We start from the raw sequence: 130,255 nt of genomic DNA, 5'->3' as shown, positions 1-130,255 counted from the left end.
GAGGACACACAGATGGCCAGGAAGCACAGGAGGAGATGCTCAATGGCTGATTGCCAGGGAAACACAAATCACAGTCTCAACAGAGGTACTGCTGCACACTGCAGGGACAGCCATCATCCAAAGGACCAACCATGAGTATGGAAGGTACTGGAGACATGGGAACCCCCGTTTTCATGACCTGCTGACAGGGATGCAACTTGAGGCCACCGTGGTGGAAACTGCCGGGAAGACAAAGCACACGCTTGCCATGGGGACAGCAACGCCTCTCCCAGGTCATACCAGAGACATTAAAGTCCTGTGTCCGTGCAAAAAGCATGCACACCCCTGCAGAGCAACTCAAAGCAGAAACAGACAAATGTTCCACCTCCGAGGGATGGACAGAAAGCACACCATGTCCACATGATTGACAAATGGCATACTCTAGCCGCACAGAGAGACAGTGCAACCTGTCCACATGACAAGATGCTATGCAGCTATGGAAAAGAGTGAGGCGTGGACACATGCCCAGTGTAGACGAAGCTCAACCACATTGTGCTGAGCGAAAGAAGCCAGGCACCCAGGGCCAGATGCCACTTATGTGAAGTGTTCAGGAGACCACAGAGACAGAAAACAGAGTGGTGGGTTCTAGGAATGGGAAAGAGGGGGCACTGGGAAGGGCTGCTCATGGAAGCCGGGTTTCTGTCTGGGGTCATAGAAGGGCTAAGCATTGTGACATGGTGGCTCACACTGTATGAATCACCATAAACATCAACAGCACCCTCTAAATGGGCAATGGATACAGCCTGTGGATCACATCTGCCTTAGTTAGGGTTTCTATCGCTGCGGTAAACACCACAGCCAAAAGCAACTTGGGGAGGAAAGAGTTCATTTGGCTTACTCTTCTACATCACAGTCCATCATCAAGGGAAGTCAGGGCAGGAACATAGAGGCAGGACTGAAGCAGAAGCCATGGAAGAACACTGCTTTCTGGCTTGCTCCCCATGGCTTGCTCAGCCTGCTTTCTTATATAGCCCAGGACAACCTGCCCAGGGATGGCACGTCCCATAGTAGGCTGGGGCCTCCCCCATCAACCAAGAAAATCCTGCATAGACTTGCCTACAAGTCAATCCTTTGTTTTGTTTTGTTTTGTTTGAGACAGGTCTCACTATGTCGCTCTGGCTGTCCTGGAACTCATTTTGTAGACCCTACTGGCCTTAAACTCACAGAGATCAACCTGCCTCTGCCTCCTAAGTGCTGGGATTAAAGGCGGCCACCACCACCACCCAGCCATCCTACAATCTTTTTTTTTAAAGATTTATTTATTATGTATACAATGTTCTGTCTGCATGTATGACTGCAGGCCAGAACAGGGTACTAGATCTCATTACAGATGGTTGTGAGCCACTATGTGGTTGCTGGGAATTGAACTCAGGACCTCTGGAAGAGCAGCCAGTGCTCTTAACCACTGAGCCATCTCTCCAGCACGAAGTGAGATATGTCAGACTCTTTTTTTTTTCTTCGAGACAGGGTTTCTCTGTGTAGCTTTGTGCCTTTTTCCTGGATCTCACTCTGTAGACCAGGCCGGCCTCAAACTCACAAAGATCCGCCTGCCTCTGCCTCCTCAGTGCTGGGATTAAAGGTGGGCACCACCACCACCCAGCCATCCTACAAGCCAATCTTAAGCAGGCATTTTCTCAGTTAAGATTTTCTCTTTTCCGATGTCTGGTTTGTCACGTTGACAAAAAGCCAGCAGCACAGCGTCTCCATGACACAAACCTCCCAGGAACTGAAGCATGAGAAGCTTGGTGTTGGTTGTAGTTTGGGGTGTGCTTTCAGAAGTCAGTTGACCTCAGGTACTGATGGATCTGGGGTCTAAAACATGGGTAAAGCCCACCCAACCTGTGAGCTGAGCAGGAAGAAGTCTGAATGTGTTGTCTTTGCCTGGGGGCCTTGGGTCCCACCACCCTTTGTGTTCTGAAGACTGGGCAAATGGCACAGGAAAGCTAGAGGGGGTGCCTTCCTCCATGCCTAGGTAGAAGGCAAGGTGGGGAGGAGTGTGGGACAGGAAGGGGGTGTCCCCAGCCCCTCATTCTCTCTCAGTAGTTCTATTGTCAGCCACTCAGAGGCTCAAACACTTATTAAACATCTGGTATGTATGGACGCTGAGTTGGAGATAGATGTACACACATGGGGACTCGGGCTGTGTCTTTAGTTTCTCACAGCAAATGCTGATGGTGACCAGCCTGGGCCACACAGAGATCCCTGTACTGTGATATGGAGACACTAGGCAGGAAGAATGGAGTAGTAGAAGATGGTCAGGCTTCCTGGAGGAAGAGGGCTACAAGCTGAGACCTGAAAGGAAATACCAACAGAAGGAACCCAGTAAGAGAAGGCAGAAGCCGCCTGGAGCCAGGGGTTGAAATGCAGAGGGAGTGGAGGTCATGTTGAGAGGGTCAGATGCCATCCTAAATTCAGGGAGTGGTGGGCACTTCCCTGAAAAGTATAGCTGAGCGCTCCCCTGGGTGTCTGTGTGTCTGACGGAGCTGGTCCGTGCCAGCCAGGCCTCATTGTGATTCCTGACTCTTGGATCCACCTTGCAACCTGCAGTAGCCACCATCCCCTGAAGTCCTCTCTCAGACCAGCCTTTCCACATGGGTGATGAACCTTCAGGCTCCTGAGCCTCTTCCTTCTGGCCCCCTGCTCCAGATGGATCTGACCCACAGTGGACAGGAGAGTGGGATGCAGACTCTCCGGCCGCTGGTCCTCATGAGGTCTGATCACACTGATGGGCCGTGGGAGAGGGAAGAGGGAGTACGTAAAAGTAACGTGTTTGAGAGCAATGGCAGGAGGCGGTTCCTCAGATGGCTTATATGTCCCCCACACCATCTGCTGAGCAGGAGGGGTGAGCAGGGCCCCCATAGTCTCTCCACGGTCCATACGCTGCATCCCCAAGTGTCGTGTTGGTGATACCAGCTGGAGTCTACCAAGTATAAAACGTGGGTCAGAAGTAGCCTGCGAAGCACCTTGATCTGTGCCCTTCCCTGTACCATGAGCTTCAGTTCAGCCTGCGTTCAGGGATACAGGCTGTCAGCTTGTTTGTTGTTCATCCACAATTTAGTCTGAACCATCTGTGCCCGGCATGGAGCTCAGCGCCATGTGACAGGTCCACTTGGCCATGCTCTCCATTCCCCGTGTGAGTGGATGAGGCCACGACTTAAAAGACAGCCACATGACAAAGTGATACTAGTGGTTCATTGTGCTGACCCAGCTCAGAAAAGAGAGACCAGCCTGGCCTGGATCCGTCGTGGCACTGGAGGTGAACCCCAGTGTGCAATGTGTATCTAGGCACAGAGCACTTGGGCAAGATTATGGGAGTGGTTTGAGCAGAACAGCTGTGGCTTGAGTGTGTGTCTCCCTAGGGCTCCTTGTGGTTGAAGGCTTAGTGCCCAGGGTGAACCTGTTAGGAAGTGGCAGAACCTTTGGCAGGTGAGGTCCAGTGGACAGTCCTTGATCACTGGGAATGTGCTCTTTGGAGGGGGTTATGAGATCCAGTCTCTCTGATTCCACATCTGGCAATGTGAACTCTTCCGTGCATAGCCACGTTGCCTCTGCTGTGATACGATGGCTGAGAGAAAGGCTCCTCCCCAAAACTGAGCAGATGCAGGCACTATGCCCCGGAACCTCTAGCACCTAGAGCTAAATAAACCTTTTCAATTGATAATGTTAGCTGCCTCAGGTATTATGTTATAGTGGGTTTTTTTTTAAAGCTGAATAGTACAGCCCTAAAAACTGGAAACAAATATCTATTCATGGCAGAATGGGTGAATCAAGAGGTACAGCTGTGCAGATGAAACTTAAGCACAGTGCTGGGTGGAAAAAGAACGGAGACGGCATGATTCCATGCACACGAAGTTCAGAAGCAAGCAAGACAAAGCCAACTAGCACAAGTTGTTGAATGACAAAGAAAGGAAAGATCACTAACTTAGGTTCATGGTTTTGTCCAAGAGGAGAAGAAAGTAGGCTATATGGGGTTTGAGATCCTGAAGGTAAGGTTCAATTCCCTAACCTGGGTGGTCCTTCCATGAGCACTTACTATACAGCGATTCACTAATTACACAAATATGCGCCGGGTGATGGTGGCGCACACCTTTAATCCCAGCACTTGGGAGGCAGAGCCAGGCGGATCTCTGTGAGTTTGAGGCCAGCCTGGTCTACAGAGTGAGATCCAGGACAGGCACCAAAACTACACAGAGAAACCCTGTCTTGAAACCCAACCCCTCCCCCCCCAAAAAAAACAAACAAAAACAAAAACAAAAACAAAAATCAAATATGCACTTGGCCAAGAGCAACACTCACCTTTCCCAGGGAGTAGACACATGAGACAGAGGAAAGCGGTGAATGCAAAAATGTGCTGTGATGTCCACTGTTTGTTCTTGTCTACCTTGGGCCAAGGACTTGACCTGTCTATGCCTCAAGATTCCTCATTTATAAAGGGGAAAGTAACAGTAATAATAATGATAATAACAACAATAATACCTGCTCCATAAAGTTATTTTAGGATTAAATATGATAGTAATGTAAAGTGCTGACTACAGTCAAGTACATAAGCTTAATTTTTCATCATCATCATCATAATCACTATCATCATTATCACCACCACACCACCATAGTCATCACCATCACGGTTAACTTGAAATCAACCATGCCATCCACAGAACACCCATCCTGACTTGGTCCTGTACTTCCTCCAGGTGCACTAAAGGTGCCGTCACACTTTCTTCCTGCTATCACAAGGCAAGATGCTATTCCTTGACAGGGGTTACTGGGCCAGGAATGGACGTCTGGCTTTAGCTAACCCAAGCTGAATCTGTCTCGCATGATTTGATTCAGGAGTCCATATAAGCAATGCTTATGGTGGAGAGAGAAGGTTGTTGCAGAGAAAGCAAGGCCACAGAGAGCACAGAAATAAAGAGCCTGGCAAGAGGTTGGACTGCAGGACTCAGAAGACGGTAGACTCAAGTTCCAACATAGTGAAAAGGCAGCCTTGACTGCAAGTCATGGGGAGAGCCTTGGGAGACACTGAGCCAGTTGGGACCTTGCCCTTGAGTTTCCAGACCCAGAATTTTGAGCAATAGATACCATTGCATAAGCCCCTTGGTCTGTGGTCCTTAGTTATGGCTGACCCACAACCCAGTCACAGGACTTGGCAAGGTGTTATATAAGTAGGTGGCAGGAATGAGGCATGATTAGCAGAGTGCTTGCCTTGCATGCGAAAAGGCCTAAGTTCAATCCCCAGGAGCACATAACCCAGACATGTGCATATCTGTAATCCCAGCACTCAGGGGGATCAGAAGTTCAAGGTCAGCCTGGGTTGTGTGAGATCTTGTATGAAACGAACAACCAAAAAAGTCACTCAAGCTGGGCGGTGTTGGTGCATGCCTTTAATCCCAGCACTCAGGAGGCAGAGCCAGAAGGATATCTGTGAGTTCGAGGCCAGCCTGGTCTACAGAGCAAGATACAGGACAGGCACCAAAACTACACAGTGAGACTCTGTCTCGAATCGCGCCCCCCCCCCAAGTCACTCAAGTGTTAATGACTTCAGCTTTGTGAGCTATGTGGTGTCTAATAGAACTGCTCAATATGCCTGTTAGAGTGTCAGTGTCGATAGAGAGTTATGGACACCCTAAGTGCATGGCCATGACTGTGTTATAAAACAAAATAAAACTGTGTAAAAAAAAAAAACAACAACAAGCTGGAGTTTGCATGACCCTTGGCTTAAAACAACAGTTCATTTTATTCAGAGACTAAGAATATAAAAAGATTGGAATAGGAGGATTTCCTCTCAGGACAGTGTGTGCATGGCTCTTCCTGGATACTGGCTGCCTCTGTGAGTCTCTGTCTCTCTCTGTCTCTCTGTCTCTGTCTGTCTCTCTGTCTCTCTCTCTCTGCCTATGCACTGTTTGGGCTTTCTTACAGCAATGGTAACTGTCCTGAGCTCCAGCAGCCTCCCAAGAGTTTGACGCTGCCACTCACTGCTCATGAACTAACTTCTGTTGTGTTTGCCAGCCAGTCAGGGTTCAGGGGATGGGAAGGCAGGGCCCATCTAGGTGTGGGAGGAGGGTTGACCACACATCCAAGAAGCATTCATATGGGAGATTTTGCTTTGGGCATATGGAGTATGAGCATGGTAAATATGAGTATACTTTAATTTTATTTATTTATTTATTTGTGTGTGTGTTGTGTGTGCAGTGTTTGCATGTATGTATGCCACATGTACGCAGTGCTTGTGGGATCCAGAAGAGGGTGTCTGATTCCCTGGAACTGGGATTGCCCATGGTTTTGAGCCACTCAATGAGGATACTGAGAACTCAACCTGGATACTCTGCATGAGCAAGCAAGTGATCTTAACCTCCGAGCCATCTCTTCATGCCCAAAATATTGTATTTTATAGATGTTTTCTTGACAATTTGAAATAATTTCCAGTCAGTTCTCAGTTTTACCTTAATTACATCTCCTTCTTGGGATGAGTAGGTAACAGGGATTGAACCCAGGACCTCCCGTATACTGGACAAACATTCTACCACTGAGCTAACTCCTCAGTCCTTCGGCTGAGTTCTTTCAAGGAGACAAATAAGCTCATGTGGACGTGAAAAGGGGACTTTCTCTACACAGAGAAGCCAGAGCAGTCACCACCACCAAGTTACAACCAGAAAACATCCTGGGCATGGGGAGAGACCAGCAAACAACAAATCGTGATGCCCGAGGCTAGAGAGGGCTAGGACCTCAAATGTCATTATTTTCCCATTAGCAAAGCTCTCACCCAGGAGGGCCAGGCAGTTTTCTAGATGAGGAGAGTGTGTGGCTCCACATGAGGTCACTGAGGCAAGGTTTCCAGACAAGCTCAGCACCCAAGGGTCCATGGAGGATGAAGGCTGCAGCTCAGTGGTAGAGCACTTGCCTAGCACAAACACACAAGGCCCTGACTTCATCCCCAGTGAGAGGCTGCAGGAGCCTGCTTGCGAGGGTAGCTTTGCTTCTTCCTTGGCTCTTGTTTTAAGTTGCTGGGTGGTACTGTGTTTAAATCACTTTGGCAAAATTCCTCTTCAATGCAATCAATAGCTCCAGTCCTACTTTATGGGGCAAATGGTTCCAAACTGCACAAACATGCCTCAAATATCTGCACCCCAGAGACTAGAGCAGGTCACTGCCTGAGCGACCCTGGGAGTGGGAGATAAGAAGGGGAGCGCAGGGAAGGGTGGACAGAATGGCAGGGAAGGAAAGGCATGCATGGCGGGGGGTAGCAGTACCTCGTTATCTGGCTTGAGGCCATCACCACTTCCCAGAGGGAATGCGTTTGCCATGCAGTGCTGTGCAGGCAAGGGCTGCCGAGTCAGCAAAAGGGGGCAGGAAATAAAATGGAAGAAGACGCAGTGTGTTGCCGGGAGTGATGGCATGGTTTGTTCCTACAGTGTAGGGGAAGGGAGCAGGTTGAGAGCCAGGCATCCCCATCACCACATCTCAGTGGTAGTCCTACTCCCTTTTAGATCCCTATACTTACTAGGTCCTTGGATCCTCACAGCGACCCTATTGGAACTGTTGTTAGCCCCACTTTATAGGTCAGGCAACTGAGCGCAGGGACATGAAGTGGCTACCCAAACAGCCACACAGCCTGGAAACTGGAATCAGAATTTGAAACCGAGCCTAAGAAAGATGAGTCTGTGGCCTATTTGACCACATACTCATAATCAATGATTTTCATTTACACCTAACAGACTCAATATACTGTTTCGTACCCATTTAGATTAACATATTAAAATGTATAGAAGCAAAGCAAGTCTGAGGAGAGCAAGCGCGGTCTGGAAGAATGACGACCCAGTGCCCCCCCTCCCCCCAAGGAGTATGGCAGCCACGCCAACTTCCAGTAAAGTCCATGATGTGCTGCGCCCAGCAGTCCACCATAGGCATTCAGAGGACCACCTGAAGGGGAACCCTGAGTCAGGGACCAGAGTGACAGGAAACCATGGACCCAGAGCTGGAACTGGCACCTTCCCAACGTCTTTGGGAAGAAAAGGACTGCCACTTGGCTGGTGGTCTTTAAGGAGAGGGTGTTGTGCCTAAAGCAAGGGGTTGGGTTTGGGGTTGAAATCTGGGGTTCTGGAAGCACCCCTATGATCTTGAGAACTCCTTTAGCTGCAGGCGACTCTCCCAGTAGAGACCCTGGCTAGCTGCAGGTGCCACTCCATACCTCTTCTGCTCTCAGCCTGGGACTCCACCGCCTGGGCCGTGATTCTGAGCTCACTGGGCCACCTGTCACCACCAGCCCCCACTAACTCCGACCCTGTGCACCTGTGAAGCCATACTAACCCCCCCCCCCCTCAGCCCACTGCACCACCCGCTGCCATTCCCTGTGCGCATTCCGAGAGGGCAGGGGATGCGGGCTCTTGTCTTTGGATTGATGGTCCAGGAAATGCATTTTCAATTAGTCCCAGGATGCTGAGGTCCAAGAATCAGACATCATCTCTTAGTGGGGGGTGGGTAATGAGTGGAGAGAGACAAAATAATCGCGGAGTGGGGACCCCGACGAGCGACCGCTTCTGGAATGGGGGGATACCTGTTGGCCAGGGCACAGGACTCAGGACGCACAGGATTTGGTGGCTTTGCTCCAAGATGCAAACGTGTGGCCCAACTTTCTATTAATCTTTGGGGGGGGGGGGCTAAACGCTATTCGCTAAAGGCGTGTTTTCCGAGGTGAGCTCCTCCCGGGGGACCCCCAGTAGCCCTGAAGGAGGAAGGAGGGAGTGTGTGTCACAGGGAGAAACCACCTGTGGTTTGCAGGAGCCTCGCCGTCAAGTCGCGGCCAGCGCGGGGCCGCGGTGCTGGCATCCCCTCGGCTAACGGGGTGGGGACCGCGCGGCCCTCCACTGCCTGCGGCGCCCGCGACTCGTCCCGGCTCCCGGCCGCGGCGTGCGCTCGCGGTGCCCGGTTCCTTCCCGTTACGCAGTTCCTGTCCCTTTAAATCCCAGCCCCTGCCAGGGGAGGCTGGGGCGCGCCGTCCGGACCCCGGGCCGGGGGAGGGGCAGGGCGCCCCGGGGTCCCCGCGTGCGCGCGCGCGGCCGCCAGCGCCCCTCTTTAGGCGGCCGCGCGCCTGCCGGGGCCCGGAGCGCACGCCGCCGCCGCAGTGCCGCCGCCCGGGCCGGCCGGGATCGGTGCAGCCGCGCGCGCCGCCGCCCGCGGGCCCCGCCGCCCGGGCCTGAGCCGCGCCCCGCGCCCTCCCGCTCCCGGGGCGCGCGGCGAGGGGCCCTGGCGGCGAGGTGGAGCCGCGGGCACCAGCCGCTCCCCCGCCCTGCGCCGCCCCTCCCCCGCCTCCTCCCGGTCCTGTCTCCAGCGGGAGCGCGAGACGCTGGTCAGGCTCCGGCGCAGCTCGAAAATGAACAATCGCCGCGGGCGGACCTAGACGCCGCCGCCGGTCCGCGCGCGGGGTCGCGGGCGTGCTCTGTCCTCCCCCCCTCCTCCCCCGAAAAGAGCATCGCAACAAAAAGCCAGCCAGCCAACCAAGACTCCGGTTTGTTGATCGCCTTGTTTTGGGTTTTTTTTTTTTCTTTCACCGCTTGCGGGATTCGCAAACCGCGTTACATGCATGTCCAGTGGGGGTAGGTTTAATTTTGACGATGGAGGGTCCTACTGCGGAGGCTGGGAGGACGGCAAGGCGCACGGCCATGGCGTCTGCACCGGCCCGAAGGGCCAGGGCGAATACACCGGCTCGTGGAGCCACGGCTTTGAGGTGCTGGGCGTCTACACCTGGCCCAGCGGCAACACGTACCAAGGCACCTGGGCGCAGGGCAAGCGCCACGGCATCGGCCTGGAGAGCAAGGGGAAGTGGGTGTACAAGGGCGAGTGGACGCACGGATTTAAGGGGCGCTACGGTGTGCGGGAGTGCACGGGCAACGGGGCCAAATACGAAGGGACCTGGAGCAACGGACTGCAGGATGGCTACGGCACGGAGACCTACTCGGATGGAGGTAGGTGCGGGCAGCGGGGGCGGGGGAGGAATGAGGACTGTCCCCCTCTTTCTCCTTCTGTTTACCTCCCGGGAAGTTGAGCCTCGCCTTCCAATTGGGCTATGGGCTCCTGGGGCATCTCCTAGGTTCCCAGGAGGCCTTAGCGGGCCCCTGGCCACAGGTTGCCCCACGCTTGATGGGGACAGTGGCCCGTGCCAACCCAAGGGCTGGGGGCTCTCCAGCAGTAGGGCCCTGCTGCAGCAGCTGAGCCAAAGTCTCAGCATATCCTGAGGAGCAGGCCGGAGATCTGCACCTGCCGGAAGGCCAGGCCGGGCCCTCTGCCACCTCTGGGACCAGCCAAAGCAGGAGGAGCCTGAAGATAGACCCTTCCCCTCCATTGGTGTTGCCTGCCTGGTGTCCCCAGAGTCAGGCCCCGGTTAGCTTCTTGTTTTCCTGCGGTGCCCAGGGCCTCCCTCAGTCCTAAAGCAACCCAAGCCAATGGAGAGGGAGCGCTGGGAGCGCCAGAGGCGGGGGATGCCGACCAAATCAAACAGCAAGGCAATAAACTTCTAGGTGGTTGGACACAGGCTGTCGAAGCAGGCTGCTGAAGGGAGGGAGGGAGGAAGGAGGCCCATCTGTTTAGCGGGAGCCCAGGAATCTGGCCGTTCAGTGGCTGAATCATTTTCACCTTTAGTTTAGGGAATCGCTCTGCGCCTCCGGTGTAAGATGCCACCACAGTCCGGGCAGAGCCGGTGCCGGAAGCCAGGGAATTGCCAGTGTGACGGTTTCTGTTCAGAAGTCCTAGCTGGCTTGGCAGCCTCTACCTTACCTGGACACACTCCCGTGCCCACTCCTCAGCAGTGCTGAGACCTCGGGAATAGTTAAAGGTCCTGGAAGTCAGACCCCAAAGCGGACTCTGCCTGGAGGCCCCCTCCCCCTCCAGGCGCTCATCCCAAGAGGCTGTTCTCTTGCCTCCCTCTGGGCCTGGGCGGCTTCGGATTTTTCGGGCATGGATGCCTGGGAAGGGAGTGAGATGCAGCAGTGACTTGGGCTTCTGCCGGGAATAGAGAGCTTGGTGGAGCCTCTGTGTGTTCTCTGTGCCTGAAGCCAGCTCCTGCCTGAAGCCAGCACCTGCTCCGGGCCACATCTAGGAGTGATCAGGGCTGGAAAGTAATTATTATTTTGGCTTATGCAACTGAAAGGCAGGTTCGTTATTACCCGAAGAGGAGGCGGAGTCTGGGCAGTTAATTATATAATGCTCCTGCCTGTCTGTGCCTTGCCCAGCCCTGGTCCCAGGCGGCCTTTTCTGTACTGTTGTTTTCGTGGATAAGGCTGGAGAGTTTCCCTGACCCTGGGGCATTGAGGCCCTTCTGAGGTTCCAGGCACGCGTGCGTGCGTGCCTGCGTGCGTGTGTGTGTGTGTGTGTGTGTGTGTGTGTGTGTGTCTGTGTGTGTGTGTATACATACATGTGTACTCACACTCAGTCTTGGTTAGGTCCTTGCAGCAGGTGTGGGTGGCCAAGGTGGGTGGTCAAGCAGTCTGGTGTTCCCAGCAGGGATCCTTAGCAGGCAATTGTGGCCCAGGGCAGACATCACTCAGGGCTCTGGATAGACTGTTCTGCAAAACTGCCTTTCAGAGGTGTCTGCTCTGGAACAGCTATCATGGTACTCTGGGGTGACTGGACCCATCAGAAGAGGAAAATCCCAGAACACTTGAGGGTGGGGCTCTACATCCAGGCCTGCCCACACCCCAGATATCTATCTCCATTGGCCTAAAGAATTCTTACCTCCCCGTCAACAAATGTTTATGGAACACTTACTATGGCCAGATGCTGTAAGCTCTGGGAACTCAGAAACAGCAAAGCAGACATGATCTTTCCAGAGTGTTCACTTAAGAGGATGGTAGCAATTCTCCATGGGGAGTTGGGAGCAGGCATTGGGTCGGCCAGGGACTCAGGGCCTGGTGTGCTGAGATCATCCCCTAGATGACTTCCTGAGGATCTTAGGCCTCTACTGGGAGCTTTCCAAGCCTTTGGCCTCCTGTAGTACTTCCCTGAAGTACTGCTTTGAAGTGTAGTCAATTGGACCAGGGTTGCATGTGAGCAGAGGTTCAGAGCCTAGCCTTGTGGCTGAACCCCCCGTGTCTGGGGTCACAACCCCTTGCTCCTCACTACCTGATATTGCTCAGGGGTACTCCTTTTACTCTGAACCCCTCAAGGGGGTTTCAGTTCTTACCACTTTCCCTGGAGTGCATGGCAGAGAGGTAGGCATGTGGATCTGGTCTCAGGGCTGGTTCTCCAACTTTTGGATGTTGACATAGCATGACTGAAATTAAGCTGGCCCTTCTTGCTCTAGATGTTCAAGTACAGGTGTCCAGATCCATTTTTTTCTGAACATGACCAGCTTTTTGTTAGGAAGGGGTAAACCTTTAAGAACTCAGACACTGGGGAAATCATTCTGTGAACCCTGGGTGGGGTGTGGTCAACTGCGAGAGCAGGTCAGGGCCTGGGTACCACGTCCCCTGACCTGGTGGGCCCCCAGTCCTCAGTTAAGAAGGACTGGTTCTCTTGAGTGAGTAGTCCCAGCCTCGGCACACCTTCAGTTTTATACAGCGATTGGGGCAGACAGCAGCAGAACTCCACAACTTTTGCTCAACGTCCAAGGCTGACTTGGAGAAGCGGTGGTTGTCATGAACAGAAAATGTATTCTGCATTCAGCTGCAGTTGGTACGGAACCCGTTTCCACTAGGCACGCTTCTGCCAAGTCCTCCTCCAGCTTGCCCTCCCCCAGGCACAGTCAGGCATTGCTCCTGATGTGAGCCCAGTGAGTGACTCTTGAAGTCCGTATGAGGCCCCAGGGATGGGGTGGGGGCAGCAGGAGTATAAGCTTTTGGGACATTGACCAGCTGGCCTTGCCAGGGATCTGCTTTGTGACTTTGGGCAAGTTGCTTAACCTCTCTGAGCTTCTGTCCCTTTGTCTTTGCAAAAGGATAATACTGTGGAGTGGGCGAGGATGAGCTGAGGGTGGAATCCCAGGCTCTGCCAGGAACAAAGTGGGCATTCTTTTCATCCTTACAGTTCACGTGCAGAGAACATAACTGTTCACAGCTCCTAGGAGAACCATCAGACAGACAGGACTGAGATGACCATACAGGTGACAGCCAGAGGTGATGGGAGATACTTACTGTGTCTCTTACACTTCCCATGTCACTCACTGGGCAGCAGAGACTTCGAGCCAGGAGCCTTGAGAAGAGCTGGGATTCTAAGTTAGCTTTTCTTTGTGTTGCCTTCTTATAAACTGCCTTTGTGAACTGCCTGTTGTCTCTTCCACATCCTCTTTCCCATGCCGGGGACAGTACCTCTAGGTTCAGGCAGATGCGTGCTCTGGCAGCCATCACCGTCGTCACATTGAGACCCTAGGACCTCCTTACTTTCTGAAGATAAACAAGGCTTCCTCTGGATGCCTTGGACCAAAAAGTCAACCCCCCCCATAAACCCTCCCACACTCTGAGAGATGAGTCATCGTACGCCCCGGCCTCCCCACTCCCCATACGAGCAGGTCCCGTTCACCGGCCCAGATTCCACAGCCCACACACATCACACACACCCACAGTAAGAACTCAGATCCACCCAGGCGCCTGCGCACACACACGCGCACAATACACCTGCCACCCTCGGATCTTCCACCCTGTCCCCCGAAGCAGCCACATGTATCTCCTGGCTTTGTTTGCTCCGCCATAGCTGAGGGCCGCCGCCGGGAGTCCCTGCCACCCTGTAAATGTGGAGTTCTGATGAAAAGGTGGTGCAGCTGTTTCCATTTTAAACCTCAGCCTCTGGCATTGCTGCCCCCTGTGAAGAGAAACTGTTATCAGACGATACAGACTGAGTTTTTCTTTCAGTCAGTACCAGGGTTTGAACCTAGGACCTTGCCATGCTGGGTAGACACTCTGCCACTGAGCTATATCCCCAGCCCTCTTTTTAACTTTTTTTTTTTTTTTTTTTAAATTTTATTTTGGATCGGGTCTTGCTAAGTTGTTTAGGCTGGCCTTGAACTGGTGACCCTCCTACCTCAGTCTCCTGAGTGCTGAGGATTCCAGGTCTGTGCTACCGTGCCCAGCTGCTTAAACTGCCTTCCATGCTTGACTGTGAGGAAAGCTTTGATTGAAAAAATCCAGGTGCCTGGGCGAAGGGGGTACAACCAAACCATCAGCCCATCCACACAGACATTCTGCCCCGAGAAGCTTGGTTCTGAAAAGAAGCGCATACTCGGTCTTGGAAGATGAAGACATTTCCTCAGTCTCTTTTCACCACCGAGGGAGGGGGACGTTGACAGGCTCCATCAGGTGAAAGGAGAAAGGAGCAAATGACTAGTTCTTTGTTCCAATTATAGCTGAGAAAGAAGGGTTGGTGAGAAGTGTTCCCTCCCCCACCTCAGCCTCAACTGCTGGCACTGGGGACCTGATGTGAGCCTGGAGGGTCATCAATTCCCTTGAGAGTGGTATCTGAGAGCACCTAGTGTGGACTCCTGGGTGACCTGAGGTAAGGGGGCTCTGCCCTGTCCTCTATGAGGACCTGGGCTAGAGAGAGGATGGCTCTAGAAGAGATTGTGCTGGTGTCCTGGGTGGGGGCACGTCTTCCTCAGCACCCTAGGTCTCCACAATTCTCAATGTAGCGAGTGGACATGCTTGCAGATACTCTCCATAGTAGCCCCTCCACGCTGGCCGTGGAGGACATGCCACTGTAGAGGATTCCGATCTTTCTGGCGTAGTTGTTGTGTTTTATTTCTTTTGAGACAGGGACTTACTGTGTAGTCCAGACTGGCCTGATATTCACTCTGTAGCCTAAGCTGGCCTGGACCTTGCAGAAATCCTTCTTCTTCAGCTCCCAAGTGGAGATCTTTTTTTTTTTTTTTTTAAATGCTTAACAAGTTTTTAATTTATCATTATTGTGTGTGTATAAAGTGTGGGCAAGTGTAGGTGTGTACATGCCACGTCACGTATGTAGAGGTCAGAGGACAGCCTCCTTCCACCTTTATGTGGCCTCTGGGGATTGAACTCAGGTTATCAGGCTCACACAGAAAGTACCTTTATCCACTGAGCTATCTCACTGGCCCTGTGTTTTGTCGTTGTTGAGACAGGGTCTCATGTAGCCCAAGCTGGCCTTGAATTCTCTGTGTACTTGAGATGACCCTTTAATTTCTTATCATCTAGCCTTGACCTCCTGAGTGCTGGGATTACAGGCGCAGGTCACCACACCCACTTTATGTGTTGTTGGGGATCAAACCCAGGGCTTCTCGTGTGCTATGCACACACTCTACCAACTGAGCTACATCTCCAGCCCCGGAGTCCATTTTTATTTCTAAAAAGCCTTTATGTATTTGTTTGTTTGCTTGTGCCAGGCTGCTGCGTATGTAAAGACCAGAGGACAACTTGCAGGAATTGGTTCTCTCCTTTCACTGTGTGGGTCCAACAGAATTAACACAAATCACCAGGCTTGGCAGCAAGCATGTTTACCCAATGAGCCATCTCTGTCCTGGGTTTCACATTGAGCTGGGTGGCTCCTAAGGAGATGGCCCTGAGGACCTTCAGCACCTCGGAGAGCTCCCCAGCTCACGGAGTGCTCTGGACTCAAATGCCGAGCAGGTGACTTTCTGGGGCCAAACCCAGTGGGCTCAAGAGTAGACCCTTGGCCCTGAACTCTCCTGTGTACTGTGTGCCTAGTCGGTGTGTCTACCACGCTGCCCGCTGTTTATGCTTCAAGAAACATGACCAGTCCAGCTGCTGGGCTGTCTCACTCACCCCGTACTACGTACAAGACACCCTACTCACCTTCTAGTGCTGTCTAGTGGGTGAGGCTTCAGGAAGACTGGCTGCCCTAAGTACAATCCAAGTTTACTACCATCTTAGGTTGTGTGCTGGGTTCGTGGGATGTGGCCAGTGCACAGCCAAAGGCAGATGGTGGAGGAATGGTTCTGTCTATGGTGGCTGATGAGAGAGAGTCTTGTGCTTTCTCTTTAGATCGGCCTTAGTGGATTAATCACCTAGACCAGCCCTCCCCACCCCACTGGCCTTGGCCTCTAGCCACGTGCAACCATTTGCATTTAAATCTAATTGAATGCAATACAGTGTAAGGAGTCAGCTCCTTGGTGCACCAGCCACATCTCAAATGCTCTATGGTTTGTGGAGCGGTGGCTCCTGTGGTGAACAGCACAGAGAGGGACTGTTATTGTCACTGCAGAAGGGCCTGTAGGATATGATGGCCTGAAGTGTTCCCTCTTGCAGGAAGGGGTATTGCTGGTGGTCACTGCCATATGGCCAGGGACTAAATATTGCCAGCATGTAGTAGTTGCTCAGTAAACTTGAAAATGAAGGTAATGTTTAGTTTCACCATTGTTCCTGGTGTCCATTTCCTCTGGACAGCTGGAGTATCCAGATGGAAACATCTCCATAAGATGTGTGACTGGGTCAGCCTCACATTTGGGTGCTGTCTACCATATCCCTGTTACAATATTTTATTACTAGCATTTGGTCAACCAGCATTTGAGACAAGTCAGTGGTCCTGGGTGAACAAATAATGCTGATAACGGTCTAACAGTGAGATGCACTCATGTCTGGAGATGGTTCTGGACCTCTGCTGAGCAAGCACGTTCCTTGTAGAGTGCTGGAAAGAGGAAGTACTTGGCCTCCCTGCCTGCGTGAGAACCACCTCTCTGATGCTGCCCTCCTCGGCTGGAAGCATCCAGGTCATCAAGAGGCTCTCACAGAGGTCTTCCTGTGTTCAGGACACAGTGCAGCAACAGGGCCTGCCTTGTAATTGGCTGCACTTGTTGGCTGGGCCTGGCTGTGTGCAGGGCGTGGTTTGCAGGAGCGGAAGAGATGAGATAAAAGAAAGACAGAAACAAGAAATAGGGTGACATGATCTCCAGGAAAAGCAAGCCATCTGGATACAGATGTAAAAATATGTAATATAACTTGGGGTCTGTCCTTCCAGACTTCAGGGTTGCTGAAGGAAAGTCCCACAAATCAGAATTCCATGTGCATCCTGAAGGAGCAGCAGAGACCTCCCAGGGCAGGGAGGCTCCATCTGTGTTTGGAAGTCCACCCCAGGTTCCTAGCTTCATGAGAATCCTCACCGGGCGGTGGTGGTGCACGCCTTTAATCCCAGCACTCGGGAGGCAGAACCAGGTGGATCTCTGTGAGTTCAAGGCCAGCCTGGTCTCCAAAGTTCCAGGAAAGGCGCAAAGCTACACAGAGAAACTCTGTCTTGAAAAACAAAACAAAACAAAACAAAACAACAACAAAAAAAGAGAATCCTCTGCTCCTTCCTCTACCTCTTAGTCTCTGTGGTGGAGTATTGACCTCGTCCTGCTCAGCAGGTGCTGTCTCCCCACTTCCCAGAAATGTCGCAGGTCATCACCTGAATCTGGGAGGGACTCTAAGATGCAAACACTGTCCTGAGAAGCAAGACCTGGTGCTTCCTGCCAGCCAGTGAAGCATGGGCTGCCTCTCTGAGTCTAGGCCTGTGCATGTGATAGAACCACCTGGGAAAAGTGCCTAGACACAGATTGTCAGCCTTCTTGAATTTCTGGGCTGGGATATCACTCAGGAATGTAGAAGACATCTTACAGAGCTCAGGTGTGGCTGGTGCCAACCCAGGGAATGCTCTGAGAACCACAGTTTGGCCAGATGCCTCCCAGCTCTGCTGCGTACTAGAATCACTATGTGTGGTCCTGGTGTACCCATATCTCAGCTGAGTACGAAGTCTGTGTGGAGTGCTTTGTGGAACACCATGAACTGGGCTCACCCAGAAATGCAGGTGAAGGGGTAACTGAGCCCTTGGATGCTCCATGATTTCCCCAGGTGAGGCTGATTCCTGCCTCCAGGGAAGCCTGGTTGATCCCGAACACTCCAGCTTGCATCAGAACCCTGAGAGTGCCTCCGTCTCTGGTGGTGCCATGGTCTTATTTCAAGGCCATGGAAATGAGACTCTTAGGGAGTGACATCCCAGGCTGGTGTTGGAGAAAAGCAGATAGACCCCAGGATGGCTGTAGCAGAGAGGGCTGACCCTGGGTCAGTGTTTCAGGAAGCAGCTGAGGGGCTTCCTTTAATATAAGCAGGGTAGACTATACATTTCTAATCACAGTGGCTATGGTTTCGTCTCTGCCACCATCTTCAGGTGGCCTTCTCTGTGGCTATGGTGGCTAATTTTGATTGTAGACTTGATGGAACTAGGAATCGCCTAGGGCACTGGTGTATCTGTGAGAACATTTGGTGGAGGGGGCTAATGATGGAGGGAAGATGCCCTGAATGTGGAAACCATCATCTCATACTGAATCAAAAGGGAAAGGCAGATGAAGGTGAGTTTTCCCCTCTCCCTCTCTGCCTGAACTGTGAGCAAGCAGCCCCCTCTCCTGCTGCCACAGCCATGACCTCCTCTCATAGACCTGTGACCATGTGGACTATCTCACCCAAAGTGGGGCAGAGTAGACAGTCACAGCCCGGAGCCCCCAAAACTGTAAGCCAGAATGCATAGCCAACAATCCCTTCAGAGAGATTAGAAAAGTGAGGGCCATGGGGGTGTGTGTGGCTTACTGAGGTCATGTGGTTGGTGGACAGCAGAACCCAACTGGTTTCCACACTATCTCCACCATCCCCTGGTTTCCTGATGGAGGATCATGTGTCAGCCACCCACCCCCACCCCCACCCCCGTCCTTCATAGATACCGGATCAGAGTGGTGAGGAGCTGGGGCTGTGGACTCAGCAGCAGCAGCAGGCTGATCTCTGGTGGGTCAGAGCATTTGCCCAGTAAATGCCCCTTGATAAAACCACTCACTCTCTGGCAGAAGCATACAGGCTCTGCAGACTTACAGTGCTGTGTGCCCCCTTCTAGATGTTCACAGAACCCCAAAGAGGAACACTGATCACCACAAATGCCTGAACCTAGACTGCTGGGTTTCAGTTCTTGCACAGTGAGGACAAGAACAGGTAGATTAGCCGGGCGGTAGTGGTACACGCCTTTAATCCCAACACTCGGGAGGCAGAGCCAGGAGGATCTCTGTGAATTTGAGGCCAGCCTGGTCTACAGAGTAAGTTCTAGGACAGGCGCCAAAGCTACGCAGAGAAACCCTGTCTCGAAAAACCAAAAAAAAAAAAAAAAAAAAAAGAAGAAGAACAGATAGATGGCCAGAGCCAGAAGGTACCTCCAGGAGAGTAAATCTGAAAGTAGGGATTGAGGCCATGTGACAGAGGCTGACTTTGCCACCTTTTGCATCTGCCACCTCCACCAGGCACCCCACTCCCTCCCCACAGCATAGGGTACCCAGCATCTTTCTTGGGCCTGCACCTGGTCCCCAGCTCGGCAACATGGACCTGAATGTTCCTGACTTGGGTTGCATCAGCAACATCCCAGACCTTGGCTGCTTAGTCTCCAGGCAGGGAAAGCGGGGGACCCCCCACCCCATTTTGCAAATGAGCAGCAGGTGTTCCAAGAAGCGTGGAAATGAGGACGGCTGGGCCAGAGACACGGCCTTGCCCGTGGGGGGGGGGGGCGGGCGGGGATTCTGGACAGGCTGCCTGTACCATGTGCAGGGTCAGGCAATGGAACCCTCTACTACTGCTGTGCTGAGGTCCCAAGAACTGTCGCCTCTCAGGAAGTGCCTGTCTCCTGCTTGTTGCCCCTGGGAAGAGGAAGTGTTCATTTTAGGAGGAGCCATGGCCAGCTTCCCCAGGAAGGGTTTCCAACACAGAGGAAGGCTGGGGGAGCTCTTTGTGGAGTTACCTCTGGGGCAATCGTGGTGGTTAGTTTTTTATCACCTCTAACTAGAATCACCTGACAAGAGGGAACATCAATCAGGTTGTCCTCTGGGCAAGTCTGTGGGGCAACTTCTTGATTAACCTAACCCACTGGGGCAGTGCCATCCCTGAGCAGGTGGTCCTGGGAGCTGGAAGAAGGCAGGCTGAGGAGCCATGTAGAACAAGCCGGTAAAGGGTGTTCCTCCACGGGTTCTGCCCTGACTTCCCTTGGTGATAGATGTGACAAGGAAGTGTAAACCAAATGAACCCTCTCCTCTCCTAAGCTGCTCTTGGTCAGTGTATTACCACAGTAACAGAACGGAAACCAACACATCAGGCATCACAGCCCCACGGGCATGCTCAGACGCTGGTGCGGGTCGGGTTTGCGCCCCGAGAGGGAGAAAATGGCATTTTGACAACATTTTTGATGAGAACTTTATTGAGATAGAATTCACATAAAAATTCATTCTCTTCCAGTGCACGTTGTAGTGTTTTTTGTTGTTGTTTTCTTTCTGTTTTTTAGTGTATGCATCACTAGTCCTTTCTTCTTCTTCTTTTGTCTCTGCATGTGCATGCGGGTGCATGTATGTGGCAGTGGAAGTCAACCCCACATGTTCCTCCTTAGGTACCGTCCTTGTTTTATATGTGACAGGGTCTCTCACTGGCCTGGGCCTTGCTGGCTAGGCTAGGCTGGATGGCCAGTGAACTTTAGAGATCTGCCTGTCTCTACCGCCCACAGTAGGCATTACAATTCGGTGCTGCCATGCCTGGCTTCTCTATGTGGATTCTGGGGATTGAACCCCGGCCCTTGCTCTTCCAAGGCCAGCATTCTAACAACTGAGCAGGGTCTCACCGTAGCTCAGGCTGGCCTCAAATTTAGGCAGTCCTGCCTCAGCCTCCCCAGTTCTGGGATCACAGGTCTGTACTACCTGTGATCAGGTCCAGCCTGTCTGGAACACTTTCTAGCTCCACCCATCTCTGTACCCTCCTTCATGCCTGCTGACCATTAACCTGCTTCCTGTCCCCAGATTTACCATTTCAGACACGTGGGATCACACCTGTGTGTGTGATCTGTGTGACTGGCCCTTTCACTGAGGGTAACATTCTCAATCCTCGGTATTGGTACTTCATTCCTTTTTCTGTCTGAGTAGTACTCCATTGTTTGGTGAGCACATGGCCCGTCCTCTGCTGGGCTTTTGCATTGGTCTCCCCTGACGAGAGTGAGTGGTGCTGTTGTGATTCTATGTGTATGTGTAGTTTCAGTTCTCTCGGGGGTGCCAGAAGTGGGCTGTCGGGGTCCTGTGGGGTGACTGGCCCTTCCTTACCTTTTGAGGAGCCAGCTGGCCAGCTGACCAGCTGCTGCTCTCTCTCCCATTCCTGCTTGCCGTGTGTGAGGACTCCAGTTCCCCACAGCCTCACCCCAGGCTCACCCACACCTGTTATTACTGCCCTTCAGACTGCAGCCACCCAGGCCCACGGTGTCTTGCTACGATCTTGTTTATGCTTCCTGCGGTGCTGGATGTTGGCGTCTCTTCACACACAGTGCATGCTGCTACTGTCTGGGTGTCTGTCTGTCTGCGCTGTCTGTTTAGCTCTCGCCGGTTTTTAAACCGTACTAGTTGTTTTATTATTGGCTTCTAGGGTTTTCTGTAGATTGTATCTGTGAGTGCTGGTTGGGAGGGAGGTAGACTGCCAGGCACGCAGTGGGTTGGTTTCTTTCTCCCAGAGCTCCCAGCACCGTGCCAGGCACACAGTGGGTGCCCAGCAAGTGCTTACAGTGACAGACTCAGGGTCACTGCTCAGGGTTTGTGGTTCTTGTCATTAGAGGCTGTGACACAAAACCAGCTGGCTCTGAGGATGCATGTACAGACCGACCCAGGACTGTTCGGCGGTTAGTCGCTCTGGAGCCCATGTGGGTTCCTTGCATGATGTGGGTGGAGCAGAGGACATAGGAGACAGGGTGGTGTCTGTGACCTGGAGAAAGCCATCTGTGGAAGTAACTTTGGATGGAGAATCAGGATGGTGGGAGCGGGGCTGGTGGGCTTCTTAGCCTGCAGAAGGAGCCTACGACACCTCAGGGAGCGTTTTGTGGCCCACTTGCTGGATCACACCAGTCAGGGCTCCTGCCTGATCATCTCTGTGAAGGACCCGAGGAACTACACCATGTCCAGGGCCCTGGGCTTGACTATGTGTCTCTGAGAAAGTGCAGCAGAGAAGCCACAGGCAGGGGTTGACTGGGCTGGAGTTGGCTTCAGCAATACCCACCCAACCATGAGGTAGCTTGCAGAAGCAGCATCCTGTCCTACTAGCTGAAGGAGCAAAGAGAAGAGATGTGTGAGCCCTGGGGAGTGAGCAGCAAGTCGGGGAACAGGAGCTAGGAGAGGGGGAGGGGAGGAAGAGACAGGTGGGTAACCCAGTCCTCCTATCAGGACCAACTTTGAATTTCTCACTCCATTCTTTATTTTCTGGTACATCTGTGCCTGGAAGCCTAGGAGGTATCTCAATCTGCTGTGGAGGAACAAGACAGAGGTTTGGAGATGAAGCCGTGGCCCAGAGTGTCATGGGGTGTAGGTTCAGCCTAGGAACCTAGGGCTGTGAGCTGGGTGTTCCATGGCTTCAGGAAATTGCCTGCCTGCCTCAGTTTCCAGCCCCTGGAAGGGCTCATCAGGACTATTAGCACTCAGTGGAAACTGGGTCCTCCAGTACCAGGGAATGTAGCCAACTCCCCACAGGGCCATCTGCAGCCCTGGCCCCAGGAGATGGTGGGCTTGAGTCTCTAGAGAGGACTTCCATCTCCTGGGTCCCAAGTGCAGCTGGTACCCTGGGGACATGGCTACCCTGAGGCAGAGTGAGGTAGGGGAGCTGCGGTAGTCCCTCAGGACCAGGCCTGGGGTGGGTTCTTGGCTTCTATGAGTCAGAAGCTGGTAGGCCTAGTCTGTAGTGCTGCTCCATGTCCCACCCTAGGGCAGGTTTGCTGCCCTGCCGCAGGCCCTTCCTCCTCACTGACGGTCTCTGACAGATGACCAACCCTTCCATAGCCACCAGGGTCCCTCCACAGAAAAGCTCAGAGTCCCCCTGGCTCCTGCCTTGCAGACACCACCATGAGTGAAGATTTGGGCTCATTCCTGGAGTGAGGATGTATTGTAAGGAGCCACTGAAGGGCTAGGGCTTTGGGGGTCAGGTGTAGGGGGAGGCCCTAACCCTTTAGGGTTCAGTCCATACTGGTGCTGTCTGAAAGAGAGGCAGCTTTCTAGAGAGGGAACTGTGGGGAACAGGGCTGTGATTGGCTGGGAAGTATCTGTCCTTTGTTTTTGCTGGAGAGGGATGGTTGGTGTTTGTGGGTGGCACAGTGACCTGCTTTTGCTCATTATCCTGATATTGGGGTGATGTCTGCAGTTGATGATCTAGAAAGCAGTTTACATACAGAAAGACGTTGATGGGGGTCAGGGGCACGGGGGTGGGGGTACAATGGGGGTGGGGATACTACAGGTACTTAGATAGCCAGTTGATCTCTCTCTCTCTCTCTCTTCCTCTCACTTGTTTTTTTGTTTTGTTTTGTTTTTTTGAGACAGGGTTTCTCTGTGTAGCTTTGGAGCCTGTCCTGGAACTCACTCTGTAGCCCAGGCTGGCCTCGAACTCACAGAGATCTGCCTGGCTCTGCCTCCCGAGTGCTGGGATTAAAGGTGTGCGCCGCCACCACCCAACCTTAGTTGATCTCTTCTGCTGATGGCGTCAGGGTCACCTCAAGCCTGCACTCAGCCCCTCCCCCATCTCTTTGCTGCCCCTTCCTTAGCCCCTTTCTGGTATTCTCTTCCTGGCTTGAGCCTGAGCTCAGCCACCCCATGAGCACTCAAGCCTCCAAGCCTCTCAGGCAGTAGCCAGAGAGAACCTCTGTGCCCGGAGACCTCTGGGGAACCCAAGAAGCCTGGCCTGGGCTTCCTGAGAGGCAGGCTTTCTTCTGACTTCCCTCATCAAAGCTGCCCTGTCCCTCAGCCTCTCCACAGGGATGTCTCTTTCCCAGGCTGGTGCCCACTGGGGCTGCAGGGGCAGATGTAGGGCACAGCCTCTGCTGTCCTTGACACTGGGCCTCCTTGGCTGGCCGCTCCAATGTCCGGCAGGGTGGGTGTGAGGCTGATCCCCGACTTCATAGCCAGGGCGGGCCACCTGTGCGGTGCTGTCCAGAGTTGTTTGTGTTCACTGGGACTGGATGTGCCATCTCCATGGAGGACAGTCAGTCTGTCATCCAAGCTGATGCCTGTGAAGACAGAATGTGATCTTTACCCACCTCACTTGATTCTCTCTCTCTGGAGACCCCACATCAGCCCCTGCCCATCCCACCCCTCCTGACTAATGGCCAGCCAGATCTGAGGTCAGAGACCAGTGCTGACCTTGGCTCCAGCCTCATCTCTGCATGGGACACATGAATCCTCTGGGTTGGTTTTGGGCATTCTGTGAAGGTTTAGGGGTGCAGCTGTGCCATGCCCCTTGGCCGCAGCAAAGCTTTCTGGGAAGTTCTTATCCTGGGTGGTCTCCACAGAGCCCCAGAACAGGGACTGAGTAGTTATGAGCATAGTGATAATAGGGGGTCCCTGTTAGTTCCCAATTCTAAAGTAGATGGGGGACTTTGATGGCCAGCACAGAAGGGAGCAGGACCCCTTCACCTCACGGTCAGGGAAAAGGAAGGCTGTTGCTGCCTCATCATATTAGGTGAAGCCCAGATGAGGCCCAGCATTCCTCTGGTGCAGATGGAGGTTTTCCACTGACCCTTGGCTTAAAAGCAAAACAGACAACCCAAAAACCAGCTTTGGGGCTGGAGAGATGCCTCAATGGTGAAGAACACTTGTTCTTGCAGAGGATCCAGGTTCAGTTCCTGGCACCCATGTGGCCACTCATAATCACTTGTAACTCCAGTGCCAGAGGATCTGACACCCTTTTCTGGCTTCCAAAGGCACCAGGTACACATAGGGTGTACAGACAGACATTCAGGAAAAACACCCATGTGCATAAAATAAATTAATCTAAAAAACCAAACTCGGTTGTATTGACATAAAACCTACACCATGCACAGTTCACTCATTTAAAATGTGCTGCTCGATGGGCAGTGGTGGCGCATGTCTTTAATCTCAGCACTCGGGAGGCAGAACCAGGCAGATCTCTATGAGTTCGAGGCCAGCCTAGTCTCCAAAGCAAGTTCCAGGACAGCCAGGGCTACACAGAGAAACTCCATCTCAAAACAAAACAAAAACATAAAGTATTTTTATGCAGCTTAACAGTTTCTACGATACTCCTGGAGTCATAAGCCATCAGCACAGGCAGTTTGTCCAGCAGTTTCACCATCTCAGGAAGAAACCTTGCTCCTAAGGATCATGTCTCTGTTTTTCAGTCTCAGTCCCCAGTGGCCACCTGCTCTCTGTCTTGTGGATCTGTCCAAGCTGGGGGTGGCTCTGAGCAGCTGGTGTCTGTCACTGACTTTCATGTATCCGGGGTTCATCCACATGGTGGCATGTGGCGGAGTGTTGTTCCTTTTCATAGCTGAGTAATATTCTGTCGCCAAGATGGTCCTCACTGTCTTAGTCCTTCCTTCAGTGGTGTCCCTGTGGGTGGTTCCTGTCTTTGGGTTGTTGTGGACATCACTGATGTGGACAGTCATGTGCAAGATGTGTGTGTGTGTGTGTGTGTGTGTGTGTGTGTGTGTGTGTGTGTGCGCATTGTGCTTTCTTTTCTCTTGAGTGGGTCTCCAAGTATGGTGGTTTACTTCCTGTGACTGTAATGAATATCTGAGATTAATCAAGCTATTTAGAGAGAAGGCTTGGAGATCCCAGGCCATGATTGGCCTCTGTGCCTTTGGGCTTGTAGGAAGGCAGCATACCACGGTGGGAATACCATTTGCCTCACAGTGGACACGTGAGAGGAAGAGGCAGGTGGACCCTATTATAGCCTTTAAGGGCACACTCCAATGCCTTAAAGATCCTGCCACCTCCCTATAGCTCTCTGCTAGGGATTTTAACTTTAACACCTGTCCCCGGTGACATCTGATTCAGACCATGGCACTAGAGTGGAAATGCTTATCACAGGGTGACTTGAGGTTGAATTATTTGAGGAGCTTCTCCAGTCATATCTTATGTTCTGGAAGCTAAACTCTCACCAGGACCCTGTTTGGAAGAAGTTGTAAGGCGATGAGAAGGCTGGGCTTACCAAGCATGTGGTGCAGGGTAAAGAAACCCATGGTGAGTGCTTAGCTGCCTCCTCCTGGCACAGGCCTTTTCCTGTCCTCCCCCCATGCCCTGCAGCCCAGACCTTGAGTCATGCCAGCTACTCACTGAGAGTCTCTGGACCCTGGGTGCTGAGGATCACAGCCTGCCATGTGCACAGTGAGCAGAGCCAAGGTCATTGTGGGTCACGCCTCCATCCCTGGGGTTCTGAGCTGCTAGTAACCTGCTCTCCGTCAGATAGAGGGAAGCTGAAGAAGGGTGATAAGGATACAGGGAGTCTCTGGGGTCCTCCACAAGGACATACAGAGACCCCAGGAACCTACATGGGTGACACACAGAGACCCTGGGAACCTCCATGAGGGGCATACAGAGACCCCAGGAACCCCCATGGGAGACAATACATACAGACCCTGGAACCTCCATTGGGATACACAGAGTTCCCAGGAACCTCCACAGGGACATACAGAGACCCCAGGAACCTCCATAGGGGGACAACACACAGAGACCCCAGGAACCTCCACAGGGACATACAGAGACCCCAGGAACCTCCATGGAGGACATAGAGACCCCAGGAACCTCCATGGAGACATATAGAGACCCCAGAAACCTCCATGGGGCACATATAGAGACCCCAGGAACCTCCATGAGGGGCATACAGAGACCCCAGGAACCTCCGTGGGGACATATAGAGAGCCCAGGAACCTCCATGGCAGACATACAGAGACCCCAGGAACCTCCATGGGGGACATAAAGAGACCCCAGGAACCTCTATGAGGGACACACGGACTCTTGGGATCTCCATGGGGCACAGAGACCCTGGGGACCTCTACAGAGACCTACAGAGACCCTGGAACCTCCACAGGGATACACAGAGACCCCAGAAACCTCCATGAGTGGCACACAGAGACCCTTGGGACCTCCATGGTGACACAGGGAGACTCCAGGGACCACCACGGGGAAACACTGTACTTCTCTAAACCTGAAACTGCTGTGGAAGTCATGTTAGTTATTTTACTAGGACAAAGAAGAGCATCTCTGCCACTCCAGTGTGGACAGTGGTCAGCCAAGAAGTGTTACTATGAAGTCCACATGCTCAGGCCACGGGGGTATAGCCTGTCATTCACAAGGCTAACTGCCACAGGCTTGTGCTTCCCCAGGCTGAGGTGGACGACACAGGTGGACCTCAAGCAGCATGGACCCTGTGCTGTTCGTGGTTCCTCTCATTCAGGCAGCACGGGGGTGAGTATGGGGTTGTGGTCACAGCTCCACTGGGCTCTGTTTTTCCCTTGACCTCTCCTGACTCCGTGTTTGTGTTACGCAGACATGATGCATGTGTACTCCAAAGTGGCCACCTTCTGGTCACCTTCCTGCTTCCTCCATATGCTGTCTGACTCTTCTCTGGTGTCCTCTCTGCCTCTGGTCAGTCTTCCTTTCTCCTCTTGTCCCTAATCCCTTTTGAGAACACATGCTCCTGCATGTGCACCCACAGTTTATGAAGACTGTAAGTGGTAGACTTAGGACAGTGCTATGCATTCAGGCAAGCTGTGACACCCAGGTATGCCACATTCCTTCAGAGGCTGACCTCTGCCTTTGTAAGTGTGTGGTTGGTGTCAGATCTTCAACATCCTACCCCAGAAGACAGAGAGCTTCAGACTCTTGCTCCCTTCCCCTCCCCTCCCCTGGCCATCCCAGCATTATAGCACAACTCGAAAGCTGAGTCCATACTCGGTGTTTTTCATCCTTGCGACGGCAAGCTTGATTACTGCTGAGCCAAGCAATGTTCCTCAATGTCCATTTCCCATGCACACTTTGAGTTAGCAATTGACTCTTTTTTAAGTCATTGGTCAGTTTTCCCCCACCCTCCGAATGCTCAATAAGAAAACCTTTCGATGCAGCCTTCTTCTCCTCACACCTGTTAGAGTCTCTCTCTGTCATTATACAAATTCAAGTCTGCTTCCAGGTAGATTCCTCTCTCGGTGCCCTCATCCTGGAGTCCTGCATCGTTCCCATTTGATCACCATGTCTTCCTCTCTCTTCGGGTCCGCCCTTGTTTTGGTGGACCACATCCTGGGTAGCTTTCTGAGAAAGGATGCCTAGAAGAATTTCTGTGGCTTGATCACTTGACTGACATGTTGGTGAAAAATGCATGTTGGTGACACGCAGATGAAACATCGTTTTTATTCAGAATTTGTGCCATGTGGGGGCGCCAGTTTCACACCTGGGAGCCTTGCTGCTGTGCAGTCCTGTGTCATTCTGGCTGCTGGATATTGTTTGTTTTGTTTTTGTTTTTTTGTTTTTTGTTTTTGTTTTTGTTTTTTTTTTTTGAGGCAGTTTCTCTGTGTAGCCCTGGCTGTCCTAGAACTCCCTATGTAGACCAGGCTAGCCTTAAACTCAGAGATCTGCCTGTTTCTGCCTCCCGAGTGCTGGGATTAAAGGCTTGCGCCACTGGCCTATGCTCCGTTTTTGTGTCTTTCTGGAAACTTCCTGCTGCTGTGTCCTTCTCTTCACTGTGCAGTGACATGGGTCCTCAGTCAGGACACCCAGGCCCTTCATGACCTGGGAGACCATCATCTCTGTGTTTGGTCTTTAATTTTTGTGCTTCCTGGGACTTCATCTTGGGGCTTCGTGGATGCAACTTTTGGTTCCTGCCTCATTGTCTTGCCCACTTCTTTTTCCAGCTTTATCTCCTTAAAGAGTGTGTATCCACACAGTTCCATTCCTGGGTTGGAGGGTTCAGACTTGTCCTAGGGACCAGGTGAACACGCTTCAGCCCACAGCTAACCCCAGGAGCCATAGCTCTCCAGAGCTGCACAAGGCTTTAGAATGTCCCTCTGTGGCAGGTGATGACAAGGATGTGGTCATTCTCGTGGCCTTTTCTGAGGATAACTTTCCTAAGACCTTGAGAAAACCCTCCTTGTGACCGAGAAATTTAGTTCTAGGGATGTGTCCTAAGGAGAGAGTTTGATATTATGTATAAATATCAGCCATTGTAAATAGGCCACGAGGGGGTGAGGGTTTAACTTGGTGTGTAGCCTGTGTGTGTGAGGGCCTGGATTCAGTCCCTAGAACCATAAATAAACAAATATGGAGTAAGTAAAACAAAAAATAAGGTAGGACCTACAGGTCAGACCCAGTGGCAAGTTCTGTGACAGGAGACATCCATGTAGTGACTGTTACACAGCCATTGTTGATAGTGGGAAGAGGTCCGCTGTAAAGGAAAGAAGGTTCTAGAACATGATCTTACTATGTGTGCTATGTTAGGCACAGTTTCTCTACCTCCCTGTCCTGCCTTTATTCCTAAGACACTGGAATGTCCTTCTCTGATAGTAGAAATCACCCCGTCCCCTCTGAAATCCTGACTCCATGGTCAGAGTTGGGGCCTTGGAGTGTTGTGTTTCTCGTCTCAAATGCAAACTCAGCAGATGATTTCCAGACTCAGGGATAGCACCACTGTGTCCATAATGGTCACCGGAGTGGCCTTCTTGGCACAGTCCCCTGCTGTGACAGTGCCCTGGTATCTTCTTTACTCTGGGTGACATGGACTCAGCCTTTTCCCCAGAATGGTTGGGAAAATCACTTCTTGGCTGAAACCCACAAGGCACAGCTTGAACCCTCGGTGACACGCACTCGCTGGCCAAGACAGCTGACAGGCCTGTCCTCGCAGCCTCCGAGAGCATCCCATTGGCCACTGTGGGCAAAGGGCTGCTGGGCAGCAGGCTACCTGTCCTTTATGGATGAGGATGGCTACAGATCAGGTTGGAGGTCCTTGCAGGGAAACTGCAGGAGGGATGTCTACACCTTGTCCTCAGGCTCCCAAACTTCTGAGGAGGGTTCCCACTTGGGTCCCCAGACCAATGGCTTTCAACCTTTGTAACAGTGGACTGAAGGGCTGGTCCCTGGGTCAGCTGCCTTCCCTGCAGGCTTCCATCCCAACCCAGCTTTGAGGATGCACAATGACCCGTGTGGGGATTCAGCTGTCTGCCCCTGCTTCCAGGTGGGGTGGATTCCAATGTGCTCGCTGTAGTAGGACCCTCTGCATCCTGTCCCTTCTCCCTGACCCCACCCTGTGCGTGACCATCATAGATAGCCACATCTCAGGCTCTGCTCTGGAGAAGCCACCTGGCTACATTGCTGACCACTTTTCCTTCTCTTCCTTTCTCCTTCTATTTCGTTATTTTTTGTTGTTGTTGTTTTTGTTTTTGTTTTTGTGATCGAGTCTCACTTCGTAGTCAAGCCGGCCTCAAATACGTGATAATCCTCCTGCCTTAGCCTCTGAAGTACTGGGATTGCAAGCAGGAGCACCATGCCTGACTTTTTATTTTCTTTCTCTGTAATACTTGGGATGGAGCCCTTATCACATGTGGAGGCCCTCACATGTGCTAAGCATGTGTTCTGTCGCTGGGTTGTGCTGTGGGCCTCCAGTTATATTTCAACAAGGACGCCACAGTTCTGGGTAGATTTGTCCAAAGCCCTGAGCAGATGGGCACTCTGTGCCTATCTGTCCTCTGCACACGTCAATAGAGAGCTAGGTGCCTGCAGTGTGGAGTTGGTGCCTGAATAGCCAGGAAAGTGCATTCTGGGCCATTCAGGAACCTGGTGCTGTCCTGGGCCAGTGTAGTGTGGACAGTTGGTCCAAACGACTTGTGTGTGTTGCTACTGGCTAGGGAGAGACATGAGCCGGGTCGACCTGGAGGGGTTGGGTGGGAGCACTTTGATTAAGGAGACACTCTGTGATCTCGGCCTTCGTTAACCCAGTCTCCTTAAGCCTGATGAGGCCAGGGGTGGCATTCATTTATCTCTGACATCTGTAAATGAGGAAGGGGTCCTGGGTGATAGAGAGTAGGGGTGGGGTAAGGGATCAGAGGAGGCCGCTGCTATGGACTCGCACTCATTTCACATCTGAAAAGAAAGATCCTGGGCTGCTGCATGTTTAGAATCACAAGAGAACCAAAGCTGTGCTGAAATCATTTGGTTTGACACCTGATGCCTCAGAATGACACCGGTGTCTGCCTTGGGGCATCAGCTGCAGTGGGCTGGAAGAGCTTTCTCAGGGTGATGAGCCCTTCTGCTGGGTTCAGGTTAGGTCTACACCATGAGGACCACTGGCCTGCTCTGCAGGTAGGGAAGCTGAAGGGGTCCAGGAACTTACCTGAGTCATTCAGTAACAGCTGAGCAAGGGGGGTGGGGTCCTGAATGTCCCCTTGATGTTTTTAGCACCTTTATAACATCTTGGGGCTCAGGAGATGGCTCAGTCAGTACAGTGCTTGCCACACAAGTGTGAGGACCCGAGTTTAATTCTAGCACCCTTGAAAAAGCCAGGTGTAGGTACATGCCTGTAAAAAGCCAGGTGTAGGTACATGCCTGTAAAGGGCCAGGTGTAGGTACATGCCTGTAAAAAGCCAGGTGTAGGTACATGCCTGTAAAGGGCCAGGTGTAGGTACACGCCTGTAAAAAGCCAGGTGTAGGTACATGCCTGTAAAGGGCCAGGTGTAGGTACATGCCTGTAAAAAGCCAGGTGTAGGTACATGCCTGTAAAGGGCCAGGTGTAGGTACATGCCTGTAAAAAGCCAGGTGTAGGTACATGTCTGTAAAAAGCCAGGTGTAGGTACATGCCTGTAAAAAGCCAGGTGTAGGTACATGCCTGTAAAAAGCCAGGTATAGGTACATGCCTGTAATTGCAGCACTCCTGGGCTGGATCCCTGATGCTTCCCAGCCAGCCAGCCTACCTGAATTGGTGAGCTCCAGGTTTAGTGAGAGACCTTGTCTCAAGGATAAGATGGAACATCTGGAGAGATGGCTCCGTGGTTAAGAGTGCGCACTGCTCTTCTAAAGGTCTCAAGTTCAGTTCTCATCACCCACCTTAGGTGGCTCATAACCTCCTCTAAGTCCAGTTCCAGGGGATCTGATGCCCTCTTCTGGCCTCTTCAGGCACTGCATGCGTGTGGTGCACAGATGTGCATGCAAGGAAACACACATCAAGTGAAATTAAAAGCTAGGTATTTTAGAACATTTTACTTAAAATTTTTAATTAAAAAATTTTAAGTCTTAACAAAGTAGAGAACAACAATCAAGGAAGATAGGCATCTTCAACTCACCTCTGCGCAGATGTGCACACCTGCACATATCCATGAATATGTATACACACACACACACACACACATTCTCACATTTTTATGTTATAATTTTAACTGCCGTTTCTCATTTGGAGAAAGAATTTGGCTGTATGGCCAAATTGGTTAGCTCTGAATTTCTGGGCTCAAGTCCTTCTGCCTCAGCCTCCTAGGCACATACCATGGCACTATTCAGCATGTTCTTCAGTGGTGTTAAACATGCCACCACGTGATCACTATCTACTCTAGAACTTCTCCATCACCCCACATGGAAACGGAGGTCCCAGTGAGGGGCATTAGCCACACACTCCTGTCCCAGCCCTGTGGGACCAGGAGGGCTTGTCCTTGGGTGCCAGGCTGCTTTTACTTTTATGGTGCCAAGGTTGTGCCCTGGTATGGTGACATCAGTGCATCTAACTTTTCTTGGCTAATTTTCCATGTCATGGCTTTGCCATTATCGATAGATGTAGCAATATCCACAGCAGATGCGGGGTTGTTTTGGACTCCTGTGGACAGTGCAGTGTCCAGGGGGCATGTTTCTTTGCTCCTGACTCTGCTGTGTGTTTGTGGTCTGCTAATTTTAATGTCCCTTCCCCATGCACCTGATGCTCTTCCAGGGTGTCCCCACTGAGTGGACTGACACCTCCAGTAGCAGCAGCAGGGACCTCACTCTCCCTAAGGTGTACCCTTAGCCCACTGCCTTCAGCATTCTACAGGCCATGCTTCCTCCCCTCCTTTACACCCCCCCCCCCCCCCCCCCCCGCTGAAGGCTCCCCAGGGTCACTCTAGACTCTGCCTCTCTGTATCATACTCCACCGCAGTCTCAGAATCCAGCCATGGGAAACAGGACAGGAGTGCCTTTGAACATGACCATCAGTGAGGTCGATTTACAGCCTCGCTGTGGCCCCTCTGCCTGCCTCTGTGCCCAGGTAAACCCACCTGGGTTTCACTGTCATGAAGAGGTTCTGAGGGGCAGGTGGATGTGGATGTCCCACACACCTGTCACCCACATCCTGCCCCAGGAGCTCACCCCTCTCTCCTTTGTCTCCCCAGGGACGTACCAGGGCCAGTGGGTTGGTGGCATGCGCCAGGGCTACGGTGTGCGGCAGAGTGTCCCCTACGGCATGGCCGCAGTCATCCGCTCACCCCTGAGGACGTCCATCAACTCCCTGCGCAGCGAGCACACCAACGGTGCAGCGCTGCACCCGGACGCCTCCCCGGCAGTGGCCGGCAGCCCAGCTGTGTCCCGCGGTGGCTTCGTGCTGGTGGCCCACAGTGACTCAGAGATCCTGAAGAGCAAGAAGAAGGGGCTGTTCCGGCGCTCACTGCTGAGCGGCCTGAAGCTGCGCAAGTCTGAATCCAAGAGCAGCCTGGCCAGCCAGCGAAGCAAGCAGAGCTCCTTCCGCAGCGAGGCGGGCATGAGCACTGTGAGCTCCACGGCCAGCGACATCCACTCCACCATCAGCCTGGGTGAGGCCGAGGCCGAGCTGGCTGTCATCGAGGACGACATCGACGCCACCACCACTGAGACCTATGTGGGTGAGTGGAAGAACGACAAACGCTCGGGCTTCGGTGTGAGCCAGCGCTCCGACGGGCTCAAGTACGAGGGAGAGTGGGTCAGCAACCGGCGGCATGGCTACGGGTGCATGACCTTCCCCGATGGCACCAAGGAGGAGGGGAAATACAAGCAGAATGTGCTCGTGAGTGGCAAGCGGAAGAACCTCATCCCACTGCGTGCCAGCAAGATCCGGGAGAAGGTGGACCGGGCCGTGGAGGCAGCCGAGCGGGCAGCCACCATTGCCAAGCAGAAGGCCGAGATCGCTGCGTCCAGGTAGGGTTGCACAGAGTGTCCTGCGGGGACCTGTCTCGGGGTCACCCAGCAGGTGTTGGTGACCTGCTCTGCCCGTCTGTGCGGTGCCCAGTGTGAGGCCTGCACAGTGTCCCTCTGTCTGTCCCCCACAGAGTCATGGTGTTCCTTGGAGGTCTTCAGACGGTGATCGTGGGCAGAGGTGGGGCAAGGGAATGATCCCAGGGTATAAGGGAGTCAGGAGGCTGCAGCGGGGAGGGAGATACCTCTTGTCGTTTGTGTGTATCTAAGTGTGTCTTGTTCCTGTACACCACTGATGGACAGAGGAGGCTGCTGTTCTGTTGGTGTGATGTGTAGGACACCTGCTGGCTGGTGCCCTCTGCTTCAGGGACACAGGAGGCTGGAAGCTACTTCAGTGGCCCAGATCTCTGGCTGAGGCCCCCAGATGGGCCCCAAGAGACATCTCTTCCAGGGGAACAGAACAGCTGTGGGTGGCAGTGAGGGGCTCCCATAGACTTGGTATTTTGGGTCAAGAGCTGCCCCATTCAGGCTATGGGGCATCAAACTTGTGGTTCAGAGGGACCACCAGGCCCCAGGGAACAGTGGCAGAGGTGGCTGTGGGTGAGCACCTTGTGGTTTTATCCCTCTGGGTGTCAGTGCAGTGTGTAAGCCTCAGGGCTGGAGAAGGTGCCCCAGGTTAGCTCCCTGGAAACCACAGAGGCAAGTGTGGGAGCCTGGGCTGGTCTCAGCCAGTCTGTGAGAGTCAGGAGGCAGCAGACAGAGGAGCCATAGGAGCTACATTCTCAGGCTTGAGGATGCTGCCCTGTAGGAAGCCCAGAGCACGCCTGTGTGTGCGCCTCTGGGCTCTGCTGCGATGCACCTATTAGATAGCTTTGTGAAGCCGTTGTACAGGATTATCCTCTGAGCCAATCTGCCACCATCTTCACCAGATCACCCGTGCCCGCTTGCAAAAGATCATCATGGCACAGCTTATTGGTTGTTGACTTTCCCTTAGAAGTGGGGTGGGTCATGGGGCCCTCACCCGAGTAGCCAATCACCCCATTCCAAATAGCTGCATGCTCTTCTGCCCTAATGGCACGTGGTCTCTAGGTCTTGGGGGAGGGACCAGAGTATATAGGTGGGGAAGGATGAGGGGCAGATGTTCCGTCTATGTGGCTATGGGGACGCCAACACCCATTCTGGGTAAAGACTTTCCCAGAGGGGCCTTTTGGGGAGAGCACCCACCGTATTCCTATCAGTAACGCCCGCCCAGGCTCTGTAAGGACACCCGATAAACTCGTTGGTTCCCCGAAGTGAACTTTGGTGGTATGTACCTTGGTTTGTTGTTGGGACCTTCGGGGGAGAGGTGGTTGTTTGTCTCCCCCTCTCAGCTGCAGAAGGTGTTAGAAGCCGAAAGGCTCTGTCATTCCTTCCAGAGAACCTGGGGCTGGGGAGCTACTTCACAGGCCTTGGGCTCCTGGGCCAGAGGCCTCAGGAGGCTATGTGTCCATCTGGAAGATTCTCAGGCAGTGGTGGCTGGCTGAGCATCTAGCTCCCACTCAGCCTTTAGACTGTAATGACTGAAGGTTTGCTCCTGGTTGACCTTTGATCACGATATAAAGCCCAGGTGTCAGCTGGTGAGACGCCTGTCCCCTGTGGTGCCTGTGGTCTAGAGGGGAGCACCATAGCGCTAAGAGGCTGAAAGAAAGGCAGAATTCGGACCGCAGTACTGAGGTCTGACACTGCCCTGCCTTAGCCCCTCCCACTGCCCCCCACCACCACCAGGAAGTGACTGTGAGTGACAAGTGTGGCTGCTTACCCGGGGTTTTAGGAACCTACTAAGCTCTAGGTGTTTTTACTGTGGTAAACATAAACAGAGCCCTTACCTCACACAGAAAGTTGGGAAATAAGAGCCAGAAGACCACGGCGCTGTCTGAAAGCTGATATATGCACCCCAGCACCCCTAAGCATCCGCTGAACTAGCTTCCGATTGCTCTGTTTTACTGTCTCCCTTGTATGTTGGGACCCTGGTGGGTGAGAGACAGTTCGGGGGCTGGGTTTGCTTGCCACAGCCCTGTCAGGCCCCAGATGAATTCTTTTTTGTTGTTTTTGTTTTGTTGTTTTGTTTTTGAGACAAGATCTCTCTATGTATCCTGGAGCTCACTATGAAAACCAGGCTAGCCCTAAACTCAAAGAGATCTGCCTACCTGTGCCTTCTGAGTGCTGGGATTAAAGGGGTGTGCTGCCATGCTTGGCTTCAGAAGAGTTCTTGAATGAGGAGGGTTTGAGAAGCAGAAGCAAGTATCATGGGAGACCTCCCACAGACCTGATGTCCCGTACACCCACCACCAGATCCCCTATGTTAGGAATGAGAACATGGGACCCAAGGTAGTTTCTATATAGATGCCATGGGATACTGGGAGAAACTGGCCTCCCTGGAGCAGGGAGGTGGAGTTGGACCCAAGCACATGCGGGATGACCTCCTGTAGTCGATGTTTCTCTCTGAGCCTCGGTTTCCCCATCTGTGGCAGAGGAGCCATGCAATTCCCAGCGCCTGCCCCTGGCCTGCCTTCCCCAAAGCACGAGAGTGCGGAGCTAGACAGGATTGGCACACGGTGGCCTCCGTGCCTCAGGAAAGCTGAGAGACAGGGCTAGGAGGGCAAGAAGGACTCAAAGAAGTTGGGATCGACCCGGGAGTGAGTGAGCGCTGAGTGACTCACCAGCGCCTGGCGACCTGGCCAGCCGGCGTTTCTGTCTCCTGTGGTGCCTCTATTGTGTTTTCCCTGGTGGGCACAGGGACAAGTGGAGGGCGGGGCAGGGAAAAGACGTGTGCATCTTTGTGCACCTGGGCACCAACAGACCCACGCACACACCCATGGGCTCCAACCTAGTCTGTTGAAACCCTGAAGCACACCCCTGTGCCTCACCCCCTTGGTTGCCTGACCCCAGGCTAGTTTTCTGCATAGCTAAGGTCCCAGAGGGGACCCAGTCCTGTTACCTTATCAGTGGCATGGCCATGAGATGAAATGGGACCTGATTCTGCATTTATACAGCTGGGATCTCAGAGTCTTCTAAGAAAGAGGCCAGTTGAGGGAAGTGTCCCCCAGGCTACCTCCACATAGTATGGGACCCATAATGTGTAGCATGTACAGGTATGCCAATTCCCTTGGTGCCCTCCAGGGTAGTGTTAGGTTACTGGCATGTGCCAAAGTTGTGGGGTCTGGCTGTGGCTGGCAGGAAAGACAGGCGTCATCAGACCCTCACCAGCCATCAGGAAGCAGCTTCTTAGACTGTGGCCTTGAAAACAGCAGGGATCTGTGCTCAACTCTACTGTCACTGCCAAATGGCCAGGGCAGGCCGCTCTATAAGCAAGGGTTCCCACTAGAGCAGTGATTCTCAACCTGTGGGTCATGACCCCTTTTGGGGGGGTCACATATCAGTTATCTAGCCTATCAGATATTTACAATTCACAATAGTAGCAAAATTACAGTTGTGAGTAGCAATGAAATAATTGTATGGTTGGGGATCACCATAACATGAGGAACTATGTTAAGGGGTCGCAGCCTTAGGAAGGTTGAGAACCACTGCACCAGAGGATGGTGGAGCCTAGGATGTGGGGCCCGGTTTATGGTTGGCCCCACCATCATTGCTGGTGTCACCCCAGCGCGGCTCTGAATGCTGACTCCTGGTACCCAGAGTCCCTTATTGGAGGTGGAGAGGCAGTGCAGTGTCATGTAGAAGGCAAGCCACCACCCCAGGCTGTAAGCCTGAATCTGTGTCTCCTGCATCTTCCCAGTGGGCTCAGAATATGGTAGGTAACCAGAGGCCAATGTTGAAAGGGTAGAGATGGCAAGTGACTGGCAGAGCCTTGGATCCAGCAAGAGCCACGAGCAGCTAGGCTGCCACTATAGAGCCCTCATCCCTGGGGGCCATCACTGTTACCATCAAGATGACAGAGTCATGGGACCATGTTGCTCCATTCTCAGCCTGCATGTCAGGGCCCATCCAGTGGTGAGAAACTGCCCGTGGCATCCTTGTCAGACATTCCAGGCCACCTTGGTGATGGCTCCAGCAAGGCTTGGGACAGGCACAAGAAGAGTAACTCTGAGGGGTGCCATAACTCTTGGTGGAGGCAAGGGAGTGCCCTTTAAGTACAGGAGAGGGGCTCAGTGGTTAAGGGCACTTGAGTTCAGTTCCCAGTACCCACATCAGGCAGCTCACAACCACCTATCACTCTGGCTCCAGGGGATCAGACGCCCTCCACTGGTCTCCGTGAGCACTGCACACACACATGCACAAACACATACCTGAGAACTGAAATGTGAGTCTTTAAATGCGGCACCGCTTCTGAGATGGGAAGGTGGGTGTGTGTGCACCTGGGAGGAGACCCGCTGAGGAGAGGGTCCAACCCCGGCCGCTCCCTATTAAGGTGGTCAAATAGATTGTCCTTGTTAAGGGATAAGAAGTCACTGTGCCACATCTTGAGCTAAGCCTGTCCCCTCAGCACTGCATGCACATACCATGGTCCTTCTCATCCATGCATTTTCTGTGGTCAACTGTGGTCTGTCTGAAAGCATCTTAAGGAAAATTCCATAAGTAAATAATTCATGAGTTTTTCCCCGCCTTGGGACCGGCTCTCCCTATGTACTCATAGGTCTTTCATTGTGCACCATTCTGAGGTGTGCAGTGGTGTCTGGCACCATCCCACTCCATCCTTCCCAGGCCATGACTCATTCTATGACTTGTCCTTGTCCAGCATATCCACACCATGTATGATACTCACCCGTGAGCACCGAGTTGCTGTCTTCAAGTGACCCCGTTTGACTTAATAGAGTGACGGTTCTTTGTCAAGCCCTCGTGGGTGCCTGGAATAACTGTACAGAACAGGTTTAGGACTAGAACCTGAGATCTCAGCCCTCCTGGCGACAAGGGGGCTGCTGTACACGTGCCACACTTTCATAACCTGCTTTGTGAGGATGGCATTGCACTGTGTCTGGTTCTCTGAGCTCGCCCCGTCTCCCTTGTCCAGGAGTCTCCCCACTGGTACGGCCCAGTGTGCGCATTTCTTCATTATCTGAGACGAGGGATTTCCATGCTGCTGGAGCCCTTCCTCTGTTCGAGTGTTCTGGGCATTTCTGATCTTGCAGTCTAGGAGTGAGGCTGCAGAGGCCATCCTGCTCCCCGTCCCACGTCTGCACCACCCTCTCCTGTAGCATTATGGTCTGCTGAAAGATATGTGCTGCGAGCCTGTGGCGGATGCAGCTCTCACAAGGAGGCGACGGGGTCCTGGGTTTATGGGTGTGTTCCAAGGGGCTGAAGAGAGGCCCCTGAGGTGCGCCCATATGTCAAGCCCACAGCCTGCAGCTGTGCCCCTCTCATGACAGAAGGTCTTTGCAGATGTTGTTGAGGATGTGGAAGTGAGGGATTATCTTGGACTGCCCCCCCCCAGCAGGTGGCCTGGTGTCATCACAGGGTTTTCACGTGAGGGAGGCAGGGAAGGCGGAGGTTAAAGCTGTGAAATACAAAGCTGGAAAAAGAGTCCAGGAACCAAGGAATGCAAGCAACTTCTAGACGTTGGGGGAGTTAAGGGAAGGGATTTTCCTGGAGCTGATCTGGAGGGGGCCAACGCAGGCCACACCCTGATTTCAGCTCTTCTGTATTTTGATGAATCTGCACAGCAGGTGGAGTTTTATTACAGTTGTTTCAGGAGGCATACATGCTTACTATTCTGGCCACAGGCCCTTCCTGCCTCTGAGCACCCCAGAGAATGTTCAGGTCCCCTTCTTCCCCCACTGGCTGCCCCACAGTATCACTTCCTGGTCCAGGGTTGGGCTCCTGCCCCTGTGGGAGGCTGGTCACACCTCTGGTGGGCAAAGGCCCATCGTTGGGGCTCGGCCTTGCAACTTGAAACTGAACAGGGTGGGTGGGGATGGGCTTTAGGGTCCTGGGAAGTGACTAGACTCAGGACTAGCTGAGGGGATGCTGGAGGCGAATGGCTGGTATATACCATCTAGGGTTCTGGCTTTACCCAAAAGCCCCAGTTCTATCTTGGTGAGCTGGGAGATCGTGACCTTGGCTGTCTGGCACCTCCTGTGGTACTTCTCATAGGCTCATAAACTTGGGAGTGTGGGCAGCCTCTGCCCATGCCAGCACTGCCTCCAATCCCCACCCCAAGGGTTCTCACCTTGCTGCAAACAGTCAGACACTATGATTGGAAGCCACAGTTAGGACAGCTGTCACATGCCCTTCCTATGGGACTGCTGGTCACATGGTAGTCTAGGATCTCTGCGCAGTCTCGAGCAGCTGTCACCTGGATTCACAGAGGCTCAGCAGGAATCAGAAGAGAAAGGAGTCAGCTGGGGCCTGCTGTGTCCACAGGCTCGCTGGGCCCAAGAGTCCTGCAGTCCTGTGCAGGTAAAGGAGCTGTGAGGAGCTGTGAGGAGCTGTGAGGACCAGGCCCTCGGGACTCTCCTCTCCCCAAGTGAGACTGTTGCTGTTTAGAAGACCCCTGGGATGGGCCTCCATGGGATCTTAGTGGCCTGTCCCGGGATTTGGTGACATCATGGTGTCTCTTCTGAATCTTGTCTGACCCTCCCACTAAATGCCCTTTCCCCATCTGTCTCCCAGAAGTGCTCAGTGGCTCTGCTGTTTGTGACCTTGGCGGGTGTCCAAACTCCTGGGCCTTGCTTTCCACTCTGTAGGATGGCAAGTGGAGTCCGTGCCACATGCCACATACCACGTTGCTAGTGTGTTGGCACGAACATCCCAGGGGTCGAGTCGACCCCAGAGGACTCAGCATGGGCTACCCAGACATTTATTGCTCTGGCCTCAGCTCCTGTGCCCCTTGTTCCCACCGGTGGACTTATGCACAGGGTCTCTGTATCTTTCGGTGACACCCTGTCCTCACAGCAGGTTGTCTTTGTTCTTTGTCCATCTGTCTTCCCTAGGCCCACCTGTACCTTCTGCAGGGTCAGGTGGTTCCCGTGACTGGGGAAGGGGCTGTGCCAGAGCCTCCCGCTGCGGCCCGAGTCCCTGGGATGACGGGTGTGCACTGCCAGGCTTAGCTCACCCCTTGCTTTTGGTCCAGTTTGTCGTGAGGTTGATATTAGACCTTGCTGTGACAGCTGGTCCTGTGGTCTTCCCACACACCACGGCTCCAGCCACACTGACTCTTCTGGGAACCTCTCCATCCTGCTAAAAGGCCTCATGGCTGCTGTGGCAAAGTGCCACAGACCGGGCAGTCACAGCAGCAGGAACCTGTCCTGTGTGGCGTTCTGGAGGCTGCAGTGGGTGGAGCCATGTTCTTCTCCACAGGACCAGGGTAGGGCCTTCTGTCCCTATTGGGTGCTCAAAGTGTTTCTTGGGATTCTAAGGTTCCGTGGCTCATGGCCCCATCACTCTGACCTCAGCCTGTGTCCCTTTGTGTTTTCTTGTTTTTCCTTCCTTCTTTTTTAAATGGAGAGCACCATGGTGCTTGTATGAAGGTCAGGGGACCACTTTATGGGGTCAGTTCTCTCCTTCCGTCTTTATGTGAGTTCTGGAGATTGAACTCAGGTCATCAGGCTCATAGGACAAGTGCCTTCACCCGCTGAGCCATCTCGATAGCCCTGTGTTCTTTTTCTTGTAAAAGAAAGAAAAAAAAAAAAAGATAAGGACCCATTGGAGTCCATAGTGGCCTCATCTTAATCACTTCTGCAATGACAGTGTCCCAGGAAGGCTGAACTGAGGCTTCAGGTTGGCAGGAAGTAGGACACTATTGTTCCTCCCCACTGCCTGCTCCTCTTCCACAGCCCAGGCTGCCCCTCTGTGCAGAGGGCCATCCCTCCACCATTTGCTCTGACTCCTGCAGGCCGAGGTGCCCTGCTGCAGTGGTGTCCCCGAGGTCTCATAAGCAGGTGCTGGCCCGGGCCGTTCACTCCATGGCAGCCATGTTTGTGTTCTCAGTGTGGGGCCCGGTGTGGGGGGCTTCTACTCTTTGGGCTTTTTGCTGATGGAACCCCATGAAAATCTACCCACAGAAGGTGTGTGTGTGTGTGTGTGTGTGTGTGTGTGTGTGTGTGTGTGTAACTGAGCTCTGAAATGCATGTTCTAGGGTATTTTGAACTGTAACTGGTAACTTGGGTTTCTCCAGTCTGTGTGTAGAGCACAGCTGACCGTGTAGTCAGGACGTGGTTGCAAGGACAGAATCCCAGTGCAGCTAGCTCAAGTAAAATGGCCCTGGGTTAGCTCCCACTCCTGGAGTGGACTGCAGACACAGCGGGACCCAGGGCTGCAGACAGCATTGGCGCTCTCTCCCCACAGGTCTTGCTTTCCTCTGTACTCAGTGTCACTGTCCAGAAAGTCCTCAGCATGGGGTAGGGAGGACTAGCAGGTGTGTTTGCTCAACCTTTGCAGGAAGGAGACGCCCTTTCACCCCCAGCAGCCTTAGAGACATCTGCCTGGAAGCTCCCATACTCCACTACGACAGCATGGAATTAGTCGTTTTTCCCAATGCTCCAGGGAAGAGGGCTGGTTAGTAGCTCACAGTCTGTCGTGGTGGCACTATGGTGGCAAGATCCTGAGGCCGCCAGGGGCACATCGTGCCTGCAGACAGGAAGTGGGGCTGAGTTACCACCAGTGATCCACTTCCTCCGGCCAGGCTCCACCTCCTGAAGGTTCCACAGCCTTCCAAAACAGCGCAAGCAGCAGGCATCTAGTGTCTGAAGGAGGAGCCCAAGGGAGGAGTCTGGGAGTGCTCTGTCCAGGGTGCTGAAAGGAGCCTGGCGGCTAGCCAAGGCCATCAACCCACCTGCTTAGTGCCCATCAGTGATGTCACAGCGTGTCCTGCCTCCATGGTTCACTCCCAGAACAACCTCATCACCTCAGACACACCGCCTTTCCCTCTCTGTTCCCACTCCTCGGCACAGAAGTGCAGTCTTTTCACATAACCAGCATCCTACGCCACGAGGCCTTTGTTTTAACCTTCAGTTCATATCACATCCTCAGCGGCCATTCCTGTTGCCGACTAGGTGATATTCCGTGTGTTTACTTATCTACTTGTTATCCTGCGGACCCTTGGCCTGTCCCCACTCTTGTCTACTGTGGATCAGGCTGACTCGGATGTTCATGGACGTGTGTGCAGTGGGGTGACTCTGCAGATCTGCAGATGCTGGGGTGACACGGTGTGGCTCTCTCTATTCCTTGCCAGCACTCGGTATTGGCTGTCTTCTCTAGTCCACCATTCCAGCGGGTGGGAAGTGGTGTCTCTCTGTGGGTTCGTAGCTCAGACTGGCCTTGAACTTGTGATCCTCATGCCTCAGCTTTCCTCTGTCGTCCCTGCTTTGACTTGCGTTTCCCTGACAACCGATGGTGCTAAGTCTTTCCATGTGCTCCTGGGTCACTTCATACTTTCTCTGAGGAAATCGTTCAGTTTGGCTTTTCAGTAAATAGCGTCCTTTGAACGCTAAATCCATGTGAGTTGCAACCAGGCTCCCTGGCATGAGACTGAGCTCCTCGAGAGCATAATGCTGCCCGAGACTGTGTCCTAGAGCACACAGGAGGACAGTGCAGGCAGGCTCCTTCAGGAACAGAGCCATACACTTGGTCCCATGTGTTGGCTCACCTAACTCTGAGCCCTCCCTGCAGGCTTGTTTTAAGTGACCTCCGAGACATAGAGCAAGGAGAATGAGGCAGGTGCCCCAGCAGGCAGAGCCATTCACTCCTACTCCAGTTCCATGGAGGTTGAAGCAGGCCCAAGGCTGCTTCACCTCAGGACCTTTTCATGCTGGGCAGAATGCTCAGTGAAGTCAAGTGCCCAGGTCTCCAGTGGCCCACCACTAAGCATGACCCCAGCTCATACCATGATCTCAAGAAGGAGGAGAGAGAAGGCACAGTCACGTTGTGAGGACACCCGGTCGCAAGGGAGGCTGGGAAACATGGTCCTAATCTCGGCCATGGGGCCTGAGTAAACGTTGGTGGCTTTAGTATAACGAGAGAGAAGGGGCCAGCAGCTATGGGGAACAGACAGCCACATTTGCCACCCTGACCAGGGGCAGTCCCTCTCAGGGCCTGTGTCCCTCAATCCACGGCCTTCCCTGGGCCCCTGGCTGCCTCACCTCTGCAAGGCAGCTGCCCCTGCGGAGTCCTCTTCTTCTCTGAACACAGAGACTCTGCCCATGTGTCACCTTGGGCCTCCAGGGCTGGACCAAGCCGGGTCAGGGTAGATGTTCCACAGGAAGGGTGAGTGTGGGTGCCTCTGTTAGATTTCTCCGAATTACAGAGCTAAGGGACAGCCAAGGCATGCTGTCCCCAAACCCAGGGCAGATAACCAGCTGGGCCTTCTGTACTCTGTGTTTTCCTTCTGAGGACGGAGGAGGTGAGGCCATGACACCTGGCACCAACCCTCGCCTCTGTAGCTGTCTCTCTCCGTGTCTGCCCCTCTCTCCTTTTATCTCCCTCCCTCCCTCCCTCCCTCTTTCCCTCCCTCCCTCTTTCCCTCCCTCCCTCTTTCCCTCCCTGTCCTCCTCCTTTCCTCACTCTTCATCCCTGCTTCCTTAGCTTTCTCTGTCGACCTGTTCCCTCCATTCTCTCTTCCGTTTCTCCTTCTTTCTTCACCTGTGGATTCCCTCCGTGGAACCGGGGTGGCCACAGTGCATTGAGTCAGGCCCTTTGCCACCCAGCTGACAGCCACATGTGGGGCATTTGTAAGGCACTGGCTCCCAGCAGGTGGAGGGAAGTGTCACCCCTGTATTGTCTGAGAGGTGGCCCCTAAGCTGAGGCCAGTTGACAGGACTGGGCTGCTGTGGGGGCTTCCGCAGCCCTGAGGCCTCCCCTTTCCAGCCCCAGGGCTCGGTTAGTGATTTTCCCAGCAGGGCGGCCCGATGGCTGGTGCCTTGAGAAGCAATTATGTGAAGTGGCTGAGCAAGGGAGCTATTACCGGCAGGGCGCCACAGTTGCTGTGACCTCAGTTGCCACTTAGCTGTGCCCAGCTGGAGCACCCACAGCAGGCCCAGACACCCCGCCCAGGCGTCGCAGCCTGCCTCTTGTAGAGACCAGCTGTTGGGGAGGCTAGGGTGATGGGCCCAAGACTATCACTGATTGAATGGTGTGGCTGCCTACGGCATTGCGTTGAAGGCCAGATCTGGGGGTGGGGGCTCCATTGATTAGTAACTTCTGTTATAGGCAGGCTCACCTGTGTCTAGGGGGGTTGTTTGTTGTCTCTGGGCTTTGTTGGCTTCAAGCTCTATAGGTGAGTTTTCCCAGATGCCCCAGCATGGTGTGTGTGTGTGTGTGTGTGTGTGTGTGTGTGTGTGTGTGTGTGTTATGCATGTGTGTTCATATGTGTGTATAAGTGTGTTCACCCATGCCTCTGTGTGTGTGGAGGCCAGAGGTCAATGGTTTCTTCCTCCATTGCTCTGGACCCCATCTTCCCAGCCCTATGGCACTTTACTTGCAATTTTTAAAAATTGTGATGAAAGAGGCCGGGGAGATGATTCAGCTGGCAGAGTGCTTGCCTCGCAGGCGTGAGAACCTGAGCTCTGTCCCTAGAAGCGACATTGAAAAGGCAGGCATGGCAGCTCACACTTGTAATCCCAGCACTGGGGTGGGCGGTGGAGGCTGGGATCCCTGAGGCTCACTGGCCAGCAAGCCTGGTTTAATCAGCAGTCTTGGGCCAGGGAGAGAACCTGTTCAAAAATACAAGGTGGCTGGGCATGGTGGCGCACACCTTTAATCTCAGCACTCAGGAGGCAGAGGCAGGTGGGTCTCTGTGAGTTTGAGGCCAGCCTGGTCTACAGAACTAGTTCCAGGACAGCCAGGGCTATACAGAGAAACCCTGTCTTGAAAAAAATATACAACAACAACAAAACCAAGGTGGACAGTAACTGGGGAAGAGGCCCAGGCTTGACCTTTGACCCCCACATGCCTGTGCACATGTGTAAACACATACACATGAGTACTTTTATAAAATCCACAGAACAAAATGATCATCTTAGCCGTTGTTAAGTTCATGATGTCAAATACATCAGCCATTACCAGTGCCTTTCTTCAGCCTGGAGCCTCTGCGCCCATGAAACATGGCTCACCCTAACATTCACGGCTCTCAATTTCCACTCTCCCGTGACCATTAAGATACTGCGGTGTCAGGACAAAGAAAGGGCTGATGTGGGGTTGACATTCGGGGACAGCACCCAAGTGTCAACATTCGTTTCTTGTTATTGTCTTGGGGTTGCCAGTGATGGATCCCAGGCCTTGTGCATGCTGGCCAGGCTCTCTAGCATTGGGCCTCGCCCTGTAATAATGACAGACGTGCGGTCAGTTTCAGGACGGTGCTTGTTTGAAAGACAAGAATTTGTTCCACGAGGAGACTGAGGACTCGTCGGAGTGCAGTGCAGACTTCGTGTTTCCCTCTGCGCAGGCCCACACGGACCGTGTCAGAGGACATAGCATGCACCTCTGTGCCCCTGGCTTCCTGTACCCTGTTCCTGTGGCATCAGGACTGGCCACCCAGTCCATCTTGCCCTCATGTCCCTTCACAGCAGCTCCCCAGTGGCCCCCACAAACTAGTGTCACTCCCAAATTCAGGGGATGCTTTTGTGGGTGTGTCAGTGTGTTGACCCTGTTAGGTCTCTCTCTCTCTCTCTCTCTCTCTCTCTCTCTCTCTCTCTCTCTCTCTCTCTCTCCCTCTCCCTCTCCCTCTCCCTCTCCCTCTCTCCCTCTCCCTCTCCCTCTCCCCCTCCCCTCCCTCCCTTCCTTCTTTTCTTTTTTGATTGTTTTTTCAAGACAGGGTTTTTCTATATAGCTTTGGTGCCTGTCTGGAACTCGCTCTGTAGACCAGGCTGGCCTTGAACTCACAGAGATCTGCCTGCCTCTACCTCCTGAGTGCTGGGATTAAAGGCGTGTACCACCACTGCTGTGTTATTAGCAGCTTTCTGCCCTCTTATGTCTCTCCAGCCCCATCCACACACCCCTATAATTGGATGGTGCGGTCCATCTGCCCATGTTGTGATGTCCAGACGTGCAGGCATCTGTTTTAGCAATGTCCCTGTTCTGTGGTGTGTGTGGGAATGGCCTTGTGTTATGAAGTCACATGCAAGTGTCCAGGGGTTGAAAATAAATGCCTCCCACAGGCACCTGAACTCTGGGTGCTGGCCAGACCTGTACTCCTCAAGTCTCAGGGCGTTTGAGGAATACAATGAGGAGCTGGAGACAGCTGGAGGCGTGCTGGCGAGGCAGGGAGGTGAGGGCCTGTCACTAGGCTCGCCCTAGCACACACACACCATGGAGGGGGCGTTTCCATAGCCTGGCTGGGCTTGCCCATGTGCTGAGGGTGGTGAAGCCTGAGCTTGGGGTGAAGCGCCAGGCCTTGTCTGGCCCTCTGGGAAAAGGCCCTCCCCACACCTCCCAACCTCCTTTTGTGGGGCTCATTTGAAGCATGCATCCACTCGTTTATTTAGCTACTTAGGTTTTTGAGACAGACTCTTGCCATGTAGCTCTGGCCAGCCTCAAACTGACAGTAATCCTCCTGCCTCAGCTTCCTGAATGCCTGGCTGATGTCTTTCTTCTTCTTCTCCCAGATGCTCTACTCTTTTATTTCATACAGTATTTAAACTTTCTTAGACACAAACAAAACCAGAGGCTAAAGCCAGCCTCCTTGCATCTGCCTGCTCAGTAGTACCCTCACCTGGTGAGTCCTTATACTGCTCCTCCAGGTTAGCAGGGCTGACAGTGAGATGGGGAGTGCCGCTGGCAGGCGCCCAACTGGCACTGGTCTAGCCTGGACTGCATGTCTCCTCACACATCGGAGAGCCAGGACTCCTGGGGCAGGAGTGTGATTTATCCAGGCTCCCAGCTCCTCACTGACATAACTGGACCCCTGCCTAGTGTCTGTGTGAGCTTTGTGGGATCTAGTTGAGTGCTGTGTGTGCAGGGTGAGTCTTACTTAGTCCAGACCTGCACTTCGTGGGACTCTAGGTATCACCTACACTCACACACTGGCACCTGTGGGCTTCTGTATTGCTGGCACTGGCAAGCAGGTGACAATTGCTGCTCCTCTCTGGGAGACACCCCGAGCTCACTGCTCTCCCCCTTCCTGCCCCAGTCTGGCCCTCGTCTCATTCCCCACAGAGTGGACCAACTAACCTTCCTCCCCAGGGGAGCACTTGGATGCCCATCCAGGCCACCTGGGTCAACTAGCTGCCTGAGGCCTGTGGGTTGCAAAGCTCCCCTGCCTGGATGACTTTGGCCGGTGACCACGCAGGTCCAAGAAGGCTTTGGCTGGTCTAACACATAAGGTCTCCGGGCAGGTGGGCCAAGCCCTGGAGCCCCCTTGGAGTCCCTTCTGCTTTCTGAGTGCTCCCCCAACAGCCAGTTCAGGTCATCAGGTTCTGAGACACCTTCTTTGAGCTTCCTTTGCCCCTGACTTTGCAGGTGACCCCACCTTGCAGATGCCGAAACAGCCAGAGAGGCAAAACCCAGCCAGCCCTCTTCCCCTAGGCTCAGACTTGGTGTGCAGGGACAGGGTCCGCAGAAACTGGACTTGACTCAGTGACAGGGAAGCCTGATGTCCCTCCCCTGTCATACTGAGGCCACACCTGCTCTTACCCCCTGTGAACTCCAAGCCCACATCCCTTCCCTGTCAATAAATGTGGATTTGATTGTGATGGGGCTCTCCTCAGCTTTGAAATGAGATCTTGGTACCTACTCACTCCTGTCTCTGACTCCCTCAGCTCCTAGGCTAGTTCATCCTCGGGTGCCCAGCTCAGATCTACAGAGGCAGAGTCCGTGTCTACAGACATGGAGAGCCAGATCATTTCATTTCTGATGAGCATGGGTAACGCCTTGCGTGAGTGTGTAGAAACCCCTAATTTCACTGTACCTATGTGAGGTGGGCAGTGTTATCTACCTCTCACATCAGCTAGAAGGCTGAGGCGTCCACCTGGACACCCATCTGCAACCCGGCAGCGCCAATGCCAACTGCAGCAGCCAGTGCTGTGCCCATGATCCCCGCTGCCGCTGTCCCTGTGGTTCCCTGAGGCATTGTAAGAGGGTCACAGACCGAAGGCTCTCTCAATCCACACAGTCTGTCTAGAGGCCTGAAGTAGGAAATGCTGGTCCACAGAGGACCACACTCCCTCTCAGGCTTCAGAGGAGTCCTTCCTGTTTCTTCCAGCATCCAGAGCATCCTTAGCATCCCTTGGCTTATGGCCATATCAATCCGGTCTCTGCCTGTCTTCTCTCTGAAAGGTACTCTCTTCCTCGCCCTCTTCCTCCTCCCCTCTTCTTTTCTGTTGTTTGTCTTGAGACAAGGTCTCATGTAGACTAGGCTAGCCTGGAATCTGCTGTGTAGCTGAGGATGACCTTGAACTCCTAATCTTCTTGCCTCTGCCTCCCAAGTGCTGGGATTACAGGTATATGTCACCATGCCTGGTATGAAATCTGCCTCTTTTAAGCACACTGGTGGTGACTGCTAGGGCCTAGGTCACCTGGGTGAACTCATCTCAAGGTCCTTCTTTTTTTTTTTTTAACAAGGGTTTTTGTTTGTTTGTTTGTTTGTTTTAGATTTATTTATTATGTATACAGTGTTCTGTCTGCAGGCCAGAAGAGGGCACCAGATCTCATTACAGATGGTTGTATGCCACCATGTGGTTGCTGGGAATTGAACTCAGGACCTCAGGAAGAGCAGCCAGTGCTCTTAACCTCTGAGCCATCTCTCCAGCCCGGTCCTCCCTTTTTTTTATTTTTATTTTTTTACACTTACTTTGTGTGTGTGTGTGTGTGTGTGTGTGTGTGTGTGTAAGTATGCACGTTTCATGGTGTGCATGTGGAGGTCAGAGGACAGCTTGGAGGAGTTGATTCTCTCCTTCCACCATGTGGGTTTTGGGAATTGAACTTGGGTCGTCAGGCTTGGCAACAAGCCTCTTTTACCTGCTGAGCCATCTCGCTGGCCTCTCAAGGCTCTCACTTTAGTGAGATATACAAACTGTCTTCTGAATACTGCAGGTCATTCATTACAGGTACGGAGAGAAGAGGAGGGCATGTCTTTTAGGGGGGCCACCTTGTCTAGTGTCATGAGGAAACTGGGCATGGAGTGACACCTGGTGATGCTGGAGGGTCCCCAGCCCTACCTCTCTGTCTTTGGCACAGCGGACCGGGGTGGCGTGTGACTGGGCCTCTCAGCCATTTCCACACCCCGCCCCCTCCACTCCGTGGATGTTAAGTTCAACTCTGCCGCTAGCCCCACTGTGCTCTGAGAGCTGGTCTCCAGAGACCTGGGGAACATTACAAACACCTCATTAAGCCTCTCCGAGGCCCCTGGAGGCCAGGCTGCCACCGCTTTGCCTCTGGAGAAATAAAAAATCACAAAGAAATGGCTCCTGGCAGCCCCTGTTTCCTCTTCCGTGTGGGTGAGGCTTGGGGTTTGAGTGTCTACCTGCTGGGTGGGGTGGGCCGTGAGCTGAGGTCCTACACAGGAGGGACGATGGCCTCCGTGTCCAGCTGTGGTGGTTGGACAATGAGGAAGGAGCCTCGGTCACATCTGAACTGCAGCTCAGGCTCACACCTGTGCTGTGGGAGCAGGGATCTGGCCGTTGGACCCCAGCCCCTGTCCCCTTCTGGCTACTTGTCTCCCATCTGAGTCATTGCTGATTTCCTGTGGCTCTCGGGGGTGACCCAGACATGGCACACAGGCTGACACCACTGGAGCTGTGGGGTGTCTGTGCTGGCAGCTTGTAGGGAGAGCTCGGTCCCTGCTCCATGCTGCTCCTATGGCAGAAGATCTGGGTCCCTGACAAGCCCTGTTCAGGACGTTAGGTTTTTCCAAGAAGCTTGGGAACAGAGTGAAGGCTTTGATCGATGTCTCTGCTGTCACCTGAGGTCCTCTGAGGTCCAGCCTGTCCTCAGTTTCCTCTCTTCTGTGAGCAGTTGTGCTTTGACCACGATCTGAGTGTGGAGCCTGGGGCAGTCACGGGCCTTCCAGTCCTGCTCAGGCATTGCCTCCTCTTCCCTCCCTCTCCCGCTTTCCCCTCCCTCTCTCCTCCTCCTCCTTTCCCTTCTCCCTCTCCCTTCTTCCTCCTCCCTTCCCTCTCTTCCTGCTCCTCCTCCTCCTCCCCTCCCCCTCATCAGACTGGGATCTGTCGCCCTACTGTGGGAGATGCTGCTGACAGGTCTCTGAGCTCCACCCGACTCTCTCCTTGGTTGCTGGCTGCCTGTGCAGACAGCGTCCTGGAAAGTGGCCCTCGTCTGTTGACTGAGTTCAACCAGTGCCTGTGGGGATGCCCTGGACCCACCCTCCCCTTTGGCTCATGGGGGTTCGTCCTGCTGCCTTATGACCTGCACACATGGGAACACAAGTAAAGGTGAAATCCAGGGACTTCAGCAGGGCTGGCGGGAGGGGGCCTCAGAGGTAAGGTTTAGCTTAGGAGTGTGGAGTGTTGGGAGATGACAGGACCTGCCATGAGGTGAGACCACAGGATTGGGGTTAGGCCTGTCCTGGGCAGTCACCTCGGCCTGTGCCCAGCAAGGCATGTCTTACAGAGACTACTCATGGTTACCACTTTGAAGTTCTCGATAGTTTTATCTGGAGAGGAAGCCAACCAGGGCAGGGAAGCCAGCTGATGACTTGAAGGCATCTCACTCCCAGACAATCCCCTGGCCTTGGTGCTCAGGCCCCACTTGGCCTCATTGAACTCCTGTGACGGTGCTGGGGTCCTGCTGATGGAGGAGGCTGACAGACCTCTTTGCCCTCTACCCCATGGGGATCTGGACCCGGTGGCCAGGCAGTGCCATAGTGGACATGTCCTCCTGGTGTGGGGGCTGCTGTTCTTTCGCCAGTTGGCTATGGGCTGGTGCTAAGGCCCAGGGTAGAGGGAGAAGCAGGGTCATTACACATGGTCCCCTTGGACTATCCCTGGGGATGAGGTGGCCCTGCCTGAGACTCTATGTATGAGGCTTCCCCTTCCCCTGGTGTTGCCTCGTCACCCGAAGTTTGAGGTTTCTCTCTGGGAATGTACCCTCTGCTGGGGGGCAGGAGGCCTCTCCAGATGCTCGACTCCACCTTTAACTGAGTAGAGCAGAGTTACCCAAAGGTTAGATTTAAACTAGGCACTGAAAAGGTAAACCAAGAGGCTGGAAACAGGTTTCAGGTTACTGTGGCTCTGTCCACACATGTGAGGCCCTCACTTTTCTGTAAGCCCATGCCTGACCCTCTTCCGCTCTGTCCCTGTGTCCAGGACCCATCTAGCTACTCCTGGGAAAAGACCCTGAGCTCAGCCTGGTGGGTAGCCTGCCCTCTTCAGTGGGTCTCTAGGCTGTTCCTCATACAGTTTACATGGTTTGCCTGCTATTCCTGGGCACGGGGGTGGGCTGTAGGGTGAGGGAAAAGAGGGGGTGCTGGATCTAAAGATAGATAGGAGGCCTGAAGGTGAGGGGAGGCACCGGAAGGAGGTGAAAGAATGCTTAAAAATCGACCTGCCTTTGCATTTCCCAGGCTTCCCAGGCTCCTAGAGCGCTGGGGTTGTCATGACAACTGAGATACATCCTCTCCATCCTTCCCCCCACACAGAAACTGGTTGGTGTGGGTGGGGCCTTTTCTCCGACTGGCCAAGAGCTCTCTGACCCAGGCAGACTCAGAGCTGGAGAGGATGAGCCTTGGCCCAGCTTCCCCTCCTAAGCAACTGTTTCTCCACTCATGATGAGGGGTGACCCCTGCAGCCTGTGTGTTATGACTGCAATATTCTGAGCAGAGCCTTGTCCATGGGGAACCTCACAGTCCCCAACTACTGTTCCTGCCAGTAAATCCTTGCCTGTCTCTTTTTGGACTGTGTGGCTGTATAAAATCGGCTCTCTTACCCCCACCTCGAAGTCAGCCCTGGTGTTCCTCACCTCAGCAGCAGTGGCACTGGTGAGGTTCCAGTCAGTGAGGAGGTGTCCACAGGAGGAGGGCGCTAACAGGGAGAGAGGCCTTGGGGGACATTTTCAGATGATGGCATTTAGTTGATGCAGCTTGTGGATGTTGTTCATTGACTGGGCCAATTTGGGCTCCATTTGGGGAACAGGAATATGGAAATCTCTGCCTCACGGCTCACTCGTAAGTGAACTCCAGGTGTGCAGAATGCTTGCGTATGAAGCGCTACATGGAGCATGCCCGGGAATTCGAGCTCTGCCAGCAATGGCAGTACACTCTTGAATTCCCAGCACTGAGGAGGTTTGAGACCAGCAAGATCCTTGCCACAAAGCAAGATCCCATTTCAGGCAAAGACACAGCTCACCAGATGAGCCCGTGACTACATGTGCAAAGCCCTGGGTTCAAACACCAGCACATCGCCAGACAGTCAACCTCACCACTGTGCACCAAGCCCTGGGTTCAGTCTCTTGCACCACATAAAACCAGGTGTAGGTGTTGGAGAGATGGCTCAGTGGCTAAGAGCACTTCCTGCTCTATCATGCGGGTCAGAGTTCAGATCCCAGCATCCATGTTGGGCAGCTCACAAAACACCTGGAACTCTAGCTCCAAGAGGTCCAATGCCCTCTTCTGGCTCCCAAAAACTCCTTCATGTATACGCACATGCCCACAGAGACACACCCCCATGAATATAATAATAATAATGATAATCATAATGATAATGATGATAATAATAATAATAATAATAATAATTAATAATAATAATAATACAAGCATGGTGGTACATGCCTATTACCCTAACATTCAAGAGGTAGAGAGAAAAGCATACATTCAAGGTCATTCTTTGTTATATGCTAAGCTGGAGGTAAGCCTGGGCTACATGAGACCTGTCTCAAAAATAATAAAAAGGGAAAACAAAGAAAAATGCAAATTAAAGCCACACTGTGATGATACTGTCTTGCTCATCAGCTTGGGAAAGATGGGTAAGCTTTGCTGACCCACTGAGCAGGAGAGCCGTGCATGGACTTTCCAGGGGAGCTCTTGTCATGCCCAACACAGCACAGGCCTTCCTGGGTGTCCCTGCTGTGCCTTAACTCAGGGATCACAGTTCTGGAAATTTATCCCAGAGTCAGATTTGTGTTGCAAAAGTCAAACACACAGGTCATGGTTGGGCCAGGACTTGGGAGTGTAGGAGGTGTGGCCACAATGAACTTGAGGCAGCTCAATGAACAGAACCGAGAAGTTCTGTAATTCACTGGCATGACACACCAAGTGTGGTGTTAAGTGAGAAAAGCCAGAAGTGAAGGAGAGCGTGTGATGTGGCTTCTAGCGTGTTCACGACCTGTGTCTGATGTGCGGGAACCGTAGGGCTCAGACTGGCTGGGATGCTGTGACCAGAAGTGCTCTAGATTTCAGACTTTATTGGGTTTTAGAGTTCCTGCATAGCCATGGTGAGATTTCTTGGAGCCACTCAGGAGGATGAGACAAGAGGATTGTGAATCTGAAACTGGTGTGCGGCACACATGAGACCCATCTCAGGAAATCAAAGCAAAACAAGAAAATATTTCTTAGAGATAGAAGCCAAAATTTCACTTATGCCTCCAGTGTGCTGTCTACATGGCCTGAGAGTGATCTTACACATGTTGTTAGTGTGTCTGCTCTGTGACGTGGACACCCTTCTCTGTGTGGACCTCAATACTACAGGCCACTGTGCCAGCCTCCTGCTAGCCCTTCCCTCACAGGACAGGCCCTGTTCTGTGCCCAGGCCCCGGCACCTGCCTGTGTCCAGCATCTGTGTCCAGCAATAGACAAATTGGTCCAATGGACATTGCTCCCACGGGGATCTAGTGACTCCGATGACAACAGAGATATGGGGCCTGGTGCCACTCAGCACAGGTCCAGTGCTGTGATCAGGAGGGTTCTCTGTGTGAGTGTACACACTGTGGAGGGCTGTGGTCAGGAGGTTATCTCTGTGGGTGCATACACTGTAGAGGGCCCAACATCTCCCCGGGAAGTGGAGCAACACTTGGTTGGAACAGACACTGTGGCTCAGACACTGGCTGCTTTACTTTCTTGGCTGTGAGGAAAGCCCCCGGGGAACCTCGGTGACCACGCTCTGACCTTTGCATGAGCATTTGGTGGCTGTGGCCGGGCATGGTGCACAAGCCCACTGCTTAGAAGCTTTAGACAGGAAGACCATGTTTAAAGTCTGGAAAGGCAACTTAGCAAGACCCTGTATAAAAGATAAATTCAGACAAGCCACCAGGCCTTGTGACTGGCCCAGAGTGAGGGAGAGAAGGGCCGTGATGTGAGCTGAGGATGCCTGGGAACCTTCCAGCCTCTGCGGGGTGCTGGCGGGTCTTCATCAACCTCTTCTTGTGGTCCCTGGCAGTCAGGTTGCAGGAGACATTCCTTCCAGTTCCCATGTGTGGACACCATGCGCAGTCAGTTCCTGAGGAAGCATGATTGTTGTATGTGTGCCACCTGGGCCCCGTACCCAGCCCTGAAAGTATCCTAAGACCTGTGTCTAGGAGCACCACAGCAGTCTGCAGCACCCATTGACAGAGTGTGCTGTTACTGGAGGACAGAGCCAACCTGAATCTCCTTGTCTGTGACCTAAGAACTATGGCTCCATCATTCCTGTGCACAGTGTCTGGCTTCAGGGCTGCCCAGAGTCTCCACACTTGTCAAGATAAACGCCAAGAGGTATTAGCCTGTTCACAGAGCCTGACAAGCCCTGGTCCAGGTCTCTGAGGGCTGGCCTGAGAGATGGATGATCAAGCCAATGGGGCTAGTCCCCGGTGGGCACCTAGAGGGTGGGGCCAGCAGGGGCATGGTCCCTCCCCAGCAGCCTCCCTGGAGGAGGTGGGTTGCCTTGACAACCACAGCCCAGAGAGAGAAACTTGCTGTGGGGCTGTGCACTCCCAGTAGTCTCTGGGAGCTGGCTTCCAGGGAGGGGGTGGGATTCTAAGCATCCCCGAGCCACCAGGACCACGTGTTAACTTCGCCACAAGCAGTGGCTTTAGGTGGACCATGTGTGGACACAGCTCTGTCACACACTGCTTCCCTGGGCTGTCATCTTGAAGTGCTGCCAACTTGGGCCTTGACTCTCATCATGCTGGGAGCAGGAATCCTAGCTGGTAGGGCTGGTTCCCTGACAGGCTGGTCCTGCCTCTATCCTGTTCTAGATGGTAGCAAGCCCCTTGTCTTCATGGTGCTCTCTCTGTCTTTGTTCAAGTTTACTCTCTAGGCCTGAGTACTGGATTAGGGCCCATCCTGATGATCTTACCCTCCCTGAATAAGGTCATAGCCACAAATATCTCAGACAGGACCATAATATGTCTACTAGGGTTGTGACCCAACCTGGTCACACACACCTGACCTTTGTAGTCTAAGGTTGTTCTTAGAAGTGTAAAGAAAAGCCACATGTACACTCTAGGGAAAGCTCAGGATGACACATCCTAGCACTAAAGAGGCTGAGGCAGGAGAATTATGAATTCAAGGTCTGCCTGAGCTATAGAGTGTCACCTGTCTTAAGAAACAAAACACACAGAAACCAAGTAAACCATGTGGGGTGGGGGCAGGGCAGGGAGGCCAAGAGAACCATCAGGCTTAGCTGGCCTCACGAGGGATGGAGTCTGCACCAGTGTGGCCCTGCCTGCGTCCTGGTCTTTGTCTCTGCCCACCGATGCCCTTGCTTCTCCTCAGACCTGATTGGAGACAGCCATTCAGAGCAGCAGCTGCTCAGAGTGTGTTCTGCAGCGTGTGAGGCTGCACACAGAGGGTCTCTGTCTCACCTGTGGGGTGGTAAAGGCCTTGGCTTGTGGAAGGAGACCTGACAGGTAATAAGCCGGGCCTGTGGGAGACATGCACAGTGGGTGATGGAGTGGACGTCTAGGAAGAAAGAAGAGCCAGAGCCCCGACAGGCACAAACCTATCTTGATAAAACAGGCCCTCTCTGAGATCCAGTGAAGCCTGGGGACCGTATCTGGAGGAAGGCCAGCGTCTGTTGCCATTGCTGAGAATGACCCGAGGCCATGTGAGCACCTGAGTCTGTAGAGATTAGCAGTGCTGCTATGGGCAGTGGAGGGGTCAGAAGCATACACACAGTTGTACCATCCTGTGGTACAAAATACATAGTTACCACTGTGTGCCATCCTGTGAGATCCCAGAGGGGTGAAGGACAGAGGAGGGGAGCTGGGATGCCTATGACCCTTGGCCCTCCCTCATCTGCCAGCCCAAGCCAGGAGTGGATACAGAACAAGAGACAGAGCGAGATACTGGCCAGAGATTTGGTTCCTATGGTCCAGGGGAGGAGGCACTTCCTACAAACACAGAGAAACAGAAATGCCAACACAAGAGGGAGACAGAAGGCTCTGGAACTCAAGTTCCTTTCTCCAGAGGCTCACTCTGACTCCTGACCCTCAGTGGCCAGGGGACCTGAGCTGTCCTGTCTCTTTAGTGGCCCTCTCTAACACTGGCCCTAGACAGGCAGCAGGAACATGAGACCTTCTGCCTCGGGGCATGGTAGCACACCCCTGTGAGCCCAGCATGGTGGTGCATACCTGTAAACCCAGCATGGCAGTGTGCACCTGTAAACCCAGCATAGTGGTGCACACCTGTAAACCCAGCACGGCGGTGCACACCTTTAAACCCAGCATGGCGGTGTGTACCTGTAAGCCCAGCACGGTGGTACACACCTGTAAGCCCAGCATGGCGGTGTGTACCTGTAAGCCCAGCACGGTGGTACACACCTGTAAGCCCAGCATGGCGGTGTGTACCTGTAAGCCCAGCACGGTGGTACACACCTGTAAGCCCAGCATGGTGGTGCATACCTGTAAACCCAGCATGGCAGTGTGCACCTGTAAACCCAGCATAGTGGTGCACACCTGTAAACCCAGCATGGCAGTGTGCACCTGTAAACCCAGCATAGTGGTGCACACCTGTAAACCCAGCACGGCGGTGCACACCTGTAAGCCCAGCATGGCGGTGTGTACCTGTAAGCCCAGCACGGTGGTGCGCACCTGTAAACCCAGCACGGCGGTGCGCACCTGTAAGCCCAGCACGGCGGTGTACACCTGTAAGCCCAGCACGGCGGTGCACACCTGTAAGCCCAGCACGGCGGTGCACACCTGTAAGCCCAGCACGGCGGTGCACACCTGTAAGCCCAGCACGGTGGTGCACACCTGTAAGCCCAACAGTTTTAACACTGATGTAGGAGGATTATGAATTTGAGGTCCCCAAAGGCCTGCCTGGGCCTCCCAGGGTCTGATTCCAGTGTCCAAGCATCCATGGTGAATCTGGCTAGAGGAGACTAGAGAGAGAGGCACAGGCAAGAAGATAGGAATCTGCCAGGGGGAGCCAGGAAGTCTAGAATGAACAGCTGCCCCAGGCTCTGGAGCCTTGCTGGTGAATGAAGCTGGTGAGGGGAGGGGGTGGGTTGGAGAGGGAGGGTCTCCTCGCGGATTCCCTACTAGTCCCTTGGCTCTGGGAGTCTCATGGCTGCCTGTTCCATGGGAGAGTGACCTGGGCTCAGAGGGTCTAGGAAAGCCAAGATGTAGACCATTCCTGTGGCTCCCGAACAAAATGCCACAAGTTCTCAGCAGCTTAAACAGTACATTTGCACTCAGAGCTGCAGCACTCAAAGTGGACTCCCCAGGATATGAACAAGGTGGGCGGGCTGGCCCTCCCAGAAGGTTCCAGAGGGCCTGACCTTTGTTCCCCAGCCTCCAGACCCAGCTTCTCAAGAATGGGAGAAGCACAGGTGCAGGTGACCCGAGGACCTGGAGCTGACCCACCTGGCTGTTGAGTGGCAGCTGGAGCTTTAGCACACCCCTAGGGATCTTGACCCCCACCCCAGACCATGCCACAAACTGTCAGCACAAAGCTGCGTCTCTAGCCTCAAGTGGCAGTTTCTGCCAGAAGCCCATTTTGTCTTGTGTTACCAGCACCGGCTCCCTTTGGCAACCGTGGGCACAGTAGTTTCTCTCGTGACATTGGATGGCTTCCTTTGTAGTCTCCAAAACCAGCAGTGGTCTGATTGGTCACATACATACATATATATATATATCCTGGGTACCCAGCACATGCTCCAGAGATGCCTTCAGGGAAAGATCGAGGCCTTATTGAGACACGTGCTGTGGCATCAAAGGTCCTGCGTCTCTCAGTTGGCCTGGGCCTCCTGGTAATCCACTCTTTTCCTTGTTTCTTTCCAAGATAGAGTCACCCATATAACCCAGCGATCTTCCAGCCTCAGCATCCTCCATGTCTGTGTGATGGAATCTCAAGTGTGCACCACCTTGTACAGCCCTACCACTCTTATTTCAGTGGCATGAGTTCAGCATCGCCTCCCAGCTGCCCCTCAGTCCCTAGGCTTTCCCTGGCTCCCCACCCCACACACTTCCTGCAGGTAGCTCCTCACCGCCCCTAATCTGTAAGATGACTGGCCCTCCCTGGCTACTGGTCTATCTTAGTTTCCTCTCTCCAGGTCCGGTCCATGAGTCCTGGGTCACAGTTAGCTGCCTCTCAGTTGCTCTGGGCTTTAAGTTGCCACCTCCTCTCTGGGTGTCTGAGCCTATGGTGAGGGCCACGGGTACGACTATGCCCATACACAGGGTACCCGTGCAAGAGGAAATGTGGGTACAACCATACAGAGGGCCCAGCTAGTGATGCCAGGTGCAGGAGGGCCCCTCATAGGTTGAGAGTGTCCCATCTATGACACTGCAGCCAGACCTCACAGGTATGAACTTAGACGGTGGGAACACCCTCTGGAGGCTGTGGTCCCTTAAAGTACTCACTCAGGGCCAGGTCCTCCAAGTCTTGCTTAAAATTAACCTTTACTGTGTGGTGGAGTCTTTGCTACCCAATGCTTGTCTCTGTTGATTTTATTTTAGGATTGGCACAGTATATTCTTTTTATGTATGTGTGACATACATATGTAAATATGCACATGATGTTGGTGAATTATGGTGTTTTTACTAAGTGAGGATGTGGGAACCAATCACAGCCCCTAAGGGATGTCGGGAAACTGAGCGTCACCAGGACAGCACTGTGAGCCCAGAAGGGTGAATGGAGCTGAGCTGAGTGCCGATATTACCGGACAGGACCTGAGCTACAACCATTTGAGAAGCTGCACGTATGCAGAATAAGCTTCACACCCTAGCTACCTTCCGTGGGGTTTGGGGGTGGGCACTCTCTCCTGCTCCCCAGGACACTTCAGCTCAGCAGCTGCTCTATCAGGGCTGTGTTCTGCTCTGGGACATTGCAGACCCTCTGTTGGAGCTAGGGGACCTTGCAGAGAATTTGCAACAGTTTCCAAGGTCCCACAGATTCTCAGGGACGTCATTTAAAGAGTGCCACAAGATATGCTGGGATCACAGAACAGGATAGACGGGGACCCTAGCTAGGGGACACAGGCTGTCCTCCAAGGTCCCCGGGCAGTTTCTGCAGAGGAGTCCTGAGGCCAGCAGCTGTGGGTCTTCGGCTGACCCATTGACAGTAATAAATCAGGTGGGATTAGAGCTGTGTTAGTGGGTCCATCTCCTTTGTCACGACAAATACCAGATCTCCAAGGAATATTGTAGAAGGCGTAGTTTTCATCTTTTTCCACCACTTGGAACTAACGTGCTTCAAGGGGTAGAATTTCATCCACACTACATTTTAGCATGTTGGGTTTTCTTGACTCCTTGGGCCGACTCCCTGGAGTATGGCAGAGAGCAGGAGGTCATCATGCCTGGGGAGCCGCATTAGAGGAGAACCTGTGGGCTGGACCAGGTGTCCTGGTAGCCTGCTTCCCATTCTTGGCCACTTGGCCTTCCACACTTGTATCTGGGTAGCACATTTTCTTCTAACACAATCCTTTGAAAAGCAAAGCTCAAAGCTGCAAACATTGTGAGTGTTTTGAGAGTTAGCTTGGAGACTCCAAGGCACAGGTGCCGTGAGACATGGGAACCCGGCTGCTGGGCAGAGATTGTCCCTGAGAGCTGTGTGATGAAACTCGATCTTCCATGTGTTCGTTCTGGAGCCCATCTCTGGGAGATAATAAGATTATTGGGGTGGGTCGTCAAGAATTAGTGCCCTTTAGGACAAAACATGAGAGATACCCTCTCTTCCTTCAAGGACACAGCCAGAAGGTATCATCTGTGTGGGTCTTCCCTGGATGGCATCCTAACTTTGGACATCCAGCCTCAGAACTAGGAGAAAGATAACTGATTGAAAGCCACTGTCCCCAATTGCTTGCTCTGGCAGTTACCTGGACCACAGGCAGGAGACTTGTGAGGAGAATGCCACCTTTATCTCAGGGACTGGGAACCCCTGTTTCCAGTGTTGGGGAGGTGGTATTCATGTGTGGCATGATCCAGCCCTGGAGTCAGCATGCTGGGAGGAAGGAGGAGCAGATGAGGAGCACCCCATTCTGCCTTGTAATTCCAGCCTCTGCTCTTAGAAGGGCAGGGTGGCCCTGTGGGACTCAGCAGAGACCCAGCACAAGCAGAGCTGGAGGAATATATACAGGTCCTGGCCCATCTGTCCCCAGACAGTGTCCTGTGTCCTCTTTGCCAGAACAGGAACCTCCCCATCCCCACTCAGGGCTGTCTGGAGCCTGAGGGACAGCTCATGTGGCATGGACTCACTGGTGATCCATTGCCACTTCCATCCTGGGATGGGGATCACCCATCTTAGGTTTCCACAGTGTGGGGTGTTTGTTGATAAAAATACATATTCTAGGCTGGGCGGTGGTGGCGCACACCTTTAATCCCAGCACTCGGGAGGCAGAGGATCTCTGTGAGTTCAAGGCCAGTTTGGGCTACAGAGTGAGTTCCAGGAAAGGCACAAAGCTACACAGATACACAGAGAAACCCTGTCTTGAAAAACCAAAAAAAAAAAAAAAAAAAAAAACATATTCTAGGGCTGCTTGAGAGTGTGTACTGCCCTTCCAGTGGACACGAGTTCTATTCCCAACACCCATGTCTAGCAGTTCACAGCCACCTGCAGCTCCAGTTTCAGGGGATCTGACACCCTGTTCTGTCCTCCAGGGGCATTCCTCAACATGTGACACACACACACACACACACACACACACACACACACACACAGTAAAAATACAATATATTTTTTAAAACGAGATGTAGAGGTGTCTCAATGGTTAGAGCACTGCCTGCCCTTTGCAGAGGAGCCAGGTTCAGTTTCCAGCACCCACATGATGACTCACAGTTGCCTACAGCTCTGGTCCTAGGGCATCCAATGCCTTCTTCTGACCTCTGTTGGCACTATATGCACAGACAGATGTGCAGGCAAAGCACCCGTATTACATAAAGTAAAAAATAAAAAAGAAATACACCACACTTTCTCCAGAGGCTGCTGTACTAAGGCTGGTTGTTGGTGTCAGGAATGTTTGTTGAGTGACTAAATGAATGAACAGGAGCCGAGGGTAGACACCCAGGAAACTCACTGCAAAGGGTCCCGTTCTGGCCTTCTACTCAATGCTCGCCCTTTGCCTTCTGTCTCCCCCAGGACCTCCCACTCACGGGCCAAAGCTGAGGCAGCACTCACGGCCGCTCAAAAAGCCCAGGAGGAAGCGCGGATCGCCAGGATCACTGCCAAAGAGTTCTCGCCTTCCTTCCAGCACAGGGAAAACGGTGAGTTCTGTCTGAGCCAGTGACTCCGAGGGGCGGGGCCCTGGCTGAGTGGGAGCTCTGAGGGACAGGGCCTTGGGAAGTGGCTCCTGATGCCACCTGGGGCCGATTGTCACCCAGAGCTAAGGCCTTACCAGTGACATCCCTTGCTGAAGCTGGTTCAGCAAATGTGTGGATGTGCATGGACTTCAGTGTCTGTTTCTAAGCACTCTGCATGTGTGGACACTGCTGTTCCTTTTCTGGGTCCCTGGTGTTATTCTATAGCCATCTGCAGTGGTGGATTTGTGCCCTCTGTAGGTTGGAGGGCTGAATCTAGTCCCATTCAGTAATTTCTGTTGCTTGTTTCTAGTACAAGATCTTATTCTGTAGCCCAGGCTGGCCCATCACAATCCTCATGCCTCAGCCTCTTCCATGCTGAGTTTTGTTTTGTTTTGTTTTTGTTTTTCAAGACAGAGTTTCTCTGTGCAGTTTTGGTACCTGTCCTGGATCTCGCTCTGTAGACCAGGCTGGCCTCAAACTCACAGAGATCCTCCTGGCTCTGCCTCCCGAGTGCTGGGATTAAAGACGTGCGCCACTGCCGCCCGGCCCATGCTGAGTTTGATTTAATCTTAACGCACACTTGATGAAGTGCAGACTGCCACTTATGGGCAACGGCTGCCAGGCTGGAGAATCTCTGATGAGTATAAGCTTGTACCGTGTCCTTTGGAAGTCACTGTCCTTCCTCTCTGGGGGCTGTGTGAATGACACATGGAGGCACAGGGCCTCCGCTGTGGGGCAGTCAACTGTAGTGGGGGTTGTGCCGTGTGCACCCATCCTCAGAATACCCAGCTCTACCTTGCACCCCTCCAGCTTCGTTGGGAAGCATCCCGGTCCCACAGAGCCTGGAAGCAGGGTTGAGGTCACAGTCCCTCCTGTCTGCTCCCAGCAGCTACGGTATACGAGGGTAAGAACAAAGCCTATAGAACTAGGTTGTGCCATGCCCAGTCTGTGTTCTCACACAGTGCAAAGGGGCCTCTGGGCCTGGGCTGAGGAGCAAAGCGCACGCAGCTGGCACTGGACCTAGCTAGGTCAGCAGGTCAGATGAGTCTGGCTGTCTGCTCCTTCTGAGGCGCTGCCAGGACCCACTCTGGGATCCCACTGTGGCCACCAGCACCTTTCAGATGTTTCTGATGTAGAGGAGAAGGAGGTGGCCATTAACTCTCTGCACAGTCCTCCCACCCAGCTGCTCCAAGCTTAAAGAGAAAGTCAGAAAAAGCCATGGTCCTCAGTGGAGGACCTGACCACCTAAGACTGAGGTAGCTCTTGTCAAAGTCAGTGGGCCACAGTCCATCTGCCCCACATTCAGACTGCTAGACACCTGACTGACCCCATGCCAGGTGAGCCACGTGTAGAATATGTAGATGGACAACATGCTAATAATTCCCATGGGTCCCCAGGCTCCAGCCCTGAATGCTGCTGATTCCTTCCTGGGGTCCTACTATACTGCTCCAAGGAGCTTTGGTTGGAGAGGATGCAATACTGTCTGAGGCACCTGTGTGTGGAATGACGACCAAGGGATTTGTCCATCAGGTGCTTTGAGGAGCCTGGGCAAAACTCATAGGAGTCAGCCCTAGCCCCAGCTGGACTCTGGACCCCTGACTACCCGATGTCAAGAGACCAGATGTGTTGCTTCATGCCCCGTGTATGTGGGCCTTGGAGCACGAGCTGGCTGCTCCAGGGTATTGCTTTTGCCAGGGAGGCCTCAGCTGATATCTACTTTCTGTCCAGAGTTGCCTCCTTGAGAAACCTCTAGGAGGGAGGTCTTCACCTCGCAGTACCTCAGCGGCCCCTCACTGGGATGGGACCAGATCACGGGACTGGGCTGATGCAGGACCCCTTCCTGACTGTTGCTCTTTGGTCTCTGGCCACGCCTGCTGCCCGGGAGGCTGTCATGGCCTCACCTCTCCAGCATTGCGTTACTGCCAGGTGCCCTTAAATCCCTCTGGGATTCACTTCCCCACAGCAGGGCATTTCCCAGAATGCATTATCGGCCAGTGGGTCCATGCTGGAAGAGAACTGGGTGCTGGGTCCCCTTTCCTGGTCCTCAAGGCTAGCAGCTACTGTGTTCTCTTACAAGAGAAGACTTCTGCCTGCCCAAGATCTTGTGAAGACTGTGGCAGAACAGACATTTAGATGGGTCCTGGCTCCCAAGCTCTGGCTATCCCTGGTTCTAAAAACGTTACCAAAGTGCTGCAGCTAGGGGCAGAAAGCTGCCCTCCTACGGGCTGGCTGCTTGGGGAAGACCCTGGTAGCCAGTCCTTCTGAGACTGCCTGAGGCCATGGGGATGGAAGGAGAGGGTGCAGGATGGGTCAGAGCAGAACCCACGATGCTCCAGTTGATACCATCCCTGAAGCCTGCATATCCGTGTACCTAGGACACAGGCTCTGGGATTATGTTGCAGCTGCCACAGATTCCTTCCCGGTCTTCATAATGGTCTTCCAGGGACAGTACATGGTTGGCAGCTCATTTTAGCTGAGAATGACCTCCATGGCACTGGCAGCCAGGCACGAGCTTACCCCTAAGGTGCAGGTCTAATGGGCCGGCGGCCTCACCCTTGTGAAGAAAGCCACAGGGCCACCTGCAGGCTCATACCCTGACTTTCCAGGTCCCTGATGTTCAGACAAGGGACTCTGGTGACAAGAAGTGCCCATGCTCTAAGGTCCTGCCAGTTATCCTTGCTGGGTGACCCAATCCACACTGTCACAAGGTCTCTCTGCAACGGGCTCCATGTAACCCCACATGCTTTTGTCTCCCACCCAAGGGCTTGAGTACCAGAGGCCAAAGCACCAGATGTCCTGCGATGACATCGAGGTGCTCTCCACCGGGACACCCCTGCAGCAGGAGAGCCCTGAGCTATACCGCAAGGGCACTACCCCTTCTGATCTGACCCCCGACGACAGCCCCCTGCAGAGCTTTCCCACCAGCCCCACGGCCACCCCTCCGCCAGCTCCTGCCTCCAGGAACAAGATGGCCCACTTCTCCAGGCAGGTCTCAGTAGATGAGGAGCGAAGCGGGGACATCCAGATGCTCCTTGAGGGCCGCGGAGGGGACTATGCCCGCAACAGCTGGGACGAGGAGAAGGCTGGGGCCTCTAGGGGTGTCCGCAGCGGTGCCCTGCGCAGCGGCCAGCCCACTGAGGATTTCCGCACCCGGGGCTCGGGCCACAAGCAGCCTGGGAACCCCAAGCCCCGGGAGCGGCGGACGGAGTCCCCCACCACTTTCTCATGGACTTCTCACCACCGGGCAGGCAATCCCTGTTCTGGGGGCCCCAAGCTGTCAGAGCCAGATGAGGAGCAGCTGAGTAACTACAAGCTGGAGATGAAGCCCTTGCTAAGGATGGATGCCTGTCCGCAGGACACGTACCCCCAGAGACGGCGTCACAGTCGGGGTGCTGGGGGAGACCGGCGCTCTGAGGACCGGGGCTTTGGGCTGCAGAGACTGAGGTCCAAGTCCCAGAATAAGGAGAACCTCAGGCCAGCCTCCTCTGCAGAGCCCACGGTGCAGAAACTAGAGAGCCTGCGGCTGGGGGACCGGCCCGAGCCCCGTCTGCTGCGTTGGGACTTGACCTTCTCCCCACCCCAGAAGTCCCTGCCTGTTGCACTCGAGTCTGACGAGGAGACTGGGGATGAGCTCAAGTCCAGTACGGTAAGTGCTGCCCACCCCTGCAGGACAGAGGCAGTGGGACCCAGGGCCATCTCGTTACTCTGCTCTGTGCATTTCCTCTCGAGGGGCTGAGGTGCAGCTAGTGTGGGTATCTACAGAAGGTGGAGATGCTGTGCCACAGTGATCACACTTGCTTTAGATTGATCCCTGAGAAGGCTTCCCATGGGCTCAACCCTTTAGAAGCAGGGTGGGTGCCCATGAGAGCTCCTGGAGGGGAACCAGTCTGCCTGTGATTGGCATCCTCCCCTGACTTGTACAGACCCATGGCTGTCAGTGGCTTGTGTTCTGGATCTGGGCTAGAACAGGGCTGAGGTGCCTATGTCCAGACATCCTTTCTTCCCCGAGTATGTTTCACTCATGCCAGATGCCACAACTGGTCAGGGTCCAGCTCCCAAGAAGTTGATGCTCCACACATGGGACAAGAGGATGGAACCCTGTAAGGCTGCCTTGCAGCCAGGCTCTAAAGCCTCCCTTTCTGTGGAGCTGTAGTTATCCAAGCAATGGGAAGTTGTTAGGAATCCATACATAGCATTGAGGTTCCTGGGCCCTGTAACCTTTGGAGGTTTATCATGTCCCATGGGGTGCAGGTCAGACTCCCACACAAGTTCTCTTCACTAGACCCCAAGAGCAACTCTTTGTCTGGCCAGACACCCCCTCGCCTTCCCCTCCCTGCCCCAGGATAGGCCTTTTGAAGGAAAACAGCAGCCTCTCCTGGGCCAGAAAGGAGGGGACATTTAAGGGGCCTCCTGGGTCCTCTAAGTCCACAGCTGGCTCCATGACAGAAGACATGGGAGGAATGCTGGCTATACAGAGCCTGGTGCCGTGTACCAGTGGCCCCAGCAGACAGGACCCATTCACCTGCTATGGCACAGATGACCACCCTCTGGTGCCTGGGCTTTATGTGACACCTAAGCATCTAGCTGTGTGTGTAGACCGAGTGCTCTGTGGCATGTGATTTGTATGGGTCACACACCTGTGCCAGGCCCAGGGGGACCCTCTGCAGGGTTCCCGTTGCCGCTTCAGCAGGGGTCAGTGTCCATCTTAAGGGGCCTTGGGATGCTCTGGTTTCATTTGACAGCCCCCGCAGTCACTTGCCCTAGGGGAGATGTTTCCTGTGGCCCTCGACTCTCCTTGAAGCCACTGATTAGTCCTTCTCACTGCTAAATTCTAAGATGTCTCCTCCGCTCTGGCTGCTGCTGGGACCACAGCGCTAGCTTGGGCCTCACCCTGCCGGCACACAGCCTGCTGTGCAGTTGTGCGCATGCGGAGTTTGTGGCTATTTCAGGAGCGGCACAGCAATGGGCAGGGGTGGGAGGCTCAGGAGTAGTTCTATATTTAGCCCACTTCACCGTGTTGGCTTTTTTGGGTGCCTTAAGACGCAGCTTCTGGCTGGGGTTGTATCTCAATGGTAGAGTGCACTTGCCCAGTGTACATACGGCCTAGGTTCAGGCCCCAGCACCACTGAAAAGGAAAAGCAAAGTCTAAGCCACACCCATAACCCCAGCACTCCAGAGCTGAACAGAGGAGCACCGTGAGGTCAGCCCAGCCTGGGCTACATAATAAGGCTGTCTTGCGAGAGCACAATGTGTAAATTGGTTGCTGCATGAACCTGGGGACATAAATTTGATCCCTGGAACCATGTTTTGTTTTGTGTTTTTAAAAAAACATCAGCCACAGTGGCATATGCGTATAACCCCAGCACTGGGGACATAGAGACAGGCAGATTCTCTGTGGCCAGTCAGGCTAGCCCACTTGGTGAGCTACAGGCCAGTGAGCATCTATGTCCAAATAAAATGAGGAGGGAGGCCCCTGAAGGAATGTGGGATTGTCCTCTGACTTCCATATGCATGTGCATACCTGTTCACCCATACATGCACACACATGAACATCCACACAAAGGACATCCACATGAATAACTAAAATAAATACCCAAAGTTCCCTAGGGTAGATATGCAAAGCATGGGGACTAGCCACAGGCTGGCCTTAAAGTGTAGGGTGGGAGAGCCAGAGGCTTACAGTGCAGGGTCGCTGTACCCTAAGGCTTCCAGCTGGGGTGAGTGATCTGGGACGCTCTCTCACTGCCCAGGGCCATCCACACTCCGAGGACAGGAACTGAAGAAAGGATCTCCAGCCTCCCCCCCCCCACCGCCGCTACCCCCTCCACCCCCACCTTCTCCACTCCCGTGATCCCAACTACCTGAGAAAGTAGGCAGGGTCTCTGTAGGTGCCATGCTGTTCTACGGACCTGAGAAGAGGTCTGGCGAGGCACGAGAGTGAAGCAGATGGAAGGTGAATGCCCCCTGCCTGCTTTCAGTGGTGACCATGAGTGGCCTCTGGGAGGTCGGCTGCCAGGCATCTCAAGACTTATGTGTTCCCTTCCAGTACAGGGCTCTGTACAGTATGGCCTGTCCTGTGTCCTGGGCAGGGAAGGTGGGTCCTGACTGGAAACATTACCACTTCCTCCAAGTTGTCTGGCAGTGGTGGATGGGTAGGAAAGACCCAGGGCTCACAAAGTTCCTAGCCATGGTAAACTCTGTGGTCCTCTCTACACCTTACAAGACTTCTCTGAAGTGATGGGAGGAATGAGTCAACTGATCTAGACTTCTCATACAAAGTAGCAACTGCAGACGGTTCCTGATGGTTAAGTCACTTTGGTGGTGGGTGAACTCTTGATGAGCTAGGGGCCTGGTCCCAAAGCTATCCTGCTCCTCTGTGCTCTGACATACCCGTGGGCCTGGGGCTGGGCAGCCCAGAAGGGTATAGAGCAGTGGACTTTTCTCCAGGCCAGGCATTGGGGGACAGGACCCGCCCTGGGCCAACTCTGCTGTTAAGGTCCTTCCCACGTCCTTGCAAGGCTGGCTCATAGATATCACAGACACTCAAAGTCCATGCCATAAAAGCACTGGAGTTCAAAGGTGACTCTGCCGTGGTGAAATCAGTGGAGGCAAGCCTCCCTGTCCCCTCCTGCCATGCAGAGCCTGGGTCCCCATCCACTCTTCAGCAAGGTGGTAATGGGCTGGGCTGCTTGGGTGCCAGATCCAGGCAGGACTGATTGCTAGGATTGTCCTTGGCTAGTCCCCAGGGGATTTTTAAAAAAGCCCCTGCTTTGGCTGTGGAGGTAGCTCAGTAATATAAAGCACTTGTCTAATGTAATCATTAGCATCATAAAATAGAACATATTTAAGAAGCCCTCTACTTAGCCAGGCATGTGGCACACACCTATAACCCCAGCATTCAAAAGGCTGAGCCAGGAGAATCGAATCCCTAAAGCCTAATTTCTTGGTCTGTTACAAGCCAATGTCTCTGGCAGACAAGCAGCAGACCCCTTTTGTGTGGAGTCTCGGGTCTGGGATGTGAGCTAGAAGGTGCATGTGTGTGGTCAGCAGGTCGGGTACCTTGTCTACTCAGAGGCTGTAGGGCGGAGCCCAATGTGCTTGCTCTGCACACACAGGGCCTGGCCAAGATATCTGCAGTGCTGGTTAACATGCTCCTCTCTGGACTGCTGGCTGTCAAGGGCAGATGCAAAGCGTCCACGATGATGGGACTATGGAGCTTCCTCCCCTAGCACTGCCTGCAAAGCCTGCCCCCCCGGGAGCTGGGAGAAAGCAAGGTGCATGAGCAGGCAGCCGGCCAGGCAGGTGTCTGGGGCCCTTCGGGGCATTGGCTGTGATGAGGGTGACAGCGAGCCATACTGAGAAAGACAGAGCTAAGGGCTTTAGGAAGTGCTAGGAGAAACTAGGTACTGGGGGCATGTTAAGACCTGGATCCAAGAAAGCAGCCAGTGGGCAGCAAGTAAGTCTACAAGCAGGAAGGAGAGGGAGCAGGGGAGATTCCAGGTGACCCACTCACGAGTCTCCCACCAGGTTCACGAGAAAGATTAGTGAGTGCTCTTGCAGCGGGGTGAGCCTCCTCTGCCCTGGGTGTGGGCCACTCTCATCCATGCACCAGTGTGTAATGAGGCCCTGCACTGGCGTCTCTCACTGTCCTCTCTGTTCCAGGGCTCAGCTCCCATCTTGGTCGTCATGGTGATCCTGCTCAACATTGGAGTCGCCATTTTGTTTATTAACTTTTTCATCTGACAAGATTGTTGTGACCACGGAAGCGATGATGTACAAAAGGGACGTTAAAAGCAAAACAAAAGGGGGAATCCTGACTCGGACAGCCCCACGACTCCTGTCTTTCCACGGAAGAACAACATGATTGGGTATCACTCACAGTTTGCCTTTTTTTCTGGGTAATGTTTTTTGGATTTTAGCCAAAATTCTTTGCTTGTATAACACGATGCTGTGTGGCATGGCAGGAGGAGGCCGGCATGCCCCCCCTCCAGCTTGGTATGAGAGGGTCCCGGCAAACCAGCGCCCAAAAGATCGGGATCTTCTTCGTGTTTCCTGCCGGGTGTGGAAGGTGACAAGCAAGAGGAGGCACCTTCCCAAGGGTGCCCGTCTAGCCGGGGGAGGGGGAGGGCAGCTAGGGAGCGCAGCTGAGGAAGGCGAATGGCTTTGCCCTCCTGTCTGGAGTAGCTGCTGGGAGTGTGGGCCCAGGCCCAGGCCCAGGGACGGGGACGGGGTGTCCTGGCCTGTCTCCATGGAGTCTGTGCTGCATACCTGTGGAGGGAGAGGGAAGCCCCTGCTCTTCTTCCCAGAACAGACCATGATCCCTCTTCTCGGCACTGCCCCACGGCCCTCCTAAGGAGGCTGCCTCCCCACACTGAGTCTTATGGCGAAGTCTGTTCCCCTGCTGTCCTCTGCTCACTCATTGTTGGCCCTGTCCAGCCACCCTCCCTCCAGACCCAGGGAGGCCATGCTGCAGACGTCCAGGGCTAACCCCGATCTGGCCAGGTACATCTGAGCCCTAATGCCAAGGGGCTACGGCCCACATGCCCCGGACAGCCTGACAGCACGCCTGGGCTGAGCATGTGGCGATTTGCACCTAGTATGCAGGATGTATATTCAGGCTTCCGTGTCCCTGGCAGTGACGCCCCATGGAGGACGTCACCTCTCACTGACCTCCACGGGGTCTCACATCTTTGCACTGTGCCTGCCTCGACTACCCCTAACAGATATGCATATTCCCTCCAGATGCCTCAGTGCTACTCCAGAGCGAGTCTGGTCCCGGGACAGGAATGTGGTTGAAGCCAGTGGCTTGAATGTCCTGGAGACTGTTGCATACCCAGCACTCCCCGGATGTACAATGTAACTTGTTTCAGTCAAACAACAGGTTCCTCATGTCTCTGCCTTCTCTACCAGGGTTGTTCCCTCATCCAAACAAACGAACAAGGGATGCCAGCTCGACTGGTACCCGTGGCTCCGTCAGTCTTCTTGGGTGCAGCCCGTCTGTCTTATGGACTCTGCCTTGCTTTGCTCGTGTTCAGCTGTTCTCTGCTACCTTTCGAGCAGATTTCTTTACTACAGTGCACTGGATTGCTATATTTTTAACCAGAAATAAACTACAGATTAGAGCATGTTCCAGCGACACTCAGCTTTATTGTTTCCGTTATCCACCCCGTTCCCTATCCACTGCCTGTCCCTTCTCCCAGGCTGGTGTGGAGCAGGGGTCGAGGTGGGGGAGAGGCTCAGCAGGTACCCTGATGCATTTCTGGTGTTTCTAAAGGGTTCTTCCATCTTTTTGTACAGCTTACTTTTCCATTCACTTTTTTTAATATCAGGTTGCTGCAGATCTGGCGTGAACCAAATAAAAGATTCCTGCTCTTTGCAGCCATGAGAGCTGTCCATATGGGGCTATGTGAGTTGTAATTCTGTCTGCAGAGATGAGGGGCTCAGTGTGCATCCCAGGAGCTGCATGACCCAGAAGGGTGCTGACTCACGGAGGTGGCACGTTTACTCACGTTACCTTGACATATGCACAAAGCACAGCCCAAAACGTGCCTAAGAGGCTCTCGCAGGGGACAGCCCTCACCCATTCATTGGCTCTCAGTAATGTCACCATAGAACCAAACGCACAGCCTGGCACTCCACTGGCAGCCTGCGGTACATGCAGCACAAAGTCACTTCTCCAGTCCCAGTGGATTCTAGGCAGAGGTGATGGAGACTGAGACGCACACTGGGTCTTGGGGGCTCTAGCAAGCTGCCCTGCAGTGAAGGAGACACCTTGCTGCAGCCTATAGCTACTGTTCTCCCATCTGTGCAGAGCCCACTTCCTCCCTGAAGGCAGAGTAGATGCAGCATGTTGAGCAAGAGGAGGATGGTGGCTGGTGGGGACAGAAGCGTGTGTCGCTCTGGCTCCCAGGGTACACAGTATGTGATGAGTTTTAACTAAGATACAGCCCGATCTCAGAAGATCCTTTCTGGAGGAGGTGGAAGATACCCAAGGCCCTTACTGCCTACAGCATGGCTGTATGGCTGCTGAGCATTGAGTCCTGCACACTGAAGACTCATGCTGGCACAAATAGGGAGTGTGGATGAGTCTCCGCACAACGACAAGTTTGAGGAGTCCCAATGTCTCAGCCCAGGCAGCAGCAGAGCCCAGGATAACTGGTTGTGATGATGGTGGTCAGAAATTCCACACAGCTCCCACAATGCAAGGGTCATGTTCAGGATCTCAGGGAGCGCAGAGAGCAGACTACTTTCCATATAAGTTTCTGCTTTGAGCTAAACTACTGGCCAACACCCGACACCAGGCTCCTCCCATGCACACTAATCCGAGGAACCACAGCCCATGGCTACCTCTGGCCAGGTCAGTACCTAGGGCAAGCAGAAAGCAGCCACACTTCCCAGTTCCAGCTTGTTCCTGCACCCTGGCCAAACAGGTCCAGTTTAGACAGCCCATAGGGCTACCCTCAGGGAGACGAGGCAGTGCTGAGAGCCAGGGTGCTTGGAGGCCCAGCCACGAGCATCAGTGAACATTTAGGGAGACAAGAGGTTCTGGGGTGTCGTCCTTTCTGGTTGGAGTCTTGGTTGCCCTCCACAGACCTCCAAAGCCCTTGAATGGCTGGACAGTTCCACACATTTGCACCTGCCTTGCTCCAGAGGTCTCCTGGCTGCTTGTTTTATCCTCTCTCTAACCTTCCTCAAGAGGATGTGGGACATTACACACTCTTCCTCCAGCTTAAGCTCAGTTTTACTTCCTGCTCGTCTTCCCATGTTTGCAGCCTCTGGTCTCTGTGATCGACTGATGGCCACACAGGCCACTTCTTGACACCATAGAGCTCTGCACCATCACCTCACCATCACAATGGGTTAGCATCCAGACTAAGAAGGGATTGGGACCCTGAGCTCTGCTGGCTCACTGAGGTCCAGCTGCAAGTCAAGCCCTTAGCAGGACAATCAAATGTCCCCAGGTGCCAAGAACTATCTGTCCTATGTACCTTGGCCTTTAAAGAAGAAAAAGTATAGCTGTCGTTGTTAAACTTACCAAACAAAAATAGCTAAGCTGCCGGGCGGTGGTGGCGCACGCCTTTAATCCCAGCACTCGGGAGGCAGAGGCAGGCGGATCTCTGTGAGTTCGAGGCCAGCCTGGTCTCCAAAGCGAGTTCCAGGAAAGGCGCAAAGCTACACAGAGAGACCCTGTCTCGAAAAACCCAAAAAAAAAAAAAAAATAGCTAAGCTGCATTCCAGTGTGAATTCTGGGAACATGTTCTCAAGACCCAAGCCATCTCTTCCTAAGGAGCTGGACAAGGCCTTCATGGCTGCATGAGAACAAGGGAACAGGTATATGGCAGGCAGGGAAGCCCTGCACGGGCAGCTGCAGTCCTCGGTGGCTGAGTGCTCTCCAGACCCTAGCAGACATTGCTCCTGGAGTCTGCTTCTCCAGCCCTCTCCCAACGTGGCCAGGCTGAAATGCATACGGGCAGTCTCCTTTGGCTCAGTTCCTTCCTAAACCTCAGAAATACTGGGACTACATCAAGGTGGGAAGTGGGTACATTCCACAGGAGCTGCACTGTGGAGACACAGGTCAAAGGGTTTCCAAGGTTGTCCAAACAGGCAAGGCCACATACAACTACCTCACTTCTGGACTAGCCTGTGCTAGCCACCACAGACTGCAGGTCAAGATGCAAACACCAGGGGGTAGAGAGAACACTTCAGACGGACTCACCCTTTGTCCTAACCCTCCTAGGTGCAGATGGCTCTCAGCTGGATGCTGGTCCCCTTCCCTGTTGACAATGCCTGCCAACATGCTGCTTTCTATCTACCTTGGTGACCTTGACTCAACTCTAGTAAAGGTCAGCCCAATACCAGAGCTGTCTCTCCAAGGGTGATGTCTGAGGCTGTTGAAGATCCTATGTCCTAAGGGCACAGTAGCCTTCAGGTTGCAGCTTCCCCTGAACTGTGCAGAAATAGAAACAAGTGCAGCCCGTGGGGTACACTGTGCAGCCCGTGATTCAACCTTGCCCACCAAAGAGGTTCTGTTCTCTCCCTCTTGGGCCAACATCCACTTTAAGTAGGGATATTCCACCAATTCACCTCCAGCAAATGGCTCTCACAGACCATTCTGAGTCCACAAGGCAGACACTACTATCCAGGGTGGGTGAGCAGACACGTGGGTACAGGCTGAAGACTCAGGGCACAGGGGGCAGCATCGGGTGGTGTACAGCATCACTCCTCCATCATGAGACCCAACACCTGGCAAATGCTGCTTACAAGACCCACCAGCCTGAGCACTGCCCCACTGGGAGCAGCTGTAGCTACAGAAGCCCGGGTAGCTGTGGGTGGCAGGACCTACAGCTGGAGACAGGTCCACAGACACCACCTCACACTCAGTGCTCTCTGGGCTGGCACTCCTGAGCCTGCTGTTGCCTACAGGTCAGCTTCCCTCCCAGCAGGTCAATCCTGAATGCTCTAGCTGGAGCCTGCTGATTGCACCATTGAGCATTCCCCCAAAGAAGAGCCACCCAGATGACCTGAGGACTGTGTGCTGAGCTTCCCGTGGCCACGACTGGTGTAGATGCCCTTTTGTGACCAAGTCAACAGTCTTCATCTGATTTACCTTTTCCTGATCTTTCTTTCCTCTTGGTGCATGTAAACCACCCATTAATGCGACTGCTTTGCGGATAAGGAGGGGCTGTTAACTGAGTTATCTCACTGGCACAGTGGCTGCTCTTGCCTTGGCCTCTTTAGTTGGAAAGAGCTTGGTTAATCAAAAACTGGAAACAAATCCTCTCTAATGAATGTAACTTTAAATCAGATTTCACACCTGAAGCAAGGGACACTCAAGATTCAAAATTCTCTGCTCCTTTACTTAATAAACTCATGTGAAACCACAGGAAGCTTGTCTCCTTTCATTACAAACCACCTTCCCGAAGCCCCGACTGGCACAGGTGCAGGGTGGGTGGAGCCTCTACCACCCAGTCCCTCCCAGTCTGGAACAGGAGCCCCAGGAGAACACCCTGCCAGAGTGATTCCCTACAGTTAACTCCTTGTTCCAACACCAGATGGGGAGCACAGGATGCTTGACTCTCTCCCGACACACTCCACCTTTGGGTAGGAGGAGGGTATGGGACAGGAATGAGGCCCTCGTCATCTGAGCCTCCTCCCCATCAGAGGGTCACCCCATCTCCCTCACCTGCCCCTGGGCAGACCATCAAGCCCTGGCACCCCAAACAGGATGCAAGCTCAAAGCAGCTCTAGCTGTCTCTGGTCTGCACTGGGGCTCCCTGCTGCTGACAGCCGCCGGGTTTCTACTGGACACAACTGTATCAAGAACACTGGGTCTGACCGAGTGACCGAATGCCGAGGGCTCTGGAGACAAGTGACAGTCCCTTGGGGAGCGCTTTGCTCTACAGTGCTAACCTACCCATGATGGCAGCAGCACTTAGTTCATTTGGCACGTGGATCTGAGAGCTGGCATACTGACCTCACACTCCAGGGCTGGAGCCCCACCATTCCTTCATATAAAGGAAGAGCTATCCCTCCCTAGAAACCCGTGTCTCCTTCCTACGGCATACCAGAAGGGTTCACTATCTGACAGGAAGGCTTCTAGCCTTGGCACTTTAGTGTATTGGTTTCATCATCTGGCCACTGGCTTGCTACCTGTAGCAATTCACTCTTAAAAGTCAGAATAAACACTGTTATCAAACCATTAAAACAAAATCATACTTAGAATAAATAGTAAGGGTTTCCAGTCTGGCGTAGTGGCCCACACCTTTAATCCCAGCACTAGGGAGGCAGAGTCAGGTGGGTCTCTGTGAGTCCAGCCTGGTCTAACTAGTGAGTTCTAGGACAGCCAGAGCTACATAGTGAGAATGTGTGTGGAAAACAAAACAAAATGAATGCTAAGGCACTCCAGCTCCTTGGTGTTTCCCTTAGTTAGGATTCAACTCTACCAACCCCAAGAGATCCAGGGCCTTTAAGCAACCCCTTGGCCTCAGCTAATGGCACGAATTGGGTGGCTAGCTCAGCACTCCTGGGGATACCATACTCAAACCCCACAAAACCCACCTGGAGCCACAGACTGCTGCAGGAGGGAGCAAAAGGCACAGGTGGCATGCACTCCAGCAGCCCGGGCTGCACATGCACTCCAGCAGCCCAGGCTGCACACACTAACTGTCCTGGTCACAGTAGCCAGTGACACTGGACATCCCCAACAGATAGTGGCAGTGGCTGTGGAGTCATGGTCGTCCTGGGTGTGCCCTCCCCTCCTCACTGCTCCACGGTAAGGTCTGTCTTCTTGCACTCAGCCTTGTGACCACAGTCAGGTAGCCACCCATTCACCCTGTGGGCTCACGGCCCGGGACAGGCAGCAGATACTTCCCAACAAGGAGCCAATTCCTTGGAGTTTTTCTATTTCTCTCGCCTTAGTTCAGAAGCAGTCTCACTATGTAGCCCAGACTGGCCGGGAACTCTCGCTCTTCCTGTGTCAGCCTTGGAGTAGGCCCTGGCAGTGCTGGGGTACTAGACCCATAGCAATGGGTCCCCGGCTCCCTGACGCCATGAGGGGCTAGGTTCTTGCCCTGCAACCTCCCTGTCATTCACAGAAGACAGCCCTATGCCCAAAGAGGAAGAGAGCAGGGAAGGTGCCACCACTTCCTCCTCAAAAAGACTGCAATGGAGGGGCTGGAGCAAGCGACAACTCAGAGCTTCAGAGCACTTGCTGCCTTTCCAGGAGACCAAGGTTCAGTTCCCAGCACCTATCTCACATGTCTTACAACTATCTGTAACTCTAGCTCCAGGGATCTGATACCCTCTTCTAGCCTCCATGAGCACTGGCACACACATTCACATAAATAAAATGAAAATACATGTCTAAGCCAGGCGATGGTGGTGCACGCCTTTGATCCCAGCACTTGGGAGGCAAAGGCAGGCGAATCTCGAGTTTGAAGCCAGTCTTGTCTACAGAGTGAGTTCCAGAGCAGCCAGAGCTACACAGAGAAACCCTGTCTCAACCCCGCCCCCCACCAAAAAAATACATGTCTGAAAATGAGGGAGGACCCCCCCCAAAAAAAAACCCACTGAAGCGGAGCCATGGACCTACCCCTACATCCATAACATTCTACCAAGAGACCCAAGCACAAAGCTAAGCGGCACAAGAGCCATAAGCACTCCACAGCAGCTTCAGGTGACTGCTGGGCTGTTGGTGACCTTCAGTTGGATGACACATAGCTCATCTCCTTGTTCTGTAGAAGATAGAAAACCTTAGAGAACACAGCCCAGTTTTATTAGGACAAGAACACATATCCTATGGGTCCCTCACATTCACATCTCACTCTAACCTTCCTTCAGTGTGGACAAAAGCTGTGGCGAGGGCAGTGACGTCCTCATCAGACGCCGACACCTCTGCAGGGGCCTCCTCACGCCTGGCTGAAGGACACCAGCGATGCTGCAGCCATCGCTCAGTCTAATGTTTGGCCGGTGCAGCGTCTTCAACTGCATCATCAACAAATGTCTTTGCCATGGCACGGGCTACTTTCAGCACTTTCTTCTCCTTTGCCTCGGGCCCCATGTGGTTCCGGGCAAGCTTCAGCCAGTACTGTTCAGTCCGGGACAGGTACTCTTCGTATTGCTCCCCAGGCGCCACTTCTGGGTGCTGTGGATCTAAACAGAGCATGCTCAGTCAGGCAGTTCCGAGGGATCAGGGCAATGTTACACTGCATGGCAACTTTCCTAGACCCACCCTAGACACAGCACTGTTAAAACAGCCTCCCACAGAAGCACTGCACATAACAGTCACATCTGACCAGGGTTCTCACCTGCTCCCTCCTCAGCACTGTCCTCCGTACTGTCCTCTTCCTGGTCCTCATCTCCCCCCTCTGCACCCTCTTCATCTGAGCTGCTGTCCTCTTCCGAGTCTGTCTCCTCCAGCCACTCCTGAGATTCTGACAAAAGAAAACCAACACAGGGTTCTGGCTACAACCTGGAAGCCAGGGACACACACAGCGGGGAACTGGCATCGCCTCACAAAACCCCTTCTTCCACTCAGGGAATGGGACAGGAACCCCAACTCTTCTGCCCTGAAGCCTGGGATTAACAGAACAGCACATGCCTCTCAGACCTCAGAGCAACTTGGGAGTGATGCTGTGCTGGGCACCGACTCCAGCCACACTGCCATCCGAGCCGTGGGCAGCTGAGTGGAGGCTGCCTCTTCTGGGCCCCAACAGCCCTAGTGGTTCCCAGAAGACGGTGACAGACCCTGTACTATGAGCAGTGCCTGTCCTCAGACATGCAGGTTTAGTCTCGAATCTCAAAAAAATGAATGATGGACCTGGGCATGGGAAGGCACACCTTTAATCCCAGAACTCAGGAGGCAGAGGCAGGTGGATCTATTTCAGTTCAAGGCCAACCTGGTTTATACAGCAAGTTCCAGGTCAACCAGGAATACATAGTGAGACTGTCTCCTCTGCCACCCCCCAACAATAACAATAAAAGATTTGGGACCAACAGCAGTCTAGGATAAAATGGTATGTCATGATTTCTGAGCAATGATGGATGGAGACAGCTACCACCTGAGTGCCAGCCACCAAAGGCAGGCTCAAGTCCTGCCTGGTCTGCACTGACCCTGGAAGATGGGAGGCACATGTAGCGGGCCTGACCCAGGTACCAGTGACTTGTGGTGTTACCCATTTTGTTCCTGCTTAGCACCCAGAGCACACAGGCGTGTGCCAGGTGAGCCCCCCTCGATACCCAGGTTCTTCTCAGGGAAACTTGGCTCTGAGTCAAGAGCAGGGTTCCCTACAAGCCAGGCAGAGGCTTTTTCTGAAAGCACTCCATATGGGGGCCTCACCCAACCCAGCTTACTTGGATCCATCTCTACCAAGGTTTTCCATTCTTCCATCTTGTGAAGGTCAAGGCAGTAGAGGTCACTAAGCGTCACCTGGCGGTCACCAGCTTCAAACATGCCGCCATAGACATAGAGCAGTCCATGCTTGACAGCCAGCATGGCATTTGAACGTGGACATGGCTCCTGCCCAGTGTTGCTGGCCTCCAGAGCACTGTCTTCAGCATTCGGTGGGGGTCGCACCCCCGGCCCCGAGGGAGCAAGCACTTGTTTGATAGTGATCACTGTCCCATCTTCAGCCACCACCTCTTTTATCACCTCCAGCGGCTCTGGGGTACCAGTCCCCCGACTCTCCTGGTCAGTGGCACCCTCATGTTCCTCTCCTTTGCCCCGCCGCCGTTTCTTCTTCTCCGACTTGGGGCCCTATTAACACAACTCAAGCTGCATAGCAGAGCAGTGACAGCCCTCCCTCCCTCCAACATGCCAGTCAACATGCCATCTACCATGCTACTCCTGGGAAGAGGAGCTGAGCAGTGCAGGAGTGAGCACAGGCACTCCAAGGAGCAAGGACGGCAGGCTAGGAACGGACTCCTAGCCATCACTGTAATGAGGGACAGTCATTCCTGAGTCCCACACTGGGAGGTCCCAGTAAGACCAGGCCTGGCTAACATGCGGACAGTGTATGTCTGAGGCTTATCTTAGGAAATCCTATCCTTTCACAGCTGTCACTTACAAAAGAGATGCAGACTCCTCCCAGCCAACAACAGGATGGATGACAATCACCCGCAATCACCATCACTTCAAAGGTACCCTCCCACTGAGTTCTCCTGGAGGAGGACATGTACTCTGTCTCCCTGGCCACTCTGCGGAGTATAGCTGAGTGGCTCTGTAGTAGCCTCTGTCATCCAGCAGAATGCCATGCTCACAAGATGGCACTTACTGAGCTATATTCAAATATTCCAGCCAACCTGGGTCAGCTCCTTGTTCTAGACACGAGACCCACTTCATCCTGAAGCTGCAGTGGGAGTCTCACACATCCTGAAGAACATCATGGGGCCTGAGGGCCAAGTAATCGGAAACTATAAAGCTAACCTACACACCGGATTCAATGCTCTTGGCCATGTCAGAGACCCTGAGTGCTCTGCCTGGTGTAGCTTCTCATGGCAGGGGCCGACATGTTCAAGGATGCTTTCTAACAGAGACCCTTCCACGAGGCTGAGCCCACAGCAGGTACTAGCTCCTCTGTTCTGTGGGCACTCAGAACAGTTACGTGTGCAGATGCCAGGGCTGTCTGGGGCCCTCCAGGGACTTGTACCTGCTAGTCTGTCTGCTCCAGGCAGGTCCTGGGCAGCAGCCACACTGACAAGGACAACAGAAAGGATGACAGAAACAAGGGCTGAGCTCAAGTGACAGACACGAGCTGACACAGAGAACTTGACATGCTCTCAACGCCTCAGCTCTGTCAAGGAGTGGTAGGTGACACCAAGAAAGAGCAGGAGCCCCCAAACCAAGGGTCCACAAGCCTAGTCCCCCAGGACCCACACACAAGAGCACATGGACCTTAAAATGAAGCAACAAGGCCCAAGAGTGGGCAGGAGACAGACAGGTAATGTGGAAGACTCCCAGGAGCCTAGGCTACCTTCAGCTGTGCTGAGAACCAGCGACTCCTGGCAGCATCGTAGACATACAGGTCACTGAAGAACGAGCCCTCCAGGCTCTCCTCCTCCTCCTCATCGCACACACCCCCAAAGACAAGTATCTGATGGTTGGGAGCCATGGCCACAGAAAAGCCAGACCTTGGAGTAGGCTTGACCCCTGAAGGGTTAATCCGGGTCCAAGTCCATTTGCCTGTCAAAGAGAACAGAGAAAGGGTAAGAGGGGACATTGAGAGCCCTGGGCACCTGGGATGAGGATAATTGCAAGAGTTTGAAATCCTGTTTAGGCATGGAGTCTCACTTTGTTCCCTATGCAGGAAGAGGGAATGCCAGTCAACAATGCTCAAGGTCCATCCTTCTCAAAGCTCAGCTGTGTGACACTGTCTATGCCCCAGACCCCGCCTTCTAAGGGACCATGGCACCAACTGCTGAGAGGCAGAGAGGTAGATGTGGAGGTGCCCTCTTGCTAGTCGAGGCCCACAGCCTGAAATATACCTCACTGGAGTCCAAGCCAGGCAACCCAGTACTGAACTACACCACCTCTCCTCTGGAGACAGCTGCTCTAAGCTGTCCCAACAAGTGCCACCTTCATCTGACAGTGCTGGTTATGTGGCCTGGTACGACATATGGAAAAGGTCTTCCCATTACTTCTGGAAGAAAGAGCTGAGATTGTCCATTCACTAAACACTAAAAAGTGCTGGTGACCGTGCACTGGGTAATGGCTGGTGTCTTCCCATTACTTCTGGAAGAAAGAGCTGAGATTGTCCATTCACTAAACACTAAAAAGTGCTGGTGACTGTGCACTGGGTAGTGGCTAACAAGGCCCACAGTGCAAGTAGGACTCTGGGCCTGCCCACTCATGGTCACCAGTCAACTACTCACAGCAGCAGATGCTGTGGGGAGGTACTAGAGATGAAAACACACCAGCAGGTAGCATGGAGTAAGTGAGGCCCACCACCTTTCACTGTGCAACCAGAGAGAGTGCTGCTCAGGGCACAGGACTCCCTTTTTATGGGGCCTAGCTGCTGGGCACACAGGCCAGCACCACACTGTCGAGCCTCCAGGTTCAAGCTTCACAGGTCCCCAATCCTAGGTTCCTGCCAGCAATGGCAAATGATCTCACCAGCCCCTACCACTGCAAGGTGCTGCAGCCGCCTAGGAAGTGCTCATGGGCAGGACAGTTCCGAGGCTTCACTTGAAGAATGCTAGAGCAGAAAAGAGGGAGAGTCTGTGCATGCGCTCTCCTCACCTCACAGCAGAAGCTCACAAGGGCGCAGAACACACTGTCAGCTCTGCAGCAGCCCTGGCACCACAGCCAAGCTTCAGCCCCAAAATATGTGCCCCAAAGCCCAGGCCATATTTCCCAGTAAACCAGGACAAGCCCTACAGAATTCCACATCCTAATAATGATTGTGTGCTTCTGAGTAAGAACACATTCTTTAAAATGTCAACAAACGGGGGCTGGAGAGATGGCTTAGAGGTTAAGAGCACTGGCTGCTCTTCCAGAGGTCTTGAGTTCAATTCCCAGCAACCACATGGTGGCTCACAACCATCTGTAATGAGATCTGGTGCCCTCTTCTGGGTGTGCAGGCATACACGCAGGCAGAAAACTGTATACATAATACATAAATCTTTTTTTAAAAAAAAAATGTCAAGAAAGGACAGGAAAACAGCAGCTCCTTCCTTTCCATCTCTCACACCACATCTACCCATACACGGCTTCCACACCTTGGGGTCCTGAGAATGCATGCATCGGGAGCCTGCCCAAAAGTGTCCTCCCCAATTTTATCTCTAAGCATGAAGGCTACACCTGAGAATAACACAAATATTAACACATGGCTTTTGAGGGGACACAACAGCTGAGTGATCTGGGCTCCTGCTGGGTTCCAGGGCACACTAAGGGCTCACTCATGTCACATAAGGCACCATGGCCCAACCACTCCAGAGAAAGGTGGTCTGGTCCTTGGCTCTAGACAGGCAAAGGGATCTCAATGCAGTTCCCATTTTGATAAGAGGGACACATAAGCTTTGTTTCTGCCCAGAGGCTAAATGCAACCCACCCCAAGGCCACACAGCCAAGCCACAGTCCTCAAGGCACAGCAGTACCTTCTCCCCCTTCCTCAGGCTTCAGCAGGAACATGTCTGAGTGCTGGGTGCCTTTGTCCACATCTTTCTTGACTCTCTGCAAAACAAAGCAGTCTTGAGAACCAGCCAGGCTGCAGCAGCACTTAAAGAGAGCCCAGACATGACTGACCAATTTTAAAGCCACCACCAATGGCCATCATGCTGGAACACTGCAGTAATCTCTGCCACAGAGTTCCTGTCCATCCACAGGTCTACACAATGTGGATGGATCCACACACAGCAAAGTGCAGCCATACCTCACTCCAGCTCCACCTTCCAGGCGGCACAGCTGCAGTGGCACGGTGTGGGGAGAAGCATGCCAACACCATTTACAGACCTCCTGGAGCCTTCAAACCCACACATCCCCAGTCTTTAGCTTTGAGCTTCAAACAGTGATGCTGCCCGGCTGCCAGCCCTGAGCCCACAGCACATACATCTCCTACTCAGAACCCAGGGCCCAGACAGCTGCTTGCCAAGACCATCACCCTGAGAAAGATGCCAGTCCACGTATTGTTTGTGCTGAAATTCTCAACTTCAACACACTTGATCATGCCGTCTTTCCATCTACAGGAAAACTGAAAGGCAGCACAGAAGCCCTGCCTGCCCTAGCAGCTGCCGTCGCTCATCCTACCCAGACGTGCAGAAGCTACACTGACCAGGGGGACCAGCCAGGCCCACGGTCCTCATTTTCTCTGCTGTTGCTTCTCTCCCTAGGGTACCACTCAGGTCCTACATGTCCTGCAGGCTGGCTAAGCTCTGCCCTAGGGAACCACTAGTGCCCCTTTCCATCTGCACTGAAGGATGTGACAGGAATGGCAGGTAGGAGGTAGGCGGGCACACGGGGCACTGTCCTTAGAGACCAAGTGCTGGTGTTTTTGTGTCAAACTGTAATGAAAATAGCAAGTCTGACCCTCTGGCCTCGGGCTCCCTACGCTTCCCCTCTCACATACGCTCCACCACTGTGACACCATCTGCCATGGGCCATCCATGTCCAAGCCTAGTTTTTCAGCCTACAAGCTCATTTTATAGTCCAGTGTGCCCTCATAGTCTGGGAGGGCTGAAAAAAAAAACTCTTTTAAGTCTTCAGCCGGTAGCATCTTATTACACTCTCAGAAATAGAGCCACTATGTGTACCACAGGACTGCTGGGCTTGCTCATTTAAATGAGACTCAATGTGCACCACGAGTGCACTCAACTCTGCTGAAAAAAGAGTAACGAGAACACTGTCTACAGGTACTGGGGACTGCAGAGGTCCAATAAAATACTCCACCTGCAGCACTCAGAGCAGACCCAAGGACGCCAGGGCATGAAAGGAGGGGCGGGCAAACACTAGGGGTTAAAAGGTTTAAACATGGCTGCAGGAACAGGGAGAGAAGGAAGTGAATGCGGTTTAACCAAAACTCGGGGTGCGTGAAAACGGGTACAGAGACCTACTACTTTTTAACTAAATTTTAAAATGTAATTAAAAAAATAAATAGAAGGAGTTTGGCTGGACGTGAAAGTGCACACCTTTAATCCCAGCACTCAGGAGGCAGAGGCAGGTGGATCTCTGTTGAGTGTGAGCCCATCCTGGTCTACAGAATGAGTTCCAGGACAGCCTGGGCTGTTATACAGAGTTTTTGAATACCAAGTTTTGAACACAGAATTTTGTTACAAAGAGTTTTGAATAAACAAAAACAAAACAAATAAATAAATGAAAGGAATTTGAACACAGGTATCCTGCATGTGTGGACAGTGACTGCCCCAGAAGACATAGGTTTTTAAAAGAAAATCTGAGCCAGGTATATGATACCTTAGTATGAGTTACTGGTCAAGCAGGCCCCAGAAACAGCTAAAACAACACAAGCTATTGCCATTGCTCTTGGTTGCCCACCAGACCTTGATGGGGAAACCCTTCTGCTGACAACACTACAAGCTTTGCTTGGAAGGCAATCAGGATAGAACTGATCTGAAAACTTCCTCTCTGGCTGGCTAGCTGCCATAGTGTCTGAAGATGCACTGCAGGTCACTAGGGAGAAAAGTCATCAACGGTATTACCAAGAGGTGAACCCTGAATACTGTAATACTGACCTTCCAGACAAGATGTGTCCATTGGTAAAATAGTGGCATTAAGTTATGGGGCAAGTAACCACTGACTGGATCTGAGGCTTGTTCCACAGGAGCAATTCATGCCTCGTACTGTAAACTGGTCAAAGGCCCATGGCTCGGGAGGTCATAGTCCCTATGTAGAAACCTACTACTGTTGTTTTGCTAAGGGGACACACGGGGAATCTGTCTTCTAAATATTTATGTTTCTACCCACAGATCAGTGCTGCCCTCTACCTTGGTCAGAGAAGCGTCTCTCTGCAGTGGGCAGCAGTAAATACAAAGACTCATAACTGGTCAAAGTGCTGAGAATAAGTGGGTGCTGAGTGCTCTGCCCTACATGAGACATTGAGATCAAGCCCCACCTCCTAGGGCTCAGGGACAGCACTGAAGAGGGAACAGAAAGGATGGAGGAGCTGGGGGATGGGGAGGAGTGCTGTGAAGGGCTGTCTTTAGGACATGAAACTCAGAGCAGCTACGGTCCCTTGCACAGGACCTGTGTGAGATCAAGCCAACAAGGTTTACCACCATTCTGGCAGGCTGTGCTAACTGGACTCAGGAGGTTATAAAATACAAAAACAGAGTGCGTTAAGGTGGGGAGGAGCATGCTGGGAGATTCTGGGAGAATAGGATGGGGATTTGGAAGAGCTGGGTTTAATCTAGATGCACTGTAAACATGTATGAAATTGTCAAAACAATAATAAAAGATAGTCTTAAAAAAAAGAAAAGAAAAAAGAAAGCAATGGACTGAAAGATGTAGAATACGAGAGCTAATAGGGCAGAAAGGACTACGTGGGAGCCTGACAGAACGGCCACACTACATGCTACACAAATGGGTGTATTCACTGCACTCCGGGTAAACCATGTAACAGTCAACACTGACCTCTACCTGACTCCCCACAATCACACGCATGAAGGGCGCACACACATGTACACACACAAACTCACATTCAAGGATGACTCTGTACTTTTCTTTGAACTACACAAAAGATAACTGACAAGACAGGGACACAGATGTGTGAACACTCGTGATCAAACAAGTGTGCTAGACCAAGAATGGCAGAATCTCTGGGGCATGCTGGTGTCCACTAAAAAAATCAGGTTAACTATGCACTTGAGAATTTTTGAAATACAAAGGATTTTTAAAGAAAACAATGATAGGGGTTTTTGTTTTTAATCTCTGATTTATGGCAATGTCAGGAATGGCACAATACCAGTGAGGAGCAGGGCAAGTGGGTGGCCAGCACCTGCAATACACACACTCCATAAGCCAGCAAGAGACTCCTGAGCACCGGCTTGGGAAGACTGCTCCAACACTGTCTGCAGACGCAGGGAGAGGGACACTATGCAGTTGTTATAATGACTACAGTGTAATACAGACTATTCATCTGGCAGTGCTCCTGGGAGGTTGGCACATGACCTAAGCTTGCATCCCCAGCACACACATAAAAGCTGGGCTTGGTGGCCAGCATCGGTAGTCCTAGTCTTGGGAGATAGAGGCACAACCAATTGGCCAGCTCCATGTTCATTGTCTTAAAACAACCAGGTGGAGAGAAACTGAGAAAGATGCCTAATATTAACCTCTGGCCTACACACATACCTCCCCCCAACACACACACACACACACACACACACACACACACACACACACACACATATAAAAACCCATCTCTGTATGTTTAAAGAGGAGCAGAGCCATGCCACTGCAGCTTACAGCTCAGGGCAAGGCTGCTCACATCTTACTGGAAGCCCCTCTTAATTCAAGCACAAGGGCCCTTACCTGCTTTGAGTAGCCCCCATAGATGGCAATGCTGCCCTGGGGGGTGACAGCCATCAGGCAACCTGACCTGGGTGTGGGCCCAGGGCCTGAAGGGGACAGCTTGCTCCACAGGAAGGTATCCAGGCTGAAGGTGTACACATCACTGTAGTAGATGTAGTCTCTGGTGGGAGAAAAGGACACAGGTCACCACAGAGATGACAGGGGAAGGCAGGGTCATTAGAGTGCACCAATTATACTGAAGGCAAATGTGTGATTCACCTGGCCATCTGCTTTAAGTCTAAATCCAAATAAAAAGCTGCAGATCCCGCATTTACAAAACAATCAGAAACAACTCCAGCCACAATCACAGGGTAGTTTACTATGAACTTTGTCTATTTCCTACCCCAGTGAGTCTAACTGATCACAAGGCTGGAGACTGACCATTTGGAAAGAACTGAGGCAGGGATGGGCAGGGGCAGAGCACCTCACACAGCCAAAGGACAGGAACAGAGCATTCACACCCACCACCCAAGCAGGACTGGGAGGCTCCACGTAATGCTCACTCTGCTCAGAGCCAGGGATGAAGACACCGATGCACTCAGTACACAGTCTGAGTCTTGGAAACAAAACAGAGAGGCTTGCTATTATGGGGTGAGTGTCACAGAACGGATACTGCCCTTCAGCTGTGAAGAAGAGCTAAACTGTCCACAAAGAAGAGGCATGTGGAGGTTGGGACAACCATTGCTTCACACAGTGTAGCTGAACAACCCCAGCCTGGGCTCTACAGCCCCTTTGAGCCCTGAAGGCTGCAGTGGGAGAGCGGGCACAGGCAGGCTCATTCCTCATATGCACAAGGCAGAGGGCTGAAGCTGCAGGGGCAAAGCTGGCACAAGGGTCCTCTGCTCTAGAGAAAGGCTAAGAAGACATGGGAACTGCCAGCTGCCCTTCTAACCCAGAAAGCCCTCTCAAAGAGCACATGAAGGATGGGAGACCCCAGGGTTCCAGAAGACTTACTATAATTCAGTTTTCTCTGGTTTCAAACACCACTTTCAGTTTAAAAAAAAAAAAAGTCAAGTCTACTCTGAACTGCAGATAAATAACAACTGTCTCAAGGAAAACTCAGAATGTGATATTTAAAAGTCAGGCTAATTTAATACAGATGGTGACTGCATTCACTAGAGGACTGTCATTTTGTCTGTATGCCTAAGCGCTTCCTAAATAGGTTTGTACTTAAAAAAAGGTTGATTTTCATTTATGTGTACATGTCTGCGTGGGCGTGCAGGGGCTGGTGAGGGCATTAGACATCCTGAAGGTGAAGTTACAGGCAGTTAGTTGTGAGCTACCAGACATGAGTGCTGGAAGCTGAACTCAGGTCCTCTAGAGGAGCAGCAAGTGCTCTTAACTAGTGAGCCAGCTCTCCTGCTCCCTAAAGAGTCTTAAATAAAATGACTAAGTTTTGAAAAAGGCTCTAATTTTAAAATGACTGCCCCACCCCCCAAAAAAACCACTATGAAATGGTGATCAGCAATCTACAGGTCTGTAAGAGGGAAGGACTATGCTGGTTTCACATACAACCACGCACACAGTAGGTGCTAACTTAATGTACGGATAAGCCCATAATGCGAGAAATCCATGGGAGTCTGCTCAACGGGTAAAAGGACTTTATTAGGAAAGAAAACGCACTAAAACAGAATAGGAGAATCGTCACAGGGCCCTGGAAGGCTCAGGTACCATCCCATGCTGTTCTGCCACTGGAGTCAGTATCCACCATCCAAGACCACGTGGGAGAGAATAAGCTGAATACATGGTCTCAGGTCTTAAGGGTAGCCCTGAGGCCACGGCCCAGGGGCAGGTACTTCAAGGTTATAGGTAGAACCTGCTACATCTCAAGGGGCTGTACCTCAAGGTCATAGGTAAAACAGATATCCACTACAAGCCTGTGATTTCCTCACTACTTCATGGGCTGTCACACACTATAGCTGTCAGGCTGTGTAGCCATGAAGTTAGTGAGTGAACAGTGTTTCTACAGAGATCAGAATGTTTGGCCCAACCTCTACCTATGCCCCAATCTGCTGGGTGTACCAACCTTGTGCTTTCATGGAAGCCACCAAAAAGAATTAACTGTCGCTTCCAAGCCACCATCCGATGTCCACTACGACCTGAAGGACCACCTGTCGATCTAAAATGAAGAGGAGGAAAAAAAACACTATTAAGTTGGATATTTATGTGGGTTTTTTAAGGTTTACACACTGATTTCTTTTTTTTGCTTGTGGGTATTTAGTTCACATGTACGTCTGTGTACTATGTGGGTGCCTGGTGTACTCAAGAGGCCAGAAGAGGACATCAGATCCCCTGGAACTGGAGTTACAGCGAGTGTAAGCTGCCATGTGAGTGCTGAGAATTAAACCCTGGTGCTCTAGAACAGCCAGCAATCTTGACTACTGAGCTATCTCTTCAGCTCTTGATTTCTATTTTCAATACACTTAGTAAGTTACCTTCATTATCTCTTCAAATTACCAGAATCAGCCTGACAGTCCTGCCTGATGCTATAGGACTTATGGAGAGGTAAGAGGTAGATCAGTGGTAGAATACCCAGACAGAAAAGACTTCCAGAATAGCAGAATCTCTGACTTGAATAAATGTTTTTTAGGTAAAAGAGGTTAGATTCTGTCAAATAAAAAACTAAAAATACACTATAAAAAATATATAGGGAGGGGGCTAGGGATACGGCTCAGTTGTTAGGAATGTTATGCCCACATCAAGAGCCCCGCAGAGACCACCGAGTCTGAATTCATATTCAAAAGCAAAGAGCCTTTATTGCAAGCTTGAGCTTGGACTCTCCTTCCGTTCCAACACAGCAGTTGGGTCAGGGAGAGCCCTGAGCTCTGCTGAAGCAGGGTTTTTAAGGAGTATAGGATGGGGATAGGGGAATTCTAGATTCAGATGGGGGTTTGAACTCCTGACTGAGTAGGAGTGAGGTAACAGTTTTGTCAGTGATTGGCACAGGCGTTGCTGCAAGGAAATGGGCAACTTATATACAAGTGATGTAAGCTATCGTTTATGTTCTAGAGCATTTAGTACTTGTTTGTCTCAATTCTGATTGGTCTCCCACAGGGTACAGTTTGTGGCTTTTCCTAGTTATTGTAACGGTGAGGCCTGGTCTCAGGATAGTTAGTCTGTAGCCTGTCATGGCTGCACTAATGTTGTTAGGCCTCTTCAAGGAGCACTGGCTGCTCTTCCAGAGGATCCAGCATCAATTCCCAGCACCCACATGGCAGTTCACAACCTTTTGTAACTCCAGTTCCAGGGGATCCAACACCTTCATACAGACATACATACAGACAAAAACACCAATGCACATGAAATAAAGATAAATATTAAAATAGATATATGTGTGTGTGTGTGTGTGTATATATATATATATTTTTTTCCCCCACATATGTATGGAAAAGCCAGGTGTGCCAGGCAGTGGTGACACGCACCTTTAATCCCAGCACTTGGGAGGCAAAGGCAGGTAGATCTCTATGAGTTCAAGGCCAGCCTAGTCTACAAAGCAAGTTCCAGGACAGCCAAGGCTACATACATGGAGAAACCATGTCTCAAAAAACAAAAACAAAACAAAACAACAACAACAACAAAAATACATATATATGAAAGCCAGGTATGGTAGACCACACCTTTAATCCCAGCACTAGGGAGACAGAATCAGGCAGATCTCTGTGAGTTGGAGACCAACCTGGAATACACAGTGAGATAGTCAATAAATAATAACAATAATAACAACAATAGTATTTTTAAAAGGAGGGGGTCAGAGCACTGGTTAAGACACTGGCTGCTCTTCCAGGGGATTCTGGTTAAATCACCATCATCTACACAGTAGCTCACAACCAACCTTCTCTAACTCCAGATACAGACACCCTCTTCTGGCCTCCATGGACACTGCAAGCATTTACACACATACAGTCAAAACATTCACACATAGGCCGGGCAGTGGTGTTGCGAAGCCTTTAATCCCAGCATGGGGGTGGGGGTGGGGACAGAAGGATCTCTGTGAGTTCGAGGCCAGCATGGTCTACAGAGCAAGATCCAGGACAGGCACCAAAACAACACAGAGAAATCCTGTCTCGAAACCACCACCCCCACCAAAAAAAATCCACACACATAAATCTTACAAAACAAAAGAACCAGCACACAATAGGTCAGTAATGGCGGTGCACATCTTTAATCCCAAGCATTTGGGAGACAGAGGCAGGTGGATCTCTGTGAATTTAAGGTCAACCTGGTCTACAGTGATTCCAGGACAGCCAGGGCTACATACAGACCCCGTCTCAAACCCCCTCTGATGGGGGAATGTCTTTTTGTATGCTGTGAAAATATGTTGTGCTGTGGATATGTCTCTGTATAAATAAAATACTGATTGGCCAGTAGCCAGGCAGAAAGTATAGGTGGAATAAGCAGAGAAGAGAATTCTGGGAACAGGAAGGCTGAGTCAGGGAGACGCTGCACGCCACCGCCATGAGTACCAACATGTAAGATACTGGTAAGCCACGAGCCATGTGACATGGTATAGATTTATAGAAATGGGTTAATTTAAGATGTAAGAACTACACAGCTAGAAGCCTGAGCCATTAGGCCAAACAGTTTAAATAATATAAGAGTCTGTGTGTTTATTTTATAAGTGGGCTGTCGGACTGCTGGGGCTTGGCGGGAGCTGGAGAGAAACTCTCCAGCTACTTTTCTCTCCAGCTACAATGTTGCTCTGATTGGTTGATAAATAAAGCTGTTTGGCCAATGAATAGGGTTAGGCAGGACATTCTAACTAGAGAAGAGGAAGGAGAAAGGCAGAACAGAGAGGACGCTCCCAGCCACAGCCATGAGAAGCAAGATGTAAAGATACAAGCCACATGGCAAAGTACAGATTTACGGAAATGGGTTAATTTAAGATGTAAAATCTAGCTATGAGAAGCCTGAGCCAACAGGCCATTACAGTTCATAATATAAGCCTCTGTGTGTTCATCTGGGGCTGAGCAGCTGCGGGACAGTGAGGATGCAGGAGCCAGGTGGGCACAGGAAAACTTTGAGTTACACCCCTTGCCAAAAAAAAAAAAGAAAGAAAGAAATTTGAAACCTTAATAATATAGGCATAGGGAGCTAGAGAGAGGTCTCAGTCTACTCAGTCTATGAAGTGGCTGTCACACAGGCACAAGGAGCTATATGTGATCCCCAGAAATCAGGGGGTTTTTGTTTTGTTTTTTGAGATAGGGTTTCTCTGTGTAGTTTTGGTGCCTGTCCTGGAACTCACTCTGTAGACCAGGCTGGCCTCGAACTCACAGAGATCCACCTGCCTCTGCCTCCCAAGTGCTGGGATTAAAGGCATGCACCGCCACACCCGGCTTGTTTTTTTAACTAAAAAACAAAAAGCCAAAAAGTTCAGCATGGTGGTGTGTACTTGTAATCCAAATGCTGGGATGGAGACAGGTAGATTCTGGGGCTGGCTGACCAGGCCCCTCGACAACTGGTGAGCTCCAGGTTCAGTGAGAGACTGTCTCAAAAAGTATAGTCAAGAGGGTAAACAAGACACCAAATATTGACCTCTGGCCTCCACACACATATTACCCCCCACATACACACCAGACAAATAATAGGAGCAAAAATACAAACTTCCCCAATTGCAAGCTAGTGGAAATTTCACTTTATTCTATCAGACAAAGTTGTTCGTTTGTTTTTAAAGAATCAGATTATGATATTTCATGTCACAGAAAAATGTTCGTAAGAATGGAAGACACTGGCAGGTTACAAAACACATTACATAAGATTCTAATCCAGGATTCTGAGCAGTTTTATTATCGTCTGTCTTTCCCCAGTGAACACACATCACTCTGGTAAGTAGAAAGAGGGAAGTCAGAGAGGAGCGTGGGGAAGGAGGGAGGCAGGAAGGAGCACCTGTCACTGCAGAAAAGCCGCTGGCTGGCTGCCAAAGGAGGGCACGGCTAGTAAGATTCACCGCAGCCTGCTCTTCAAGACCCTCCTACTTAGGAATCAGAGCCTCAACCCCTCAGTGCAGGATTCGCCCCAGGCCTTCCCACTGCTCCCAAGTGGAATGCAGGAAAGTCAAATTGCCATGAGTGGTTACATATGGGCGGTTTATGTAAAAACCCCACCAAGTGGGGGCTGGCTCAGTGGAGAGATGGCTCGGAAGTTAAAAGCACTTGTTGCTCTTCTAGAAGATCAGAGTTCAGCTTCTAGTACCCACACTGGGTGGCTCACAACTATCTGTAACTCCAGCACCTGAGGATCCAGCACCCTCTTCTGGCTTTTCCACAGGTATCTGAATCCACCTCCCCCCTCCAACTCCCCCACCCCACACACACACACAGCAAATGAAATAAAACTTAAAAAACAAAATCCCATAAATAGCAAGATTCCTAACAAATGCATCCACACAGAACCTCAACAATGAAAGGCCACCCTTTCATTTTCATTTCACGAGCATTTAGATGCAGCATTTGAAGCATACCACAAGAGTGCCTGCTGGGGTCTTCCCTAGCTCAATCAAGAACAGTGGTGCCGCACGCCTTTAATCCCAGCACTTGGGAGGCAGAGCCAGGCGGATCTCTGTGAGTTCGAGGCCAGCCTGGTCTACAAAGTGAGTTCCAGGACAGGCACCAAAACTACAGAGAAACCCTGTCTCAAAAAACCAAAAAACCAAAAAACCAAAAAAAAAAAAAAAGATTCTCAAATGGTGATCAATACTTTCTCCTAGACACCATATTCTAGTCACTCAACCTTCAGGCCCCCTTGGGGTAGTCTCATAACCAATGCACCTTCTACTCTCAGGAAGGGCAGCTTTGGAGTCAAGTTTCCTTCACCCTTCTTTATAATCCTACACAGAAAATCTTATTAGATTGGGGGGATACACAATTCGTCAACCAATTTATTTGCCTTCTCCTAACTTTGTATTATTTGTAATCGAGTAAGCATGTTCTAGTGTCAAAATTCATGATTAAAAACAGTAAATCCTGATCAGTATCCAGGATCAAAAGAGCCAGTCTAGGCACACCATCACACAACATGCAGGCTTTCTGAAGCCAAGAGGACTATCTGGACCATACTGCAGAGGGGGCCTTGACTGTGCACATGGGAAAAGGCCTTCTTGGGAAGCAGGCCACAATCCAGGGTGAGCAGACAGCACAGCCATGTTCTGCACAGGCATAAGACAAGAAAGGAACCGACTGCTCTGGCCAGAGGTCAGCTCCCACTCAGAGTTCCGGGCACACTGCTATGTGAGGAGTTCAGAGAAGGTGCTCCCGGCCCAACTGAAGCAGCACACTCACACACCTAATTACTACAGCATGGACACTGAAGAGACACCCAGTGACAGAAGTCAAGGACACTGGCAAGCTGGCCATCTATGACCCGGAACCTTGGAGGCTTAGGCCAGGCTCCCAACAGCTTCCTGAACAGGAACCCCACCAGGTCATCCTCTGGCTGAGTCAGTTGCTCAGGACACAACTCACTTGTGGTAGCAGCAGTGAAGTACCACTGTTCTGTAACTAAAAATAGAGGGAAGGGGCTATAAAAAGGTTCCACGTTCCCCTCTAGAAAAATCAAGCCACCCTCCCAAAAAGCCCATTTATATTCGAATCTCCAATAGGCTTTTCAATTGCTGTCAATCCTAAATATGGAGTTTTTAAAAAAAATTAGCCTGCCCCACTCATCCAGAAGCCTATGTATAGCACAAAGACACACACGCAATGGTGTGGGCGCAGGCTCTTAGCTCTTCTGGGCTCTGCGCAGAATGGCATTCCCATAGGGCATGCTGCCAGGCGGCATCACCAACTCCACCACCCGGCCACTATGAGATATTCATAGAGAATGTCCAAGCATCAGACATCAGTGCAGGCTTAGAGAATGAACAGCCAAGCACTCAACACTAGTGTTCTGAGTTATGTTCATGTTTATACTTACAACACCGTATAGTACCCACTGTCCAAGGCCATGCCAAGCTTAGCAAAGGACTGAATTCTACAGCAATTCTGAGTTCAAGGTCACAGGGCCCATCACAGAACAGAAACAGTCCCTACTCCCATGGTGTGGTCAGAGCATGGCCTAAATGGAGCTATGTGAAGCATGTCCTCTCTTTCAGAGCCTTCAGACACCCATGCAGACAGACACCTTACCATACTTAGCTATCAGCCCCAAGGAAACCACAGTCAGGTCAGAAGCCAACCTCTAACACAGGAGATCACCCTCTTAGCTTTCCTACAAATCAGTTACACTTTACCCACATGGCCCTTGCTCCTTCCCAGTACTCACTGGCACAGCATGGGTTCACACCTGACTTCTCTGGATCAGGTTCTCAAGTACCACTCTTCAGAAAATCTTACAACACTACAGAGCCAAGAGGTAGGTCTTCAGACACCCAGCACACCTGGCCACAATGCAAAGGGTCAAATGGCTTCCATTCCTGGGAACAGGGTCTTCAGACCCAAGCTGTACAAAGAACAACTCCTTGGAGGTATAACTGGTACAGTACTCCTGAAGTAACACCAGTAAGTGCGCCAGTTAGCCAAGCTAGACTTAGAATATCCAGCCTGTTGTTGCCCACTATCTAGGGTGAAAGAAAGAAACTTCTCAGGAAAAGTCATGCAACACCAGGACTCTGAGACTTGCCATCATCACTGAAGCGCATGGTTTTAGCCAGCTCCTCCTCCACACAGGCCCAAGCACACTTCCTCTCTAGATAACAAGTGGGCTGGGTACAGACTGAATACGGACTCCCTCCTCTGTCAGGAGAGACAAATCGCACACATAGGCCACACATACTTTTACACTTCTAACCAATTTTTCTTATCTACTGAAGGCATTAATGCGTATGAAAATGTAGAAATAACCTGAGTGCCCCTCAACAGATGAATGGATCAGTGGTCTATGGAATAAAACACTGGCACACTCCAACATGGTGAACTAGAAAGTCTCACGCTGAGTAACACAGCCAGACACTGAAGGCCACAGTATTTCAAGATTCCATTTACAGCCAGAAAAGGCAAGCTCAAAGACAAAGTGGGGACTGGGTGGCTGAGGAATAGAGTGGTTTCTTTTTAGGGGGCTACAAATCCTTTAGACTGAGACAGCAGTATTGCCTGCACAACTGAACGTGCTAAGAAACAATCATACACTGTGTGTGTGTGTGTGGTGTTACACATGTGCACTCTTGAGCCTTTGTGTGCACACATAGATCAATGACAGCATCTTCCTCAATCTCTCTCCATTCATCTAGACAGAGACACACACACACACACACACACACACACACACAAATACAACACACACACACAATTACAACACACACACACAAATACAACACACATACACACAAATACAATACACACACATACACACACACACGCGCGCGCCCAAACCCAACATATTAAACACACCGTCCACCCAGAGCAGAAGCTAATCTCAGATCCATCTCATATCCAAACGGAAGATTCCATCCGAACTGACCGGTGTCTGGTGGGAAGCACAGAACTTTGCCCTCCCTGAACTGCTGGCTGCTTCCTAACATACTTCAGATCCAACTGCCATCCTAGACTGGGTGCCATCCACTCCTGTTGGACAAACCTCTACAGTTCTAGAAGGCTCATTCCAAGCACCACCAAGGCCAGAATCAGAAACATGGACCCTACACTGAGGCTGGCTTCCAGATCTTTCTATCAAGTCAGACAAGGCAACTGTTCACTCAGTAATACTGTCACAGCTGTGGTGTCTGTCAGTCATGAGGTCAGGGGGCAGCCAGGAAAATGGGAAAGCCCCAAAGCCAGGCCTGGTGACCCATGATTTTAATCCTGGTGCTTGTGAAGCAGGGGCAGAGGCAGTGAGTTTAAGGCCAGTCTGGTCTACAAAGAGAGTTCCAGTCCAGCCAGAGCGTCAGTGACATACTTCTGGGGGGGGAAAAAAAAAGAGGGGATGGGGAAGAAAAGCCCTATAACACCCCAAACCAAAAGGGTATCAGGCCTCTCAGGAGCTGGGACCTGGCACCTGAGTGGAGGCATGGGCATGTCCATCAAGGTTCTCAGACACACTGTTCTTTTGCATTTCATCAGGGGCCTTAAACACAGGTCAGGCTCAAATCAACACAAGGAGTGTGAACATCACAGACCCTGACCAGTGACGCTGATTTGAGACAGAAAGCAACTACTAGGCACGCACAAAGCAGAGTATGGCTGTGCAGTGCTCACTCCTGACCTCCACACCTGAACTAGCTCAGCTCCTGGAATGGATCTGACTGGGGAGGCGAGGAATGAAGAAAAGACAGACATAGACACACACAAAAAGGCTGGGACTAGGTGGGCTGGGGTCTCTGATGGGGAAACCGCAGCACTCTGGAAGCTCAGAGTGCTTATTATACAGAGCTGAACAGGGAGACGGGGCTATTGCATACAGCTGAACACGCAGGTAGGGTTATTACATACAGATAAGCAAGGAGGCGGGGTTTGTGGTATACAGCTGGATCAAGGAGATTGTTTTAGCTAATCTCAGTAGCAACAATCTTGTGACTATCTGGAGGAAGAAAGCTTTGGTGGACATTTTCTCCACACATTATTAACATCCACACATAGATCAAAGGAAGGAATTACTATCCCTCTCTGAGCCTCACCTCAGAGGCGTGGGGGTGGAACTTTACCATTCTTCCATGGGTCAAAGGCTATGGGGTCCTGGACTTGGCTGTGCCCATAGTAACAATGCACATTTCACATAGGACTTTGGGCTTCCTAAAGGGACCAAGAATGACTTGTGAAACATCCATTACACCTGGCTACGAGGCAAGTATCTCAAAGCACATCTGCTGGGTTTCTATCAGCACACTCTCCCATGATAATGCCAGAGGCCATGCTTAGTCTGAAACTGTTGGCAAAGGCTCCTCCAACAGTGATTTGGACAAAAAAGACAAAAGAAAGCAGTAAAACACATAAATAATCACCTTTCTACCTGCCATGAGTCTGCAAGTGAAACTGAAGGGTTAAGAATGGCAACTAAGCCATGCGTGGTGGGTGTGACTATAATGCCAGCACTCAGGAGGTGGAGGCAAGAGGATCAAGAATTAAAGGCCCCTCAACATTCTCTCCAGTGACAGCCACACCTCTTCCAGTGGGAGTCCTGGGACCAGGAGACTTTGCTCCCTGCCTAATATTGGTGTACTGCTTTATTAGAAGAGAGGACAGTACCATTATACTGTGGTATGCACATCCCTGGCAACAGTGCTTGGCAGCACCCAAAGAAGATGAAACTTCTATGCTGGCAACTGGCCCTTCTGCCAGGCTCCTCTCTGCAGCAATTCTCATTCCAATACAGTAAGACAGAGATACAGCAGAGGCTCCCAGAAGAGAGAATCAAGCACCAGTACTGCATGTCTGGCTTCCTGAGAACCATGAAGGTTCCTCCCTCCTCTGAGCAGCTCTGCCATTTCTACATCTGTCTGACACAGGGCCATCTCTTGGTCTTCTCATGACAGATCTCCATCAGGATCAGCTTGACCTGCAGCGGGCTTAACCTACACCGGAAGAGCTGCATGGAGAGGGGTGACTCAGGCCGACACACTGCTTGCTGCACACCACCCCAAAGATTGCCTCCACCAAAGCCCTCGCCCCCACCACACAGGAAAGCACCCTGCACCCTCCTTGCCCCACTCATAATTTAAACCCAATCAGGCACACAAGCTGAGGCCAGAGCTCAGGTTCCCATCCACAATCTTACCGAATCTGTTCCCAGGTCTTGGTGGCCAAGTGCAGGACCCAGAGGTCCTTGTAATGGTAGAACTGCTCGCCATCTGGAGATGCAAACTCCCCACCAAAGATCCACAGCTGCCCACCACCCTGGGGCACCACCACAGCCTGTTAAAAGAAAGCAAACAGATTAGGTGAGCCACAAGACAGCAAAGCCAGCCCCAGCATGATAAGCAGCATCAGCACCATTCACCCAGATCTCAGGGACACCCTTAGCCACTGTCTCCTGCCTTCCAGAGGAAGCTTCTAGAACAAACTTCCCTAAGCATATTAATTATACTCAAAGACCTAACACATCCATGTTTCCCTATACTACAAGACAGACAGCTACTCACATTCAGACAACGTACTGTCCTATTAAATGAGCAGTTACTATAACTTCACATAGGTTCTCAATCAGCAAATACCATTTCTGTTTATTAAATAACCACAAGGAAGCACTTCAGTGTTGTCTTTATTATTAGTTATGTGTACATGAGGTATATGCATGTGTGAAAGTGTGAGGTATAAACATGTGTGTGAGTCCTATGCACATTTAAGTGTATATACGGCATATGCACTTGTGTGATATATATTCACAGGGTATAAGGTGTATGCGTGTATATATGTGAGGCTAATGCACATGTGTGGATGTAAGGTATGTGGACATGTATGTGAGGCATATACACCTATGTGAGGTGTATGCACATGTGTATGAGTATATGAGATATATGCACGTTTACATGTGTACATACATGTGTACGAGTGTATTGAGATTGTATGCACATAGGTATGTGTGTGTAAGGTATATGCACATGTGTGGATGTGAGGTGTGTTTACATGTACATGTGTATGTGTGTAAGGTATATGCATATGTGTGAGTTCGAGGTATGTGGACATGTATGCAAGTCATATGCAACTGTGTGAGGTATGTGCACAAGGGTATATGTAAGGTGTGTGCACAGGTGTATAAGTGTATGAGGTATAAACACATGGGGTTTGCACTTGCCTGTGTGCGGGTGCAGAGGTAGGAGGAGGATGCTGAGTGTCCTGTCTATCACTCTCTACCTTATTCTCCTTAAGACAGGGTCTTTCACTGAACCTGGAGTTGGGCTTGCATAGCAAGCTCCAGTGATCCATCATCTCTGCCACTGACAACATTGGGTCACAGGTGCATGTGAACCAAGCCCATATTTTTACATGGATGCTGGAGTCCTAACTTAGGGCTTCATGTGCATCAAGAGTGCATTCTTACCCTCAGAGCCATTTTCCCAGTCTGCTTCAGTCCACTTAACCCATTCCTAGGCTCTACAACACATCTAAAAGTGCTTCACAAAAAAGCATGCACATGACGTGAGGTATTTGTGGAACGTTAATATTTATTTCTAAAGATCTAGAGGTTGCCAGGAGGTGGTGGCACATGCCTGTAATCCCAGCACTCAGGAGACAGAGGCAAGTGGACCTCTGTGAGTTCGAGGCCAGCCTGGTCTACAGAGCTAGTCCAGGACAGGCTCCAAAGCTACAAAGAAACCCTGTCTCGAAAAACCAAACATTCTCTGCAAAACTCACTTTTTTTCCCCTCTGTCTGTGTAACAGCCCCGGCTATCCTAGAACTCGCTCTGTAGCCCAGGCTGGCCTCAAACTCACAGAGATCCGCCAGCCTCTGCCTCCTAAGTGCTGGGATTAAAGGCATGCCCCACCACCGCCCAGCCCAAAACTTACTTCTTTAAAATAAAAACAAAGCCTCACGTAGCCCAGGCTAGTCTCAAACTCATTATGTATCCAAGGATGGCCATGAGCTTCTGATTTTCCTACCTCCATCTCCTGAATGCTGGGATGGCAGCTGTGCACACCTGCCTACCACACCCTATACAGCACTAAGATGCTGCCTGTCTCCCAACCTGTGAAGAATAAACTATTCTACCACGGCACTGTGTTATCTACAGCAGCACAAATACACAACAAAACTAGAAAAGGCTGACAAAAGTGTGAAGGTAGGGCCTGAAGGTTCCCTCTGCAGGAACTTTACTGTCCCAACCAGTCTAGACCAAGGACCCACAGAGAGCAGAGCAATGCCACACCAGCACCTCAGCCCCAAAGTATCAAAGCTGAAGCTTCCACCATTGTTCATCAGAGCTTGGCAACCAAAAGGATGAAGCATGAGCCACAGTGCCAAGATCATGGGATGGGCTCCCCTGGAGACTCGGTGTACAGCCCCTGAGATGTTGTTAACATCTGTGCAAAGAATGGACCCACCTATTGCCAGGCAGTGCTGCACACCTTTAATCCCAGCACTTGGGAAGAAGAGGCAGGCTAATCTTTGTGAGTTCAAGAGCCAAAGCTACACAGTAAGACCCTGTCCAGTTACTTAGCCCCAGGCTCTTTTCTCAGGCCTGTGATCTGAGAAGCAAGCTAAGCAGGGCAGGCCATGGGACTCTTGCCAAGACCAGAACCAAGACCAAGGCCCACATATGCAGCAAAGAACTGCCAGGCCCAGGTCTGCCTCCCTCAGCCACAAACAGAACACACAGAGTGGCAGACAGCCTTCAAGGTTCCTTATCACCTCCTATAAAACCCATTCCAGATACATGCACTTGGCTGGTTTTATAGTCAGTAACTGGAAGTGGCCTCTGGGGAGTGGGAACAGACACATTTCTTTGGAAACCACAGTGTGTCCTTTAAGCATCCCTCCATTGTGGGCACCATGTCAAAGTCCTCAAGTCAGAACACTTTCAGGAATGTGAGCCACATGTGGGTGCTGGGAACCAAACCCATGTCCTCTGGAAGAACAGCTAGTTATCTTAACCACAGAGCCATCTCTCCAGCCCCACAGCACAGTTCTTAAGAAAGTACCTTAAAAAGCCACTAAAGAGGGAAGGCAGAGTGTTAGGATCCATCATATAAACCTAAGTTCTAAGAAGGGAGGTGGCTATACTAAGCACAGGCAGTGAACTCCAGAACACAGGTCATCAGGGATCCATCAGTGAGTTCATGGAAGACCCGAATGCTAGTCAGGCAATACAGCTGAAGGACACACAGTCTTTTTATCAAGAGACCACATGGGGCCACAAGATAACCCTCGAACAGGATGAATCATGAAGGTTTCCTTGCAATAGAATGAGACTCTTAACAACAAAAGGCTATCTGAAAAAAATTCCAACATATTTGTAGATTAAGTAACTGCTAAATTCTGTAACCCACAGATCAAATAACATATCCAAATACATCAGAATGATCTAGATTCACTCAACCACATAAAAACACAAAGCACCAAGTGTATGCAGGACAGAGCTGTAGCCACATTGGGGGGGGGGGGGATTTGCAGCTTTACATGCTTCTAGTAAGAAGAAATAAGAGGAGGTAGGCCTCCACCAAAGGAGCAAGAAAGAGTAGAACAAAGAAACCATCAACTACTAAAGGTATTGAAAAGAAAAAGGAGTGTTCAGTCAGATGGCTCAGCAGGTAAAGGTGCTTGCCACCAAACCTGGTGACCTGAGTTCAATCTCAGGAAACCACGTGCTGAAAGGAGAACTGATTCCCCAAAAGCTGTCCTCAGACCTCCAAATGTGTGCCATGGTAAATACACACACACACACACACACACACACACACACACACACACAAAATAATGTAAAAAAATTTTAAGTTAAAAAAATACATATACAGGGGGGCTGGAGAGATGGCTCAGAGGTTAAGAGCACTGACTGCTCTTCCAGAGGTCCTGAGTTCAATTCCCAGCAACCACATGGTGGCTCACAACCATCTGTAATGAGATCTGGTGCCCTCTTCTGGACTGCAGTCATACATGCTGCATACATAATAAATAAATAAATCTTTAAAAAAAAAAAATACATATACAGGACTAGAGATGGCTTGACAGTTAAGAGCACTGGCTTCTCTTCCAGAGGACCCAGGTTCAATTCCCAGCACCCACATGGAAGCTCACAACTATCTGTAACTCTAGTTTCAGGGTATCTGACACCCTCACACAGACATACATGCAGGCAAAACACCGATGCACAAAGCTGGGTGCTGGTGGCGCACGCCTTTAATCCCAGCACTCAGGAGGCAGAGCCAGAAGGATCTCTGTGAGTTCGAGGCCAGCCTGGTCTACAGAGCGAGATCCAGGACAGCACTAAAACTACACGGAGAAACCCTGTCTCGAAAAACCAAAAAAACAAACAAACAAACAAAAACCCACCAATGCACATGAATATAAATTAAAAAATTTTTTAAATACATATACAAATAGGAAAAAAAATCTATGAATTCCACATTTGAAAAAATAAATAAATAAAATAACATAGGAACCCAATGCATCAGTTCTTCACTTGGGACTTAACGCTGCTAGCCGAGAGGTAATTCAAGAAAGCATTCCTCAACACTTCAAACCAGATGCATCCTTCTTTCCTTTTTTAACATTCCATCATCACATCCCTCGGAGCAGAGGCTCATTCCCTTCTCACAGATGAAGAGACCAGTGCAGCGGAACTCAGTAAAGTGTCCAGCCAAGACGGCAGAGCCCAGGCTGGCGGCTCCAGCCTCTCATTCCAGCATGCAGGAGGCTGAAGGCAGGAGGATGCTCTGAGTCCAAAACAAACCTAAGCCACAGTGTGAGACCCTGTCTCAAAGACCCAGACAGATGTAGCAGGAGGGAAGCAGGAGGTGGCCTGTCATCTGTAGATGACTCTGGGACAGTCAGTTCCGGCATTACCTGATGAGCACAGCGCCGTGGAGGTGGGCCAGGGATGTCAACTTTCGTCCAGGTGTCCTTTCTGATACTGTAGATGTAGAGGTCATTATACATGAAGGTCTGCAGGAAGGAAGTGGATCAGCCATACCACAATGACATGCACACAGCAATGACAACAACAGTGAGCATGCTCCAGGAAGCTTGTACACTAGTCACCCCAGTGCAGACAGGCCATGGGTAAGCCCCAAAACTGTCTGGGAGGACATGACAGATGCTCCCGACTCGCCTCAGGCTTGAGTCTCAATGCATTTATGAACAGGCAAAAATACTAAATGGAAGATGCACTGTATGCCTAACCCATCAGACCTCCCCCTCGCAGTCCTCTCAGCCCAGCCCATCTTAACACGGGTTTGGAACACTAGCCTCAGAACGGCTGGCGGTCATCTACCACATCACCTGTCATTTAAAAAGCACTGCCACATCACAGAGCCCTGCTGACCTGACGACAGTGGCTGCAGCATCACTGTCTTTCACCACTCTAGACTTAAAGCTCACACACAAGACCCTTAAGTCAGGAACCAATGTCATCACGCCCATTGACTCCTCAGGTCCCAAGAGCCTCCGCTGCACAGCAAGACTCATCACTCTCTGAATTTAAACCAGTTTTTAAGTGCATGAGAACACAGAGAGCGAGCTGGACAAGTGAAGTGACTCTTGGAGCTTGTCACAGGCTACTGGAGGAGTCCACGCTTTCAACTGCTTTCCTTCCACACTCCAAACCTCAGGGTTTTCTGGCCCCTCAGTTCACCGGCACTTTCTCTATTCAAGAGCACTCACTCTGTGCACACGTATGGCCCAGTGGAGCTAGGCTCTGCTGACTAGAAGACACCAGGACCCCTGCAGCACTCAAGCCCCCACTGCCAGTCCCTGAGGGATCCTGGTGGCTGACCAAGCACTACCCACATCAGGCCTGACACTGAGAGTGTGGGAAGTACAAGAGGGAAGTCACAGGACAGAGGCCTGCTTCTATCACCAATTTAAATTGACTTCAAATGAGTCCTGAAAAAGTTGGGAGGAAAAGAAAAACATATATACTTTACTTTTTGGCCATTGAAATATTCACCTCCGAAAAGGATTAATTCATCTTTCTCAGGGTGAGCAGACAGGGAGGCATTTAACCTGCAAGACACAAGCCACAGAGGAACAACATCAGAGAACATGACACTATGCTAAGCACAGATTCCCCTTCCCTTCCTTAACCCCTTAGAGAATAGGACCAAAAATCACCCTGCTACCTCCAGTCTGAGCATGTGTGTGTGTGTGTGTGTGTGTGTGTGTGTGTGTGTGTGTGTGTGTATGAATGTATGTACACACATAATTAAATCACAATCAAAATTCTACCAAGTCCAAGGTTAGTAAGATGGTTCAGTAGAGGCTCTTGTGGCTAAACCGGATGACCTGAGCTTCATCCCTGGTAACCTACATACTCACATGACAGGGGAGAACTAACTCTCACAAGCTGTCCTATCACCTCTATATGTGCACAGTGACAGATGTGTATGCACATACTCACATACAAATAAATAACAAAAGATCCAAGTTCGCTACTGAAGTTTTTCAGTATGAGGCCCAACACCATCGATAGAAACCATCAACACTCCCTACTTACACAGGAACAGAACAGCTGTGGAGAATGTGTACATCTGACTATGGAAGCAGAAAGCTAGAGCAGATGCGGTGGCCATGGGAACAACCCTGCAGAAGCCCAGTTCTCAGATCTTGCACAGTGATGTGTCCCAGTGTGGACCATAACACTCACTCTAGAAGATGCTTCTCAGAAGAAAAATGGGTAGTAAGGTCAAGTTGTGTCTGGGGACTCGGAACCCTCTCTTGGGGATTTACTGTGCACAGAACATTTCTCAGGTTGAGAAATTCTTCAGTGAAGAAACCAGCATTGGAAACGCAACTGCTCAGAGGCAGCTGACAGTCCCTCAAAAGCAAGGCCCAGAACTGACATGGATCTGAAGTGCCAGTGCAGGCTGGACTCATCATAGCGCTGTTCACAAGCACCAAGTGCAGAACAGCCCAAGATGCTACAGATGTGTAGACCAGCCAAGTGTGACACAGAACGATATGTGGCCTAGGCAGTCCTAGGAAGGAATGGGGTTCTGAAGCACACTATGCTGTGGATGAGCCTCTGAGACACAATGAGTGAAAGAAGTCTGTCCCCAAACACAAATGCCACACTGCTCTCTGTCTGAGAAATCTCTAGATAGGCAGGCCCACAGTGACAGGAGCAAGCTGTCTCTTAGCATTTTAAAGCTGGACAGTGTAGGAAACTGCACAGCACAGCAATGTGAACATAAGCAATCCCGCTGAACTCAAGTGAAAAGGGTTGAGGTGACACACTTACGTCACATGTATAAGAATGGGGATGTGGAGGGCATAATCAGAATCGAATTCACATGACATGGTCAAAGAATAAGCTACATAATAATATAAAGAACAGTGTCCCAAACTCCTGTCACTCCAAATCTTACACAACCCAGTGCTAGGTCCTCTGCTATTAAGCCACACCCGGGCCTGTACATTATACATTCTTGTTATGGTTTGGATATAAAATTTCCAAAAGGCTCAGAGGCTAAAGGCTTGCTCCCCAGCAGGTAGCAATAAAAACTGAGAGGTGAATGGATCAGGAAGAGGTCAACACATTAGTCACTGCTGGAGGAGTAAGTCACTGGAGTGGATTTCTAAAGGTGCATCTTTCCTGAAGCCTCTTCCATCCTGTTCCCGGTCTTCATGAGGTGAGCAGTTTTGCTCCTTCACATCGTTTTGTTCTGCCTATCAGAGGAGGCCAAAATCATGAGCTCTGGTTCAGAGAAAGAAAGGCTGAGTAACATGGTTTGAAAACCCAACTGAAAGGTGGGAGGTCAGAAAATATTTAGGTCATCAAGGAAGACGTAACCTCATCAGCTCACTTCCACCTCCTGTTCCCGGCCACCAGGAAGCATTCTCTGCAGGCATTTTAAACTATACCCTGACATTAAACCTAACTCTGGGTCAGTGTTGCTTTAGAAAAGTTCCAAATCATCATCAAAAAATAATAATCCACATTCAGAGTGAAGACGAATCATCTGCACTCTGAGTAGATTCCTGAGTGAAGGTGTCAGGCTTGCTTCAACAATCAGAGGGGTCCAGACAGCACACCAACTGAAGTCCCAGCAGAATTCACCACCACCACTTCACTCCAGGGCTCAGCACTGATTCCCTCCCACACCCGAGAGAGGTAAAGCCCATGTGTGACATCAGAGGGATTCAGGCTCTGGAGCCATCACTGTACCTAATTATCATATCCCCAAGAGCCCCATCTTGGGCTTCCACTCAAGCAAGTTATGGCAGAACAAACTCAATCCCAGTCTGGGAAAATGAAACACTCATTTTTCAACCAAACAAAATGGGGCTAGAGGCAGAGAGGCTTACACACTTTCCCTACACGAACAACAGAGCTTATTACACACTTTCCCTACTCCAAATGACAGTCCATGAAGGCACTGGTCCTTTCCTGAGGATTCTGAGCTTCGGCTAAATAGCACAGACAAGTATTAGAGGGCCATAAATCAAATTAAAAAGGATTCAATGTTAGGACCTGGAGGAAAAAATCCAATGGAGACCAAGTTGTTCATTCAGCCCATTTTATAAGTGTATGAATCCACAAAAGCCTTGGGACCTTTCTCATAAGTTATAAATTCACTTAGAATGGCAAATTTAGAGTTTCTGTTTCTGTTTGCATATGTAAATAAAAAAGCATTAAGAACAGCAAAAATCTGTGGTGCTCCTCGGTCTACATCCGTGACACATTCTTAAAATACTTGAGAACCAAAGGGAAGCTCACTGGGGCCATGTCTTTGTCACAATCTGTGGCAAGGGAATGCTGAGAGACCACCTCCTCATGCCTCTGTAGAGCACGATGTATTGGGGGGACAGAGGCTGGCAGATCTCTGAGTTCTGAGGCCAGCCTGATCTACAGAGAACATTCCAGAATAGCCAGGGTTACACGGAAACCCTGTCTCAAAACCCCCTAGCTTCCCCGCCAAAAAAGGAGAAACAAAGCTTGCTCACTTACCGTGGGGTGGGTGGAGAACATGGCGTCTCTGTGACCTGGGTCTTTTTGGCATCCAGGGTCTGGAAATGGGCTATGAGGGCCTCCAGATCTTCCTAAAGATACAAACATAGCTACATGTGAGACTGCCTAACCTGTCTTAGAATTAAAGGCATAGACAGCTTTTTCTCCATTGGTCTGACTAGACTGAGATCCAATCACACCTGAGTCCTAATATGCATCTGAAAACACACAGAACTTGACACATTCAGAAAATATTCAGAGTTGGGTTGGGGATTTAACTCAGTGGTAGAGTGCTTGCCTAGCAGGCACAAGGCCCTGGGTTTGGTCCTCAGCTTCAGAAAGAAAAAAAGAAAGAAAGAAAATATTCATTGTGTCATCAATGGCAGCTTTTCTGTAGGTGCAGATGCATACACCCTCCCTCCTACCAACCAAAGGTTTTCTATGAAGGGGATCTCACTCTGGCCACACTGCCTTCAATGGCCTCTGACAACCTGTTTGTGCCAACAGCCTGCCTTGCTGTCTACATAGCCGTGCCTGGGATTTCTCTTGCTTACCAGTTTTCAGCTCCCACTCCCATCCCCATAACATATGAGCTCTAGGAGAACAGGCCTTAAGTCCTTTGAAACAATGCCTGAATGATAGGGCCCAGTGGTGACCTGTAGTCTACCACTCACTAGCCCCTACTTCCCAGCTGTGACAGTAGACCTAGACAGTAAGGTATCAGTTCACAAGCATACTGTCTTCCCACACACCCCCAGTGCCCACTCCCCTGCAGTTACTAGGTTGGCCTAGCTTGCTTTCTAGTGCTGTGATCAAAAGCAACCTGGGGAGGGAAGAGTTTATTGCATCTTACAGCTTATATTCCATCATGAAAGGAAGTCAGATCAAGAACTCAAGGCAGGAACCTGGGGGCAGGAAATGAAGCAGACACCAAGGAGGAAAGCTACTTACTGGCTTGTTTATTTTGTTTTTGTTTTTTTTCCTATGGCTTGCTCAGCTTACTTCCTTAACAACCCAGGACCACCTGTCTAGGTATGGAACTGCCCACAGTGAGAGTGGGTTAGACCCTCCTACATCAATTACTAAGCAAGACAATACCCCCGCCCCCAGACTTGCCTATAAGCCAATTTTTAAAAATGTATTATTTTATATGTGTGGGAGTTTTGTCTGAATGTTTGTCTGTACGCCATGTTCGAAAATGGTACCCACAAAGGCCAGACAGTTGTGAGCTACCATGTGGGTGCACAGAATCAACCCTGGATCCTCTGAAAGAGCAACATATGCTCTTAACGGCTGAGCCACCTCTTCAGCCCTGTACAGGCCAATCTTATAGATGTATTTTCTCCACTGAGGTGCCCTCTTCTCAAGTTATGAGGATGGGAGCCCAGGAAACCCTGGGCCTGGCAAACCCTGGTCCTCACAGCTGCCCCATGGGAGAAAGACCTAAGACAAAGTGCAAGCACCACACTTAGCCCGAAGTTCAGCGCTGATCCATCTGCAGTTCCTGGGATAATAGGTGTGTGGGGAAATATGATAGTGGGGGCCACCACCGACTGTTATGGAATACCCCACAGTTCCAACGACTTGTTTGGTTACTTAATCCTACTTGTGCCTCCAAGCGGTGGTGCCACAGGCCTTTAGTCCAGTACTCGGGAGGCAGAGGCAGGAGGATCTATGAGTTCGAGGGTAGCCTGCTCTACAGAGGGTAGCCTGCTCTACAGAGTGAGTTCCAGAACAACCAGGGCTACAAAGAAAAACCCGTCTCAAAAAGACATTAAAAATCCTAAAGCGGCTCACTCCTTAAGACTGTTGAAGGAATTGCTCTCCTTTAAAAAAAAATAATAATAATAAGCGCAGTACAGTTAAGACTTTACTCCCAGCCGGGCGGTGGTGGCGCACGCCTTTAATCCCAGCACTCGGGAGGCAGAGGCAGGTGGATCTCTGTAAATTCGAGGCCAGCCTGATCTACAGAGCTAGTCCAGGACAGACTCCAAAGCTACAGAAAAACCCTGTCTCAAAAAACCACACACAAAAAAAAAGACTTTACTCCCAGAACGCACATCCGGACAAAGTAGGAGACACTCAACTTCAGGTTCTCCTCCGCTTAATCCCACTTAATCTCTACCAGAAGGGGAAGCAAGCAGAACCGAATGGCGTCCGGGACAGATCTGATGTTCAAAGAAAGGCGGGAGAGAGCGACCAGGTAAACGAGGAGTACCGGTGCTGCGGAGGGGCACGGGAGAAACGGGGAGGCCTGAGGGCGCTGGGATCGGCGCAGGCCAGCCACCCACAGACCCGGGCCCAACTCCGGCTCCCAGTCTCCCGCCCGCAGTCCCAGACCACGCCACGCCTCCCTCCACGGCCCGTCCCTCCATGCCCCGCTCACCTCCTCCTTCCGAGAGCGCTTGGACACCTTCTTCTCCATCTTGGCGGCCGTCTTCTCCGCGCCGCGGCCCTTCTTCTCTTTCTTGCCTTTCTTGCCCATCGTGCTGGTTCTGAAGCGGCACTTGGAGACGACGGAAGAAGAGCAAGCGGCGTTCTGCCCAGCCGGAAATGAGCGCGCGCTAAATAAAGGTCACTTCCTGTCCGTTTCTCCGGTGTTCCGTCGAGCAGCCGGCTCCACGAGTATTTGGGTCCGCCAGCCGGTGCGTCTCGGGCCGCTTCAGTACGTGGCTGCTCCCGAGTACACTAGCTAGTTGGGTGACTCTAAACTAGACAGGAGCAAACGGAATTCTGGAGCTCTCATTCCCAGGGAGCAAGCGGAATTCTGGAGCTCTCATTTCCCAGAGAAATTTCCATGCACTTAAGGGATTCCTGACCCTAGTTAAGGCAGCCCCATTCCCTACACTAGTAAAATGTGCCAGGCAATGTCAGGCTCTTGAGGCACTGCCCTGAGCGAGAGAACAGCCTTTGCCCTTCTGCCGGCGTGGCTCCGCTGGAACGACATGTCTCTCCATTGGAAGGCTCGGGCTGGTGATGTCAATCTACCCTCCCAATGGTGCTCAATTTATGGTATGACAAATATGTGACAGGAAAATATGCTCCAGAATTTAACTCAAACGGCGGAGTGGAAGACGGATCCTGCGGTTTGAAAAAGCAGAGTGAAAATGCTCATTGCCTAGAGTGTCATGTTTGGGCTGTACTCACGGAATGCCGCAAAGCAAGAGCAAGGGCAAGCAAAATATCGACAAAGGGAACGCAAATGATCTTACTTCTCTATGGGAACGCTGCCAAAGCACAGCTTTTTAAAAAACTGCCTTAGGCCGGGCGGTGGTGGCGCACGCCTTTAATCCCAGCACTCGGGAGGCAGAGCCAGGAGGATCTCTGTGAGTTCGAGGCCAGCCTGGTCTACAGAGTGAGTTCCAGGAAAGGCTCAAAGCTACACAGAGAAACCCTGTCTCGGGAAAAAAAAAAAAAGAAAAAGAAAAAGAAAAGAAAACTGCCTTAGATCTGGCCACTGAAGCTCTGAGGAGACGTGAGCTCCCAACACTCAAGATTTTTCCATAAACCTAGTTCTTAAGAAGAAAAATTACTTTTAAGGAAAACAATGGTGTTGTGTGATTTTTCCCGAAGAGATACACAGAAACAACTTTTCACCCCAAATAGGACATCAAAAGATAAAAGAAATGCGCTCGTTTTGGCAGCAGATAAACTAGAATTGGAGCGATACACGGATTAGCATACGTGAAGCGTTCCATATTTTTCAAAGCTGAAATTGAGATTGTTATCCTCAGAAAGCTTTTCTGGGCTGGAACCTATGGCAGTGCTGTCCTAACTCACCCAAAAGGAAAAGCCAATCAGGACAGTATTTTTGCCAGTCAAAACCCATTGGTTTTTTTTTTTTTTTGGGGGGGGGGATATCTAGGAGGAGTTTCTGGAGGGGAAAGAACCAGATCAAAATATATTGTATGAAGCCAGGCAGTGGGTGGTGCACACCTTTAATCCCAGCACTCGAGATATATATATCTTCTTTTTTTTTTTTTTTCCAGAGCTGAGGACCGAACCCAGGGCCTTGCACTTGCTAGGCAAGCGCTCTACCACTGAGCTAAATCCCCAACTCCGAGATATCTATATATCTATATATAGATATATAGATATATAGATATATAGATATAATATGGCCAGGCAGTGGTGGCGCACCCCTTTAATCCCAGCCCTCAAGAGGCAGAGGAAAGTGTATCTCTGTGAGTTCGAAGCCAGCCTGGTCTACAAAGTGAATTCCAGGACACAGAGAAACCCTGTCTGGAAAAAACAAAACAAAACAAAAACAAAAGTCCCACCTAGCACGGGTGGGTGACGATTCATAAAAACAGTATCACTAATGTCCCCAGTCAACCTCCACCTCCTGTGTAATCTCGAATACACCTGTAAAGCACTTGTGGCTGAGGAGGCGAGAGGGAGTGGTGGCTGGAATCCTGCGTGAGAGTCTTATGGTACTCTCCCCTCCTACAAGAGAATGTTAATAAGCCCAATTCTGTGTGAGCAAAAGAACAGTCTCTGTTTTCCACAATATATAACAGCACTCCCTCTTTAGGCCTGTGAAAGGGAGAGTGTATTCCCTGTGGAAGATTTAGAAGGATCTAGAAGAGGCAGGGATTTATGCTTTTATTATCTGGAAGAATCTCAAAGCTAAATTGGAAAGCTCTTGGATGATACAGGTCACAGTGATTCACAGGAGGTTGAAATTTTCATTACCAGGAAAGAAGCAGAATAAAACAGTTCTAGGTTGTTGTTGTTGGGGGGGGGGGTGTTGCTGTTGTTTGTTTGCTTGTTTTTTTGAGACAGGGTTTCTCTGTATAGCCCTGGCTGTGCTGGAACTCACTTTGTAGACTAGGCTGGCCTCAAACTCAAGAGATCCACCTGCCTCTGCCTCTCAAGGGCTGGGATTAAAGGGGTGCACCACCACTGCCCATCTAAAACAGTTCGGATTTCAAGACAGAGATAGGAAGACCGTGCCTGGAGGACAGAGCTCCCTACAAATGAGGGGGGAAGGGGGTCGAAGCGAATGAAGGCTCGCCTGATCTCCAGCCTTGCTTGCAGATGGCGTGAGATGACAGTGTGAGAAAAGCAGAAAACAGGCACCTGATCAGAGACAGCAATATGGCCTGAGTTTCTAGACATGGTCTTCATTGTCGCAACAGACTACATCCTGCCCATTGCTCAGGGGGAGAGTTATGTCCCCTTATGCCCCCTTAGGCTGTCACCTTAAAATACCCCTAACCCTCCCTGAGTTTTCTGAGAATATTAGGTAACTTCCAAGCAGAGTACTGAGTCCATCACATCAGTCCAAGATATATAACAGCACTCTCTCTTCAGGCCTGTGAAAGGGAGAGTGTATTCCCTGTGGAAGATTTGGAAGGATCTGGAAGCAGCCAGGATTAATGCTTTTATTATCTGAAAGGATCTCAAAGCTAAATTGGAAAGCTCTTGGATGATACATGTCACAGTGATTCACAGGAGGTTGAAATTTTCATTACCAAGAAAGAAATGGAATAGAACAGCTAAAGTGAGATCAGAATCCTAAAATAGTGAAAAGATTAAGTACCAAGTCCTATTTTAGTAAAATTCATATTTTTGAAAATTTAATAGATTGTCTTAAATGTAATGTCACTTTTAGACTCTTTTATGTGTGTGACCAGGCGCCCTCTGCTGCCTTCAACTTGAAGTTCAGAGGAGAAAAACGTCCAATAGCAATAGAGGACTTGAAAGAGAGGGTGCTGACTGCTAACCACCTTCACCACAAATAACCAAAATTGGAAGGGCTGAGTCACTTCATTTAACATTTACTGCAAGTTCAACAGGCAGGGTGAGAAACCATTCCAGGCCACTGGAGGCACACCAGAAAGCAGGCTTTCTTCTATCCAGACAGACAAACATATGAAGACATCCACCAAAGGACTCAAGTGCAATGTGGGAATAAAAAAAGGAGGTTGGTGTGGATAGAGAAATGGCTCAGCAGTTAAGAGCACTGGGTCAGTCCCCTGGCACCCACGTGGTGGCTCACAACCATCTCTAACTCCAGTCCAGGGGATCCAGAACCCTCTCCTGGCTTCCTCAGTTACTGCACCTGTAGCACGTGGCACACAGACATGCATGCAGGTAAAGCATTCACACATGTAAAACAAGAATAAATCTTTACAAAATAAAAGAAGGGGCTGGAGAAATGACTCAGAGATTAAGAGCACTGGCTGCTCTTCCAGAGGTCCTGAGTTCAGTTCTCAGGATCCACATGGTGGCTCACAACCATCTATAATGAGGTCTGGTGCCCTCTTCTGGCATGTAGGCATACATACAGGCAGAACACTGTATACATAATAAATAAATAAATCTTTAAAATAAATAAATAAATAAAATAAAATAAAAGCCGGGAGGTGGTGGTGCACACCTTTAATCCCAGCACTCAGGAGGCAGAGGCAGGTGGATCATTAACTTAAAGGCCAGCCTGGTCTACAGAGTGAGTTCCAGAAGAGCCAGGGCTACACAGAGAAACCCTGTCTCTTAAAACCAACCAACCAACCAATAAATAAATAAATAAATAAATAAATAAATAAATAAATAAATAATCAAAGATGGAAGGAAAGGATAGAGAGAGATGAAATGCAAAAACAAACCCATGTAATAGATGTTGAATCTCAATTTCTAGTTGTTTGGGATTGTGAGTGTAAATCCAGTTTTGCATCACACTGAAGACTAAATCCGTCCTCTTTAGCGCATTATTTAATGACCTCCTATCTGGAGATCTTTTCGTTATCCCAGGGCCTTGTAGATGCTAGGCAGGGGTTAGGCAAGTGCTCTACCACCAACCTACATCCCAGTCTCATCTCATCATCTTTTTCTTTTTGTTACTCCTCTCTAATGCCTGCTTCTGTAGTTGGAAAACACACTCTATCGCTTCTGGTTCTTTCCAATGCATCAGTAAGTTTGAGGTTGTTCAGTGCGCTCCTGGACTGACTGATTCTGCCACTGAGTTCTGCAGCTGTCATGTGTAGTTGATTAACTGATTGATTGGAAGCCCATTGTTTAGACTTTCTTTTTTTTAAAAAAAATTTATTTATTATGTATACAGTGTTCTGCCTGCATGTATGCCTGCAGGCCAGAAGAGGGCACCAGATCTCATTATAGATGGTTGTAAGCCACCATGTGGTTGCTGGGAATTGAACTCAGGACCTCTGGAAGAGCAGTCAGTGCTCTTAACCTCTGAGCCATCTCTCCAGCCCCTGTTTAGACTTTCAATGGTGGTGGTTCTCAACCTTCCTGATGCTGTGACCCTTTAATACAATTCCTCATGTTGTGGTGACCCCCAACCATAAAATTATTTCTATTGCTACTTCCATAATTGTAATTTTGCTCCTGTTATGAATTGTAATGTAAATATCTATGTTTTCTGATAGTCTTAGGTGATCCCTGTGAAAGGGTCATTTGACACCCCCCAAAGGATTGAGACCCATAAGTTGAGAACCACTGTTCTATGGCCTTATATATTGTTGTTGGCATCTACTTTTTTGAGTCAAACCCAGAGAGGGAAATATTATAATTGCCAACCATAAGAAAGATCTATCCAGCTATTCTTTGTAAACAATAAACTACATGTGCTTAAAGTATGCACACGTGACTGCGCTGGAGCAGGTAGATGCTGGGAAACAGAAGGGCCTGCTTGGCCCTGCCTTCTGGGAGGACACACCAGCTCAGGCTGGAGAATGGAGGAGAATGAGCCAGGAATTCATGAGCCCTGGGATTCCAAATTGGAAATCCATGTGCAAGTGGGTCATCTCTTGTTTTTTAAAAGATTTATTTTTAACTTTTATGTGTGTGTGTTTATGTGTATGCGTGTGTGTGCAGTCCTGAAGGAGGCCAGAGGGGACCTTAGATCTGCAGGAGCTGGAGTTACAGGTGGTTGTGAGCCACCAGACGGGGACAGGAATGGAGTTCATATCTCTGCAGGAATAGCATAAACTCTTAACCGCAGAGCCATCCCTCTGACCCCAGGTAAGTCATCTTTTTAATGGACATTTCAAACTTCTTGGCATAGAGCTGTGTGTGCTTTCCTTCTAAATAAAAGAATAAGATAACAAAAGTATAGAATTGAATATACATTGGCATATGTGTACATTATGAGGCCATCACCACAGCTGCAAAAAACACTCCTATCCACCCCAAAACTCCCCTGTGCCCTTCTCCGGGCTTTTGTCCCCTTCTGCAGTCCTAGCCCAGTGCTCACTGGTAGGGATTGCTTATCATCTTCAGGATTTTAGAAACAGAACCATAGCCGGGCGGTGGTGGCACACACCTTTAATCCCAGCACTCGGGAGGCAGAGCCAGGAGGATCTCTGTGAGTTCGAGTCCAGCCTGGTCTACCAAGTGAGTTCCAGGAAAGGTGCAAAGCTACACAGAGAAACCCTGTCTGGAAAAACCAAAAAAAAGAAAAAGAAACAGAACCATAAAGTGAATGTCTTCGGGGAGGCATTCAGGGGTCTCTGGCTTTTTTCACTGAACCTAATTCTTTTGAGAGTTGCATGTTTACCTATGAATATTTTTGACCTTATATGCATGTATTCTCATTCCTGCCCCTCCCTCTTCCTCCCTCTCCCTGCTCCCTCTTGTGATAGAAACCAAACTCAAGGCCTCCTGCACGCTAGATAAGCGCTCTACCACTGACTCACACCCCAGCCTAGTGAATTCTTTCCTGTCTGCAGACAGACCACACCTTATTTATCGATGCCCCACTTGATGTGTGTTTGAGCTGCTTCCAACTTGAGGGTATTACTAAAATCTCTGCTTTGAACAATCTGGGTCTAGCTCTTACAAATGTGCTTTCATTTCTCTTGGGTAAGTGCTTAGGAGCAGAGCCACTAGGTCACAGCTAGTTGTGTGTGTGTATATATATATATATAATCTTTAAACTGCCCATCTGTTTTCCAGTGTTGACTGTATCATGTTACATCCCCAGCAGCAGTAGCAGACAGTCCCGCTAGTGCCAAGCCAGACATTTTCATCTTGTGCACACCGTTGTATCTCACCATGGTTGGAGTTTTGTCTTTACTAAATGAGTGTAGATCCTGCTTGTTCTTCATTTGGGAATAATGTTTTTAGTATGTAATTAAGACGTACTTGTTCTTAATTTTTTTTTTTTTTTTTTTTGGTTTTGGTTTTTCGAGACAGGGTTTCTCTGTGTAGCTTTGCGCCTTTCCTGGGACTCACTTGGTAGCCCAGGCTGGCCTCGAACTCACAGAGATCCGCCTGGCTCTGCCTCCCGAGTGCTGGGATTAAAGGCGTGCGCCACCACCGCCCGGCTTGTTCTTAATTTTGTAAAGTGTAGAAAAACAAAACAAAACAATGAAGGAATCTTTAAGTCACTATGGACTACTCTCCCATCATGACCAACCTTCGAAGTGGGGAGAACTTCCTGCTGGTGCTGAGCAGGGATCTTCACTGTGGTTTTACTCTGCTCAGTGATGCTAGGATCCTCCTTCATTCTTATGTTATTTGCTTTGTATGTACTTTCTTTTTTCTAGCTGGGCATGGAACCCAAGTCCTAGCACATGTCAGACAAATGCTCCTACACAGAGCCACATCCTCAACCCCGCCTCCTCAGAGCTTGCAGTGTTCCTGACTTTCTTATCGGGAGGTCCCACTGGTCAAGGCCTGGTAGGAGGCCAAGATAAAGAGAGGAAACAAAACCTAGAAGATAGCACAGGCTGTGGAGCAGCCAACACAGTTGAGCTGTGTATGGTAGCGCACTCAGCACTGAGGGGTGGAGGCAGGAGGAGGGTTAGGATTCAAGGTCATCATTAGCTACATAGAGAACTAGAGACCATCCTGGGATGTATGAGAGGCGGGCATGGCTTCCAGCCCTTGTCCACTGCTCCCTGAGTTCTGCACTACCCTAGGCATTCATGTTCTGGATTGTGCTGTTCTAACAGGAGTATCATAGTTTCTCTCGCTCCTATTTAAAATTTCATTTTCCTATGCAAATTTACACACTGCCTATATGGGGTGTACTGGCTGGTCTTATGTCAACTTGACACACAAACTAGAGTCATCTAAAAGGAGGGAACCTCAATTGAGAAAACACCTTCACAGGTGGTGATGGCGCACGTCTTTAGTCCCAGCACTCAGGAGGCAGAGCCAGGCGGGATCTCTGTGAGTTCAAGGCCAGCCTGGTCTACAGAGCAAGTTCCAGGACCGGCACCAAAACTACACAGAGAAACCCTGTCTCAAAAAGCCAAAAAGAGAGAGAGAGGGAGAGGGAGAGAGAGAGAGAGAGAGAGAGAGAGAGAGAGAGAGAGAGAGAGAGAACGCCTTCATAAGATCCAACTGTGAGGCATTTTCTTAATTAGTGATTGGTAGGAGAGGGTCCAGTATGGCCTGATGGTCCTGGGTTCTATAAGAAAGCAGGCTGAGCAAGCCATGAGGAGCAAGAGTAAGCCACATCCCTCCATGGCCTCTGCATCAGCTCCTGTCTCCAGGTTCCTGCCCTGTTTGAGTTCCTGTCCTGCCTTCCTTTGAGGATGAACAGTGACACGAAAGTATGAACCAAATAAACCCTTTTCATCCCAACTTGCTCTTTGGTCATGGTGTTTTGTCACAGCGATAGTAATCGTAGCTAAGACAAGCAGGAAAAACATGTGATTTATAAACTTATCTGTCAACTGTCTGCCTCTATCAGTGTTGAAGGACCCCTTGGGAGACTGGGGAGTTGGACTGATTTTGGGGGGATGTGAGAGGTCAGCAGAGGAAAGAAGAGGCTTTACCTGGCAATGATGTCACCCGTACCTCCAGGTTGCCTGGGATAGGTTTCCCAGCAGCTCCCTGGAACAATGAAGCTACATAGAATTAGAGTATTTCCAGGGGTCATTCCCCACCCCTCTGTACCACTCCTTACCTTCCTCCTCGGGCTGGACCAAGCAGAAAAGAAAGCAGAGGAATGTGAGCGACTGCTTAAGAAGAGAGTGGATGCCAAAGTCCCCTCTTTAAAAGTGATTTGTTGTTGTTGTTGTTGTTTTTCGTTTTTTGCTTTCCGAGACAGGGTTTCTCTGTGTAGCTTTGCGCCTTTCCTGGATCTCACTCTGTAGCCCAGGCTGGCCTCGAACTCACAGAGATCCACCTGCCTCTGCCTCCCAGCGCTGGGATTAAAGGCGTGCGCCACCACCGCCTGGCTTAAAGGTGATTTTTACATGTGTGTATGTGTGTGTGTGTGTTTGTGTGTGTGTGTGTGTGTGTGTATACCAGTGTGTGTACAGGTGTGTGTGTACACATGCACATCACAGCATGTGTATGGAATTCAGAGGACAACTTGCAGGAGTTGGTTTTCTCCTTCTGTCATGTGGGCCCTGAGTATCTAGCTCAGGTTGTCAGGCTTTGTGACAGCACCTTTACCTGCTGAGCCGTCTCCCCAGCCCAATACCAAATTCTTTAATGGGGATGTTAAAGGTCAGAATCACTGACTTGTGATGAGCCCATTATTAGAAGTTAGTTTGGAGTCCTAAAGAAAAGACCAACTTAGGGGTTTGGGGATTTAGCTCAGTGGTAGAGCGCGTACCTAACAAGCGCAAGGCCCTGGGTTCGGTCCTCAGCTCCAGGAAAAAAAAAAAAAAAGAAGACCAATTCTCCAACTGAAGTGTCCCAAGGAGCCAAAACTTTACTTTTGCTCAAAATGGTTGGAGGAAGAGCAAGCACCCTGACAGGAAGTGTACTTGGTTTTTATTCTAATACAAATGATGATTGTCTTTTCCACACAGGGTGGGGTCTGACCTCACAGTCTTTCAAGATCTGCTAGTTTGTTGGGGGGGGTTGTTTTGGGTTTTTGTTGTTGTTGTTGTTGTTTGTTTGTTTTGTCGGGTGGTTTTTTTTCGTTTTCCAAGACAGGGTTTCTCTGTGTAGCCTTGGTTGTCCTGGAACTCCCTCTGTAGACCAAGCTGTCCTCTGTAGATCCTCCTGCCTCTGCCTCCTAAGAGCTGAGATTGAAGGTGTGCACCAGCACCACCCAGCATGGTTGGCTAGTTTGAAGAGAATCAGCACAAAGGAAGTGAAGGAAGGTGGGAAGGGGTCTGTGACTTGAGCCCCTTCAATTCCAAGGATGCAGCAGGGCCTAGAGCCTGCATAAAATCCTACAAAGCCAGGAAGATAAAACAATTTAAATTCCTTGTTGTAAACTCATATTTTTAAATGTTTGATAGAAAAGACTAATTGTAGGGGCTGGAGAGATGGCTCAGTGGTTAAGAGCACTGGCTGCTCTTCTAGAGGTTGCGAGTTCAATTCCCAGCAACCACATGGTGGCTCACAACCATCTGTAGTGGGATCTGATGCCCTCTTCTGGCACTTCGCAGACAGAGCACTCATATACATTAAATAAATAAATAACATCTTTAAAAAGAAAAAGACTAACTTTTAGTGTTTTTTTTTTTTTACACTAACGAACTTAGTGTAAAAAGTAGACACAAGAACTTGTGTCTACTTCAAAATGTAGGTAGAGCCATCTTGGTGCCCTCCAGACCAGTTCCAAGCATGCTCACTGGCTCTGTCCCTCTACTAAGCCTCCTTCCTGTCTTAGTTTTGCTATCAACAGGGTGTGGCTCTGTCTTTGGAAATGGAAGCCCCCCACCACGTCCCAGCATGTGATGCTAAATAAAACAGTTGCTCATCTGATACAGCCCGTCCTATGGCCAGGCCTGAGAGACATTGTCTTGTCCCTTTTTGAGCTCTTTGGGAGTCTTCATTCACCGCTTATTCATGGCTTACTAACATTTTACAAACAGGGAAGAATTGTATCCTGGAGGTACAGAGGTGAATAGAGAAGGGCTGGGCGGGGGGTGAGGGGGGGAGTCTTTTGGAGACTGTGGGTAAGTGTAACAGCCTGGTCAGAGGAAAAGCCATTAGAGGGAACGTTTCATCTTCCTTGAAATCAGATGTTAGGAATTTATTCCTGACAAGTCTTTAAAATGTCCCCGACTCTCCAGTCAGCTTCCCGGTGCCTCTTACAGATGAGTGCAGCTCCACTTCAACGCATTTCACTTGTTCCTTGCCAATTGCATCATCCACATACTCAGCCAGGAACGGGGATGTGGTTAGCACCCTGCCCAGAATGGGGGTTTCAGAATCGGCTTCCATGAAGGGCAAACACCTGGCCCCTCCAGTGGCCTTGATCGGAACCTTCGAACAATCAGCAAGAGAAATGCCGGAGGGGAACTGGGAGTCTATTTTCATAGCCCTGCAGCTGGTGCTTAGGGGCGGCTGCCAGGAACCATCAGCATGTGTGGTTGGCTGTGGCAGCCCTGGCCTGAAAACTAGCTGGCTCCCGAGGCAGGCGGAGAAAGCACCAGGTGCTCCAAACGGTGATGGGAGGGAGGAGGGCTTAAGGACCTGCTACAGTCAGAGCCACGGGCACCTTCCGTGCCTCTGACCTAGGCAGTACATCTTTTAAAAGCCAAATGTATCACCAGCAACAGGCTCACCTACCTGAAGACCTGCCTGCTTCCCTGACTATGTCTCTAATGTCTGCATTCAGGGGGGCTGAGACTACCAGAGCAGACTTGGGGGACACTCCCAAGAAGGAAATATGACCCTACAATTGCACCACATGGGGGACACATCAGGGTCACAGTTTCCCCACAATGGGCCCAACTGACAATAGTTTTTGTGTTCTGTTTTTAGAGTTTTAAAAAACTGAAATATAATTACATCATCCCTCCCTTCCCTTTCCTCTCCTTCTCCCATATCCTCACTTCCCCTTACTCCTCAAATTTATGGCCTCTTTTTCTTTAATTGTAATTGTTACACGCATATATAAATACATAAATACACCCCGTTTGGTCCCTTTAGCATTGCTTGTATGTACAGGATTTCCAGGCTGACCGTTTGGTATTAAGGGGCTTTTTCCCCCAGGGTTTTGAGACACGGTCTCAAGTAGCCCAGGCAGGCCTCCACTTCACTGTGTGGCTGAAGATGACCACATACTCCTGATCTTCCTGCCTCCATTGGGATTAGTGGCATGTATCACCACCCCTGGCTGTTATTACTATGACCTTCTAGGTTATTTCTCAGTTTATAAAATGCCCTAGTTTCACCAGGGTCAATCTACCCTCAAGATGAAAAATTTAATTACAGTGTTACAGTTAACCAGCAGAGGGCGCCAGTCACACGCCTCATCAACAATCTGCTTTGCCTGAGGAGGCTCACAGATTTTCACATCATGAGGCTGCATAAGGATCCTAGCACTTGAGAGGTGGAGGCAGGAAAATGAGCTTAAGGTCATCCTTGGCTATAGAGTGACTTGGGGCCAGATTTCAAAAATGAAGGAAAAAAAAGAACAAAAGAAAGAAATAATTCACCTTGGGAAAGCACAGACAGGTGTGTCTCTGTGAGTTCAAGGCCGACCTGGTCTACATAGCAAGTTACAGGCCAGTCATAGCTACATAGTGAGACCCTGTCTCAAAATAACAAAAACAAATTCACATTAATATATTAATATAATTTCATTATATATTCTATACAGGGGGAGGGGAGGTGGATGAGTCGCTGCTGCTGGGTACCAGGTGAGCTAAGTGTTCTCACGATGTCATACCTGTCCCATCTTACCCTTGACCCATCCCTAAAATCACAGCTGCTGGAAGGGCTGTCGTGGTTACCTCAGTTTCTTTGTTTGTTGCAAGACTAGCCAATGAACCCAGGTCAAGAGGCCTGCTAGGCCAGGGGAACTGCTATATCCCAGTCCCCCGCCCCCAATCCTTTTAAACTTTATTTCTGTGTGCATGTGTATGTGTATGTGGTATGCATGCATGTATTCATGTTTGTCGGGGGCACCTGTGTGTGCAGGTTCGTGTGCACTTGAGTATTCCTGCAAGCGGAAGCCAGAGATTCTTAGCAGGTGTCTTCTTTGATTGCTCATGTGTGAACAGAGTCTCTCACTTGAGTCAGGCAGCACTTACCAATTTGTCTAGTCTAGCTAGGCAGTTTTTTCCCAGGGATCCCCTGTGTCTGCTTCTCAAGAGCTGGGGAAAACAGATGGGCCACCTCATCTCCTGGACATTTACACGGTCACTGAATATATCACTTCTGAACCATCTTGCCAGTCCCCTTCTGTTACTTTTTTTCTTACGTTTTACATTTATTTATTCTGTGTATATGTCCATGCATGCGCAATGAGAGTTGGTGGGCTGAGGCCGAGGGGGCCGTTGGACCTGGGCTTAGCTACAGCAGCAGCATTTTCTGAAAGAGTCTTTGGCCACCAGTTCCTGTCCATCAACAGCCCGGCAGTGGTGGCGCACGCCTTTAATCCCAGCACTCAGGATGTTATATACAGTGTTGAAAACCAGGAGCTAACACCAAGATGTTGCAAAGCAAAACTTTAATAAGGGCCGGCCCATATTTTCAGTCTCCCATAGTAGGAGAATGAAAAAGGTCCACCCAGATTAAAGGCAGAGTAGTCTCTTTATACAAAGTGAGCAAGTGACTAAAAGTGGAATTTTGAAGTTATTTTTATGATCACGGGAAAGGTACATGTTATGGTTTATGGTCAGACAGTTAACATACCATGAAACATCTCATGGTCAGTCAATTCTCAGAACAATGGAAACAATTTACAAAGTGTAATTCATAAGATTATTGAGGAGGAACTAGTTAAAACAGTTGGCAGTTAGCTAAAGATATGATCAAAGTCTAACACTGTTAACTAAAAAGGAAATGGGGTCAGCTGTCCCTTAACAGGGAGGCAGAGGCTGGCGCGGATCTCTGAGTTCGAGGTTGGTCTACAGAGCTAGTTCCAGGACAGCCAGGGCTACACAGAGAAACTCTGACTTGGAAAAAAAAAAGCCAAGCACAAGCAGGTATCCCTGAAACAATGAACAGTGAGGCCTAGAACAGGGGAAATCCGAGATGGTCTCCACATTTCGACTCTTCGTCACCCCACACGACACCTTTGACTTTCGGGAGGCTGTGAGCAGGCAGGCATGCCGCCCTAAATCTTAGGTGCTTACGCCAAGGCTGATGCAACACAGCAAGGAAGTTAGGTAGCAGCCCCGGAAAAGCAATGTCCCTGTTGGCCACCAGGGGTCAGTCTGGCTTGCAGAAGGGACTCAGGGAGCCTTGTAGACACAAGAAGCAAATATTGCATCATCCTGGGCGGGAGGAGGGAATCTTGAAACAGCAGGCTCCCGGCAGTCCTGAACCTCACGTTGGAGACTTTATCTACACTAGTGGAAGTGTCTGTTGTCCTGTATTGTGGACATTAGACCGCACAGCGGTCACAGATAGAAATCGGTCTCACCTGCAGGCCTGGCTGTGAGGGATCCAGCATGGGAGACAGGCAGGCTTTTCTGATTTCACCCTTTCCTCCCAGCAGCTTAGGAAAAAAAAAAAAAAAAAAAACAAAAACAAAAAAACCTGCATTTTGTTCCCTGCTTATAAAGAGGGGCTTGGTTACAGCTCTAAAGAGTTCCAGGGAGACTTGCCATTCGTGTCCCTGGTACTCACACCTGGGGCAGTTTGCTGTCCCTCCCTCTTCACAACACACTAGACAGAAACCACAGGCTCTCCCTTCATCCAAGCCTAGCCACTGGCACATGGGGGCTCTGGGATCGCAAGATGCCTGCTGGTTTTCCCCATCCAGAAGGGCACAGGGACCAAGGAAAAGATACAGCTGCCATGCACACAATCACTGCCATCAAATACTCTTAGGTGTCCATGGAAACTGGTAAATGACTGTTTGCTCACTGTCCTGGAAATGAACGGTACAGGAGAGGGAGGCACATGTCCAGGGCAGGGCAGAGGCCGCTGTGTGCCTGCACTTAATCCTGTCTGCATCTTCATCGTGAGCACACAGGGAAGAACAGGTGGCTGGCCTCTGTACTTCCCATCAAGAGAACCCTGTGTCCTCCAGGGACACCCTCATTTGGTCTGCCCCTGTCACCCTATCTAGCACCCCGACTCCTAATGCTAGGTTCCCAGAGATTCTTCCTGGGGCTCATTTCCATTCTTTCTAGAGAACTTTTTCCCTTTCGGAATAATTTGGGATTTGCAAGGAAAGCTGCAAATTGGGCTGAGGAGATAGTCAGTGGGTGAAGTGTGCTGCGCAGGAATATCCTCCGAGCCAAACTGAGGCCGTCTGTCTTCAGTGTGCCGGGGCTAGCTTGCAAAGGAGCAGCAGAGCTGGACTTGCTGACCCTCTCTCACAGAAAGAGCGAGGCCTCAGCTGAGTATCCCCTCCCAGACATCGTATGGAAGTCTACTCTAACTGTGCACAGCCTCAGGGTCCCAGGGAGAGGTTGGGGAGGATTAGGGAAAGCGCTCTATCTACAGAGTTGTGGGGAGCCATCGTCCCTGCTGAGTAAAGACCTGCCAGTGTGGCAGCTTTCAGGTCATTCACACTTCTGACCATCAACCTCACCAACTCACTGGTCCACCAGCGTGAACTGGGGTGGAACTGAACTTTAGTTTGTCATTGGGACCTTAGGAGGAAAGGGTAGATCTTACCCAGTCCCCACCCACCCACCCAGGGCAAATGTTTTTACTATATATTGGCATAGTCAGTAGGACTTGACAAAGCCAGAGACAAGTTTTGGGGAAGCCCTGGCACTGCTCTGCTAGGGGCAGAGAGACAGCCAGCTGAGGCTACGCTGCCCAAGGGTGGAGTGTCTGCAGGGGAAATTCTGACACAGCTGGGGGCGGCCTGGCAGTGTGTCTTTTGGGGATAGTGACCAAAGGAAAAGTAGTGTAGAGAGAAGTGAGAAAAGAAACTAAGGCGGGGCCACCAAAGGAGGGGTGTCTGTGGGGGGAACCCCAGGATGGCAGTCGTCTAAGTGGTATAGAGTGGCATTCCTGTCGATGAGTGAGTGTAGTCTGCCCCTGAGTACTGGGATGCTTTGAGACTATAACCCAGGTCCTAGAACCCAATATTAAGGTCCTCGAGAGAGAGTAGCCCAACAGTATTAGCAAGCGGCTGCAGAGGCTGCCTGGCTGTGATTATGTGCAGGAAGGAATATATCTGAAGTCAGTGTGGCTGCCCAGAGGGAGGCTGTATGTTTAAGGGAACAATTATGATGAGTGAGGGACCCGACAGCAGGCATCTTTGTATCAGTTTCTCTGTTGACAGGAAAACTGGATAAGCAGGAGGAGGAAATGGATGTGTTGACTTAGAGCATCCTACGAGGAAGGACCAGAAGGCATAAACTAATTAGGTCTATGCTAAGGAGCCACTCCCAGGAAGTATTGGAAAGTAGAGGAGGAAGACCCAGGGCAAAGGTTACCCTGTAAAGAACTAAAGAGAGAGGTGGTAGACCCTGCTTCTCATCCCAAGATAGGCCCGTTAGCCAGAGGGCAAACAGAGGCCGGCAGAGCAGGGCCCCTGGGACAGAGCTGCAGAGGAGTTGATGAGTCCCACTATGCAGCATTCTGTGGAGGAAGGAACCCTTGTGGGATGGAAACCCTAAGAGCGGCAGTGAGGGGTACCTGCAGATGAGGACTGTGCAGGGTGACTACTTCAAAGGAAGAAGCCAAAGCAAAGCCAGGTCTGGGGTACAGCTCTGTATTCTGAGCTGCTCTCAAGGTTGAGACATGAGGACTGTAAAGCACTGTCTGGGCTACAGAGTGAGTTCAAGGCCAGCCTGGGCAACATCCTGAGACCTTGTCTCAAAATCAAAATAGAAAAAGGGCTGGAGATGTCGTCAAAAGGTCTTGTGTCTATCTCTGGCTCTAAAAGAAAAAGGCACTGCCAGACCAGAGGAAGAGAGAGAGAGAGAGAGAGAGAGAGAGAGAGAGAGAGAGAGAGAGAGAGAGAGCGAGCCAGAAACAGAGACAGAGCCCAAGCCCTTCCCACCAGTTCAACACTAATTCAGGCCTCCTTGGCTACAGGTTTCTGAATGAAACCAACCTGTCCATCAGGCTCATTGATTGTAACAAATGGGGAGCAGTCTGGTGCAGCATGATGATCATAGCGGAGGCTCTGCAGGGGCGGGGGCCTGGGGACATGGGGACTCCCTGGACTTTCCCCTAAATCTTGGTGGAAGCCTCAAGGGAAATCCTATATCAGATAGGTGTCAGTGCTCTCCAGAATCATCCATGGCAGCTTCATCCCAGTGAGTGCTCCACCACGTAGCCACACCCCAGGCTTCTTCCCCCCCAAACCTTACTTCTTTAAATTGTTTTAGATTTATTCATTTTATGTGTATGAGTGTTTTGTTGCGTGTATGTATGTGCACCACATGCATGCCTACTGCCCTCAGAGGTCAGAAGAGGGGATCTGATCCCCTAAAACTGGAGTCATGGACAGTTGTGAGCTGCCATGTGGGTGCTGGAAACTGAACTTGGGTCCTCTGCAAGAGCAGTCATTGAGCCATCTCTCCAACATGTCATGTCTCTCTCTCTCTCTCTCTCTCTCTCTCTCTCTCTCTCTCTCTCTCTCTCTGAGATAGTCTCTAGCCCAGCTGAGCTTAAAGCTCTCTTGTTACATGTGTGTGCACATGTGTGCACGTGCATGCATGTGCATGCCCATATATGTGGAGGGAGCTGTTTTGGGTGTCATTCTCCGGGAGCTATCGACCTTGTTTTTTGAAACTGAGTGTAGTAGCTTGGATGTAATTGGCCCCCATAATCTCATAAGGAGTGGCACTATTAGGAGGTATGGCCTTGTTGAAGTAGGTGTGGCCTTGTTGGAGAAAGTGTGTCACTGTGGGGGTGGGCTTTGTAATCTCCTATGCTCAAGCTACATCCAGTGTCACAGTTCACTTCCTCTTGTCTGAGGATCAAGATGTAGAACTCTCAGCTCCTTCTCCACCATCATGTCTGCCTGCATGTTGCCATGTCCTGCCATGATGATAATAGACTGAACCTCTGAAACTGTAAGCCATGCCAGTTAAACGCTTTCCTTTATAAGAGTTTTCTTGGTCATGGTGTCTCTTCACAGCAATAGAAACCCTAATGAAGATACTGAGTCTCTCACTAGGACCAGGGACTTCAGATTAGGCTAGGCTGGCTGGCCACTGAGTCCAGAGATCCACCTGCCTCTGCCTTCCCAGCACTTCCAATAACAAAGACATGCCCTAGTGTCCAGGTTTGGTCGTTTGTTTGTTTAACCTGGGTTCTGAGAATTAAAACTCACTTCCGGGCAGAGGTGGCACACACCTTTAATCCTGGCACTTGGGAGATAGAAGCAGGCAGATGTCTGTGAGTTCGAGGCCAGCCTAGTCTACAAAGGTAGTTCCAGGACAGCCAGGGCTGCACAGAGAAACCCTGTCTTGAACCTTCATTTCTTCTTGTTTGCTTGGCAAGCATTTTACTGACTGAACCATCTCCCAAGCCCATAGCTATGGACTCTCTATGCAGCTGAGGACAGCCTTGAACTTCTGATCTTCCTGCCTCTACCTCCTAAGTGCTAGGATTGCAGATATGTGCCGCCATGCCTGTTTTATGCTGTGCTGAGGGATTGAACCCAGGACCTCATACACGCTAGATGAGTGCTCTACCAACTAAGTCATAGTTGGAGCCCTTAATGTTTTTTTCAATAGGATTCCAGAGAGCTAGTGCTGTGTGTGTGTGTGTGTGTGTGTGTGTGTGTGTGTGTGTGTGTGTGTGTGCATACACACACGAGCACATGTGTGCATGCATGCAAACAAGCATAAGTACCAGCAAGATGATTCTAAAATGTAATGGAAATACAAAGGGTCAAGAATGGGAACAGCAAAGTGGAGCTGAAGACTTTACTCCCCAGCTGTCAATGCAGAGATGCACGGCCCGTGAGTGAGACAACGGCCAGGAAAGAAGATGGACATGTGGTCCAGTTTCATTTCTGTTGCTGTGATAACATACCCTGATGAAAGCTCCTGGGGAAAACAGAGCTGAGCTCAAAGTTCCAGGTTATCATCCATGGTTATGGAGAAGTGAAGGCATCAGGCACTTCAAACATCTGGGCACACCACATCCACAGTTAAGAGCAAAGAGACATGAACACTTCCCTTCCTGCTTGCTTGATGTGTTCAGCTTTACTCCTCCACTGTTAGACAGTCCAGGACCCACACTCAGGGAGTGGTGCCACTCACAGAGGACTGGATCTTAGCACGTCAATCAACATAATTAAGACAATTCCTAACAGGCCAGTCCAATAGAGACAGTCCCGCATTGAGATGCTCTTCTCAGGCCATCTAGGTTGTGTCAAGTTGACAATGAAAGCTAACTGTCACAACATGCAATTTCTTTTTTTTTTTTTAAAGATTTATTTATTATGTATACAGTGTTCTGCTTGCATGCCAGAAGAGGGTGTCAGATCTCATTACAGATGGTTGTGAGCCACCATGTGGTTGCTGGGAATTGAACTCAGGACCTCTGCAAGAACAGCCAGTGCTCTTAACCTCTGAGCCATCTCTCCAGCCCCCACAACATGCAATTGCACAGGAGCCCCTGGACATCCCTATAATCCTAAGTGGTCTCACCCTACATGGAACATCCTACATTTTATAAGTAAGGAGAGAAACAGCACATACTCCGGAGTTTTTGCACACCATTTCAAGGCTGAAATTCTGTGGGAACTCAGCTTTGGGCAGTCTTGAGACTTCATTCCCTCCCAACCCCACCAGCCTGGACAGATGATGGGCCTTAGGCTCCTCCTGGGGCTTTGTCCTCCTGGGGCTTTGTCGGTTCATTGACAAGGTTTGGCCATCACCGAGAAGCCTTAAGTTCAAAGGCAAACCTGAACAAGCAGTGGTTTGTCTTTTGGATGAAGAAATAATCGGCTGATCTTTAGATCAAAGTGTGACGTCAGAAGCTGCTGATGCTCTTTGATTGAGGGAGGAATTAGAGAAAAGGCCCACAGCTCTGTCCTGGGCGTCTTCTCCTTGTCTCTTGCCCGGAATGTCTTCAAGGCCTTGTGAGCACCACTGAAACATGACAAGAATAACAGAGGACAGTGAGACAGTCCCTGGAGGGGGAGGTTGTTCTTCAGACTTGTTCCATCAGGTTGGGGGAAGTCATTAATCTTCTGGAGCAAGTCCCAGCTCTCTCAGGTCCCTCTGGCTGTTTCATTCTTTGGGAATGAATGTGTTGGACATGGGCAGGCTTAACAGGCAAGGGAGGAGAGGGAACGAGATGTGCCCTCCTGGCCAGGTTCAATGCAGGTGCTGGAGCCGGGGGGTACTGCTCTGTGTGAGGCACAAGCTGCCTGGCAGGGTTTGCGGGTTGGGAGGCATTCAGGGGAAGCATTGCATCTGGAGGTACAGAAGCAAGCCTGCTGGGATTCTCCAAACACACGCATCCATCTGCCCTATGGTGGGTCCCTGGTTATAAATGCCAAATGCCCCTGCTGGATCCCTCAGACACTCTTACCATAGAAAACCAGCCATAGCTCCTCCTTGGCCAGGCTCAGTAACCCCTTGGTGAGTGGTATGTGTGTGTGTGTGTGTGTGTGTGTGTGTGTGTGTGTGTGTGTGTGATGTAGGTGCATCTGTGTGCACATGAGTAGGTGTAGATGTAGAGGCCAGAGGTCACCCTCAGCTGTACATCCACTTTGTTTTTGGAGACAGTCTCTCTAATGGCTGAGAACTCACCAAATAAGCTAAGCAGGCCTCAGGGATCCTTCTGCCCCCACCTCCCCAGTACTCATTGCCAAGGCCCCAACCCTGCCCCAGCTTTTTTTTCCCATGAGTCCTGGGGGTCAAACAGATCCTTTTGGAACAAGCACTTTGCTGACTAAGTTATCTTCCAGTCTAACACTGACCTCTTCAATCCCCCTTTAGGAGTCTCCATGGTCTCTAGCAGAATTCTCCCCAGAGGAGCTTTGTCTTAGTGAGCAGAA

The 130,255-nt window shown here is 51.1% G+C and overlaps 2 protein-coding genes across 3 annotated transcripts; one reads left to right on the top strand and one right to left on the bottom strand.

Annotated features, from left to right (window-relative positions):
• The first annotated feature begins 9,616 nt into the window (after nt 1–9,616).
• On the top strand, nt 9,617–70,186 carry Jph3 (junctophilin 3). Its single transcript, XM_059263050.1, has 5 exons — nt 9,617–9,998; nt 33,142–33,919; nt 62,283–62,407; nt 65,206–66,089; nt 70,106–70,186. The coding sequence occupies exons 1-5, from the start codon at nt 9,617–9,619 to the stop codon at nt 70,184–70,186; spliced, it is 2,250 nt and encodes a 749-aa protein (XP_059119033.1).
• A 7,509-nt stretch (nt 70,187–77,695) lies between these two features.
• Nucleotides 77,696–110,032, bottom strand: Klhdc4 (kelch domain containing 4). Of its 2 annotated transcripts, XM_059263889.1 has the most exons (12): nt 109,868–110,032; nt 107,482–107,573; nt 104,459–104,537; nt 103,380–103,478; nt 98,658–98,794; nt 88,984–89,076; nt 86,919–87,078; nt 83,036–83,111; nt 80,914–81,122; nt 79,295–79,697; nt 78,250–78,375; nt 77,696–78,094 (listed from the first exon to the last, which is right to left on the bottom strand). In XM_059263889.1, exons 1-12 carry the CDS (start codon nt 109,964–109,966, stop codon nt 77,898–77,900), a joined length of 1,770 nt encoding a protein of 589 aa, XP_059119872.1. In that variant the 5' UTR covers nt 109,967–110,032; the 3' UTR covers nt 77,696–77,897. The 2 variants fall into 2 exon arrangements, with proteins under 2 accessions (XP_059119872.1, XP_059119873.1); XM_059263890.1 differs by lacking the exon at nt 109,868–110,032 and having other exon boundaries at nt 104,482–104,537; nt 107,482–107,538.
• Between the last annotated feature and the right edge of the window lie 20,223 nt (nt 110,033–130,255).

Source organism: Peromyscus eremicus, chromosome 5 (assembly GCF_949786415.1).
Source record: "Peromyscus eremicus chromosome 5, PerEre_H2_v1, whole genome shotgun sequence".
Lineage (NCBI taxonomy): Eukaryota > Metazoa > Chordata > Mammalia > Rodentia > Cricetidae > Peromyscus > Peromyscus eremicus.
The sequence above is the reverse complement of the archived record's forward strand: the minus strand, read 5'-3'. Positions and strand labels throughout refer to the sequence as shown.

Bases quoted from the DNA above. Each gene is read 5' to 3' on its own strand.
- Jph3 (XM_059263050.1), top strand. From the start codon at position 9,617: ATGTCCAGTGGGGGTAGGTTTAATTTTGACGATGGAGGGTCCTACTGC. The intron at 9,999-33,141 runs GTAGGTGCGGGC...TTGTCTCCCCAG, and splicing joins GGAGACCTACTCGGATGGAG to GGACGTACCAGGGCCAGTGG. The intron at 33,920-62,282 runs GTAGGGTTGCAC...TGTCTCCCCCAG, and splicing joins GCCGAGATCGCTGCGTCCAG to GACCTCCCACTCACGGGCCA.
- Klhdc4 (XM_059263889.1), bottom strand. From the start codon at position 109,966: ATGGGCAAGAAAGGCAAGAAAGAGAAGAAGGGCCGCGGCGCGGAGAAG. The intron at 107,574-109,867 runs GTGAGCGGGGCA...TTGTATCTTTAG, and splicing joins AGCGCTCTCGGAAGGAGGAG to GAAGATCTGGAGGCCCTCAT. The intron at 104,538-107,481 runs GTAAGTGAGCAA...TGTGTCTTGCAG, and splicing joins TGTTCTCCACCCACCCCACG to GTTAAATGCCTCCCTGTCTG.